Source organism: Eretmochelys imbricata, chromosome 2 (assembly GCF_965152235.1).
Source record: "Eretmochelys imbricata isolate rEreImb1 chromosome 2, rEreImb1.hap1, whole genome shotgun sequence".
NCBI lineage: Eukaryota > Metazoa > Chordata > Testudines > Cheloniidae > Eretmochelys > Eretmochelys imbricata.
Window position 1 is genome coordinate 82,108,365 of NC_135573.1, and position 120,761 is coordinate 82,229,125.

Genomic DNA, 120,761 nt, shown 5'->3' on the forward strand with positions numbered 1-120,761 from the left:
AACCCCCTCTGCACTATGCTCTCACCTGCGCAGGGTCACTGCACACCATTCCAATATGGACATGTAACTACGCCTTGCACCTGCACATCTGCAGCCAGTTTTCCCAGATAAGTCCTGCAATGCTTTTCCCCACCTTTCAGTGCCCACTCTACCTACTAATCACCTGCCCTCTTCAATCCCATGGCGTATTGAATTCAGCTGGTCCAAGACCACTGAGGTGATTTCAGGTCTGCCCATAATCCTCCCATCCCATTATACTAGCACACCTATCTATCATAAGTACTTATGTGGCCTCACAATCTTTAATGCATCTATTCTCCTAACATCCCTGTGAGGAAGGGAAATGTGATTATACCCATTTTACAGGAAGTAAGATGGGAAATATGGAATTTAAGTGACTTGTCCAAGGTCAGACAGCAAACCTATGGTTATCTGGGAATTGAACCCAGATCTCCTAAATCCTGGGCTAGCACACTAACCTCTGGACCTTCCTACACCACCTGATAGCAGCTGATGCAGATTTTGGGTGATCTCCACCAGTTCCCCACTTAAGTCAAATATGCAATCAATGACATGTTAAGAGGAATAAAACTAAAATATTGTGGAGGGGGCTTGGGTATTTTTGCATTAAAAGTTTTATTAAAATATACATTTTTATATTTACAGCATACTTATCTTTAAAATAGGATGTTTTAAAAGATGGCAGCTATAATTTAACAATATTTTTATTTTAGAGGTATAATTTTTAAATTTGGCTTGTGTGTTCTCCTGCCTTCTATATTTAAAAACAAAAAAGAGAAACAGAGAGAACATTAGTATAACATTTAAAGAGAGTCAGGAAGATAAATGCTTTTATATTTACCTTACTGCAGCTCATAATCTAGGCACTGCCAGAGCAGTGTCTCTCAGACACCTTGAAAAGAAAAAAACGAACAAAGAATATTAGTATAAATTACACATTCAGGGTCTAAGCCAAAACCCACTGTTAGTGAAAACACTCCCATCAACTTCTATGGGAGATGGACCTGGCTCTTGGTCACTATGCAGCAGCCTATCATCCCGCAAATAAAACTCAAACTATCAAATTGGTCTGAGCTACCATTTCTCTCCCCCTATCTCCAAGAGGACCTGTATAAACCCCAGAGGGACCACAGGCAACAGGTGGTCTGTGGTGGGGAGAACATGATATGGCAGATCTCTTTCCCTTTGCCCCTAGCCTGAAAAATGTCCATCTCAGGATCTTGGAGAAGAAATGGGAAGAGAAAAAATAGTTAAAATTCACTATCAGACATCCAAAGAGTTACGCAAAAATGTTACAAACAATTAGCTTCCCTCCATCCACATGGGCCAGTGCTCATTACAGTAGACCCTTAGTATAAAGAGAAGAAAGAGCAGCATCCTCTTCCCCATCTGTCATGCCACCTGGCTGGAGCAGTGTGAGAGCTTAGCTTCTCAGAACACATCAGTGATTGATTCTGTTACAGCTGGACTGAACCAAGAGAAATATGGAACAAGTACTTCAGTTTCCTGTGCAATGGATTGGGCAAATTCCATGTGGGAATACTTTTCATTAGTTCTGTAGAGTGGATACTTCCAACCAGTGCAAGGCCCTTTGTGCTTGGAACAGCACATTGTCTAAATAGGCAAATGGATCAGAGATGTTTTTATTTCAGTTGTCACATCACGGAGAGGTGAGAGAAAGGGAAGAGTGATGGTTTTATTGTGCCAAGGAGCCAGCACACAGTTTAGCATGCACATTAAGAAATGCGCTCAGCATAATTGCTATTTATTTTATACAGCTTTCATACAGACTATCACAAAACACTTTACAATCATTGACAGTGTGAGGATTATGAAAGCTTAGTGGGGAGAGTATTACAGGGAAAGCAGTTTCAAATGTACTTCCATACAAAGAGCCAGCACACTACACTGTGAAAGGGGTAGAGGCCAAATCCCACCACCCATAACCATGCAAACAATGCTTGCTCACACAAATAGTCCTACTGAACTAAATGGGATTACTCTAAGAACTACTCACATAAGTAACGTTTGCAAGACTGGGGCCAGCATTCACTTCTATACAATGCAACCCTTTCATAGTAAAATTCCTCAGGTTATCACCAGGAGAATGTCGTTATAAGAGGAGGTACAGTGGGAAGTGGGAACTGCAGCCAGCCTATGGAAAGTCAGTCATTCCTACCTGATCCTCTTCACATCCCTCTGGAAGCAGCTATAGCAAAACTCAGTGGGATCTAGGTTTAGCCCTCTCTCAGGGGGCAGCATTAACTTCTCTTCTACATACCACTGCCATTGAGATGGAGGGGGCGATGACAATCGTCATATTCTCAGGGGACTAAAAGTAGAATGAGTTCATAGTGGAGGGAAATCTCACTATATGCAATTCAGGAATTTCACATTTCACTATATGCAGTTTTAGAGTGAACTAATATGTAGAAAGAGGGTCCTACTCGCCCATACCAAGACATCTGGTCAGTCACACTCTGAGGCAGCTGGAAGCTGAAGATGCAACGAAATGACTTTGAGAGGAAAGGAGTGAAAAATTCTGCTACCCACAGTGAACAGGTTGACAGAAGGAGGCAGAAATTGAGGAGTCTGGAGAAGGAGTTTAGAAGAACTGAAATCGGAGGATGGAGAGAAGGCAAGGAATAGAAAAGAAAATGGTGTAGCTCCCAGAGTTCTGAAGATCAGGAGGCCCTCTCTCAACTCACTGCACACAAAGAAGTATCTAAAGTAGATGCCTGTGCCAAACTGAAAACCTCTCACAATTAAACAGACTCAAGCACCTTTTTGAGAAATGACTTTGGTGTAAATTTTGGGAAATTCTCCTGGTAGCCTTGTCGTCTGGTCTGCTTGACTTCTTTCCATGGGATAGAGTGGTGCAAATGATAAGAGCATTCACTTGAAACAGCTGTCTACAGGTACCTTGCACGCCCAGAAAGACCTAGAGAATTTGGACATTCCTTCCACTGACTAGGCTGATATGGTTCAAAGCATGTTTAACCATTAGTGGTGTTACTATAGAATTAGAGGGGTGGAGGGAAATATTAATCAGGTCTAAGCCTCTATGAAGTTTTGGGATACTCTTTGGAACATACAGGACACAAATGCAGGAGAAACCGAAATCAAGTGTTCCCTTCTCCTGTCCACTGGACAGTCTTGTTTGAATCTTATCTGCTCCAACTTCTTGCTTCTGAAAAAATATGTGCTAGACTAAATGAATATTTTAAGCTACAGCTAAAGGTAAACACTCCATTGGAACTTTGCCCTAATCAATAGTAACAATGTGCATGTCACATGGGAGTCAGAGGATAGACTATGGCTGCTTACTAGTCAGCAAATAAGTTAATTATACTTGCTCCTGCTTGGAGAATGGGACATGTGAAGGTCCAGTCCACCCATATTAATGCAATCATCATTACCCTTATACTTTGTTTGCTTTGTGATTATGACACAAAGATCTAAGGTTCTTGTCACAGTGGAGTGATGTTACTGACCCCTGGTGGAAAAAACACATTAGTACAGTCCAAATGTGTGCAATTTCCATCTAGAAAGTAAGTTCAGGTTTTAATTCAAGTTCACGGTTATCTCTTGCAGAATATTCGGCTTTTATTAAAAAAGGAAATCCTCCAAAACAGGCAATTTCAATTTCTTGTGATGTCCAAGGAGATGTTACATCCTCACAAGTGGATTTCCCAGTCTTGGACAGGTTAGCACAAATTAAATGTCACACTAATCTGTGCATGGCAGGAGCAGCAAATTAAGTTTAAATGAATTCACATCACTATAAGTAGTTGCATTAAGTATGCAGTGGTAGAACAGTGAAAATTTTTGTAGCAATTCTGAACTGTTACTTTCTCAGTTGGCATTGCTCTTGATTTTTAAAGTACCATAAAACATTTCAGAGGGGTAGCCATGTTAGTCTGTATCAGCAAAAAGAATGAGGAGTACTTGTGGCATCTTAAAGACTAAAATTTATTTGAGCATTAGCTTTCGTGGGCTAAAACCCACTTTATCGGATGCATGTAGTGGAAAATACAGTAGGAAGATACACACACACACACACACACACACACACACACACACACAGAGAGAACATGAAAAAATGGGTGTTGCCACACACTATAATGAGAGTGATCAATTAAGGTGAGCTATTATCAGCAGGAGAAAAAAACCTTTTGTAGTGATAATCAGGATGGCCCATTTCCAACAGTTGACAAGAAGGTGAGAGTAAGGGGGGGGGGGGAGAGGGGGAATAAACATGGGGAAATAGTTTTACTTTGTGTAATGACCCATCCACCCCCAGTCTTTATTCAAGCCTAATTTAATGGTGTCCAGTTTACAAATTAATTCCAATTCAGGGAGTCTCATTGGAGTCTGTTTTTGAAGTTTTTTGTTGTAATACTGTGACTTTTAGGTCTGTAATCAAGTGACCAGGGAGATTGAAGTGTTCTCCGACTGGTTTTTGAAAGTTATAATTCTTGACGTCTGATTTGTGTCCATTTATTCTTTTACATAGAGACTGTCCGGTTTGGCCAACGTACATGGCAGAGGGGCATTGCTGGCACATGATGGCAAATATCACATTGTTAGATGTGCAGGTGAACGAGCCTCTGATAATGTGGCTGATGTGATTAGGTCCTATGATGGTGTACCCTGAATAGATATGTGGACAGAGTTGGAAATGGGCTTTGTTGCAAGGATAGATTCCTGGTTAGTGTTTTTGTTGTGAGGTTGCTGGTGAGTACTTGCTTCAGGTTGGGGGGCTGTCTGCAAGCAAGGACTGGCCTGTCTCCCAAGATCTGTGAGAGTGATGGGTCGTCCTTCAGGATAAGTTGTAGATCCTTGATGATGCGTTGGAGAGGTTTTAGTTGGGGCCTGAAGGTGACAGCTAGTGGCGTTCTGGTCCTTTTTTTTGTTGGGCCTGTCCTGTAGTAGGTGACTTCTGGGTACTCTTCTGGCTCTGTCAATCGGTTTCTTCATTTCAGCAGGTGGATATTGTAGTAGTAAGAACACTTCAGTAAACGACAGTGGTTTCAGAACTAAAAAACCCCTGCTCTTCTAAAAATTAAGAACAAATTTAGGATTAAAGACAGATTTTTTTTCAAAGCCACTTGGAACCTTTGGACACATACTGCATCTAAATCCCCTGCACAGCTTTGAAAATCTCAGCCAAAATCTTTTAACATTAGCAAAACTACAAAGATGCTTTATTCTTAGAACAAACAAGAATCCCCAAGTCTAAGCTACCTCACTGGCTTGAACAGAGCGTGATGACAAGATCTGTTTTCCCCACCTCCCCCAATGTATTCTTCAGAACCTGTTGAATCTTTTTATAATGTAAGGAGCACTGTCCAAAAGGAAGTTCTTTCTGTTTTGCTCTTCTAATCCTAGAGACCTTTCATTCTTACTTTTAAGGAAGATCTTTCAGTTTATGCCCAGGTATGACTGTGAACTGAGTGACTGTGATCTTTTTCTTAAAAGGATTTTTAAAAACCCTTCGTTCCCAAAAGATTACAAAATATGTACCCCATCTTCAATTCTAATACAAAAATTTCAGTGACCTCACATGCTTTTATATCAGTTATATCAATAGTTTAGTACATCTGACTGTCACATACTCCATGACGCTCCTGAGTCACTGTTAAAGTTCTCCATTAGAGTGCAAATTTTAGGTACATACTGCTTTTTGTATCTGCTGGCAGAAAAAACCTTCTGGAATGTGTTATCAACAGTGTTGTACACAACATGGAGGGTGAATTGTCGTGACAAATCACAAAGGGACCTAGTCTCTTTGCGGATAGAGCACTTTCCAGATTGATCTCACAGGACACCAGAATAGCCTTTTGCAAGGTTTCATTGGTCATTTTCACCTCAGCAGCTGAGACTCTTGACCATGTTGGCTACAAGGACAACTGACCAGATTGTCACAGGTGGTCAGCTAATACGAAGGTGCAAAGGAATGCACAAATCTTTTCCCTGATTTCCAGTCTCTTAAGGTTTTGAGTTGACAGGTGTTTATTGTCGCAACTTTAACTGCCATTAAACTGGTTTTTGGTTGCCAACTACCTAGGGATTTGTTTCGTTTGTTTTCTAATATGGCTTAGGTGTACCTCAGCGAATAGCTTCCCAGAGGCAGGAAGAAGGGGAGCAATACTGTGCTGCTGACGCTGATCCTATTTCAACCTCATGAAGAGCACGATGCAAGGACATGCCACTGTAAACTCTGTATAACTTTTAAACAGGGATAAAATGTTATTGAAAGTGCACCAAGATCAACCCTCCACGTTTGCTAACCTGTCCGCTGGAAGCAACTGCCGTGAAGGATTTTGTTTCATTATTTACCTCCCAAAATACCCAGTAGCCTCTCAAACTTCCAGAAATTTGATATAGACAGAAGTGTCTGCATTACATAGGCAGGTCTGTAACATGGGCACAGGTCTGAGTTGATCACTTGGCAGAAGTATGAAAACGATCACCCTTAAAAGTGCTAAAACTGTGTAAGCTCATCTATGACAAACAAAGGGGAGAACATATGAAAATTCTACTGCCTCTGTGCAGTAGTGTGCAAAGAGCTACAGAAAATGTGCATTTACACACAGATTTAAAATATGAAGAACATGATCAAGCCTTTTATTTCTCATACATATGGCACACTCTAAAGAAACTCAGGAGAAGATATAACAAACCAGATGGTTACTTATATGAATATGTTATTCTAGTGCATTCCAAGTCAATTTCAGTCACTCCATGTTTTTCATGTTGCTGTAAATGCACTGTTCAGTGGTATATTTAAACAACTCTGGTTCTTTAAAACACAGTCTGGACAAGGAGCTTTCTTCCTATTATAGAGCCATAGTGCTTAGCCTGCTTTATGATGTGAAATTCTAAAGCCCAGAAAAGATACCAAACATTTGCTTAGATTACATTCTCAAAGTATTTTAAAATTTTAACTTTTTGTTGGGGTCTAATGCCAATAAGATTTCTGATTTTCAAGAACGCTGTAATCAAATGAGCAGAAATGAGCTGCCTCTCCCTTTCTCATAACCTCTAACAACCTCTAATAGGTGTTAGTTCAGTGCAACAAGTGTAAGTCAAAGCTTGTTTAAAAAAAGTCAGAATGAGACTCATTATATCATAAGTTTTATTAACAATACGGTACATTAGCATTTGTTTTGAAAAGCTTAGGTCTTGCTAAGCAGTTTTAATCAATGCAATTATGTAAAGCTATTTGCAGTACAGAAATCAACTACATTCACACACACACAACTTGAATTTAATCCAGTCAACAGTCATATCAAATCTACAATTTACCAAAAATACAAAGTTGATTTTTTAATAAAAGCAAAAATGTTGTTGTGGTTCAGTAAAACCCATTTCTACTACAGAATAAGTTGCATCCATAACTAAGCTTGGGACAAAGAAAATACTTTCTAGGAGCCCAGAGTAAGACTTACACTTTCGTAACTATGAAATGCCATGCAAACTTGTTTATAAAAAGATTTGCTAGGTCTGAATTATTAAGCTAATTTTTGCGAGAAGTTGGTTTATAAAATGATTCTCCTTTCATACTAAAAATGTTATTATGTAGAATTTTCTATCCACCCTCTCCCCCAAAAGCTATTTGTCTGATTTGGAATACCGTCCTCAGGCCCTATCACAATTGCTCTATTGGTGTAGTTATCATAAACAAGACTTAACAAAAGCATAACAAAAGTTAAATCTGCTAACTTTCCTTTACAGAAAGACAAATAAATGGCATAAATGCAACACGTATGCTACATATACATTTATGCTGCATAAACCCAGTTTGTAGATTCATATGTACTTCCATTCTGTAAAGGATCTATGGCTGCTGCCAATTCAATTGTTCTATCAAGGCCATTATACAACCATTAAACCTCTAATATTCTGCAAGATGCACTGAAGAACATTTATGAATGTGTTTAAGTTGTTAAAAAGCCCTCATACTTACTGCAGCTATAGCTATAAAAATGGCACACAATAGAACTTTATAGACAACAGTATTTTACTCTGTGAACAAAACACATTCTGCATTGTAAAAGGAAAATAGTATATGAATTCCAGCAACTTAGGGAAGGGAAACAGGAATGTACAGTACTATGGGGAATGATACATTCCTCCTGTACATTATTTATACAGTCAGCAATAATCCTTTATGTCACATCTAGTCAGGCACCAAAACTGATGTATCAAAACTAAATTGTAGTGTTTAAGAAAACTCCCACTCCTTTCTAAAGGTAAAGAACAATTACTGTAGAACTGAACACTTTGACAGAAAAAAGGCAGAGTTACTAAAAGTAACATTGTAGTGGTCTGTAAGAACTTCATAACACAAGTTATGGTCCAGGCTCTACACAATTCACCAGCAACTACTAACAAAGCAAAATGTAACTTTTGACATTTGCAATATTGTAGAGAAGCTCAGCGAGACCAATAACTCAAAGTAACTTTCTCAAACAATTTAGTGTTTACACTAGCCATAAATTGTAAGTAATACTGTTATAAATAAGTAGGGCATACCTTAGTAAAACTCCATCTCTAGGTAATATCTACACAGTATCAGTGAATATTCTTATCACAACATAAAGGCAATATCAAATCAGATTCTTTTTAAAAAGCTAGTTTCACAAATCTTTAGAACAAGATTAAAACATTTTAAAGACTATGTTAACAAGGCACACAATTTTTCTATATTCCAATTTGGCCAAAGTTGATGGTTAAACTAGTTTTTGAAGGAATTTTCACATTTACAAAGTAACTTGTGTTTATTACCTTTCCAATTTAAATTTTTTTTGGGGGGTACCTATTCTTTCTTAAATGGGATTTTGTCCTCATCTAGAACTACTTAACTAGTATTTTAACAAAACATGAAAGTATGTAGCAGTGACTCAGATCCTGCGAAGTGCCAAATGCCTTGAATGTAGAGCAGGAGATATTGAATATCTTTAAGCAATGGGCCTGAAAAGTCATGGTACATAATTGTGGGGAAAAAGCTGGAAAGTTAAGTGATTAAGTTCTGACATCTTTAAGCTATTTAGCTTATTGTACAGACACCTCAAATTTAAAATTAAGGTCTCTTCATAGTTCCTTTACAATACTATTGTGTATAGCAGCCATCTCTAATTTAATCTGATTACCATACAGAAAGGAAAGCTGTTCAAGCAAACTTTTGAACACCCAAATAATAAAAAACTTTTGCACTCAAATAATAAACTAAAATGTAGATATCTTCTTGACTGTGTAACAAGAATACATTGAAGTTCCTCCAACCAATTGCATTCCCAAACAACTCTTAATATTGGGGCATTGTTCTAAGAATAAGAAAAGTGATATCTGAAATTCTCAAACACGTACATTAAATCCAATTGTCTGTTCACTGATTCTTTTTTCTTTTATCGAGTACTTGTTCCCGGTTTCAGTAAAATCTGTACAGTGATTCACTCACAGACATACACTGACCCATCCTCATCTTTCCCTACTTGCCATGACCCCCACCTATCTTCTGAGCCTATGATTGTTTTAAAACAGGAAAAAAAAAATAAAAGGTATCATATAGAAGTATGTAAGCCTTTCAGACAATATCAGGCTGCAGACATACTGTTGCTAAGTAATGTGAATATACTGTATAAATATGGTCTGATACAGCTGGTTTCTTCAAAGCTACCTAAATCTTTAGCTTTAACATACATCACAATCTGAAGAGATAGTGTACAAGTCTAAACATCTATTTACATATGCTACAATGTTTTGGCAAACATTTCTTAAAATCAATTAAAAATCATATTGAAAGTACTATATCTGACTTCATAATGTCAATTGGGATAAACTCTCACCTGTAAACAGAATGCCAATACTAGCACCTTAAACAATAAGTGCTACAAAGTTAAACTGCTTAATTACTTATTTTAAAAAAGCAGTTGTCTAATTAAACTATTTGGCTTGACTTTGTGATAATATCCAGTTAAATTTTTGACATGGAATCATGCATGCAACACTGCTCAACCAAGCTGAATACAAAAAAAGAAATATATAATGAGAGGTCTGAATGTGTTGATGGGGACAAACCAGGGACCATGGTGTGGAAAGGACAGCTCTTGGAGCAGCACCTTTATTCACTTTATTTATATACATAGCCATAGATTTTATATATTTATGTCTTACAGCAGCTATAGTTTTATAGCTGAGGAACTGTTGAAAAATATAAAGCCCACTGTGAACTGAACTCCTCTATCACCTACACACCTGACATCCGACTGAACTCCTCTATCACCTGACATCTGTGCTCTCCACAGATGAAGTACGCTCAGCATTTTTCTACCGGTTTTCTCCCCTGGATGCCTTGATTTAGTCCTTTAGGAAAATACTTAATGCCCAGTTAAATTCGGTTCAAGTATTAGTTGCATCATCAGATGGTAACACAGGATCAAATTAATTCAGACAACCTGAAAAGATCAGATACAAAAGACATGATAGAGGGTGAAATCCTGGTCCCAATGAAATGAGAACACCCATTACTGTAGTAGAGACAAGATTTAATTCAGACTATTTAAACAGCTGAACATTGCATGAAAAAATAGGATCTTACCACTGGCTTGTTCCAATGCTGAATGCAAACAAAACCCCAGCACAATTTACTTAAATATTATAAAAATATCGACTGCTATGTAGTAAGTAGTGCACTGAGCTACCATAATGGGGTTTTGAGTGAGAACTGCATTTACCAAGAGATCGTGCAGAAGTGGTGATTAACTGTTAATCAAGTACTTTGTACTGAGCCTTTATGGAGAGGCCTTTCTGAATAATTTAAGTACGAAACAGTGCTCAAAATGATTCTGCCCTGGGTTAAAGAAAACCATGTCAGAGACCTGAAACAAGAGAATGAAATTCATAGCAAGGGGTTCAGTGTTGCTCTGTATTAGACAGAACCAGTTCTTTTGGAGAAGGGCCAACAGGGGGACAAGAAGCCAAAGGGTCCTGCTGTGCAACACCAACCACAGAAGCCAGGTGACCCTCATGTCAAGGGAGAAAAAAATCTGCAATGTATGCAGCATGGGCTACCACACCATTTCCCCAAAAACGTTGGAAAAATCATACCAGAATTATTCTGATTACACAAGAACACAGAATGTAAGAATTCTCTCAGACTGGAATTCAGAAACCTCAGCTAACCAGGCTGCAACTCCAAAAGTATATAAAATTCCTAGAGCTAAAACAATTAAACCAGTTGTGGGACTGCTAAACTGAGGACAAGATTTACTGACAACCAAAGATTTTATTTAGAAGCTACTGGGATCTGCCTATTTTAGAATAGGGACTCAAAGCACCAGGCAAAGCAGAAAGCTTTGTAGATGACCAAACACAGAGTGAGATATGATATATATATATATATGACTGTTGGAACATCAGAACAAAGAATACTGGATTGGATTGAGTTAAAAAGAGCAAGAAACATCTCTACCTGTTGGATCAGAAATTTTGGGGCATGGACTGTTTTGTCAGCTAATGCATTATGTATTGATTTTCTAAGAAACCACTGTGGAGTTTCCTTCTACCATACAGGCATTCTAACTGCATGATCAACACTTAAAAAGCATTGGTAAATTCTTCTGAGATTTTGGCTGAAGTGTGCAGAATTCCAAAGATCAACACAAGCTTATCACACACTTCAGAAGACCATGCATTGTGTAAGCACGTGATTTTCCAGGTGAAGAATGCTGACTATGAATCACTTCATTCTCACCTTGATCTTCCCCAGACCAATTCCCACTTTCATGTCCCTGCCATGTGTAACAGGAGTTAAATGAAGGAGACCGGTGTTAGCTGCAAGTAAGGCACCTAACTGAATCCACTGTGCATTTCACAATCCTTGAAAGAAATTGTCCATATCAAGGCTAAAAGACAACAAGCACTGATTTCATATTCTATTCAATCAGTAATTCAGGTAACTGCTGAATTGCTTTTATATGCCATCATTTGGCTGTAAGAGCTCCAAATTTAACTCCTTTCCTGAAATCCTGACTACAGTCCCACCACCAAAGCCTGAAGAACATTTGGATTGTGCTCTTACTCATGTTTTGGAGCTGCTGGTAGTAGTCAAAAAGCCAAGAGCATCTATAAGTGCAATACAAATCCTAGCTAACTCCGACAACCAGTTTCAAGTAACCTATCCATGTGTCAGGAAACCCACTGACTTATCACCACTCCCTTGCTTAATATTAGCTATTAAATGGTCACTGCTGGGATTTGAAATTAATACTCCATTGAGATGAATGGGCAATATATAGTTTACCTCCTTTGCTGTTACTATTGTTTCCCTATATTTATTCTGTAAGACTGGTTTAATAGAAGACCACACTGATTTACGTAAAAAATGCATAGTCCGCAACAGAAAAGATGATTTAAAGAACAGTTGATTTCTACAGAATCCAAAGGAAAAATATATCACCCAGTTTCCTTAGATCATGAGACCCATAATTTCCCTACTCTCTGGTTATACACTTGTTCCCCAAATATTTTAATCAACTACACTCTTTAGGTGTGAAATTGATAACTGATCTACACTTTATTTTTCAAATACCTTGTAAAGAAAAACAATCAGTACTCTCCACTCACAATTCTATATATTAGTTTTTTTGTTGACAGGATTAAGAAGTTCCTTATTTAATTTGATTCTGTCAGACTGAAGTACAGGTTTGGGGGCATAACATTCCTAAAGCAAACTTGTGTTTCTTTCCACTGACATTCTCCTCTAAACCCACACTGAGCATGTAGGGCACATTACAGTCAAAGTTATCCACGTGGTTATATTTTGATGTCATCTTATAGGAATGGTATGGTCCTGAATACTACTTGGATATATTGTGCTGATTTTGCATTACTGTACCTTTCAAGACAATAGTACTATGAGGCATAACTTTCTCTGTCATTTGACAATTAAGCAAACGCTAAAGAGGTGTCAAACTTGAGCTAAAAAAATAAATATGTGAAAGCAACTGGCAGTACAAAATCTACATTACTTGATGGCTGATATTAAAGTCCATACATACATATAAAAACTTTAAAGATACCAAAACAGAAAATCAGGATTGTCCCTTTACACTTGGTGCTTTAATGGGGTGGGGAGGGGAAAGACTTGCTTTATTAAGTTAGCCTTATCTTAGCTGTCTCTTGATAGTACAACTAAAAGTTGACTGTTCAAATACTGTTTTCTTTTCTGGTGTGTTTAGTCTTTAAGCAATTACAACGTAGCACATATGTATTGCAGTATTAGAAATGTTTTCATTAGAACCTTAAACTGCCTTTCAAACTTACAGAGATTTGATGACCAAAATGTACTGACAATTTGATAAGCTACAGATGACACTTGGTTTTATTGTTTAATACAAAAGGATTCTTCGTTCTATAGCCTTGCGGCATATAGGGCATTCACTCATTCGGTCTCCACAAAGCTGACATGTTCCATGGCCACAGAGAAAGATCATATTCTTCAGACGATCCAAACAAACCGGGCACATGGTCTGTAAAAGATTTTGACAAGTTAGGTAGGGGAGAGCAATGGTGAGAAAAAAGTATCAAGTATGCATTCTATTAATTGTAGAAAATTTAATATATGCAACTGTTGAGTGAACAGAGATCACTGCGATAGAGAAACCAAGCCACAGAATGACAACAGATTCAATAACCTGCCTTTTGACATTAAATACAAAATAGAAAATTCACTATTTAATTTAATCCTCAGTTTAAAATATGTTTCATGAAGGGATAACAAGTGAATTTTTTCAACTCCTTCTCCACAAAATGAGAAGCTCCACAGTAGCTTTCTACACAAATCTGATGGCATCATTTAAATTCACAGCAGAGTAAATAAGCAATTTTCAGCTGCATCCCCCTTTGGTTTCCTTTATACAATGTTAAGGAAACAGGGAAATCTACCAAGCACAGACATTTATGTATGTAATTCAATGAACAAATTATTTACCACCCATGCCTCAAATTTCTACCTACTCATTTACCTCTCTCTCTCTCTCTCTCACTCTCACACACACACACACACACACACACACACACGCGCGCGCGCACCCCAAACACCTCTTGGACCCAGAAATAGTATGAATATGGTTTTACTTTAAAAAAAAGTTAACAGTCCCAACATACATGCTAAACACCATAGATGTGAACTGACTTTCAATTTTCTTCTTGGAAGTAATTTGCTCACTGATTTGGAATCTTAAGTAACTCAATATTTTCAGGAGCTTTACCAACAACAGATAAGGTACCAGCTTTTTGAAGAAAAGGAACTGGTGTACTCCAATGTATGCTTTAATTCTGTACTTTCAATGTTACTTGTAAAGGAATAATCATTACTTGCATAGGACCATATCCTGCATGTGTTCTGTTTTTTAGAAATACAAATAACATCTGTGAAAATTTAATGTTTCAATGGAGGGCTGCTCATCTTATCTGAGCTTTTTACCCCTAACTCAGATCCACACAGCAACCCTTTAAAACCAGTTTTTACTATTGAACATAAAGTGAGACCAATACCCAAAAGGATCTCTTACAACTGTTCACCATGAAAGTTTGTCCCTTACAGAACCATCCTTGACTGTGCCTGCAGTGTCCTCCACCTATATCATATGCAAAAATTCAACTACAAGGCACATGTTTGTTCCTTCACCATAATCACATTAAAGTTTCATTTATAAATGGTTTATAAAGGGGTAATATATAAATAGATTTATAATAATCGATTGTTACAGATTGTTAGATCAACAGGTTGCTTATAACCACAACTTGTATCTATTGAGGAGTTTCTACTCATGTTCTTAAACTGACATCTATAGTGTACTTATAACCACCTGAGACACATACTAATGTCTGTAACATGCTTATAACTGAACAGATGTTGTAAACCCTTTATAAACCATGTATAATTGGACCCTTATTAACTGTGGCCCACATTTCAAATACAAATTTATTTCACCATCACCTTGCACTTGTGCACTGTTTTTTCTGATCTACTCTTTAAATCACTGCAGGTTTACCAAAGTAGTGTTACACCAGGGAAAGGTGTACATATCCAGAGTAGTGTCCACACAATGAAATGCAAAATTTAAGGCATGCCTTCTATGCAATCAACTAAATGCAGGGACAAACATTGTTTAGTAAACTCCTGGTTATCACGGCTCATGACTTCAACATGTTTACACAGAGTTTAAAATCAGAATTTGGCCAATTCTCTCTTATTTCAATCCGTGTGAAATCACCATATCTAAGGAGCTGCCAGAAGGTATCTTCTGGGTAGAGCTACACTGAAGTAAGAAACCTGTGGCATAGCCAGGACTGGCCTGGGTCAGTGAATTCAGACTCGCTGGGCTAAAAATTACAGTGTAGGGCTCAGGCTGGAACCCAGGCTCTGAAACCCTCTGGTAGGTCTCAGTGTCCAGGTCCCAGCCCAAACCCAAACACCTAACTGCAGTTTTTTAGCCCTGCAGCCCCAGCCTAATGAGCAATGAGACCTGAGCTCTGAGATTCATGCCAGAGGTTTTTTATTGCAGTGTTGACACACACTCTGCCAGATAAGACCTTGAACTTTTTGAATGAATTTGCAATTATAAAAAATTATACATTCTCAACAAGCATATTTCATATTCAAATGTTGTCAGGGCTGGTATGGCATCACCGTATCTATTCATGATTTTCAATAATTCAAAATGTATGTAATTTTCTTCCACTAAAGCACGGCAAGGGACTGATTGTAAATCAGTCCATCCACCCCCTTCCTCACCCAAGCCAAATCCTCACCTGGTACAACTAAGTATCATTCTTATAATTCATAGTATTGTAAAATCCGAAGTATGGGGAAATTCTTCATTAATTACTTATTAACATGAAATAGCTGTGGTGACGGTACATAATTTAATAGTCCTAAAGTATCCCTTTTAGAAGGGATACAGGGTGTAAACCCTAAATTTCATCTTGCAAGAACAGAATTCAAGTCCTTCTCACTGTATGTTCTTTACCCCTATAGTTTGCTTTGGGGTCTGACTATATATCTTACAATTAGAACAAAAAATCTGTTTCTCTCCAATATACTACAGAGTAATTTGAAAATATATATGCACATCATAGGACTCTATAAAAGTGTATCCAGCCTAAGCAATGGGGGTAAAAGTTTTGTTTTATTTTGTTTACTCATTTCATTGCCGCACACAATTTAGAAGAAATTCCCTGGTGGTATCTCAAATCAGAAAATAGGTCTTTCTTCAATTGTATGGCAGCACGAGCAGATCGTCCAGATTCTTCCTGCTTATCATAAAAACGGTGAATATTTATTTGTAGAGACCAGTTTCGTTTCAGTGTCATACATGGTTTAGTTTATTTACCTTTACATGGCAGCAGCTTTAAGTAACTTTGCACAGAACGATCAACCTATCTGCCTGCTCTCCAACTGTACTCTAGTTACATGACTATCGGTGACTTACACCCTGCTTTGTAACAAGAAGAACAGCAAACAAATGGCAGATATTTTGACTATACTTTTAATTTGGCCTCATGCTTTGGCACCAAAATTCGATGTCTATCACCTCAACCCTATATGAATAAATTAGCTGGATATCTTTTGGGGGAAACAAATGAAAATTCTGTGCCTGGAGAAAGTATTTGATTTCTTTTTATATATTATGTATTCTTGCTTCTGAAATACCACCATAAAGGCACCCAGTCAGTTCTAATCAGGTGTAATCCAGAGACAGAGTTAAGATAGTATGGAAAGGTCTTAGCAATAACATGAGATTGTCACTCAGGTATGATATTGCAAATAAGTCAATTTTAGCAGAATATTTTAGTTTTTGTCTGATATGGGTGTCATATTAGAACCTATAACAATCTTTTATTACTGATGACAGTATGTTTCCAGGCACAAGATACAGGTGCACAGTGACATTACAAAAACTTTAATTTTAAATAAAAAGAAATGACATACGTATGGTGAAGGAACATATATAAGGTATTTATTACAGACAGATGAGGGTGATTATGTATGAAATGTGGTGGCGGGAACTGCAATCACAGTCAAAGATGGTTCACATTCAGGGAATCCCTGAAGAATGATGTGGTCATCGTGTGTGGACTTTGCTGACATCAGGCCTCGCTTCTGCTTGGCACCAGAAATTGTTTTAAAAGGTTGCTGCACTAATGTATTAGATTATCATTGAAGACATGAGTTGAAACGTAGGTATACCTGCTGAAAAGAACAAATAAGAAGTTTTAAGAACACACGAATACTGAATGTCACATTAGGAGTGCAGCTTTAAAGCAGAAAATGAAAAAAAATGTTTAAAATGGAACTCTGGGTATAACTTTAGGCACATATTTAAGGTACAACTGAAGAATCTTTTTTTATGAAAAATAGCAATTAACTAGAATCCGCCACCCATTAGCCCCTCTCACAACAGTAAAGTCACCTAGAAGTGACAGAAAAGTCACCTAGAAGACAAATTAAAAGATTCCAAACAAGACAGGTTCAGCCAGTTCCCTAAGAAACAAATTACAATTTCAGACAAGCTAGATTTCAAGCAGAATCATTTCAACAAAGTAACTACTTGACATGGCAGTCAATTAGGATGCGGTCAAAAACATCCTGCTGAGGAGCAAAGAGAATAGTTAAGTGACCATATTTTAATATCAGCCTAAAAATAGAGTACTGGGCAGTAAATGTACTGCAAAAATCCAGGCAATAGAGAATATTAAAAATTAAGAAGATTTTATTTTTGTTAAACACTGTCAACTTTTTGATGACCAGAAAAGTAGAAAATCAACCCAACAAAATAAGACACTGTTCTACTCTCACTGATAAATGCATCTGAACTTCCTGTTGATGTAAAATCTTTTCTTAAGATGTGTGAAAAGAATTACAGAGGATGGTAGGGACTAATGTGTGTTTTGGAATACCGCTTCTGAATACAATATTTGAAGTAAAAAACTGAGATATAATCACTGAAGGGGAAATTTTTTAAAAAAATTGAACAGTTTTGCTCACACCAGTACACACATCTATTCATTGCTGGAATCAACTCACATTAATTTAAATAAAGCATTTAAATTTCTGCAGAAATATTTTTATAACCTTAAGCTCTGTAGAAGAGTTTTCATGGTGTTTTTTTTTTTTTTTACACTTCCAATTAAACAGATTTTTGAATTTAATCTTCACATTTGTAATTTGGAACACTTTACTGCTCAAGAACCAGAAAGTAAAAACAAACTAAATGTATTCTTACTGTCCAAAATGAATGAAATTAAAAAGAAAAATAATCAAAAGCAGATTTTTGAAAACATTTTCAGAGTTAATAGCCTCAAATGTTATTGGTGAGAAAGAAGTATAGTTTTTTAGTCTACCTGTCCTTATACAGACAGATTAGGTTGGAAACTGCTTTGAGTTGAACAAAGATTTTCAATAATGAGGGTCTCAGCCAGTTGCCAGGGTGAGGGTAACAATTATTGATAGGTTTGTCTCTGAGGTTAACTGTGGTGGGGTGGTGTCCCACCCCCATGCCAGATTGGGCTTCAACAGGCCAGAGCGGCTGCGCAAGGTGGCAGCCAATCAGGGAGGGCCTGTTAGAGAGCTAATCAGGGCCAGTATTACAGCCAGCCAATCAGGGGTAGGCTAGGCCCTATATAAAGGCTGCCCAGGAAGGGAGCAGGTGGTCTCTCCCAGGCCTTCAGAGGATGAAGGTCTCTCTCCTGCGCGAGGAGACTAGCACCAGGGACAGTGCAGTGCTGGGCAGGCAGGGGGAGCAGAAGGGAACTCCCGCCCGGTACCTGCCGGGCTGTGGACCCTGAGAAAAAGGGCCTAGTAAGTGCAAAGGGGCCGAAGGGGAAACGGCCCAGGAAGAGAGACGGCCAAAGGGAGAGAAGGAGGGCAGGCAGGAAGGCTGCCACCAAATGGTCCCTGGGTTGGGACCCAGAGTAGAGGGCGGGCCTGGGTCCCCCCCTTCCCCCTTGCACTTCCACCTGGCTGTTAGGAGTGGCCATCACGGACTGCACTGGACCCCTGCCAAAAGGGGTCAGACTTTGGGGTGTGGTTGGCCATTGTGGCTGGGGTGAAGAGAAGGACTGCTGATAACACCAAACCCCCAGAAGGGAGTGAGACCAGAGCAGTGGGCACTGCCAGAGGGCAGCGTCCTGAAGAGGACGCCGCAAGCTGGGAGCAACGCGGGTCGAGACTCCAATCTAGGGTGAGAGACAGACAGGACACCACCAGCAGAGGGTGCTCCGCATGAACTGAGCTAATTTCCAGAGTGAACAGCAGGAGGCGCTGTGGTGGTGAGTCCCAACCCCGTCACATTAACATCTGACAGTACGTCAGGTCTCAAATTTTCAAAGGCATTTACAGATGTGGCCCAGAACTAGGTGATTCAAAATCTTCTCTCTGAACTTTCAGGTAGGGCTGTCTGGATTAGCTCAGATACCAGCCATCTTTGAAGCATTATACACTACTCTAAATCCACAAGAGATAAAAAGACAATTTAAATGTGAATTAAGTTCTCATCAGTCTCTTCTATTCACCAAAACATTTCAACTGTGACAAATGTAGGACAGTACATCTTTAAAGGTAAATCTCCACTGCTGCTGAGCATGCTTCCCAGCAAAGGTATATAGACATACAAAAATTGCAGTGTAGCTGAAGGCGGGCAATGGTTCAGGACACAATGTTGCATGATCCCAACAGACAGGAAGAAAAACAATTTTTGGGAGGGACTTTAAAGGGAGAGAAGGGGGAAAAATTTAATAATTCACCACACAAAATATTTGTCCTCCATGTTAATAAATATTTAATCTATTCTGTACAAAATATTAACACCTGGAGTTAAGAGATTTTTGGCTTTTGCATATTACAGAAGACATAAAGAGAATAGTTGTTGCTTGTCTGAATCATTTCACATTAAGTAATTTAAAAAACAAGATTGGGGTTGTAGGTCACTATTTTAGCACTATTTAACACTTGCAAAGACATCCATATTTAATTTTTCTTTTGAAAGGCTAAATCTATCCAAGATTTTTATAATTTTCCTCCTCTTCCAAGCACAGAATTTAAAAAGCCTTATATTTAAGATATTGTAAAATCTATATAATAAAAGATTTATAATTACTGCATCTCAAAATTATGTATGCAATGTTTTACACCTATCAATATTTCATATTGTAGCCATATATAAATATAATTCTCATTTGAGTGTGCTAATGCATTGGGACTGCACATCCCCCTTAACTGCCAACTTGTGTTCGAAAGTGGTTTGTTACTGAATAGGCAGGCTCACAACTCCTGCATCAGCTCAGTGCGTACAGTTTTGTGAAGAAAAATGCCCATATTTAATGAAGTTCTTTGAAAAAAATATCTTCACTGTACATCGTTATGAGGTCAAAAGATAGAGTTAATATTCCTTGCCTCCCTTCATTCCTATATTTATTGTTTGGGTCACGTATGCCCGTTCAGTTACACTAAAATAGGTGGGTCAAGAAATGAAATGTCATTAAGAACACTGTATGCATAAAGTCAGATAAGTCACAAAAAACCTTTAGCCACACTAGAGCTCATCTTTACTTCATAGAACAAAAATGGCTTTGATTCATTAATCAAAAAATAAGAACTGAAGAGTTTAAACAGATTTCCCTTATTTTGTTTTGGTGTCAATATAAAGGAACATGTGGCACTTTTACCTGTTCCTTTATGTCTTGTAACTGCTGCTGCAGCTTCTGTACATCTGCATTGACATTGGTGTTGTCCTTGTCTTTCTGTAAAACTGGAATGTTTCCACTTGCTAAAATGCAGAGGAGAGTAATATTAAAAGCCTAGAACACGTTATGCAGCACTTACAACATAAAGAATAATTACTTTTGTCTGCTAATCACAAAAATACTATTTCCATTTATCTGAATTATTGAAGCATTATTTCTAACAAATATATTTTGATAATCAAATTATATTTATTATGACTCACTAGAATTCCATTCCTGAACTAAAAGAATTTACTGGGAAGCTTTAATTACAGTTTTTGACAAATATTTCCCTCACTGTGGCAGTTAAAATGCTAGCAACTACCTGGAGCCCCGTCTATACCAATGCCTTCATGGTTGCTACCCACAAGTGATGCTCCACTGGTGAAAATTCTTGGGCAAAAAATCCCAGTGTCTATTACTACATTGTTTGGTAATTCCAGACTGGGACTGAATCAATACTGCTAAAAATATCATGCAAATATTTGTCCAAATTGTTGAAAAAACTTGGTTTGGCTATGTTTCCACTTATTTCATATTCACTTTGTGAATGTTCAGGAATCAAGTTTACTGACAGAAACAGCAAGTTTAAAGTGGAAAGTTTCAAAAGGCAAATTTTGAATTTTTAAACTTGAATGTTCACATTGGAAATGTGATTCTGAGTTATGCTCATTCCGTCAGGGATCAAATATATCATGTAGCTATTCCAATTTAAATTAACCAACAGCTCAAATTTCAAGTATAAAATGAACCACACACAGACACACACTACAAAAAATTATTCATGTAACTTGAAATAACTCAGAACAATTTAATAAATTCAAGAAAATTATAAACTGTTTAAGAATTAGTCAAACAGAAAAAGGCAGAACTCACTGAATAATTCTGACACCACAAATTATTTGGCCAGTTTTATTCTAGACAAAATGTTCTATTTCCCACTTCTACTGGGACTCCTCTGATTAGTCAAAGAGGCCAAGAAGTCAAGCTAACATTTGTAATTCGTGTGGGGCCATGTGCGTAAGTTTATTTGTGTATTTCAATTATATTCACTGGCAATTCTTAGACTTTGCTCCATGTGTCACATAGCTATATGGCCATGAAGTTCTGGAAGTTAAAGAGAAGGGTTCAAATCATCACTGACATATATACACACTTACAATGTTTCAGCTTCTGGTATCATGCTTCTTGGATATTGAAACAGCCCTTTTCAGACATGGTCTATGCTACAACAGCATCTACCACTATCCCATATAGCGAGTGACAAACAGTAGGTGGAAGGCTGACACAAAACTACTTTCTTTAAAACTTTCCTTCAAACGGATATGTGAGGGATGTACGGTCAACCCCCTTTTTTTTTTCCAAATGAAAGGAGAATGGAAGTATTAGAGAAAAAAGAAAAACACTCACAAATGTCATCAGTGGTATCTTCTGTACCTTTCCCTCCGCAACACATAATGAAAGGCACTCTCCGCTCAACCACTGCCCGGCACTGCACACACTTCTTCATCAGGCTTGCACAGTCTGGGAAAAGCAGAGAATTTACTCTCAGTAGCCTGCTAGTCTCTTTATTCTTGTTTCTGCGATTCTATCCATGAGTTTAATCAGTTCGTTTCATTCTATCCACAAATATACTACAAAAAAATGACATAATGTGTAGTTACAACACCAATGGCTGTGTTTGCAAAAAAATAATGTAAAAATAAGCACAAAGCCTATTCAAAAGTTAGTTAGGACCCAAAGAATCTATAAACAACACACTGCATGTGACCTACAAAAATTCATATTGTTTGTCTTTTTTTATTTTAGTGCATTTTGAAAGAATAGATTTTTTTTCTGCAAGCAAACTTACTCTTTCAAGAGCAAGAAATCCACAATTTGGAATAAATACCACCTCATCTTTAATTACCTCTATTTTACAATGGTACTGCAGAATTTAAATGTAAGATCATGTGCATTTCTGAGATTTTTGATAATCATGGTGAAAATTAAGGACAGACTGGCAGTTTTTACTTCAGCTGCTTTCGTGACCTTATTAACAGTACTGGAATATTTTTTCTATTTTCCACTTAACCTTTTTAAAAAGCTATACCAAAGAAAGTGAATGGGAAAACACCTACTTTCTCCCTCTATCTAAAAATATCCCTTGATTCACTTACATCCAATGGGCAAATGGGTATCAGTAATTACTACAAAAAAGATCAAACCCTTTGAAGGGTAAATCTGTATCTTTTGCTTACATTACAGGAGAAAGGCTGGAATTCTATAAGAAGAGAATGATGTCACATGATTGCAGCAACACTGTACTGGGACCCAATGTAAGAGTTGTAAACAGTTCTCAGTGAGTGCTGGGGCACACATTAACCCTCTCACTCAGCAGACTTACTTTCCTTCCTCAAATGCGACAGGAAATAATCTGAAAAAACTTTTCCATGTTTAGAACCTTCACTTCCTAATACAAAGCAGATATTGGCAATATGCACTTCAATGATCACACCTTTCACCATGGTAATCTATCTTCTTGCTATCCACCTCCTGGGGAATTAACCGAAAAGCTCTCTTCCCCCACCCATGCTCTCTCCACTGCACACAATGCAAAGAGTCTGGAGCTGGATGCCTGTGAAGGTAGTGAATATGTCAGACCTGAGTCACATCAATGCAGTAGAGATAATGCCAGATTTCCTTAACAAGATCAATTAAGCCACTGTTTATGGGGAGGACTACCTTCCCTCTCTTATGTAACTCCATAATGTCAACAAATAAATATTCTATAGACAACTGACCATCAGCAAAGCCACAGCAAGATGTCCCAAAAATTCTTGAAAGTTCTGGTGACAAAATGATCACTACATCCTCATCTTATTAAACAAAGGGGGGAAAGTTTCTGGAGGCTCCTCAAGTGTTTTCTTTCTCCTCATCAGTTTCTGTACCATACACATCACATCACATCAGAGTGATCTGTGTGGCAGCAGATTCTCTTTGCAAACATGCTCCATTCTAAATCTTTGGGGGAAAGACAGCTCTTGCTGGAATCTTTGTATGTGGTGTTAGTCATAAATGTCTTTTAAAAAATTGTTTGGTTTCTATACCAATTAAAGTTTAATTATATTTACACCACTAGATGCCCTCACAAAACTGTCAAAGGAATCACATGTGTTCTAAAGATCTCAAAAAAAAAAAAAAAAAAAGAATGCTAATTTATTTACAGAAATGTACAACAGTACTCTGACTACCACAACTAAGTCAGAATAAAATAATGCAGGTAGGTGAAATAAATCTCCTCTCTCAATTTTCCAGTTAAACAGCTACAGTTCTGTTATTTGTCCTCCAAATAATTAAACTTTATTACAGGCAGGTGGTTTTACTGCATTCCAAATAACATCAAAGCTCTGATTACCAGACCAAAGTCAATTTACTTGAATAGCCTGCAATTAAGTCAACGTTTTAAAAGAATTTTTAGTGACTATTTTTTAACAGACATCTTTTGTTGCATGATCATTATTTTGAAAGGTATTACCTGCCAAGGCTACTTACTCTCACAAGCACACATGTGACCACAAGGCTGGAAGAGTACTGCTGCTTTCTTGTCTGAACATACCACGCATTCTTCAATCTGCAGAAAAGAACAGTAAGGAATAACACAGGAAAGATTCCTTTCCTTTTTGTATCTATTCAATTTATATCTATTTGCTTACTTCCACCCCTTAGCAGGGCAAAGGGAATTTAACAAGCTCTGCTTAGTGCCATGTTAGCTACAACAAAACTATTTAGGAAGAAAAAACAGAGTTGATTTGCCACCTAAAAGTGGGATTTAAATGGGAGATTACCATATCTGTATCCAGAAGTCCTAGCTGGCAATATTTATGCTCTTTGCAGTACTGGTTATCTAGGAATTATAAATCATACCAGCTAGGAGAATAAGGCCACCAGGCTGGTACACACATATTTTTCTTGGCTGTACGGTGCTCAATTAGTTTAGAAGGACTTTCTGCTGTAATCCAACAAAGTAGTATAGGACAGGATTTCTCAACTTTTCTCAAAGGTGAACCACATCTTAGAGAAATGGTCACACGGACCACCCATCTACTGATTCATGAATGCCCGGACCACCACGCCTCCCATTCATACAACATCCTTGTGACAACTAGAGCAACTACTTATGCAGAAAAGTAAAGTAATTGGTGTACTTTTTGCTTTCGTAACACACGTTAGCAACTGGAAACCTCCTTTGATCAACTCCCAGTGTGACAAGTGGTGGGGCCGTCTGGCTGATGGGGGAAGGGCACCCACAGAGACAACAGGAGGTGGAGGCAAGCTTTTCTGAACCACTCTCCACCATTTTAAAGCCCCTCCTCTCCTCCCTCCCCCCCCCTCCCCCCTTCAGGCTTACTAGTGGCATATGTTATCAGTTTGACACTCTGTATGCATGAGGTAGCTTGCTATATGTCATATTAAGGGAGGGGGGGTGATAGTTACAGCTATCGGGGGCACACCTGGGCTTTGAGGCAACTGCATGGTTTGCACTGTGCAGGTACCTTTGGATTTTGAAGTGACTGCATAAGCACGTAATATAACTGTTTTGTCTTCAATTCACAGGATTACACGTCCAGTGGCTGATCCTGGTACCATGGGCTACATTTCTCTCAACAGAGAGAAAATTAGGGGGTGGCGGGGGGATTTGGTTGATGCTCCCAGCACCACAGAAATCATGCACCTTTAATGTAAATATAGTGTAAGCCACACTTTGCTGGAAAAGGAGGTTCGATTTACATGGAGGCCAAGGCATTTGTATGAGGCCTGATAGATCAGGCAGTGGTCTCCATGGAGTTGGGGCCATGGTACAAGACATTCTTGGTAGGCCTGGATGTGTCAGGATGCTCTGAATTTGAGCACTGAAAAGGTGGAAGACTGCTGACTAGTTTGGGTGGCTGTGGCTCCCCCCTTAAGATTACTACCTTTTGGAATTCTTATAATAAAGTTGCTGCCACTTCCCTAAGACAGATAATTCTTGTCTCTGTCCTCATTAACCCTTTGTCATTTGCAATGTGCAACAAGAAGCGATATCAGATAAATGCTGTACTCTGCTCTAACCACTGACAAACTAGACATGTGAGAGAAACCATGGCAGCTGAGACACTGTAGTTTGTTAGTACAGTCAGTCTCTTTTCACAAAAAAATCACAACTGCAGGAAGAATACAAAGGAAATATTAAAAATTGTGTTAAGTACCTTTGTTCTGGACTGGACTTGCTCTTTACAGATGAGGCATTTCTTGACCCGTGGTGAGCAGAGGGAACAAGTAGCAATATGTCCACATGGGCCAAATAACGTATCTCTCTTCATGTCTGAACACACCATACATTCTTCTAAAGTTTCTGAGTCATTGCTGATCATAGACGGACTTCGAGAGCCAACCTGTCCACTAAAAAAAAACCCTCATAGTCAGGCTTAAGTCAGCATTACAACTTTGTGCATATTCTGAAAACACTTTTGTAAATCATACTGTACTTCAAGCCCCGAGTCATTTTCTTATGCGTATTACTCATTCTAGTTTGTGCAGATTGTATCACCCCTTCTGTTAACTTGTATGTAAAGCTGCTGAGGCATTTGGGTGTCAGTGTCATCAGTATGGAGATTACAGTTCTAATTTTACATGAGGTACAAGCAACGTAATTTTCTGGCTGACAGGAGCATAGCTACGTGCTTGGATAAACCAATCTGCAGAAAAAGTTGATAACAGTGGGTTGGAGACGCATCTAGAGAGTGTATGAGGAGAGAACACTTCTACTCCCATCTTTATGTCAATATTTATCTAGGCCTGGGGGCCCGATCGACAGCACCCGGGGTGGCGTGGCCAAAGCCAAAGCCTGATCCCCACTGCCCGGGGCAGGCAGGCCAAAGCCCAAGCCCAAGGACTTCAGCCCCAGCAGGGAGCCTGCAACCTAAGCCCTGATGCCCTAAGGCTTTGGTCCCGGGTGGTGGGTCTCTGGCCCCAGCAAATCTAAGCCAGCCCTGGCAACTCCCTTAAAATGGGGTTGCGACCAGTGTTCCCTCTAATTTTTTACATCCATGTGCGGAATGAATTTTGTTATGTGAACCCATATGGAGGTATGTGACACACATCACCTTCATATTGGTGCACATAACAAAATTCATGTGGTAGGGGTGGGGCCAAGGGATTCGTAGTGTGGGAAGGGGCTCAAGGCTGGGGCAGAGGGTTGGAGTCGGGTGAGGGCTCTGGCTGGGAGTGCAGACTCTGGGGTGGGGCTGAGGATGAGGGGTTCTGGAGGTGGTTCAGGGCTGGGCAGAGGGTTGAGTGCAGGGGATGAGGACTCCGGCTAGGGGTGAAGGCTCTGGAGTGGGACCGGGGATGAGGTGTGTGGGGTGCAGGCTGCCCATTGGCTATGGTGGGGAGAGAGAACTCCCCCCAGCCCTCTCTCAGTGCAGTAGCTCAGGTCAAGGGACAGGTGTCTCTCCCTGGCTGCGGCAGTTCCGGTGTGGGTGGGCTGGGCTGAGGGAGGGGCTCCTCTTCTCGGCAGCTCCAGCAGACCTGGGCTGGGCTGAGGGAGGAGCACCTCTCCCCCAGCCGCAGCAAATCCAAAGCAGCTTGGTGCTGGGGCCAGGCTGAGGGAGAGGACCCTCTCCCCCAGCTGGGGCAACTCGGCGCTGGGGTCAGCAGGGAGGGGTGACTCTCCCCAAGCAGCGGCACCTAGGTGCTGGGGCCGAAGGGGCGGGGCGCCTCTCCCGCGGCAGTTGGGGCTGGTGGAGAGGGGCGCCTGAACCCCTGCGCTGGGCTTAATAGGCAGCTGCGTGGCTGAACAGCTTAGAGGGAACATAGGTTGCAACCCACTTTGGGGTCCTGTCCCACAGTTTGAGAACAGCTGAACTAGGACTTTTTTTTTTTCTATGCTGCTGCACACCCAGCAGAGGGAGCACATGTTAAACAAAACTTTACTTCCAGCGGGCTAACTACACCAATAAAGGTGCTTGTGCACAAACAAAATAGCCAAATGACTCATGTTCCACGCAGACAGGAAGGCTGAGAAGAAAATACCTGCCAAACCCGGGCAGACAATTTATAAGAAATTTCCTTTTCATTTTATTTAGAAATTTAAAAATCAGAATACGGAGATAAAAAATGTACAACTCAACAGAGATGGCTATATGGATCTGAGAATTAATGAAAGGAGCCTTTGACCTCTAAATCACTAATGTGAATCTAACCTGGACAAGCAGGAACTGGAAACTTACTATTTAATGGGTGGCTGATGGCATACATAAAATATTGAAGTCAGTCTACTTCCTAGAAGATAGCCTACTTCCATGCCCCACTATTTTTAAGTATCAGTACTTGATACAGAGAAAGAACACTGAAAGGGCATGGATATAGAATTACTCTATAAGATGAGGAGGGACATGCTGCGCATGCCTCAAGCAGAACAGGGAAGCTTGCTCTGTACTGATGCTCATTTTGTACTTAATTCGTTGACCTCAGTTTCAACTAATTATTTTGTAAATAACATTCAAGACATATGCAGCAGAATATAACTACTTACCTTTATCTTGATTTTCAGTAGTCTATTATGACTAATAATTGAAAAAGAGACTTACTGTTTTTTTTTAATTCTACTTCAATTGATCTATCCCAAGGAAATGAAGACCTGTAAACAGGATGCTCAGAAATTCCATATTGTATTTATATACAAACCTGACTTTTTCTTTGTGACATTTAGCCAATGCTTTGCAGAGGCTAGGATCAGGGCAGAGGTCAAGAGGAGACTGACCCTTCTTATTACGAATACTGAGGTCAGCTCCGTTTGCTGCCAGAAAGCAGGCAATAGATGCTGCACTCTTCTTCTCTGCTCCCTGGGTACCAAGTCCCATTATTAACTGAAAGAAAGTAAACAGACAACTGACTTGAGATTCTCTATTTAAATACTTGAGAATATAGTCTTACTACTCAAGGAAGCAGACCATTTAACATGTGCACATATATAAGAATATATTTTCTAAATAGTAGTTTGATTATATCTGAGCATGCATTTTTAGCTTATCTGCAGTTCTAATATGAAAATCATTGTACAATTACCCAATTTTCAACCAGATAAGTTCCCTGCATAGACTAATTCATTAAAGGCAACAACATCTAAGTATTCAAAACACAATGTAATCTCTGTGCACCTGTATTCTGGGGTTACAGAACCAGTGCTCTCCAAATCTAACCCTAACTCTGTCACAAAGCTTAATGGTAGCACATAATTCCCGTCAGTTTTCTTTATACCAGTTTTTGTAATTATCCTGCTTTGACCAAACAGTTAAGGGAAAGAATGTAAGGCCTTTTATCTAATGTGAGTGTGGATCCATTATGCCACCTTAAGCAAACTTCAGCCTTTCGATAATAAAGATCTTCTATAGATTTAAAACCTGCAGAGTAGGAACTAGAACAACACACAACTTAACATTGAAAATATGTCTATCCTGGAAGACTATGGACAGGTGAAGAACTAGAAGGATAACATCACAAGTACCAAGGAAGAAAAACAGAAGAAATGAACGAGGAAGTGATTTCCCTTTCTACTGTGACACTTATTTTGAATTGAATAAAACATCAGTAAATTGGGAACTAAGTAAAACATGAAGGTCGCTATTATAACAAATACAATAACAGAACAATATTATATTATAAAACAGCCAGCTATGGAACACTTAATTTTAGTAAAATAAACTTTTCACATTAACAACTTCCACTATGAGCAATGGGAAAAGAAATAGGTGAATGTGCTCCATGAACATCAAGAGGGTTTTTGTTTGTTTTTTTGAGAACCTGCTAGCCACCGCATCATGTGGGGAAAACAAACCAAGACCCTTTACCTCAAAGTAGACTTACAGCATCCAGTGTAACTGTAGTCTTGCTTCAGCAATAGCTTAGTCAGTTGTAATATTTCATATCTTGATCACCATTTTACAGACACTGAAGTCACACTGAAGTCTCAAAGGACTGACAGCTTTAAAACTTTAATTTAACCTCAGTGCTACAGTGGAGCAAGAAATCATCTTTTCATTCTAAATATTTCAAAGATCTTTTAAATCTTAGATTCACTGTGTAGTATGGGCTACAGAAGTCTCTGATGGCCCACATTCAAAAAAAAAAAAAAAAAAGCAGCTATTGGATGATTTTAACAATGAAGTTACTAAAACTCAGATTTATCAGATAAAAATCAAGAAATGCAGATCTACTTTATGCAACTTAATGTTGTCTGTTAGCATTTAGTGGTCATTGTCCTAATGTGAGGGAGGATGTAATAATGTTGCAAACACTACTACTTAAAAGGCCAAATTCTGGGATTACAATTAATCTTCTTTCAAAGGTTTTAATCCAACTTCGGTATTCATATTACTATCCTACTTAAAGATATAATACAAATTCTTCATGAGATGGCCTTAAAACTCCAGTAAATACAATACAATAAAATTTGCATATATTTTACATGCGTGCACATAACTCCAAAGGACTTGAATGGGAGCAATATACACTCATGAGGGTAGACTGTGAACCTAAAAAGGCTTGTTATTGAAACAATAATTTACAGTTAAATTTGGTTTTTAATAGTAGAGGAAATAAGAAAACACCAGCCTTCTGCTGTACCTAAACTATTTGATATTGTAACGTACATTAATTATTGTATATTAGCCTTATTTAGGCAATAACAGATGGGCACTGAGATGGCCTCCTTAGATTTGATACATTTCTGCAGGATTAACAATATCAAACAATATTTTGAGAATGATTCAAGATAGTTTCCAGGCATGCATTAGCTAGACTTTTCAAATGGGTACTGCTCTCATTATATGAAGTGGACAATTCAAGCAAGATTACAAAATCCTTGCATGTAAGCACCAGTCTCCTCCACATCCTGCATGCTTCCCAAATATTTCCTTTAGTTATGCAAAAGTTCTTCTTGTGACAAAGGATACATGTAAATATAAGTGGGAAAAGCCCAGATCCATGACTGACCTCAGTGGGAGCTGCTGCTGGTTGCTCACCACTTATTTAGGTGTTTAAATATGTATTTATGAGCTTAACTTTCAACCAAGATTTAAAAAAAAACAAAAAAACAAAAAAAAACGTAAGTTCTGTTCTGACAATATATTACTTCCAAGTGAAGTACACAACTCAAAGAAATTGGAAGACTACGGAATACAATAGTTTGGCAACCCAACCTCTCTTAAGAATGACTTAACCAGGAAATCTTAAGATGAGGAGGAGAAGACTGGTAGGAAGGAAGGAAGGAAGGAAGGAAGGAAGGAAGGAAAGGGGGGAAAAAAAGCTTCAATTTCATGCAGATGCTGCCAGTGAAAAGGGGTGGTCACTGAAAAACCAATTCAATGCAGCGTTGAATCTGAGAAAGAACATTCATGTGTGTCACGCTTACTGTATGCTTACTTCAGATGTAACTTCTCAAACACAAAGCATTTTTAGTAACTTGTCACAAAGTTCATTTCAGACCACGGAACTGAAACTGACCCTTTATTGTTCTTTTATCCCACTTATTTAAGAGGAGTTCTGTGTAATACTGCTCCAACTTTTCCTTACATATGCCAATCACTTAGGAGGAACAGTAAATATTCATTAAAAAATAATATTTCAAATCCTTCTATAGAACACTCAGGCAAGTATACTTCAACTGAGTTAAGAATGTGTATTTTTTCCTAATAGCCCTATTCATAACTTTTTGATCTTGACAGGTATGCCTGCTTGATACATCCAATTTTGCTTCCTTTTATTACTTGTACAGTGGTTACTATTAAAAAGTTATTAAGTATCACACAGATGATTTTCAGAGTTAACAGTTACATCCCTATCTTATTTATATAGGTTGGTACATTAGTAAATGTTGACTTTTTAATGATGTCCAGTGAATTTACAGTTTTGAATAGCTGCCTTTTTTCCTATAAAACTTTTGTTTAAATGAAACTGTCTCTGGAATATTATGTACAATTACAATAAAAAATGACTACATAAAATAGGCACTTTGTTACTCAGCAAATCTGACCCTTTGGTATATTCTGAATCAAATATTTTAGCGACAGAAAATAGTTTTTACTTCTGTTTACATCTGTTAGCCCTGCAGAGTCAACACAGACATGAATGTGATGTATGAATTCTACTCCTGGTTTCTGTAGCAACAAAAATTTTACTTCCAATTGCAAGGTAAAATTCAATCTTATACCAACAAAACCCTACTGTTTTAGCAGGGTTTACAGGAGTAACTGAGGGGGGAAATTCTGCTTTAATCAATCAAGAGAGGGAGGTCGCAATTGGTGTACGTTTGGTCCCACAGATTCTTTATTAACAGAGGTGAAGTTGCATGATCAAGAAAGAATTCCACCCGACTTTCAGATCCCAGGTGAGTTAGCAGAACTGGCCATGGTGAAAAAAGCCAACTATTTTTAACTTTAAATTGAGCAAGTTTGAGCTAGAGTCACTGAGAAAAACATTGTTCTACTATACTGTCTAGAATGCTTTTCAAAGCAAAACTGAATTGTAATGTTATGATTTAAAACAAGAGTCAAGAATTTTGACTGAGGCACCCTATAATTACACTATGGCATGTTTACACATCACTCAGTGATGTATTAAGCAGTATCTCTACAGATATGTGGATGTGTAGAAATATTTTATGCATCAAGTGCAATAAAAGCAAAAATTTCTGAAATGTAATGTACACACAATGACAAATATACACACACAATAGCAAACCAATGGTAACAAAATCATCATTTTAAAATGTGATTTGTTTTTAAAATCACCAAAGCACTTAACATTCAAAAAGGATTAGTCTATAAAATTTTTCTAAAATGAGGCAATATAGCAGTCAAGAGCATTTGACTTTTTAAAAGATGTGTCTAAGAAATAACTTAAAAAAAATTCATCTCTAGACAGAAGCATTGTGCGTCGTTTTTTTAATCAGGAAGAAGTGTAAGTCTCTCAATTAGAAGTTTAATTTAAATAACCTCCTTTGCCTTAATTATAACATCACTAGTAGGCGTAGTTATTATTCTTTGTACTAAGGTATGCCAGTTCAGTCTAAGAGGTGTGAAAAAACACCCCCCTGAGCGTTGCAAGTTTCAGCGCTGTAAAGTGCCAGTGTAGACAGCGCTCCCAGCGCTGGTACCTATTCCCCTTGTGGAGACAGCATTTTTAGAGCGTTGTGAGAGCTCTCCCAGCACTATGCTGCGACTACAAGCGGCAGCCTTTAACGTTGCCAGTGAAGACGTGCCTTTAGAAAGATCTCTCCTATTTCTCCATTTACTGTATATGGATTTACATCCTTGTAATAATATTTAAACTGCAATTTTATCACAATAAGATAGTTGCCTTATTTATCTCTTTCCCCTTCTCCCCAACATCAATGACCATCCTTAGTTTTTTGGGCATTAACAATTTAACTTTGATCCTTGTTTTTCATAGTTGGTGAGACACCAGCCGCATCAGAATGGACTTCTGAAATGAATTTGTCAGGACACAGATATAACTTACTAGGTAACATGATTAAGCTACAGCTAAATGCAAATAACCTGCATAATTTCTCTAAGTTTTAGAGCTAAAACACAAAACATAAAACATAATACATGAAAGCTACAAACAAAGCCATGCAAGATGTTAAATCAAAGCATATTTTATTCTTAATCTCTGTACTATATTACTGCTCATTTGTTTCTATTAAAAATAATTTCTTCCAAATTCCTGGAACTCATACAAGTTCACTACCAAAGACAAGTCTATGATAATATTTTTGGGCACACACACCTTTTTCTTTAAAACAGATGAGTTAATGAAATAATAATAATAAGCATAAAAAAGTGCATATGTAACAATTTGATTTTAATATGGCCCCGCAATTTGGTGAAGAATGTCTCTAAATAAATCTGTGCTGACAACAAGCAGTTCAACAGTACAGAATCTTCAGACTAGACTACAGAAAGAGGTGTACGGGAAAGAAAGTAATAAACAAATTTTATTTACTGTGTTCTTTGATGGCTCCCAAGCAGTATCTACCTTGCCCACATCTTGCATGTCTTGGAGCTGGCGAAGCTGTGACAAAGTATGATGCCTCAGGGCTTCATGTAGGGGAGTATCCCCATCTTTATCCTGAATATCCAGTTTAGCACCTGCACGGACTAAGAGCTGAAAGAGAAAGAATCTTATTTAGATAACACAAGGAAAACTACCAATATTGTTTTAAGGAAAAAAATGCAATGGAAAATCAGTTCTTTTAATTACCCTAAAAGGCCTGAAAATGATAAAGAAATTCTGATTATTTACCTTACAGTAATTGATCGAGACATGTTGTCCCTATGTGTATTCCACTTCAGGTGCAAACGCACTCAATACACCTGAGTACGGAAGACTTTACATTAGTAGTGTCTGATGGTCTGTGCTTGTGCCCTCTACCTCTGAACTGAGGGCACAAGGGGCAGCAAGGACCAACCGCCTCTCCAGTTCCTTCTCTACCACAAATCACTTTAGGAAAGAATCTGAAGTGGAGAGAAAGGAGAGTGGGTAATGGAATACACGTAGGGATTACACATCTCAAACTCCAGTTACCATAAGATAAGTAACCAGAATTTCTCTTCTATGTGATGGGCCCCAGGGTATACTCCACGTGAGGTGACTCTCGAACAGTATTCATTGAAGAGGACACAGGACCCCTGCTGTATCACAGACTGCAGGACTACTGTGCCAAAGGATGTGTCTGCTGACGAAGCTTGTATCAGGGCACAATGCGTAGTAAAGGTACAAGAGAGGCCCATATTGCCACACTACAGATACCCAGAAGGGGAACATCCAAAAGAGAATCTAGCCTGGGCTCTCACTGTCAGCTTATAGCAAAAGCAAGCTGCAATCTGAAATCCACTTAGAATGTCTTTGTGAGGAGATTGCTTCCCACTTAATCTGTTTAATAAAGGAGATAAAAAGCTTCAGAGATTTCCTGAAGGGTTTGTCCTCTATATGAGGAGCATCCAAAGAATGAGACTTCCTGTCTTCTCCAGTTGCATGAAGTTTTGGGCAGAAACCAGGTAGGCTATGATCTGATTTAATGGAATTTAGAGAGTCTTTCTAATGAATACAGGGTGCAGCCTGAAAAAGCTTTCTCCTTACAGAAAACTGTGTAGGGTGGGTCTGCCATAAGGGCCCCCAAGATCACCTACTCTTCTAGTGGACCGCAGTCACAAAGGCCATCTTTATAGACAGATGAAGAAGGGGCAGGAGGCTAAAGATTCCAATGGAAGATTCATGAGCGCTGACAATATGAGATCAAGATCCTAAGTCAGCATAAGTTTCAATACCCAAGGAGAGGTTCTGGCAAGGCCTTCTACCAGAGGACGGAAAACATTAATCACTGCCAAGTGCATTAGCAGCAAGCTGTGAGACAGACCCAGTCATTTTAAAGAGGAGATAGTATAGAATGATAGGAATCTGTGAGACCTTTGGAAATATCAGATGATGCGGGGACCAGATAAAATTTTATTCCATTTTGCAGCATACCACTTTCTTGTAGAGACTTTCTGCTATTATTGATGATGGATTGTACCACCTCTGAACATGACCTCTCTAAGCTTACTGTTCATCCAAATACTGGGCTTTTAGATTGAGGGATGCTAGGATTGGGATGGGAGATATTTTTTTTTGTCCTAAGTCAGCAGGTCCAACACAAATGGATTCATATGCACAGATAAGAAGCCATCTGAAAGGATGCTGCTGAAACAAAGTTGCCTCAGAAAACAGGGTGCCACTTGGCCTACCGATGCTTTACCCTGCTTGATTTTCCTCAGAAATCAAGGTAAGACAGAAATGGGTGAGGAAATCATACATGAGCAGGTCTGAACACTGCACTAGGAAAAATGTCCCCCCAGGAGTTGTGCCCCAGAACTGCTCACAACCAGTAGGCCGGGTATTTCTTCTTCTCTCGGGACACAAAGAGGTCCCATTATGGGAATCCCCGCTGACAGAATATGCTCTGTACAACTGAGTCATGAAGTTTACACTTGTGGTCTCTGTGGAAGTGCCAACTGAGGCTGTCCACTGAAGTGTATATTATTACTGATAGGTGCACTGCCAAAAATGGTGATCTGGAGTCAGCTACACCTATTCCAGAGCTTGATCACTTCTATGCAAAGAGGAGTGGATCTTGCTTCTTCCTGTATGTTATATAATATACTGTAGTCACACCATCCAACATGACCTGAATGTATAGGGCATGGATGAAGAGCAGGAACCTTTTGCAGGCTTTGTGTAGTGCTTGCAATTTGAGGAGATTGATGTGAAGCTTAGATTCTTACTGGGACCAAGCGTCTTGAGCCACAGTTTGTCCAGATGCATTTTCAATTCAGTAGGGAGGCATCCATAATTAGCTTCTTTGTGGTTGGAATGGGGTACAAAGGAAACCACTATCCATACAGTTTCTCTGTCTTCCTACCAGGTGAAGGATGTCAGAACACTGGGAAATTGAGCAGAGACAGCCTGGGCAACAGAGTCTCAGAGAGTAAACTGTCCATAAGCATGCCTGAAAACACCAAAGATGAAGCCCTGAAAAGGGGATTATTCTCCCATTTTTGAAAGGGAAAGGCAATGCCCTAGTGTGCCAATTGCCACAGCATCACTTTGCTTTCCATTCCAAGCAAACTGTTCATGCTGGTTCTTCTTGAGCATGTTAAGTCTGGTATAAGGAATCTACACCACCTACAGCAAGCTGCGTTTATGCCCGGCCAATCATCCACAGAACAGATTTTTACCATTAGACAAACTGTTGAAAAAGCCTAAGAATTTTGGCCCACGAAAGAGAAGGCATGCATATAGCCTTTATTGATTGAAAAGCTGCCTGACTGTTGATCATTGCTCCCTTGGGCTCTGCCTGCAAGCTGCTGGTGTGCCTGGCTAGCTCCTCAACCTTCTCATAGAGATGTACCATGAAAGTGAGAGCTGTGTTCACTGAGATGTCCAACTGCTTTGAATACAACAAACAACAACATCCATCAAGGGTGCATGGCTGTACCGATCTGTTCAACACAGTTATTGACCAAATGAGGGAAACCGTCACTAATTGCATATCAGAGTTGATATTGCATGACTTCTGCATAACAGACCTGGAATACACAGATGACTCAGCTATATTTACATCCCCACAAACTAATCTCATCAATGCCCTGAATATATTTATAGAAGACGCAAGTAGGCTTGGTCTACTTGGAAGAAGACTGAACTGACAAAAGTGGCTGATGGACTTCTACCCCTACCCATAATAATCAATGGACAAGAAGTTGATTTCATTGAGTATCTTAGCTCTGTTGTCACCAAGGGAGGTTGCCTTGCTGACATGAAATATCAAATCAGCAAGCCTGTGGGTGTTATGCAGACTCTTTGGAAGCCTCCATGGCGTCAATGCCACATATCAACTCAGACTAAGATAGCATCTATCAAGCAGCAGTGACTTCTGTCCTTTTATAAAGCTCTGAAATCCAGGCCACCACAGACACAAAAATGTGCCAGCTAGATGCTTTCAACATGAAACAGCAATGATGTATTGAAGGCACATGGTGATTTCATCATGTTACACAAAAGGATGTCAGGTGTTGGACCAACCACCCTCCAAGTGTTTTCCCAAATGACTCAAAGCTGGCTCAGGTGGCTTGGCCAGAGTCTATATCCATGCCAGCTTGATATGTCTGATCCAACAAAAGCTGGCGGGACAAGACCTCACAGGCTACCTCAGGCACACTCGAGTGATGTCATGGCTTCCAACCTCATCCACATTATAGTCTTAATACGGAGCAGGCTACAACATTGGCAGGAGACCAGGCTCTCTGGACACGGGTGATCCAAAGGATTCTATGCTCCATGAGTGGGAAAATTAATGAACGGTGTCATATAGGTACAGGAGGCCACATGGCGTAAGAGGGGAAGGCAGCATCAGCATCACTGTCATCTGAGAGCTGAGTCGAAGCTGGATGATGAGGTCCCTCACAGCTTGGAATCTGACCTGGTCTAACTATGCTGTGGCTGTAATCAAATCCAAAGTTGCTTCAATAAAGTCTATCGTTTGTGTGGCAATTAAAAGGGACTTTTCTTGTTTTACCTGGAGCCCTGAGGATTGAAGGAGGCTGAGAAGTGATAGGGTTGTTCATCATATATCTCAGTATGATCAACTTGTAACCAGCCAATCATCAAGGTAGGGAAATACTGGCAATGCAGGTAAGCTGTCACCACGGATAGCACCTTCTTGAAAACTCTAGGGCCTGTCAAAAAATGGAAGGGAAGAACTCTGCACTGGTAATGGTCTAGGCCCACTGTAAATCTCCTGTGTGCTGGGTGAATGTCTATCTGAAAATAGGAGTCCTTCAATCAAGAGCTGCAAGCCAGTCACCTTTGCTCTGAGAGGGGATTAGAGAGATGATCATTCTGAATCTTGAAAAGCAAATGAACATACGCACTTCAGTCTCTAGAATGGGGTCTCCAGTCTCCAATCCTTTTGGGGATGAGGAAATACCGTGAATAAAAAAACCTTCCCACTATGCTGAGGAAGCTCTAGAGTTCCTAGCTGAAACAGGGAGTCTACCTCCTGTCTGAGCATCCTCTCTTGAGACGAGTTCATAAAGAGGGATGAGAGGAAGGGGGTTTTTATGGTAGGAATAGAGAGAAATTCTACTGCATAGCTGATGACAATGATTTCTAGGACTCGTCACCAGGGAGAAACAGGCCAGACAGTCACTGAATGGAGAGTGGATGCTGGGTGATATGGGAACTTTGTTTGTAGCTCTTGAGGGTCCCATCAACAGGGTTTCTTGGCAGAAGACTGGGGAGAGAACAATGGAAGGATCTTCTCTCAGCTGCACTGCCCACTCTGGCACTTTCTGGGAGGCTTGTAAGGCTTTGGTGGTAAAAAGGCAGAGGACCAGGGTACTGTTTAAATGGTGGTGATTTGGAGCATTTTCTCTGAGGTGCTGTCACATGTATACCCAAGGAGCAAAGGGTTGCATGAGAATCCTTAAGGATATGCAGTGACTTATTCGTTTTGTCACTGAGCAGACCGTCACTCCTGAAGGGGAAATGCTCTGCCACAGCTTGAATTTTCTTGGAAAACCCCAAGGACTGGACCCATGAAGTCTGAAGTAGTGTCCACTGCAACTACTGAACCTGCAAGAGTGAGAGGGTGCCCAAGACACTGAGGAACCTTTTTCAGGGCTAATCTTGCATCACAATACGACCAGTGTAGCCAATGTCTTCGTTTCAAGCTCACCAGAGAAGTGCGAGTTCTCAGAATTCCACACGGGGAGCCAATGGTACCGGATGCCTAGTAACGCCTCAAATGGCCAACAATACTGCAGAATGACAGCCCAGTGATGTGGGTACATCCCTAGTGATTACCAGTTCTGAGTGTATTGGTGAATCCAGGTCAGCATACACAGCCAGGTCATCGAGGATATGATATCCAACCCCTGATGATGGGGAGTGGCAGGGAAGGTGGAGCCACTGTGCAATCACTAACTAGGAAGACCCAAGCAGGCCATGCAGCACTTGAAGGTGAGATCTAGGGCATGCTAAGTATTCCAAATGGTGGAGCTATTGAGGGAAATCCCCCAGACCCCTACTAATAATATCTAACTCACTAAAAACTATCTAAAAGTGTTTATTTACAGAAAAATAAGTCAGAGCAGGATTGCGTGTAAAGCTGCAGACACTGAAGAGGTTCCTTCTCGTACCATGGGCAATACCAAGGAACTGGACAGGTGATTGGTCTGTGCCACCCACTGTGATCTCAATTCAGAGGACAGGGAAACAGGGGGCACAGGCATGGGCCGATGGATAATGCTGATGAAAAATCTCCCAGTCTCAGGCTATATCTATGCTACAAACTACAGATGTGATTCACAGATCGCATACACATGCTAGCTTGATGAGAGCTAATGCGAGAATGTGTATGTGAACTGGGAATCACACCTCTAGTTTGTAGTGTAGATGTAGCCTCACACACATGAAGTGCACAAGTGCCTCGAGTGGAATATGCGTAAGGACAACCACTTGAAGGAGGACTTTATTTTACTGTAATTTAAATAGAATATTCACATTTCATTCTGTATTTTCCAGGCTTTGTACTCCAATTCCAATTAGGATTTTAGTTATATTCAATTGCTCTATGTTTTATTTCAGCATGAACTTGATTTCAAGCTGTATTTTGATGGGGAGCTAGGATAAAAACCATGCCAGAAGACCCACACCATGCTTTTTAAGACTTGAGAGATATCCTACATGTAAACAGTGCAACACTACAGAAGCAATATATCAGAAATAAAGGAAGGCTAACAAGGTGAATCTCCAAATGGTTTCCATAAAATTGTTCAGAATTATTACATTTTTACATGATATGTATCTTTACACCATAAGAAAGTTACGATAGCGTCAAAATCAACAGAGCAATTAAATGTGTGCATACGTCTATCATTATTCAGCAAAGCACTTAAGCACCTGCTTAAAGTTAAGGATACGCTTAAACCCCATTGAAGGCAGTGAGATTTAAGTATCTTCTTTAAGTTAAACAGGTGCTTAAGTGTTTTGCTGAACAGAAATGGACTGCTGAATCAGCCCCTCTATGATTAAGGAGTACAATTATATCCTGCACTGAGGCTTGAAAAGTGGAAAGTGCAAGTGGAAAGTTTCCTTAGTGAGCGTGTAGCCTAAAGCCATCACTCTACACAGAACGCAAGGTTTCGTTTAAATTTTTTTCTTCGTAACAGTTTTCTAGTGAAGTCATAAGCATACATGTGATACATATCAGTCTAACACACATTTCCAAAGTAAATCCAAATAAAGTCAAACTCTAAGAAAAGAAATGATAAAAATAACGAAGATATCCCATATCATTAGCAACTTATACTGGCATTGTACATTATAAAACAACCAACTGATGAAGAACTGAAAAATCCACCATTATATCTCCTGACAATACTTACAAATTCTTTACTCTTAAAGAAATTAAGTTGCTAGCCAATATGCTTGTGAAGATAACTGTCAAATATGAGTTGATGCAGCACTACTTTCCCTAGTCCACAGATAGATCACAACAGCAGCGTGAAAAACAAGATGGTCAGTTTCATCGCTGCTATTAAAAAAAAACTGTTAGCAGTTAAAATGTCAAAATATCAACTTCAGACTTCTAAGAACTGGCAAAAACCATGAGTAGCAGCAGAGGCAAAAAGACCCCAGAAAGCAGAGATATGAGGAGGAGCAAGAGGAACAACCCTCCCCTCCAGCAGCCACGATACTCTCTGAGAGGAGTCTGGTAGCAGACAATCCCCCACCATAAAACACAAGAGCCAGAAGGGTCTAGACCAGGGGTGGCCAACCTGCGGCTCCAGAGCCACGTGCGGCTCTTCCGAAGTCAATACGCGGCTCCTTGTCTAGGCACCGACTCCGGGGCTGGAGCTACAGGCGCCAACTTTCCAACGTGCCGGGGGGTGCTCGCTGCTCAACCCCTGGCTCTGCCACAGGCCCTGTCCCCACTCCACCCCTTCTTCCCGCACCCTCCCCTGAGCCTGCCGTGCCCTCACTCCTCCCCCTCTGAGCCTCTGCAAGCCACAAAACAGCTGACTGGGAGGTGGGGAGAGGGAAAGGGAGGCAATGATCAGCGGGGCTGCCAGTGGGCAGCAGGTGCTGGGAACAGAGGAGGGGGGCTGTTGACCTATTACTGATGGGGGGCTGTTGACTTATTACTCTGGCTCTTTGGCAATGTACATTGGTAAATTCTGGCTCCTTCTGAGGCTCAGGTTGGTCACCCCGGTCTAGAGGAAAAGAGACACCAAACAAATAAAGCTCCTTTCTCCTTTCCAGACCCCGGAGCAATTTGGAACTTAAATTTCCTCAGGACCTAATAGCCAGAAAACGATGTACAAGACTGCCCTTCCTATCCGCAAAGCAAGGTCCAGGGACAGCAGCCAGGTAAAAAACCCTAGCACCTTCCCCTTTACTCAGCAAATGGTGTTAGACAGGCTTCTCAATGGGGTACCTCTGGACCTCACAAGTGGGTCCCATTCCTCCTTTCCTTGTATTCCTTCCCAGTAGCCAGTGACTGGTATGTTTTTCTCAAGCTATTGTTCCCAAATGAGGGGGACAACCTGCAAGTTCCACTTGTAGAAGTTTCTCTTTAGTAACTGTTGGGTTCTGCTCTCCTTCCTTGCAGAACGAGTAGAAGTAAGCCCTCTATGACACCAAACATCCTGAAAACTGCATGGATCTCGGGGCAACAATGGAAACCCAAATCTCTGCACAACAGCCTGACCTACCCTTTCCCATGACAACAGGGCTCTTAAAAGAACCATACTACCCTTAACTTCTACTTCATAGATGCATAAGGCTACAACTTTGGAAGGAACCCAATAGGAATTAATAATTTTGATTCATGGGAGCCAATATATTCTTTGCATGGCTGCGTAAGTTATTTTAGGATTTTTAGTTAATCCAGCTTTGAGGTGTGGATGCTCTGCTAGGGTTCCATTTCAACATTCTTGGACATAAGCACTCCAATCTGATACACCACATACTACTAGGTCTTCAACATGCCTATTCTCCTGCTCATCTTTTAGATTAGCATTGTGCCCACAAAGTATCATGCCAGCTCTAAAAGGGCACACAGGCTCACCAAATATAAATTTAGAATAGCCTGAAGAATGCAAGTGACATTGATTCTATGAAAAATATTCTTCTGGGGGCAAGAAGTTCCAGATATAGGGCCATATCATATGCTTCACTGCAATGGGATCACATCTGTCAACACTTATGGGTAAGAAAAACCATTTTCTAATAATGATAAATACAAGTACAAGCAAGACAGACAATATTTACCACTCATCACAAGATATTTTTAAGAAAAAAAAAGAAAGAAAAGAAAGCTAGTTACGTAGGTTAGGTTATACGAATAATGGAGAAGCTCACATGCATCAAGTGTTCTCTGCATTGCCTGTGTCCATCTTATTGATGTACTATGGATTTTTATGGTCCAAAAAATGGTGTCCAGATATCTCATTTATACAGGTTATCTACTCAATCTTCAGTTTGGTCCAGTAGATGATCTGCCTAACTAAAATTTCCACTGCAGTTTCAACAAAAAAGTATTCTTCCTACCTGTCCTAAATTAGTATTGCATTTCTCCCTGGAAGTGACAGCATTTCAGTAAAGTGTGAAAAGTACTATATAAAATTGAAGTAATTACCCTATATGCTAAATATCATTGTTCTAACTGGATTTTAATAATGATGGAAGCTCTGCATCATTCACCCTTGGGAGCGATGAAGTTTTCCTAAACGGGTGCCATCAACTCTCAACTTTCATTTCAACAAGCAGTTTTGGGCACACATGATTTAAAAGGTAATCTTCCAAATATGACCTGAGTCTGAACAGGTGCAGTATTATTTTATTAAATCAAAACAGCTGGGAATAGCTCCAGCGCCTCTGTTGCTGCTCATGGCTTTACCCAGGTGCAGAGTGAAAACTGCACCTATTCAGAACACTAAACAGCTGTGAAATGGACAAGAATCAGGTCACAGCCTTCGGGAAAAGTGGCAATACAGGTATTTTTCATCCTGGTCAATAGGCTTAGCTCTCTAGCCTAGTAGGTGTTGGGTAAATTTTCATAATCCTGGTTATTGCGACCCTATTTTGGGAATCATGAATATTACTGTTTACTGCCAAGGCCTGATTTTCAAATTAGGCCTCTGTTTGTGGTTATAACTGTGTTTGCACTGCATTATCAGAAAAAAGTATTTACAAATGGCAAGCACAAAATGGTAGATATTCACAACGCACACAAAATTGTGCCCCAAGAGGATGTTCAATATGAAAAAAATAAAACTTTAACTTGTTTCTTTGGCTATTAGGAGACAAACTTTTATCATGAGTGTTAACCTGAATAATTTCACTATCCATCTATTGGCTCTGTGAAGTCTGAACAAGCTGTGACAATAAGTATTCCAGTCTTTTTTGTTTTAGTTTTATCTAGCAAAGAAATGCTACTTGTGAAAAATCACAGATTGGAAATCTGACATCTGTAGTAGTTTCTCCTTCACAACCTTCATCTCTCATTCTCCCTTTCCTCCCCGATCCTTGTCACATTGTGGGTTTGTATCCTCCGCAAACTGCAGACTACAGGTCCCCGCAGAGGACATAACCACAGAACTTAAGGTCTCAAAGTGACATTCCACCTAGCAGAGATTACTGTTTAAGAGGTCAGAGACACAAACTTAGCACCTTATATATAAGCTAACGTTAAACATACTTAGTTACTTTTAATTTTAAATGGCTTTACAAAAATCATTTGTAATGTATATACTAGTAGTGCCAAGAGACCACAGTATTGACTGGACTCCCACTGTGGAAGGTATTATATAAAACACACAATGAGGGAGCTAGCATCTAAGACAACCAGAGACATATGAAGAGATGGGGACGAGGAAGGATGTGACAAATGAGATGGTAGTGGCCTGATGGATTTGAAGGAGGTGTTGTGTGTTTAAGGAACAGAATGGAAGAAAGCACTGAGACTGTTGTGGGAGAAGAATGAAGAGACCTCTTTGAACAGTAAGATTATCCAATTAACTCAAAGGGTAGCAAACAGCATGATAGAGAAAACGTGTGTGTTCATTAATATAAAATTATTTAATTAATAAGTTGGCAGTAATAATCTGTGAACTAGCTCAGGAACAGTGTTTCGGAGGAGGGTGGGGGGTTGCCAGCATGCATACATGGAACATGAAAGTAAAAATGGTTATGGAAGAAGTAAACAAATGGCATCTCTAGCAGAGCAGAAGTGGAGGGAACATAACCACCAACAAGGTGAATAAGTACACAGAGGAAAAATTACATAAGGCCCTGAAGGCCATCATAATAAGCTTGAACTTGATGCAGTGAATAAGGGGAGTCACTGGGATTTTGAAAGAGAAGATGGTAAAAAAACCTGTAAGAAGGTATTTTTAGCAACTGCATTTTGAGTGAACTGGAGAAAGATGATGCAAATGTCAGAGGGGCCAAAGAAATGGCAGTTACCATAATCAAGGTGGGAGATAAAGACACGGATGAAAGAGTTTCAGCTGTGTGGACAGAAAGAAGAGTCTGGATCTGTTATGCTAGTTATGTAAAGAAATTAATGCTTTTCTGGATCCAAGCATGCACTTCTAAACCTTAAGTGGTAGACAAATACATGATTGATACTAAATGTATCTTTCAACCTTGCTGCCTCACAAAACATGTTTCTTGATTGGTTGATACTAGAAATTATTTCTTGTATAGAAAGCCCAATGAAAGTAAGACACAATTAAAGTATCTGTCACCATAAGAGCATAAGTGGATGGGGTATTTCCTTTGTCACTAAGTATGCCAAGAAGGTTTAAATAAAGTTGATCTAAATTCAGGATACATCTTAATTATTCTTAAAGGCTAAAACAAGTGGTTATACTAGTATAAATAAGGCTCTTGAATTCCACCTTCTGTTAATGACTAAAGTCACATTGAACAGAATAAAGCTAACCCACATAGCTTATTACAGATATCTTACCCTAACTATTTGTGTGTGCTGTCGTTCAACGGCAAGGTGCAATGCAGTCTGCTGGTTTACATTCTGGATATCCAGGTTAGCACTGCCCTGAAAAAGACGTTAAGAATGTCAGATTTCAACAGTAAATCTAGAAGTAAGGTAGCTAATTAGAGGAAATAACAGAGAAGTAGGAAATAGAGTAATAGAAAATAGAAAAGTAATAGAAAATAGAGAAGTAAGGTAGCTAATTAGAGCAAATTCTGAATGTGATACCTCCTTGATTTGGGAGATTAGAAAAAATTACCAGGGTCAATTTTTCTAGCGCACTAAGCTTCCATCTAGGCATTGATATGAAGTAGCTAGCTTTCAGAGGTGTTTAGCACCCAACAGCAACTCCAGATCCCTAAATGGGAGATGCCCTTTTTTGAAAATACAGTCTCAATTTTAAGCACAGAGAACTTTTGAAAATTTGTCCCTACATGTTTAATTTATGGGATTAAGTTAAGGAATGTAAAACCATTCTCTAAACTGAAAACCAAGAACCTCACAATTATAAGTAGAATAAAGGGGAGAAGGTTGAAGGCTTCGATTAATAGCTTTTAAACTTTAACTGAAAAAACTATAATTAGTGAATCCTTAAATTATAAATAAATGATTCATCCTCAGTCACCTCATTTAATAGGCTCAACACTCTTAACCCTACAATTGTACATTCAGGATGCTGTTGAACTGCCTGCTGGATTGTCCAACTGGACTGTGAAAGAGGGAAGAGAAAACATTGATGATCATTGTTAAATTAATTATGATTTTTTAAATTACTCACTGCACAATTTCCAAGTTGCTGACTCTAAAGGGTTAAATTTGTTTAGGAAAGTACTGGAGCAATTTCATCTCTCTGCACCTCTTACAACTAAGCCAATATAATAATGATCCCAGGGGCAAACTTGGCACATAGCGAAGGGAATGCAGCCCAATGCTATCTCAGCTGCTTTGGCAAGGCATCTGCTTCAATAAGGTTAATCAAAGACATGTGACATATTTCAACCCTCCTGAGAGGAAAGCCTTACCTGATGCACCAAGAGTTCAGCCACTTCCACGTGATTATTGAGTGCTGCCAAATGTAAGGCAGTATAGCCGTCATCCTTCTTCTCATCCACAATCCATGGCCGTGGTAGCTTGGACAGCAATACACGCATTGCACTGAAATAATTATAGAAGGGTGTTACAGGAACATGGGCAGAGATATCTGTTGAATAATAACTGGACTACAACACAGAATCACAAATATATTATTCGTATATCAGAACTATAAACAAGTCACTAAGTTCAACTAGCTAATTTTAGAAGTGTATAAAAAAAAGTATACTGAAGAGCTTTAAACATAAAAATCCCGAATTAAGCTGCTTGACTTAAAAGGCAAACACCAATAGCAAGAAAATGTATTCTGTAAAACATCTGAAGAGTTATGGAGCCAGCTTAAATTTTTCTTCTGAAAGATCTAAGAGCAACTGCAATTACATGAAGCTAAAATACTTATTTTCTTTTATAGACATACATAAACCTTCCCCTTTCCAAAAATTTAATGTAATTCTATTTGAAAATATCAGTATCTTCTTTCATTTAATTACAAATAAGCGAGTTTTGTTGCATTATGCCACTTTAAAATCTCAGATTTTAAGACTTGACTAGGCTCATTATGACTCAGAAGGGAACGATGACAGCCTCTCACTGAGAAAGATCCTAAGTGCTGAGGTAAAATGGGGAATAATTCAGACAAATAAAAACAAATGAAATTATAGGTTGAGTATTAATGCAATATACGTATTGTCATAATAATCAGGACCAGCGGTCGAACTACCTCAATATCCTATCTTACAGTAGCCAGTACTAAATGTGTGAGCGGTTGTGAAGAAGCTCGTGATAGTTTAATGAGGTTTTGATAACATTTTCAAGTTTGTGAGAATATAGCAGTTGCCTTTTTAAAATAGTTTCTATTTGACACTATTTGTGACTAGACTCCAGGCAATTCTTCAAAGTAACCCCAACCTGTATCATACATGAATACCATTACTGGATTGACTAGCTTTTGAAACATACTAGATATGTACTTTTGAAACTATACACAGATATCACAACACACTGAACTCATAAGGCTCATACCTGAAGCTGACATTTTTTACTGTGATTATTCTAACCCTAATAATAGTATTTTAAACTAACATAACTATGTTAATTATAGTAATGTTATTCCATAACAAGTGTTTTTAGAGCCAGTGTATCTAGAAGTGATGACACTGAAACTGAAGCTGCATTGCTGGGGGGAGGGAACAATTCACCAGTATAGAATATCATTTGTTCTCTCTATCAAATTTCTGTCCCATGTCAACCTCTTATAGAATCACAGAATTGTAAGACTGGAAGGGACCTTGAGGTCATCTAGTCCAGTCCCCTGCACTCACGCCAGGACTAAGCATTATCTATCTAGGCCATCCCTGACAGGTCTAACCTGCCCTTAAAAATCTCCAATGATAGAGATTCCACAACCTCCCGAGGCAATTTATTTCAGTGCTTAACCACCCTGACAATTAGGAAGTTTTTTCTAATGTCCAGCTTAAACTGCCCTTTCTGCAATTTAAGCCCATTGCTTCTTTTCCTATCCTCAGAGGTTAAGGAGAACAATTTTTCTCCCTCCTCCTTGCAACAACCTTTTATGTACTTGAAAACTGTTATCGTGTCCCTGTTATTATGGTTAGAACATTCATGCTGCTCACATACCACCCAGTCTGCTCCACTCCACCAGATTGACATTGCATATCTTTCCCCTCTTAACACACAGGATTCAGTGGTAGCACAACGTGATGCAGCCAAATGTCAACACTTTTTGCTGACTCGTTCTTTAAAATAAAGGTAGTGAGTAAAACTGATCTTGATTTTAATTTTTTATTTTTAAAGTTAACTGTGTTGGGCTCCACCTAAAGGAAACCCCACCCCTCTTTTTAGGGATAAACATCAATCTCTACTGATATTTGTCATCACCAGATAGACAATGTCATCACCAGATAGACTGGATTAGCAGAAGACCCAAGATCTGAGTTCGGGAGCTGGATGGGGTGCACACTTCTCCCTCCCTCTAGCATGGGCTAGCCAAAGGGGTGTGCGTGTGAGAGAATCACTCCTGCCCCCAAAATAGGGTGGGGAGACTGTTCAAGAAGGCCAAGTAGAATTAGGGAAGCTCTGCTGCCTGGGAATTCAGAGCCAGCAGCAATGAAGCCACATAGCTTAATGAGTTCCCTCACTCTTCTCCCTGTATGGCTACATGTAGTAGCCTGCAGCATTAGCCTCAATTCTGCTTCCACTTCTCTCCTTACCCAGGCCCAGGGGACTCATCATCCTCCACCTGAAGCAAGAAATTGGGGAGGAAGGACCACTTGGATTCCTTGTAGTGACAAATCAGACACCTACAGAACAAATTAACTCAAATCGGTAGAATGGAGTATGTCAGTAGAACAGGCAAAACTTGCCACACTGGACTCACTTTGAGCTCCAAAGCAGCACTCTCCCCATTGTCCACTTTACTGATTTAGTTCTAGGGTGGAGTAGGAATAAATTGCCCCATATCCTCTCGCTGTCTTGTCTTTGGGAATGGTATCTGGAGAACTGCCCCTATAGACACCAAAGATCATCTAACAGCTGTGGCTTCTAGAAGCAGCAGTAACTGCTAGAATCTTGTGTTCAGGCAGTCTCTGCTGACGTTGCCCCATTCCCTCCCACCTGTTGAGACTGTATGCATCTCATGCCATGCAAAGTAGACATTGGTTGCCACACTCTGAAATTCAAATAGCTTTCTTAACCCTGCAAAATGGAGATCTAGGCTCTTCTAGATGTTTCATATAATGGACCCTTCCACAATGAACCTCCTGGCCTTTTGTATTTAAACAAACAGCACTCCTGTAAGGAATTCTAGCTGAGAGGCACAGTGGAAAGCAATGCTCAGACGCTTAACCACATCACATACTCACGGATTTACTTCAGACAGAAAACAACAACAAACGTAAGTTTCTTGATGAAACTGGAAAAATGTCGGTACCAATGATACCAAACAATCTTTTTTGTCTTGGTCGGGGCTCACTGTGGCTCTCTTCTTAGAAGCCTTGCGAGGTGGCTCATGGTTGTCTTCCTAGGCCAGGGCATGTCTTCACTGGCAACGTTAAAGCACTGCCATGGCTTGTGTAGTCGCAGAATAGCGTTGGAAAAGAGCCAACACACCTACAGTGGAGCACCCACAGGGACACTACTCGAAGAAGAATGTATGTTTCCTGTAGCATTTAACTATGTGTTTAAAGTCCATTTAAGTGGAGATGTCCACAGACATGAGAAATTTTAGTTGTCAAAATTACACTTAAGGCTTTAATAGATTACATTTTTCAGTCTCTGTCAATTTATGAGATACCAATTGTTGTGGGAACACGGGATTTGAGGGATGTGCCATTTTATTAGAATACAAAATTAAAATAGGAGCATAGTGTGATACTCAACCATCTATTGTGGGAACTGTATTTCTTTTGGCTAGGTTAATCCTGGATTTCATGTCAAAGATACACGCAATCCAGTGTTGTTGTAGCCGTGTTAGTCCCAGGATATTAGAGAAACTAGAAGAAGTAAGAGACAAGGTGGGTGGGACCTGAAGAATAGCCCTATGTAAGCTCAAAAGCTTGTCTCTCTCACCAATAGAAGTTGGTCCAATACAAGATATTACCTCACCCACCTTGTATTTCGAAGATATGCACAGTCAGCTAAAAAAATAAGCAAAAAGCAAAAATAAATTGATGAGTTACCTCTCCTGCTAAACACATACTAAGAGAAACCCAAGTAATTGCTATGTAAGCCTAGTCTAGATACTGGTACTACTTACTAGCTCATGCTGAGCATTCTTTAGTTTGGATGGACAATGGGCCCCACAAATACAATTCTAAAAAATTCTTATTTTTCCTCAATGTTCAGCTACACTCTAGTTCTAATTTTAACTGTTATACTATTTAACTACCAAAATAAAGACACTGACAGAAAATGGGGGTTTTCACAAAATCGAGTTTTTCCACAAAAGTTAAAAATAAATGTCTCCACGGATTTTCCGTTTTTTGATGAAAAGTTAAGGGTTTTTTTGCTAGGAAGAAAACATTTTCTGGATCAGTTCTACTAAGAGCCTTATCTGATTTCCTGAGCCTTGGCAAACAGATATCCCGGAAGTAGATTTTTAATATGGGAATATTAGTGTTCAACATTCAAGTCACAAGCTCATTTTCACAAACAGGAAGCAATGAAGGACTTCCTATCTCCCTGTGGCTCAATCATTTTTAGGGAGCAGAAAAACGAAGGACTGCTGCAAACAGATCCAGATAAGCAATCACAGTTGGAGCACCAAATACAAATAGCTTGATCAGGCAAGATCATTTTTTATTTAAGCTCCATACCTCACAAACCACCCAAGCACCACCTTTTCAGCTGCCAACTATGAACTCAGGCTGTTTGGATCCCTTCCCCTCCTCTGGTCAGTCAGCTCAACACATCAACTCTTTATACAAGTGGCCAGTAAGGAATGTTGCAAAGATTTTTTCTTTTTCCTCCATGACATTGAAATCCATCCATTTCCGAGTCCTCAGAACACTTATTTTTTCAATTAGAGTTAACTACCACATTCATTTCAAGGGCAATGAAAAGACAGTTTTCTTAGACTACTTGTAGAAAGTGAGTTGTACATGAAGAATTCAACTTCAAGCACGGAATTATATTTATAAGCACAATTCTGTATGAGAAAGCCTGGCTGAGGTGCAGGCAGGAGCAAATACTGGGACAGAGTAGTGGACAAACATATATATCAATCTTTCCTTCACATTATATTTGACAGTTTCACAATTATTTAGTTTAAGAAAAAACTAAGTCAGTTTAAGTTTTTAACTAATCTTTAAGTGAATTAGGGAAAAATCCAATTATGCAATATTGTGGGTGGGGACTGAAGAACTCCAAAATCAGGAAATTCCAAGTTACAGTTCTCACAACCGTAACTTGGCGAGATAGTGCACTCAGCCCACAAATGAAATCAACTGTCACTTCACAAAGACCCTGGCTACTGAGTAATGAGCAGCTCTGACTGGCTCAGAAGGGATTCTATTCCAGCCCTTTTTGTCCGTAGGAATGGCAAATGTAAGGTGTGTGATTTGAGAGATTGAAGGGTGGTTGGATAAAAGCAGAAAAAAATTGAGGGGTACATTCTTAATCTTCAACAGGGGCACTGAGGAACCCTCAATACACCACTTTCGGAAAAGTAGGAACAAAGTTTTGGAACAAAGTTATTATGCCTACAAGAAGTGAACAAACAATACATACATGTTTTACATTTATTTTATTCATATAAAAAAAGATTTTTATATACACCATGCTGTGCATTAGCTGTTAAGTAACAATCTTACTGTTGTTACTCCTGTCACTCCTCCTTCAGCCCATCCCCACTGTTTTGTTGCCCCAAACCTCCAAAGTATCATATCTGAAGTTAGACTAAGCTCCTTGGTGACTATGTCTTACTATCTTGTGAACTGCCTAACACACCTGTGTGCTGTAAAATACATACTGAATAGGTTTCTATTGTGTAATGAAAATTATAGCATCCAACATTTATGGTTAATAGCAGGCGAGATACTTCTACTTTGCTGCTCTTAGTGAACAACTTGCAGGTGCAGCTGTACCTCTAGGTGGATTCCATCCCTGCAGGGACAGGTTGGAGGATAGCATCTCAGGATTTCTTTCAGCCAGCACTAAGCAGTTGGGTGAGAGGATGGAGTTAAGAAGGATGTATGACAAAACCCCTTGAATCTTGCAAATATTTCAGCCAGAATGGCAAATTCTATCGTATTTCCAGTGGTTCTATTACCTTTCCTAATCACAATTTAATGTAGCTCCCCTTGTTCCATAAGTCCCCTTGTCCCATAAATCATACTACTTTAGCTTGTTGGACTTTATAGCGCTCCTACCAAAATTCTAACCAGTAGCTGGTCACCATTCAGAACACTATTAACTTGGACAGCCATGTGTTATACTAGAAGGCAACGTAATTTTGATGAATAAATGTTACTTTCCTTTTATGCAACAGTTGTTTCAGCATTCAATTTTCAAAGTAGTAATGAAAACAGCCAACTTTTATTACTGCATTTACCAGGAACATAATCCTTACGTATATAAAACCTTGTTTTCATATCTCACGCTTGCAAAACACACAAAGTATTCCCCTAAATACTGTTTTATAGAGCAATAAATCTAGTAATAACCATAAACAAAGTTAGCTTGTGAAGTATTTTATACAGCCTTCAGTATTTTCAACCTGTGTACGTTATACTGCTCATGTAAAATTTTTGAAGATTCTAGATAAGATTTTTCAATGCCTTAAAATACTAAATTCATACCATCCTCAACTAAAATTGCATTTAAAGATTATTACAGCACTAACGTACATTAAGAACATAAGACCTGCCATACTAGATCAGATCATGGCCCATCTTGGGTAGTATCCTGTCTTTGACAGCAGCCAGTACCAGAGCGTCCAGTGGCGTGTAGAGAACAGGGCAATTATGGAGTGATCCACACTATCTTCCACTCCAAACTTCTGTTAATGAGAGGTTTAGGGTCACCCCAACCGTGGGGTTGCATTCCTGACCATCTTGACTATTAATCACTGATGGACCTATCCTCCATGAATGTATGGAGTGTGGCTGTAGCTATGTCGGTCCCAGGATATGAGAGAGACAAAATGGGTGAGGTAATATCTTTTATTAGACCAACTTCTGTTGGTAAGAGAGACACGCTTTCAAGCTACAAAGAGTTCCATGTGATTAGTTGTGCCTTGTGTGAAAAAAGTACTTCCTCTTGTTTGTATTAAACTTGCTGTCTGTTAATTTCATTGGGTGACCCATGGTTTTTTATTTTCTCTTTCACACTTCTCTATTCACTTTTTCCACACCATTTGTGATTTTATAGACCTGAATCATATTACTCCCTCCCCAGTTGTTTCTTTTTTAAACTGAACAGCCCTATTGTTTTTAGTCTGTCCTCATATGGAAGCCGTTCTATATTCTTAATTATCTTTATCACTCTCCTCTTAACCTTTTCCAGGTCCACTATATCTTTTTTGAGAAGGGGCGACCTAATAATTCCTAACATACTGTTAGCCTTTTTTACCCCTTCTGCACACTGTGTGGAAATTTTCAGAGAACTATCCACGGTGACTCCAAGATCTCTTACTTGAGTGGTAATAGCTAATTTAAAACCCATAACTGTATATGTGGTATTATTTTTTCCAATGTGCATTACTTTGCACCTATCAAGGTTGCATTTTACCTGCCATTTTCTTGCCCAGTCATATAACACAGTTATGCTTTAGTGTATAAAAACATCCTCACTTTTTTTCATGGTCTGTGTGTATAAAAACATCCTCACTGTATTTTCCACTTTATGCATCCGATGAAGTGAGCTGTAGCTCACGAAAGCTTATGCTTAAATAAATTGGTTAGTCTCTAAGGTGCCACAAGTACTCCTTTTCTTTTTGCGAATACAGACTAACACAGCTGTTACTCTGAAACCTGGCTTTAGTGTTTGTCAGCAGGGACCCTATTTATAATTAAGGTTGAGTTGAAGTTTCCATTGTAAGCCTCCTTTTTCAGTTGGCTCAACTTTCTAAAATTCTTTCTAGTCTGAAATTTTCCAGACTTGATTACAATATGGTTATTTTAAATGAAATCTTTAGCAAAATTAGATCAGCCACTTTTGAGTAACAAAAACATGAAGAAAACCTACCATGATTTCCTCACATGTTCCAAACACAGACAGCTCAATTGGACAACTCAAAATTGGCCAAAGCTAGAAACCTCAAACATGGCCTGTTTTACAGTCCACACTGAGAAAGAGCGAGTTACTTAATATTTTTCAATTTTCTGGTGTATAAAATATTCATTTGTACAAATTTTTCTTAGAAGTCTTTTTGATCTCCTTCCTCTGAAGGATCAGTGATGGCCACAGATGGAGATGAAACATTGGATGGTTATGGCCAGCGCTCTGAGAGGGCACCAAGCTTCCTCTCTCAGATGCTTGGCTGGCTGGTTCTTGCTGACATTCACAGGGTTTAACTGATCACCATATGCAGGTCAGGAAGAAATCTGGCAGTGCCATTAGAACAGTTTCACCATCCTCTGCAGTGTGTGGGTACGTGTCACTTGCCAAGATTATCTGGATATATCCGACTTAATCATTTCTCTGCCATTATGGGGGCCTTGGTGATCCTTCCTTTTATTTGCCTGTGGCACATAACAGTCTAGTTTCCTGTGGGCTGTAAAACACTGGTCTAATTTTAGTTGTTGGGTTGAGTATGCAGGTGCTGGGCAATGCTAGTGGCCTTCAATATACAAGAGGGTAGACTAGATGATTTGGTGGTCCCTTCTGGACTTAAACTCTATGATTTAGACCATGTCTACAACTTACAAGCTTACAGGGGCACAGCTGTATCAATACAGCTGTGTTGTTGTAAGAGCGCTCATGTACTGTGTAGCCAAGTTATACCGATAGGAGAGAGCTTTTCCATCGACATAACAAAACCAGTTCAACAAGCAGCGGTAGCTATGTCAGCAGGAGAGCATCTCCTGTCCACACAGCACACGAGCACTTATGCCGACAAAACTTATGTTGCTCAGGAGGGTGTTTTTTCCACACCCGAGCAGCAGAAGTTTTGACAAGGTAAGTGATAGTGTAGACATGGGTTTAGTCATTTTTCCATTTTAACCTCGTGCTATCTACTATAACTCATTAATATTTTCTGAATTTTGGATTAAAATTCAAATATCCAATTCCAAAAAAGGAATGAATGTTTGCAGAAATTTCATTTCTTTTTTAACCAACTATACAGAGCGGGCCAAAGCTTTCAGAATTTCCAAGTTTCGGTGAGAAAGATCGTGATTTGGAGGGAGTGAGAAAACTACAGTTAACTTTTCGTAAGGGCAAGAACCTCATGAAAATGAAACCTACTCCCCACCTGTTTAGCATGGCTCTAACAATTTCAACATATTGCATCTTCTGCAATATCAATCAACAGATAAATATTGCTTAAACACAGTTTTTAGCTACAGACTTTTTGGTAGTGTTTATCAACTGTATATGAGCATGTCACAAACAGTAATGAATTCATTATTCACACCCTCTGAGGTAAGGAAGTATCTCCACTTTCTAGATGGAGAACTAAGGCAGAGATATTAAGTGTTTTACCCAGTGTCATACAGGAAGTCTGTGACAGGGTATGCATACCCCACACTGAGCCGGAAGGGATTAAACCCACACTATGGGTGGAGGAAGTCCCACCCCTCAGCCTGTACTGGGCATGCTCCAAATGCTATGCTAGTATACAAGGGGGCAGCCCGGCTCAGTCTGGTCTGACCGTCAGAAAGGAAGGACCTTTGGCTGAAGCTCCAGCTGAGGAGCCATCACAGCCCTTGCCTGCGGGAGCCGGAGATCTGAAGATCCGGACCGGAGATCTGTGGCCATTGGAGTCCCAGGGAGTTACCTGCGCCGAGGTGCCAGGAGACTCCGTTGCCCCATGGACTGCAGCTTCAGGAAGAGCAGTAGGATGTGACCCAGGAAGGTTGAGCGAGGAAGGGTATCTCGTACCCGTGCAAGGTCAGAATGTTTCGGTGGGATTCCCTGCTGACCCAGTGGTGGACCATTCCGCCACTGTTAAGGCCCTGGGTCGGTGCCCAGTGGAGTCGGGTGGTCCCAGACTACCACTCTCCTGGTGATGGTCCCCCAGGTATTGGCCACTAGGCCACACTGCCCCATATCTGAGGGCTGCCATATTGACTCTGGCCACTAGGCCATGCTGCTCTATACCCGAGGGCTGCTGCTTAGACCCTAATCATAGAATCACAGAATATCAGGGTTGGAAGGGGCCTCAGGAGGTCATCTAGTCCAACCCCCTGCTCAAAGCAGGACCATCCCCAACTAAATCATCCCAGCCAGGGCTTTGTCAAGACTGACCTTAAAAACTTCTAAGGAAGGAGATTCCACCACCTCCCTAGGTAATGCATTCCACTGTTTCACCACCCTCCTAGTGAAAAAGTTTTTCCTAATATCCAGCCTAAACCTCCCCAACTGCAACTTGAGACCATCACTCCTTGTTCTGTCATCTGCTACCACGGAGAACAGTCTAGAGCCATCCTCTTTGGAACCCCCTTTCAGCTAGTTGAAAGCAGCTATCAAATCCCCCCTCATTCTTCTCTTCCACAGACTAAACAATCCCAGTTCCCTCAGCCTCTCCTCATAAGTCATGTGTTCCAGACCTCTAATAATTTTTGTTGCCCTCCGCTGGACTCTTTCCAATTTTTCCACATCCTTCTTGTAGTGTGGGGCTCAAAACTGGACACAGTACTCCAGATGAGGCCTCACCAATGTCGAATAGAGGGGAACGATCACGTCCCTCGATCTGCTGGCAATGCCTACTCATACAGCCCAAAATGCCATTGGCCTTCTTGGCAACAAGGGCACACTGTTGACTCATATCCAGCATCTCGTCCACTGTAACCCCTAGGTCCTTTTCTGCAGAACTGCTGCCGAGCCATTTGGTCCCTAGTCTGTAGCGGTGCATGGGATTCTTCCGTCCTAAGTGCAGGACTCTGCACTTGTCCTTGTTGAACATCATCAGATTTCTTTTGGCCCAATCCTCTAATTTGTCTAGGGCCCTCTGTATCCTATCCCTACCCTCCATATCTAACTCTCCTCCCAGTTTTGTGTCATCTGCAAACTTGCTGAGGGTGCAATCCACACCATCCTCCAGATCATTTATGAAGATATTGAACAAAAACGGCCCCAGGACCGACCCTTGGGGCACTCCACTTGATACCGGCTGCCAACTAGACTTGGAGCCATTGATCACTACCCGTTGAGCCCGACAATCTAGCCAGCTTTCTATCCACCTTATAGTCCATTCATCCAGCCCAAACTTCTTTAACTTGCTGGCAAAAATACTGTGGGAGACAGTGTCAAAAGCTTTTCTGAAGTCAAGCAACACTACGTCCACTGCTTTCCCCTCATCCACAGAGCCAGTTATCTCGTCATAGAAGGCAATTAGATTAGTCAGGCAAGACTTGCCCTTGGTGAATCCATGCTGACTGTTCCTGATCACTTTCCTCTCCTCTAAGTGCTTCAGAATTGATTCCTTGAGGACCTACCTGCTCCATGATTTTTCCAAGGACTGAGGTGAGGCTGACTGGCCTGTAGTTCCCAGGATCCTCCTTCCCTTTTTTAAAGATGGGCACTACATTAGCCTTTTTCCAGTCGTCCAGGACTTCGCCCGATCGCCTTGAATCTCATTGTGGCAAGACCCAAGGTAGTCTGGTAGGCTGTAACCACAGTATCAGAACACATCCTGCCCACCCCAACAAGGGACAGGGCATGCATACACCGCCACAAAATCTGACTGACATTGGAAGAGAGCCCAGATCTCCTGATTCAAAGTCACATACTTTACCAAAGGCATCCTTCCTCTCTGGTTAAGGTTCTAAAAGAAGATGGAGAGTAGGGGAATATTCTCTTTCACGAATGACAAAACCTCCCAATAATTTATTTACATTTTGAGGTCTATCATAAGGAAAAGGACTAAAGACTTGTATGAATGAAAGATTAGATCTCCAATCATTTTACACTCTGTATTAAACTTGCCAGAATGATGAGTCACAGCAATGTTCCTATTTAAAATGTTAATAACTTTTCAGCTTTAATCAATCAAGTAATCTTTGGTATCATGCACTGGATCTCGGAGAACTGAAAACTAAAATCTAGGTTCTCTTTTTTTTTTATTTATGTGAAAGTTCTTAAAAAAAACTTTTAGGATACACTTGTTTAGGGTGTTATCTTTCAAGAACCCCTTGTACAATTTTGTTCAAATTTGGTAGAAATATATATTCGCCCTAGGCCTAATCTACTAATTTGGAGGCCTCTGTGACATGTGGATTTTGAAAGAGGTGAGGGGAAAGACACTGGGTTTATAATGAAAAGCTCAGATGAAGCCTCAGCTACGGAATAGGATGTTGCTGCACAATGTGATTAATTCAAGTTACACTCCAAGGAGCAAAGAAAGGGGAGGGCCTCAGGAAATATTGGTCTCTTCCAGTCAATATTTTGCATCTCAACCCTTCTATCTTGAAAATACTGTAACTCAATTTATTAAAAGCAACACTTATGTATATCAGGATGAGGTAATGATGGAGTGGTTTCTTATATTTATGGAGCTAGGTTTAATCCTAAACATTGAATTGTTTGGTTATATTTGGCATTTACTCTTTTCTTCCTGCTGGCAAAAGTATTCATGCTGCACCTGAGTGCATATAACGGTTTCCCAAAGAACCATAAAGCATATTCTTCCAAAGCGATTTTTGTCTAGAAAGACACAGGAAGTCTTAACTGAGTTATTTTGGTTTTACTTACTACTGTCTGTGGTACTTAAATGAAGATGGTCAGCAGTTATTCCTAGCTATTTCTCTTCTGGAGCAAATAACTGTTCCATATTAAAATTCAAAAATTAGTTTTCAGATTCTGAAAGTATAGCAACTGTATTTGTTAAAAGAGAGTTTATATGAATGGAAATGAAATCTGCAGAATGAATATTTTTTAAATTTCTTCACCGAGAAACATTTTAAGTTTTTCCAAAATACAGGCACTCTGCTTGTTAGTAGTTTTTTAAAAAGCAAATTTATGCAGATTAGTATTATAAACACATTACATAATGATCATTTGTTTATTAATAAAGCACAAATATTTTCCATTTGCCAAACCATTTCTTATTTTGCTCGGAACAGGCAAAGAGCACAAAACTTATCTGTCAAATAAAATGTAAGGTTTCTAGAAAAAAACTTAAAACTAGTTATATAATTAAACTACAAGGCCACTTAGGCCTGAGGCTAAAAAGCCTATTGTTATTCACAGCACTTTTGACTGATCAAGGAATCAGGTTACACAATCTTTTTGTGGCAGCAGAGGGATATTTATGATTTCATATCTGCCTAAAGACCCTATCTTGCTACTACCAGAGCTTTTTCTTTTTGCTCCGCAGTGTTTCTAAGTATAGTGACAGCCACATCAGGCTTTACTAGTAGCAGTGCATGCTCAGTGAAAATCTGGGAAATATAAGTGGAAACATGAGAGACGGCTTTATTTGGCAGTGCTAAAAAAATATCAGGACAAATGGCTAAACAGTGTTGGGACAGCAGGATGAATAATCAATGAGCAGAGAGCAAGATAGAGGCTCCCTCAGAGTCTGGATCGACAATCGACAGCTGAGAGATTATTTTTTGCAATGGTTGACTAAATATGGTCAGGGAAGAGAGAGGCACAAGAGAGCCTGTTTGCCTGGGAGTGCATGTTTCAAATGCTTAGCTGCCTATAAAGCTGTAACAGTTTTGCTCATGCCCGCTGAGTGGGAAATACAGTTAGTTTCTTCTACCGTGTGCATGTGGGAGCCCTGACCTCACAAACAGACTTGACCTCTGGAGATGGAAAGTAGCTTCAACACAGATCTGCCTATAGTTAAGCCTGGAAACTTAACCTCAAGCAAGAACACATGCAGTGCAATATCTAAGGAGCTGGAAGAAATCTCTCTTTTTTTTTGGTCACTCCAACTTTTTCTCTGATTATTTTTATCTGCCAATGGGCTGAGTTCACCATCCCAGGGCTTCCTAGCATCTTTCCTTGGACACTTAATTCTTAGCCCAGCAGCCACAAGGTATTCATTTCTACGCAACATCATCCATATTTTATCAACCCAAGAAAGGTAGCAGCACCAAGTAAGCTTCACTGTTCACACTATTTTGCTTTGAAGTTTTATCTATTTAAGGTGGTAAGGTACTGTATTCACTGACACTTCCCCCCTACTCCCCCTCGCATATAATGAAGAGCTGAATCAGACGGAACACTCAGGATGAGATGGCTGCTGCTGATGTATCTCTCTAGGTCATTACCTCTCTTCCAGCTGCATGATACTAAGCTTACAGGTAATGGAACAACAGGAGGCCTGTGTTATTCTGCACATTTAAAGGATACCTATGACTTTCTGCATGTTTAACTATTATTTACTAGATTGTTTTTATTGTTATACTCGTACCTCTATGCTGGGCACAGCTTAATTTCAGTGTGTTAAAGTATCAAACATTTGTAGTGTAAAGAGCAGGCTTAGCGAAAACTCTAGTCCAAATTTCACAGCAGATACAGGACAGATCTTTTATCAGATATGCTCTGGTAGTGTACTGCCATGCAATGATTTCAAAAAATCAAAATGACTTAATTTTAGTGAAAAGCATCACCTTACCTTACAAATCACAACTAACTCAAACATTTTAAAACTGTATTTAAAAAAGTCAATAGTACAGTAATTCACTGCTTAGCTCCAAAATATATTTGTTAGATTTTTACTGATCTACCTTAGATGTACAAGAAAACAACCCATTTTAAACCTAGAATGTGCGTGCTGTAATTCTAATGCTGCATTGCTGTTTCTCCTTGTAGTGCTGTGCTAGCTACTGCCACACTCTGATTTGCTCTCTATCAGCTGCACTAGCTTTTTGTCATGGGCTGCAGAAATTTTTACTTCCACTGCTCTCCCCTTTTCTCAGGACTATTAAATTTACTAATTTTTAAGCTTATTTCAAATTAGCATTTCTAACACTGGAAAGACAAAGGTTACTCTTACTATAACGGACACCAACTTTTTTTTTTTTTTTTTTTTAAAAACACCTACTAACTATAAATTAGGTACTCAATCTACTTCTGGCAGCTCTTTAAAGGTCACACCCTGCCAGCACACTGCATGTTTACTGGTCATTAAAAGCTGATCATGTACCTCTGAACCACAGAATGTGATGAAAGGGGATAAAATTCAATTTAAAGAGGTGAACATTTATCATTTATGTAAACTGGCATTAATATTGTAAGCCTGAAAAAGATTCTGCGACTGAAGCAGGTGAGCGACTACACAAACTCAAAAAAACTATTCTAGAAGTGCTGAATAAGCACTAGCTATCACATATGACCTATGGCCCGCTAAAAGCCCAAATCCTGCCACAATAGTTTTTTTAAAAATTCAATGTCATCATCTTTTCAATTAGCAGGATCATCAGCATTGTGGGAGGGGTTTTTTTTTGTTTTTTTGGTTTTTTTTTTTATGTTTTAAGTCTGGATCTGCAGTAGAAAGAGATACTAGACCTGGGGGGAAGGATTTTTTGAGTGGGGGGAAAGGGGTGAAGGTTATTTCCTTCCATCATATTAGATGAGTTTATACTTCCCTTCAGGATACTAAATGCAATCTGTATACCAGCATGGAAATCTGGCAGAAGACTCAAAGAAAACTGAAGTTCTTATGGTGGACTACAATTATCCATTCCAGGAAAGTACTTTGCAAAGCCACCCATCAATGACAGCTCTACCTTCAAAACTGGCCAGCCAGAATGAACACCAAGAGACAACAAAAATCTGGATAAGTGCTTCAAATGTCCATGTCATCACGGAACATGGAACTGTAATACACTTTAAGTCACTTTGCAGGTAAATTGCATTGTAAAGTTCAGTCTTAGTAAAAAAGTTAGCTTATAACAAGTTTATAACAAGATTGTTCTTTTAAAGAAATGACAACAGGCATTCTGCATCTTCTAACAAGGAAAGGAACGAAAAAGCAAAATACTTTCAGATTCATTTGACAGATAGCTGAGCAACTATATGTATTCCTGCCCAGAGTACATACTTCTTTATGTACCCATATGAACATACAATGCTATGGAATGTAAAGAAGTATGTATTTTTGGCAGGCACTGAACAACCAGTAAGAGGAAACTAAACTGCAGCTGGAAGAAACAGGTCTCCTATTGTTTGAATGACTTTCATGTGGCAAATTAACTTGGTATGGGTCAGATGACACTTGCTACTGCCAAAGTAAAATCACTTATTGCTTATGAATCATGAAACATTATCCCAAGACACTTATTTAGAGGGTGGGTAGAGAAAGTTCTGTTATTGGTTGTAGATAAGTTATGAACAAAAACTTCAGGGTTTTTGTTTATAAATTCAAAATATAAGTTAGGAAATGTAAACAGTCACACCAGAACATTCTGGATAAAATATATAATCTATCTGCAAAACTGATTGTCAATCTTATTCAGGATAATCTTTTGTACCCTAACTTTATTCAACTAAAACAGACTTTTTTAAAGATTATCTGAAGAAATGAGGCATGTGATTTTAAAAAAAAAATCTTAAGTCTGCAGACCATGCTCTGATTCCAAAATTAAGTTTCCCTAATAATTCATAGACACTGAGTCTATGGAGTCTACCGAGTAATTAACACCGTTGTAAGAAACTGCTTGGCAGTTCGACTTTGATTTAGCAAACACAAGAGAAAAATGTTTTCAAAATAATTTTAAATTACCATATACAAATTCTAATACTTTAGACACACAAGCCTGGTGTTTCTCCAAATCAACCCTTATTAAGCTCACTGAGAGCTTGGATGGAATAAACTGCAGTGTCAGGTTCATGCATGTAAAGTGACAATGCAGAGATTTCTAGGCCACAGCTGCCAGTCAGCGGATTAAGGCTAATGACAGATTACAAAACAAAAACACAGGAATGACAGAACACAGGATTCCTATATTTTTCTGAAAATTATAGTCTAATTTTAACAAAATTGGTTAAGCAATTCTGAATTACATATTAAATTATCCAATTTATACTGCTGCTCCTTCAACTCTTCACCTAAAATTTCAGTTTTAAATTATGAAACCCTTAATTTGGTAAGATGTAATTGTAAAAACTATATGAAAAATAAGAGAGGTGAAGCTGTCAACAGAAGCATGCAATTTATTTATTTCTAAAATTAATGTTAACTAAAACACACGAACATATTCAGGCTCTGACTAAAATCACTCAACACAAAGAAATTTTTAAGTAACGAATGACTTGTGCTGCACCTAATCATGTATAGATATTACACAAGAATCCGAACAGTAATCCTTGCATATCATATATGCTTGTCGTAACAGGCACAATTGGCCCAGATTAAAGAATAAAGATTCTGAGTCCACTCGGTTTTTTATTTTAATATTTTAAAATTCTGGGATAATTTTTTGTGTCAGGAAAGGAAAATCTCAAATGTAAGAGATCCAATGGATAATTATGCCTTCAAAAATATTAATTTATTGGATACGTGTGCCATTTTTCAAATGAAATGTTTTTTAATCACTACAAAATACCAAAAATTATTAGGTATCACCAGATATTTTTTACAAACAAGTATTGAGCTGGAACTGTAGAACTACACTTATATAAAAAGGAATCAAAGTAATGTAACTGTAGTCATAAGGTAATTTTTAATAAATTGGTCTGAACGTTATTTTCCACATGATCAAATACCTTGGAATGCAGCCTGTATAGAACTCCAACCTCCAAATTACAAGCTGTTTTATAATGGAAAAAAGCTGAACTATCAGCAACTCTACTGGGTTTCGTAATGCTGTTTAGCTTCTAGGCTCGTAACTGACAGATTTACAGACTGAGAGCCAAATTCACTATTGGAGTAAGTGGACACAACTTCATTTACTTCTCTGAAGCTTTCCTTCTTATGCCAGCAATTGATATGTAGGTTTCAGTCTACATATCTGACTATCTTTACTAAAGATCAAACTTATTGTGACAGGCTCTTTATAGTGAGCCACTGATGCTGAATCCTCTCTTGCTAGGCCATAATAAGACAGCAATTCTACTATGAAACAAAATGACAGTTCTCAGAGAGATATAAAAGTTAAAATTATATATTGACATGGCTTCTTGCTAGCTCATGTTAACATATCTCTAAGAATATACTCAGTCACTCTAAAATGTCACATCCACCACTTAGGTCAGCTGTTCAATTTTAACTGAGCACATGCTGAACTCTGGGCATCTGCTGACACTGTTGTAACTCAAATATTTCAACTGTGTGACTGACAGGGATAACAGATGCTGACATTATCAAATGCTACACTGCTGTTTTCCATGGCCATTTTTTTGCCCCGATATGGCCAGTACATGAAACTGTATTGCCATCCAAAAGCACACTTGAGCAGCTGGATCTGTAACACAGCTCCTGTATAACCGGTAAAAATAGAAGCCACTTTTATAGCTGTCTTTAATGCTTAAGTTCAAATGACGCACCTGCTAGGTTTCTATTAGGATAGATGGTGTAAAAAATATATTTACATAAATTTCATCACTAGATTTCACAACAAACAGATGAAGACTACACTTGACAGGAGCATTATTAGTGCATGGTTTGAACTAATGTCTCCCTGGCAAAGCTTAAAAACCCCCACAGGTCTTCAAATGCAATATTTGTCTGTTTAGTGTATCTATTGCAGTTTACCAGCACAAATTACCTTTAAGAAAATGCATGAAATAGAAGCACGTTTAACTCTACTTATAAAAGATATGTAGTGTGTTAAGGAACCTTTCACCTAAAAGGGCTTTAGATAAAGAAAATTCCAGATTGATAACATCAGGTGTTTGTACAGAAAGAGAAAGGAAGTGTAAACAGAAAAAAATTCCAGTCTACTATAGTGTATATATGGGAATTCCTAAAGTGAACGCTAAGCAGAAATGTACCAAAATGAATTAAAAGCACTTGACATTTATAAGAGAGAGGCTACAATACTCCTCTTTCCACAACCTAATCTGTTACTTGTGCTAATCAACTATTGTACTAAAGCAGCAGCAAGATATAACGCGGGGGCGGGGGGGGGCGTGGCGAGACAGGAAGAGTGTTGCTTTCTCCAGTGCAATTTAATTTAATGAGTAAAAGGAATAAATATAAGTGGCGCTATACATAAATCCAAACATGACTCCAAAATTAATCAAAAGAAAAAACTTTTAACACTGCAACTGTACTTTAACACGAGGCTAACCCATAGTTACAAATTGTGCCTACAAAGGTGCTAGAAGACAGAACAGATTGGTAAATTGTATAAGGCATTCTGGGGTAAATGTTTCCTTCCTGCCCTCCCTCCAAAAATGACTTAAGTTAAATCTTCAATTACTTTAAAAATCAAAAGCGAAGTGTCAATAAGTATAACATTTATGGCTGAAAAATGTGTGTACTTTTAAAATTGTACATGTACAGTTAAAAAACCCAGCTGTATTGTTATAAAAAGTTACAGCCTTCCTGCACTCCAATGCTTTGCTAAAGCTGGTAAAATGGAACCAAATCACCTCTTCAATGGATTTGGTCCCCTTCAACCAGCTGTAGCTATGCATTGATCACGACAGGATATCAACTATTTTCAATAATGGACTTAACACTTGTATAATGGCAACTTTGAACATGCTTCAACTATTCTGGACAGATTAAATGCACACTGTCAACAGAAAGAAACAAATGTGAACGTATGGTATTCAGTTATACTTCAGGATGTCCCAAAGGCTGTATTTCTAGATAAACATTTAATTGTGGAATTACTTGTGTTTCGCTTTCTGTTCTTATTTAGTAAAAAAAATGGTACCAATGGTAATTTCTATAAGAAAAGAATTAGGCATTCAAATAAATTGATTGTTCAGTCATGTATTGCTTCCTGGTTTTTCTAAAGGTTTCTCCCTCCTGCTTTAAAAACACATACAAAGGGAGGGGGGAGAGGGGGAAATGTACTCTATCATCATATTTATTCTGCTTCACAGATAATCTTTTTCTAACAATATTGTACTAGAGAGGAAATTCCTCAGGGTAGCAACTGTATTTGCATTTTGTACATGTTGAGAATATTATTTACAATTAACAGCTAATAAATTTGTCACTGACCTTGATGCTACACTCTAATTTGCTACCTAATCGCAGGTCTAACCCTGAGAGATTATATTCCCTCCCCACTCACATTTAGAAAAGTCTTCTGTGAAAGCATTTTTGGAACTTATTTCTATACTTTAATACCTTCTTTAAGCGAATGTCTTTTATGTTCAGCTTCCCAAATTGGATCACATGCACTTACTGAATTAAGTGCAAATACCAAGTCAAGATAATTTTCATCCTTTTAGAAAAATTACTAAAATATTAGCACTTCCCCTACACCCAACCTATTGCCCTGGCAACTTAGTCATCCAAATATGTCTGAGAATAACACCCCCTCCCCCGCGAAGTACTCCTGTAATTCTTACGCTAAACATACTTTTGACAAATCCCATTTCTCTATTCCACCACCACCAACCAGTTCAGTACCTCACCCATATATAACATGAATTCACCCAATACAAATACCAAAACAGGTAATAGCAAAAGGATTTCCAACACCATTTTAAAGATACGTATAATCTCCCAAATTGTAATTACTAGTTTATGAACAAATTAGTCTCTGCAGCAAAACATATGCCATACAATACTAAAGAAAAGTATTTGAAAAGTGCATCTAACTGTGAGACATTCAGCTTCTGTTCCCACTTAAAGCTAAACTATACTAAAATTATAACTTTGAATTATTCTTTTGATGAACTGGTAATATGGATGCCCAACAAAGGATGGTAATCTGTACAGCCATTACTTAAGAAGTTCTTTTGTGCAAAAAGACTATTCAATTTAAGATGTTAATTCCACTATTCTTTAAGTTTTATTCCCAAGACAGAATGCAGAATCAAGACGGTTGCGGCTATGGGGACAAGTGCACTCACTCACTCTTCACAGCTACATTCTTTAGCTCAAAATATTTGAAGCAACAGAAGATTTCTGGACAAGTTAAATATAACCATGATTATGGTAATTTGGAAAATATATGATTGACCCATAATAGATACTCAAGTCCTATTTTTGTTTCTATTTGGTTCTTGTAAAAGCTGGTTAATGTAAGAAATGGACATATCTCAAAATTAGAGAAATGTCTTTACAACTTTGATCAATGGGGTTCATTATCTTTAGGGTTAAAAGGCTGAAGCTAATGAGTTTGTAACAATGTGGTCTATTTAGGTGGACTCAAAAATTGTAACAAGGTTCTCTGTTAAATAAAAATGAAATTTCTACACACTTCCTCCATCTATCTTGAACATAATTGATTCTTCTTACTCAGCAATTCCTTTAAGCAAGAAGTATATCTATGGCACATACGAAATAAGGTCTACTGTATTGTATACATTTTACATTCTACTATAAAAGCCAAGAAAATTGTTATTCTACACTGATTGTTCTTTCATACATGTACACACATAGGGGTAAAATATCCTACTTGTTACAATAATTAAAACTCAAGCATTAGGATGCTGATTATTGACCGTAATCAACATATGATCATTAAGACACACTTACTGTATCCGCACAAGCACACTTTCATAGAAGGACAAATGCGGAGAAAAAAATTCTGAATTATCTAAAACTATAAACCAGTTAACTATATACTGCCTTGTTTTAATTTAATATTTTCTACTTAATATCCAAAAATCAATTAAACATTTAGTGATTTTTCAGATTGTTAATTAAAACAAAACATTAGAAAGAAGGCATTGGGAAATAAGCAGTGATCAAATTAAAAACTGAAATGGCAATATATTAAAACTTTGCAATTCAACATAATTCAATGTGCTAGATATAACAGCCTAATAATATCAACAAAGTTGAACCACGTTTACCTCAATGATTTATCTCCAGTGACCAAATTTGCACGAGGTTTTGTGAGAGCTAGGCTAAAGGTAAATCATCTGGCAGTGTATTGCTCTGTTAACTTAATGGTATCTAGAGTCGTAGCATAAAACAGCTTGTTAGTTGATTGGTTTATTTTGGGGGGAGAGGGGTTATCTTTGCTTGAGTTTCGGCCACGATGCTCACTGGCACTCTTGGTGTGCTAGAATGTATGAGCCACAATGTGCATTAGTTCCAGGCCCCAACTTGCAGGTGAATGCCAAAAGAGAGGTGCTAAGGCCATTGCTGGAGACCAACTTTTAAAAAAGGCCGTTAAACCTTTATTCAAACAAACAACATTGCTTTACTGATACATCAACTATCACAAATCTCCGGGGAGGGGAGAGAAGAGACTGAGTCATGACAGAACTCTTCCAGAAACTTCTAAGAGTCCTTAGCTGTCTGACCCCATCTCCATACCATCCTGGAGTCTCCCCATATGAGAGAAAAACACAATAGTTGTGGTTGGGAACAATCTTGGAGTCAAATGTCTATGACAAGTCTTTTAGAACAACTACCTTCAATACTACTGACAAGGTGTTGACACACTTGAAGATTCTAGTAGAGTTTACACAGTTACTCTTAACGAGGTCTGCCTGCTGTTTATTAGTAGGACTAGCAACCTCTCAAAGTGGAATGTAGGGGGGTAGTAGACACCCAGCTGCTTCTGGATGCCCACTTGGCAAGTGTCTAGGGATCTCTTGCCATCATCCATCTAATCTTAATAGTAAGCGTTGCTGTATAATCCAAGCACTTCTGAAGTAAATTAAATCTATCTAAATTTGGCAAGAGGTTTGGGTCCTTTTGTGATGTGGTCTTCACACTTACTCATGAGACCTTGTCACCTTGAGACTGGATTACTGCAGTATTCTCCACACAAGTCTATAGCTTCAAGATATGTGAAAATTACAGATAATCTAGTAAAACACCAAGATCTCACACGACACCACGGGAACTCATGAGGTGCAAAGACGGCACTAGCTTTAAATTTACTTCCAGTTAATGTGCTGGTTTTGACTTATAAAGCCTTAAATAGTTTATGTTCCTTCTATTTAACAAACTGCCACTCTATATATGATACAACACAACAGTTAAGAACGAAGTATCCGAGCTAACAGGTCCCTAGTTTTAACTGGAAGGAGACTAGCAGGAGGGGCAATGAAACGGACAACCAATAGTGGAAGTTTGCGACTGCTGCAGACAAAACTGCACCTGGGACTACACAAACCACTCTGGCAAGAGATGAGGGGCCATGAAAATTTCATAACAAAATGCAAACCTCATGAGATTTTCTCTTAATTTCTTCTCGTATCAGTGTGGAAAATATTCACCCACTCATACATTTTTGTATGAAATAATCAAACTATTTCTTCGATATGTTAAGAAAGAAGGAAAAAAGAAAATGAGATTAAAACGAAAACCACTTAGGAGGTATTCAGTTATATAAATATATATATGAGAGCCATACAAGCACCTCAATTACCTACATAAATCTACCCTTTCCTTTTCAGTCACAATAGTATCTAGGTACCACCGCAGGGTTCAATCAATCACTTATATCTGGAATATGTTCCCACCTCTCAATCACTGTTCTTAAGCTTGTTACTGCAGGAATGCTTCTACAAAATGTGGGTTTGCACCACACTCTGAGAACTGTCATAGTAGAGCTCATTTGGATCTACTGTGGGGTGATGACACACTGGGTTCCATCATGGAAGAGAAGGATTCCAACTCCTAAAATTTCCCCCCTGGGATCAGACAGCTTCAGTGGCCCAATAAGCAGTTAGTCTCAATGAGTAAGAGTGGTCTTGACCCCAAATACAGGGAATCTAATCTTGAGGTGAATAACATATGGACCACAGTCACTAGACAGGGTCCTCAGAGCAAGACCCATTGAATCCTGGCAAGCTGGAGACAGAAGTTGGTATTTTTGGCTACTGCTGCTACCTAGATAACAAGGAGCACTGATTAATCTAGTAAAATAACACGGCTTCAGACTCTGTCTGAAAGGCAAGTGCCTTCAAATGAGTGCAGCTATTGTGTTGTCTAGTGTCTTGATTAGCTCCTTGAAGCGTTTCCTATCTTAGATACTATGGTGATGAGTGCTGTAGAAAAAAATTGAGTGTAATTTTTCCTATTCTTCATAACATCATTTCCACTGGATTAAAGTGTAGTTGCATTCAACACAACTAAAAATGTTACTATGTGCTTCTGTGTTTATTATGTGTGTCTGATTCCATATGGACACTACAAATTACAAGTAAATATTTTCCTAACCGCCAGTCATGAAAATGTAAGAGTTAAAAGTCAGTCGTGGTTCTCTTCCCATGTATTAGCCACAAAAATTAGTAAAGATTCTACAGGTCAAGCAATACCCACAATTACACGTGCAACTCCATTAGCTTTTCTGTTACTAAACAATCCATTACCTTTCAGCTCAAACAAGCAATGAAATAAAAATATTAACACTTCATTTATTCATAAAATGCTGCTTTAGTTGCATGCAAATGACATCACATTTTCCATTATATTTGCACTTAATGCTAATGAAAGTGCTGGACTGAAACTCTGGACAATGTAATTTATCCATAAATAAATCTTCACAAGCAGTGACAGTGAAAGCTTTCCAAACAGCCTAAATCATGCAAAAAAGCCAACTACTAAAATTATATACAAATGAAGATTTTAGAAAAAATGTGTAGTTACTGAACACAACAAAATATGGTTACAAGTCAACAATTAAAGAATGAACTGTTACGCATAGGTCAAAAAAATTATAAACCTATATTACATTATTACTTGAAAAATAGTAACTTAAGATCAAAGACTCAAGACAGGAATGTGATAATCACACAAGGGGACAGAGTTAAGGTTACACATGGAACCACAACCATGGCATTCTCATATCTGAAAGCCTAATATTCCCTCAAAGTACTTTTTATGAAATTTCCTAGGCGAAATATTTTAATTAATTTAATTAATTTTTAATTAAATTAATTTAATTAATTAGGCCAGGACAGCCTTTGATTCACTCTGAGCATACCTTGAACTATTAGAAGCTCATATGAGAACACAATTAACCATGCAAATCACTGTGCTCCTATGGAGCCCTTGCTCACTGCACAATTTCAGAAATACCCACATTCCCAAGTATATTTATCTACCATACATGCAGGCACAACCCAACCAATAAAAATATCTCTATTTCAGTTACTGTGCATGTGCAAAATGCAGTTTTCAAAGCCCCCTAACTCCCAAATTTTCACTGAAATACTCAATGGCTCTTCTTCATAAAGGTTCATTCCATTCAAAATTTCAACTTTCTACCCTCAGGTTAATGGTTGTATACAAAAAAAAGTTTTTTAAAATGATTGGGAGAGCATCTGCTTCCCCTCACCACATAGCCAACCATCTCACTCTTCCTTTTCATCCTCAATAGCTGAACCATTTTAACAAAGTCTCTCTCCAAAATTTCATTTTTGGATAAAAATCTGGCTTGCAACATTTCAGTGTAATAAATCTACTATAAAAGTTACAGCAATACCAGAATGTTTTTCTTATTTTTCCTCCTTTAATCAAACATTATGAACTAAACACTAAAGATAACAAGACTATACCTGGGATTCCCTCTTAGTGCAGCATGATGGAGAGCATTAAATCCATTATTGTTTGTAATAGTAACATCTGCCCCAGCTTCTAACAGTACAGCCAGGATGTCATCACGCTTTTTACTTATCGCATCATGAAGCGGAGTATCTCCTTCAGAATCCTAAAAATAGAAATTATTTTCTTCAGCTTCCACATTTACCTATTTAAAAAGGAAATTTATGGGAAAAGAAGGTCTCACATGTCACTATAGGAACTAATGAGATGCAAATACAAGATAACTTTTAATACCATTTTCCAGCACTTACAATTATAACTTCAGTCCAGGCTGCACACTTATACTGCTTTTTGGTCAAAATAGTTTTTGGTGAAGTTTAATCACAGAACAAGGACAGTCTGAAGTAGAAGTTAATATATATGTATTTATTTATTAATTGTATTACCATAGCATCAGGGACCAGGACACCACACTACTAGACACTACACAAACATAAAACAACAAAATACAGAACAGACTGTCACTACCTCAATGAGCCCACAATCTAAACGTAAGACAGGAAGGGAAGTAGAAGGAAACAATGAGACAATATTAATCAGCATGATAGGTAACTGTCTCAGCATATCAGTGGCCCACTTCACAAGCTTTAAGTAGGTAACATGGCAGAATACAGTTTTAGGGAGGAATTTGGAGGAGGTAGCTTTGCAGCTGTTTATAGGGAGCTCCTGACCCAATAGCAAGGGGCACCACATGAGAAAGCATGGAGGTGTTTTTTTGAAAAATTAACAAGGGGGTGATTGAGGCTGGAATTATTGGCCTAGCAGAGGCGGGAGCTGACATCTCAATAGTGAATGAGAGATGATAGGTAGGAAGAGGGTAGGACATCAAGGGCCTTGAAAATGAAGACATGTTGTTTATGTTTGATACAATAGAGAGGAGGGAGCCAGTGGAGGGATGCAAAGACAGGCAACATCTCAAAGCAACACATTAGGAGAAAGACATTTGCAGCGGCATTCTGAGTAGATATGATTGGGGCAAGAATGCAACATCAACACCAGGGAAAAGAACGCTGCAATGATTGAGACATGAGTTTATCACAGTCAGCTCAAAAGTTTTTAGTGTGTGGATGGGTAGGAAAGGCTGTATCTGAGAGATGTTATGCAGAAAAAAAAATCAAGATTTACACATAGGCTGAATGTGAGGACGTAGAGAAAGGTCTGAATCAAAGAGGACTCCCAGGTTACAGGCCTGAGCAATAGGATGTTTGTGTTGACCACACTGAGTGAAGGAAAGAAGTAGGGAGAAAGGAAATTAAGAGCTCTGTTATAGTCATGTTGAGCTTTAGCTGTCTGCTGAATATCCATGAGGAGATGTCAGAGAGACGCACAGATCTCAGTCTAGACAGACTCAGATCTGGAGTAGAGGTAGATCTGTGTAATCTGCACACAACGAAGAGCTATGCACATTTTTCAAGTATGTAGGCAATTTGTAGTTCAGTATCACCTACAAAGGTCATTAACTGCCATTTTTTCTGCATGCATTTGCTATAAAAAGTGTCATGCATCACAAAAAAGTTAGACATTAAAGCAATTCTTTAAGTTCAAGATTTATAAAAATTCAAATGTCTACTAGCATAAATTTCAAATATATACAGAAGTTTAGTCATGTTTGAGACATAATTGCCATACAAAAATTCAAGCTAAAACCTCCTCTAATAAAAATAATATGAACAAAGCAGATCAATGAAAAACGTGCACCCCTCAGGACAGTTAAACTTGTACAAGGTTGTCTTCTTAATGAAGCAAAAGGACAGATTTCATAGGGCAACATTAAATTTTGTAAATAATTTATGGCTAGTACCAACCAGACAATACATGGTTTAAAGGTGCCAGAAATTTTTCAGCACACACCTGACCAAAGAATTTATATTCACTTTTTAGCTTGCCAGGGTTTTAGTTTTGAAAAGTCCAAATTAAAGAAAAAATATACCATTACTCCAAAAGCGAAACAACTTGTGCATAAATTTGTTCAAAAACCCAACAATTCAAATTAAAAATAAGTGTTCTATAATGTCTGAAGTAGGAAAATGTGTTTAGTTGAGTTCACTGTGCTGCTGCACAGACACATTCTCAGGATTCATGCTTCTGGGTGAAATCTTGCCCCTACTGAAGTCATCAGGAGTTTTGCATTTGACTTCAGATGGGCCAGGATTTCATCACTAGTGCTTATCAATTAGCAGCACACGTCAGCATAGTGTAAAAAGGATCCCTTAGAACTTTTACTGTGGGGATAGCAGACACCAAAATTGAAATATCTGCCAAATTTGGCAGACATCCTGCACTGGCCCACCAAAATGAAATGATATAGTTTACTCATTCCAACTAATCAGATTTCTTGAGCTTATTGTAGGTAGACTAAATTGTTTTCCTTTGTGCAGTGGGTTGGCCTGAGAGTTAAAGAACATGCCAGTTAGCTACAGCCAAGTCCTAACCCCAAATGCCTCCTGCATTCTCATCCATCTCAGTGAAATCAATTGCTTAACTGAATCTGCATTAGATGTCTCTTCAGATGTGCAGAATCTGAAAATGTATTACTGTCACAGGGATTTTCTGATTTTCATTGGCTCTGGCTGGTGTAATTTCATAGATTCATTGAGTTTGTGGCCAGAAGGGATCAGTAAATATAGTCCAGCCTCCTTTATATCACAGGCCATTTGAATTTCACTGAATTGTCCCTATGACTGAGCCAAATAGAACAGGCTGGTTGTTATATCCAACGCTTATAGAAACTGGGGTCTGGATTAAAGTTAGCTACCTGAGACTCTACTTCAGTAAGATGGAAGTAATACTTGTAAATAATACCTCAGCCCTTGTAAGATGGAAGTAGGCAGCCAGGAGGAAATAAACTGAGAAAATAGCAATTGCTACATTATCTGCTTTAAGAAAGTTCTCACCTCTTCTTTCCCAGGTGCACAAATAGGAAAAACGGGTGGAGTTTGAAGCACAAGAATATCCAGATGGCAACAGTAAGTGTGTGTTGTATCATTCATATTTGCCTAAGGCTTTACAACCTTTTCTTTCAGATGTTGACCTCAGCACATTTATCCATCTTTTTTCATCTTTAGCTTTACATGTACAATGCACTGTGCATGCAGCTATGCTGAAGCTTCAGCTCAGACAGAATGTAGCTGCCTGCTTATTTAAAAGTGTGGTTTTATTTCTTCATTTTTGAGGCAGTATTTCTCCCTTTTGCAGCACCGTTTCCAATTAGTTTACAGAGGCAGTTTTTCCTCCTTGTGTAATATCATAGCAGCAGAGGCTCTCAATAACACACATCATGTTTGAATGGAAGTCTGGTGGCAGACATACTGTCTGATGGATTCAACTCTGGACGTTGTTTTCTACCTTTTTCTGACAGTCTAAATCTGATGGCCTTCAGGTCATGCTGCAAAGCCTCTCTTACCAGATTACATATGTGGGGAAAGATAAGGGGTGCTGACTGGATGAAGAGAGTTAATCTGCATGTTAAACAAACATATTTGTACATTGACCCAATCTATATAGGCTTAACATATTAAACACATGCCTAGAGCAAGAGAGGTGCATTTTAAATCTCAATATGAAATACAGAAAAAAATTCAATGCATCAGCCTTAAAAGGAAGATTTATACATCTACATGCAGCTTGCATATACCATACTTGCATAAATCTTACAGTCTGAAGACAAAAAATGAAAGTCAAAATTTGTTTTACCTGGAGACTAGGATGACAGCCAAAGTCCAGCAAGGTCTTTACAACTTGTAAATGACCTTTGTTAACAGCAATATGAAGTGGAGTCTGTCTGCGTTTGTTGCGAGCATTCAAATCTGCACTGCCTCTGTGCAAAACCTCTATCACAGCACCTTCATCTCCAAAAGCTGCATGGTGAACAGCCCTGTCTCCATCTTTGTCCTAAAGTGTAAACATTGATTTAAAACAAATTCCTTTTGTACTACAAAATTATAAAAGGCTTACTTTAAAATGACCAATTAAGGGATCTTTATTGCATTTCCACCATTAGAGAAAAACCAGTCCATATTTTAAATTAAATTACCTCCGCTTCCACATCCACATTCTGTTTCAGAAGTAATTTCAAAATGTCAACATGTCCATTCTGACTGGCTGCTTGCATAGCTGTGTGTCCAGCACACTGCCCATTCACCTGAAAGTATATTAAGAATGAGAAGTTAACTTACCGTGTACATCAATACATACACATGAACATCAGATATTTACTACCAGTAATATCAGCAAATATCCGTGTTATAAAAACTGTTTATTGTGAAACTTTCATTTCACTTGCACTCTGCCTAAATCATCTCCATCAGGGCTAACATACCAAACATCAGAGCAGCTTTCAAATAATGGAAAAAGAAAAGTCAAGACCATATTTGGGGACAGTACAATCTATTAGGCCTTTTCCATCTCCACACTTCTTATTCATTAGCAAGAATGAAGAAATAACATTATTCTGATTTTTACTTATGCCAAAGTTTAATATTAAATTGCTAGCTTGAAGATTTTAGTCAGGCTGCTGCAAAAGTGGACTCTTGAAGAGAATCAGGTTTCTTGGAAGGGAATCAGTTGTATTCTGCAGAATTTATTTTTCCCCTAATTTATGGTAGGGGACTTACAGCCATGCATGTAGACTCCTTTTTATTGCTTGTACAAATCTGAACTAATTTAAAATTCAAATTAACATTTAAGGCCAGTGATGTCCAACCTCTGGACCTCAAAAGCAAATGCATTAAAAAGAAAATATGTATTTGATTGGGAACTGAAACACATTCTAAATCAAGCTGAGCCCTATGATTCTTAAGTGTTTTGACTATAGGAAGGAGGAAGAAGCTTCTTCACTGTCCTGCAAGAACATCAGGAAGAACAAGCTAGCAACTTGATTGGCTCAGCAGTCTAGGGAAGTGCCTGATGAGGATGGTTCTCCCTACCCCACAAAGCCACCCAGGAGATGAGAAATTAAGGACAGCCACCATTTACGACTACTCAATTCTCTACTTCAACCCTACTTAGAGTAGCTTGAAGGCTGCTCTAATTCATGCCAGGTGGCATATGGCACAAAAAAATATGTTCACTGTGGATGGCTGCAACACAGTGGTTTCTAGCCCCTTCCCTACCTCCAGAGGCTATGGAGCAGAGGGACAGGAACCAGCTATGCCAGCTCTCTGTACACGGGGGATTCATCCATGCAAGGGGAATCCCTAGCAGAGGATTTGGGATTTCTTGCATTTCCTGTGCGTTAGAAATCACACACAAAAGACACTCACATCCACATCCGGTCTCTTTAGCAAATCTTCCACTTTAGCTACATCTCCATTAGCAGCAGCTTTAACAAGTTCTTCATTGAGGTCCCCAGATTCTTGTGTTTCGAACAGTTTCTTCAAAAGTTGAGACAATCTCTCTACAGATATCAAACAAAGCATGTAAGATCACAACTCCAAACAGAGAACAACAAATTTGGCTGTTTTTCCTATCTGAAGAGACTTACACAAGTAGCTGTTCAATTTATGACTTAGTATAGCACTTCAGCACTACAAAGCTCTAACTCACTGACATCAGTTTCTCATCAGTTCAGAAACTTCAAATTTACTCAAAGATGATCAGTTTCACTCTACAGTTAGGATTCCTGTCTGAGTGGCTTTGACAACACAAATAGATGGGACTAGGACTTAGAGGAAAAATGTTAATGATTTACAGGCCGGTGTATTGGATTTCTGCTTTTTTAGAGGAAGTTAACTAAAAATACAGACTTTCCTCCAGGGCTTTACGCACAAAGTGACATGCCAGCTGTACAGTTCATCTTACAGCTACTGCAGCCCTACTGGACAGATCCAACAAAGAAAATAACACAACACTACTAGCTGTCACCTTCAGCCCCCAACTAAAACCTCTCCAGCACACCATCAAAGATCTACGACCTATCCTGAAAAATGATCCCTCACTCTCACAGATCTTGGGAGACAGACCAGTCCTCGCTTACAGACAGCCCCCCAACCTGAGGCAAATACTCACCAGCAACCACACACCACGCAACAAAAACACTAACCCAGGAACCTATCCTTGCAACAAAGCCCATTGCCAACTCTGTCCACATATTTATTCAAGTGACACTATCATAGGACCTAATCACATTAGCCATGCCGTCAGGGGCTCGTTCACCTGCACATCTACCACTGTGATATATGCCATCATGTGCCAGCAATGCCTGTCTGCCATGTACACTGGCCAAACCGGACAGTCTCTACGCAAAAGAATAAACAGACACAAATCTGACATCAGGAATCATAACATTCAAAAACCAGTAGGAGAAGACTTCAACCTCTCTGGCCACTCAGTAAAAGACTTAAGGGTGGCAATTTTACAACAGAAAAGCTTCAAAAACAGACTCCAACGAGAAACTGCTGAGCTTGAATTAATATGCAAACTAGATACCAGTAACTTGGGTCTGAATAGAGAGTGGGACTGGCTGGGTCATTACACATATTGAATCTATTTCCCATGTTAACTATCCTCACACCTTCTTGTCAACTGTCTAAATGGGCCATCTTGATTATCACTACAAAAGTTTTTTTGTCCTGATAATAGCTCATCTTAATTTATTAGCCTCTTACAGTTTGTATGGCAACTTCCACCTTCTCTGTGTGTGTGTGTGTGTGTGTGTGTGTGTGTGTGTGTGTGTGTGTGTATATATATATATATCTCCGCTTACTATATGTTCCATTCTATGCATCCAATGAAGTGGGCTGTAACCCCCAAAAGCTTATGCTCTAATAAATCTGTTAAGTCTCTAACGTGCCACAAGTACTCCTGTTCTTTTTGCAGCCCTACTGTATCTCTCGCAGGAAATTTTTATGTATTAGGGGAACTGAACTTAGCATTCATCTATAGGAGACAATGGGAGAAAGTATGAGAACTACCCAGAATGTTTTTGAGGCATCAAAGCCAAATATGGCTAGGAGAGGAGACTGAAGGCATGCCCAAAGCAGAAAGCACAGGTTTAATAATAAAGAAGTTTCTCAGAAGTCCATCTCGAAATAAAGAACAGTACGGAGAAGATAGATTGGGTACTTCTATTCTTCCTGCCTCATAATGAAGGTTAAAATTTTGTCACTGTTATTTTTAGTAAAAGTAATGGACAGGTCATGGACAATAAACAAAAATTCACAGAAGCCCGTGACCTGGCTGTGACTTTTACTTTAAAAAAAAAAGGGGGGCACCCCTAACTGTGAGGGAAGGGGGACTAACAGCTCCAGAACACCCACTGCCCCAGGGCACCAGGCTGAAGATAAAGCAGAAAATGTCATGGAGGTCTCTGAAAGTCACGGAATCCATTTTACATCTTTACCTCACTCCCACCTATCATCTCTTGATTGTAAGCTTTCGGAGCAGACACTATTATATATTTTTGCAGTGCTTAGCACAATAGGACTCCAATCCTGACTCAGGGCCTTTAGGCACTATTTCTTTGTATTCTGATAAACAGTGCTTTAGATTTTTAGCTAATAGAGGTGAAGATTACTTTTTTGAGAAGTGGATTATCCCACATCTGCCTACTACAGGGTTTCTTGTACTTTCCTCTAAAGCAAGATACTGGACTAGATGGACAACAGGTACAATCCAGCATGGAAATTCTTTTGCAATAGGAGTATTCCCCAGCCCTCAGTAGGAACTACTTTCCTGGAGATTATTATTCTTGCTTCATATAGGCACCATACCAATATTTATCATCAATTTTTTTAAGTTTACACAATTTTATTTATCAAAACCACACATTCCTAAATAGTACACAAACTTACCACCAGATGCATTGCTTATAGCTGATCCTGCTGATGCTACCTTTGAGACAGCTGCTGGATTGTATGTCCAAGAGGTTCCACAAACTTCTACCTTTAAGTCACTGTCTGAATAAATCTGCTGGACACGGCCAACTTTACCTAAAGTCTATATTAAGGAAAAGGAAGAGACCAAGTAAAGATATTTAGATGTTAACATATTACAGCATATGGGCAGTTTTATAAAGTAAAAGGGTTTCTGAAACCCCACTTTAACATCAGTAACATCTTCACCTTAATTCTAACAGGCTGAGTTATAGGCTAGACAGATTGTTAAACTGAGTCTACGCTGCCAAGTGGGGCTTTCCACAGAATTATACTAGCTCAATTTACCTAATTCAACTGAAAAAAGTACATTTTTTTCCTAGTCTAGACAAGGCCTAAATGTCACCCCAACTCCAATAATTTGAAGGTTTAACCATTTCCAAGTGTAATTAAAAATACCATAGCAACATATAGGGCCAGCCCACATTTTGGTACCTGAGGCTAGGAGCTCAAATGACGCCCCCATGCCCCCCTCACTTGGGCCAAAACTCTGAAAGGTCTCAATTCTGCCTTCTTCCTGTTCTACTCCCTCTCATGGTACTGCTTTGCTACCTACCCCAATAAAGGAGAACTAACAACTTAAAATGCCTTGTTCAAAAATTTTAAGTAACACTTAACTTTCAAAAGCCTGAACAGCAAATGTAACTTTTCTTGTCTGCATAGTAAACACTGGCATTTTTATCTGTTTGAATAATCAAAGTGGTCCTTCCCGTGCCTTCTTGGTCGCAAAGATTTGAACTGCTTCCTGAAGGTCCACAGTCTGGGCCAGCTCATGCTCTGTTGAGATGGCTGCAAGGCCGACCAGCCTCTTCTGTGTCATTGTGGAGCGTAGATATGTTTTTATTAACTTCAGCTTGAAGAAGCTGCGTTCTCCACTGGCAACGGTTACAGGAAGTGTTAGAAGTATACGAAAAGCAACAAAAGCATTTGGAAAGAGGGTGGTCATCTTATTTGTGAACATATATTCCAGAACAGCCTTTAGAGATGATCCTGCTGAAATCTATCTTGAAAAGGCTTTCAGTTCATCACCTAAATCACTCACATCAATATCGCGCATGTCATCCATCATGTGTCAACACTGTCTAGTGCCCTGCATTGCTGGTGTAGGTCTTCTTCAGGTACAGTGCGGAGTTTGGGAATATCACAACATCCCAAATATACTGCTGTGTTCCTTGAGCCGCATGAAACGTTCCTGAACTGGTGGTATTGCACGATCTAGCACCTGGTTAAAGAATTTAACTTTGAATTGTTGTTTCGGGTCTCTTATGGGATTATCTCACGCCTCATAATCGTCTTCTTCAGTGACTCTTGTATTCTTGAATGGGTGGGAAAATAGCTTCAGTGTGAAGTTCCTCTACCAACTTCTGTGCACTCTTCAGAACATTTTGAAATCCCTCATCTGACCGGTAAGACTGTAGGTATGACTTTGCTTTGTCCAGTTGTTCCATTGCTCCAGATATATCAAGGTCAACACCTTGGAGTCTCTTGCTTACAACATTTATTTCAAATAGTACGTCATGCCACAACACTAAGCCACACAGAAATTTGAAGTTATGTATGTTTCTGGTGATTCCATTTCTCTCTGCCACTGTTCTCCCACAACAGTTCCTGTCATAGCATTAGCCTCCATAATGGCAACTATGGCATCATCTATCTTCCCAATTTGGTGTTTGATAGGCTTTATCGCCTCCACTCAACTTTCCCATTGTGTGGCACTCAGTGGTTTCAGTGTCAGAGAGGATGTTCCCAGATGTTGCTTCAAAATTTGCCATCAATGAGTTGAGGCAGAGAAAAATACACAGATGATTTGAATTACATTAAAAAATTCAGCAGCCTCGCTAGAGGCTGATGCTGCATCACTGACCACCAACTTCAATGAATGAGAACTGCCTGGGACAAAAAAAAAACTTGCAGGTTTAACTCTCAGATCCGTTTCTGCACTCCTCTGTTCTTTCCTCTCATGTTGGCACCATTATCGTAGCCCTGAGCTCTCATGTCAGCTATCGCAATTCCTGTATCTTCCAACTTTTTAAGAAGCACATTTGATGATACTATGAGAGCTGGTATGACAATGTCAATAAATTCTAGAAAATGCTCTCTGACAGTCACCATTGCAGGGACATTTTCACTAGGTTTTGTTGCTGTTACAAAAGGCACCATTCAAGTCATTTGTTCCGTATGGCTGATGTCAGGCGTGCAGTCCAGAATAACAGAGTAATATCTTGCTGACTTCAGATCTGCCACAATCTTCAGTTCGACTTTTGTTGCCAGTAACTGTATGATGTCATTTTGAATTGTTTTTCAAAGGTAGTGGTGTGTCTACATTTCTTGGGTGGTGACTCTTCTTAGATGCTCCTGGAGTACAGCATCAAACCTCAGCCATCAGCTCCACAATTTTAAGGATGTTTGGCACATACAGCTGATCTGAAGTCCCACGCAGTGCTAGGTTTGGGGTAGCAAGCATGTTCACAATGGCAATGAGCCTCTTCAGAACATTTTGCTAGTAAAGAGACTCTGATGCAATCTTCTCTTGATGCTGATCATCTATGGTGGCCTTTAACCTTAGTCTCATTTCAAGCTCTTTCCACCTGTGGAATGCTCTCTGGTGATTGCTACCTTCTCACGGCATGCCAGATTTCTAGCCAGATTTTTCCAGTCCTTTGTTCCTGTAGAACCCAATGTGGCTGGAACATTAGACTGGAAGAGTTTGCAACAAAAACAATATGCAGCATTCTGGGTTTTTGAGTACATAAGCCATGGCCTCTCCACATTGTCACCATTGGGGATTTCACACCAGTAATGTGTTGCATGGAAACTTCTATTTTCATTGTCTTTGGGGAACACAAAGTCCCTCAGGCTACTGCTCAAGTGGGTCCACAGTCCTGGATCATCCAGACTTAAGGAACTAAACTCAGCAACAGCTGTTTCTTGCGCCTCCACCACACTCTTCTCTGATCTACACTTTTCTTCAGGAATGTGCATGGTTACATCCATTTAAGATGGAGATATGGATGCTGCAGTAGCTGCCAGGTGACCTGCACTCTGACTAACTGGAAGATCAGGCATCTCCTCACATCCTCACTGGCGCCAGAAGACTCACCGTGAACATTTGTGTTTATGTATCTCAGGAGAGCTCCTTCCTGCTTAGATAGAAAAGTTTCCTTTACTTTCTTTCTTTTTCTGAATGCTGCCCCAGAGGGGCGTTTTCTTCTTTCACTCATGACTGCTGTTCTGTGCCAGTATAGGGGCTCTCAACATTCAACTGAAGGGGACAAATAAGCAGGCTGGTAACAGGGCCTGAGCAAGGGAAGATATCAGCCTCTTAAGGGCCTAACTGGCTCCTACTACTTCAGTTGACTGCCTTTTCTCCTCAAGTGGGTTTAGGGAAAGAGCAAGAAACAGGAAGCTCCCTGAGAAGCTAGTGTTAATCAGTCCAGGCTCCTGGGGGTACTAGAGACGTACAGAGGAGGAGGAGCCTCTTATCTCTCCCTGCAGCTCCTGCTGCTTTCTGTTATTCCCTCTCACCTTTTCTCCTGCCTGCCTGTTATGTCACTTGTGCCCTCCTTCCTCCAGCACAGCACTCCACCTTCTCTCTGCATCTACAGCAGAGAGAATACATATGCACCAGCAGCAGACAAAATTTTCTACACTCTGGGCCCTAGCGGCACCCCACCCAAACCCAGCCTGGCACCTGAGGCGGCCGCCTCAGTTCACCTCATGGTAAGGCCAGCCCTGCCAACATACCATTGTATGTACACACATACTTACAGGGAGCATTGCTTCAGCCCATTCTCCATGACCTCTCTGAAGAAGCTTGATTCGTTCTAAATCATAACAAACTTGAACGAGGTCACCCACTTGAAACTGTGAGGTACCTCCTTCTGCACCTTGAGCAGCATCTCCACTTCGGACAACATTGGCTTTGGTGAGAACAGCTGGATTAAATGTCCACCTAGAAAATAATATATTTCAAATTAATGATCTTTTCTTTTTTAATATAAAAAGTGGGGGCTATATTTTAAAAGGTTACTTGTTGCCTTAAATTGTGCTTTTGTGCCCAGAAATTTTTGTGATTGGACACTATGGCTTAGCTGCTTTTAATCCCTTCCACTTAGTTTACCAGCTGGTGGTTGCAAGGATAATCTTCTGAGAGGTGCACCTGAAGCAGTCAGAACATTCCCATGGTTGGTTCTTGCAGCCTAAGGGAAAAAGCTGCCAGCCATGAAATGGCAGCTGTGTTGTGACTGTGTTTTGGTTTGTTTGTTTGGGGAGGGGGGTGCGTGGACTTATTACCTAGGGCAGGGATTAGTGGCCTGAGAGTCTGGCATTCCTCTCAAAATACAGGATAACTGATAAGGATGGATTGCTCTGGAAAGAATTGATAGGGAAAGGAGAGGGCTTGGAATCTAAATACAGGGTTTTCTTCTTTCCTCAGAGACGGGGTTGGACAGATAGGAATATGCTATTTCAACCAGATGTACGGCCTGCAGCCCGACATTTGGTTAAACTATTTTGATTTGTACCATGCAATGTATTGGTTTGTGTGCACTTAGTTAATGTTATGCTAGTTTACATTCACTTAAAAAAACAGCACATGACTAAGACAAACATGTGCGTCCAGAGCTATTTTTCTGCAGCTGGTCCATGTGTGTCTAGTACCACAACCCCAGAAAACCAAAAGCAGATTTTGTAATCAAACTGTTGCTTAAAAGGTTACTATGGTAGGAAATGCATTTGTTCTCAATCAAGTGCCTAACACTTTTGAGCACTATACAATTCTCTTTCCATTCACTTTTGTTTCAGAAATATGGAGGTTTCTTATTTTGGAGAAATATAAAGATTATAAATATATACGTTTGTGTAAGAAACCTCTATATTTCAATGAACAAGTTACAGGTTGGCTTTTAATATCATCACACAAAGTATATTGTCTAAAAAATCATGAGACTGGAGGATTTACACCATTTCTCCCTTCAACTAAATGGTTTGCTGAAAGACGGCTGCCTAAAAGTTAAGAAAACTTATTAAAAACAAAACCCAAATAACTAGCTATTGTAACTTAATGTAACTGCACAAACATATTCAGGTTGAGAAAAGTAAGTGATCACTTTCAGCTACGCATGTTTTTCCTTATGCTTTTTACTACATTAACAAACTAGGAAGGCAATGCATGCTCACATAGCAGAAAAGCAATATCCTCTAGAGCTTAGGCATTCATGATCAAACTTACGCCTCACTCTCCTTTGTAAAAGCAGCATCTTCAGAAAGCAAGAACCTGTTCAAACCCAAGAGGCGATAAAATTTGCAGCTTGGATTAACAATTTGGAAGAGAAACAAGGATAGGAAGTACAACACTGAGTAGATGGGCTCTGCTGTGAAATCTCATAACAATAAATTCAAGCATCTCGGAGTATATTTATTCTGCAAGGCTATTTATCTTTACTGTTTTGTTCCAAACATAAAACTAAGTATACTTTTATAGTATAGATCTGTTGAAATTACTGGGAGTCTTAATTTGTTCTCCAGTGGTCACATTTGGCAATACATATTATATATGAAACAAGGGATTGTCTGCCTTCATGCTGGACATAACTATCACATTAGCCTCTACTGTATGGTAGTACACTAGTTCTCAAAAAATGCTCCCTAAGGACACAGCCAAAAGAAATAAACACTACTGAGAGCTATATGCAATCATGTTTTCATGGTTAGTGCATGGAGCTGTGAAATATTCATATTGTGAAATTTTTGGAAGTAACCATTTTAATTACTTAGAGAATTAATAACTTTAATAAATACAATTATCTGACAGACAACATACATTAAAATAAAACTCAAAGGGACATTTTAGAAAAAAAGACCTCATATCAAACATCACGAATATTTAACTGAAGGCAGGTTAAAGGTGAGAAAATTGCAAATAATCTCTTTCCCATCGAAACCTCTCACACATGCTATAAAGATTATCATCATTGGGATGTGGCAGATGGGAACCCCTTATTACACAAGCCAGGAAGAAGACAAACTCTTATTTGGATGGTGGGATGTCGTGAGAACCAAAGAAGGGTAAAAAAAATAATTTTCAAGCCCTGCAACTTGTGAAGTTAAAGGAAGTCTGTCATAGGAAAGGTTTGAGAATATGTAACAAACCTGTTGCCGCTTGGATACTGTACTACTATGTCATGATCTTCATCAATGCCACAAACTGTGCCAGTGGTGGTTAAGGTCTCAAACATGCCATCGGTCCATCCCCCATGACCATGCTGCAAAGACTGTACAATTTCTAAATCAAGGTCAATGTTTACCAGATCACCAATCTGCAGCCCACCAGGATTCCTGTTACCATTTTGCTCACCTGAAATTGAATGAAAAACAAGAACATGAAATATACAAGTCAACTTCGGTAAGTGCAATAAAGGTAACTTCAAGAAGATATCTAACACCTGCCAAGTGCCCAGTTTTAAAGATCTGCTGCTTGGCACATTCCCTTCCCTCTTAAGTCAAGGTTTACATATGTTGTCTACTATATATACTAAGGAACTTCTGCACCAAACCTCACTAGACCTTATCTTTTAACTCACCTACACCTCAAAAACAAAACTACTCAAAAACAAAACTGCAGCTACTTTTGTAATGAAGTACAACCATATACCACCACGCAGCTTAGATACTAGAGTGGTGAGTTCAATGTATAGAACCTATATAGAATAGCTCACAACCTATGTAACAAAATAAGCCAGTACGACTAATTATAGATATTTAGTTAGAAACTTGAATGCTGATGACTTCATGTTTACAAATCTGCAATACTGCATTAAAATGATGTTTAAACCATTCTACAAAACTGTGCAATTATCTTTCGCTATTAAGAGAAACATGTAAAAGCTGAGCAAATGTAAGCCAGAAACATTAACTAGACAGCCAACTTTAACAACTTACCAGCTACATATTTGGTATACTGTTTGACAAACATATCTACAGACAGTTGAAACATATCAGTTAAGATACCGGTTATCATTGCAGCATTTAACCATGGTAATGCACAGAAATGCCACCATTCAAATCTCAATTATTTGGTGCATCCCACTAAGGAACGCTGATTAACTTTGGTTCAGTTCTCAAACTTAAATACTGACTTGGGACACTGAAATGTTTCTGTTTACTTAAAACTATCTATTTCTTTCCTTCTCCAACTCACCTAGCACAGGACAATGGTCCCTGTAGAAAGAGCCTCCTTTGGCATCCTGAACACATTTCAGGTCAGACTAAAGAAAGATATTTAGACAATTTTAGTTTTAACAGAGTGAACTTGCAGGTTGACATAAATCTGTGAAATCAGAACAGAAATACACTGAAATATTAGAGGTTGAAAAGCTCATGCATACAAAAATAAATGCATTACGCCAATTCTGAATGCAAAGAAAATTTCAAATATTTTCCAAAATTGTAACCCATCTATTTCTACTACCTATTCCTTTAAGGTAGGGCTGGGCATTGATAGGATTTGATAAATGTTACCAGTATTATCAAATGCTTTAAATTTAAGGCTCAAATTAACGCTTTTAGGATCTAATAAACTACACTGACCAAGAAACCTCATATTCATAATTGCTATTAGAATTGCACAGAGACGCTTTAAACTGTTTCACATTACCTTTCTTTAAAAAAAAAAAAAAAAAAGGCAATCAATACACGCAGAGGAAGAACACAAAATGAACACTACAGAATTCAGGAATGTCTGAATACCATACTGGACATGATAGCCTTGCCTGTGCAGCATCAGCTTGGGTAAGGATGTGTCAGTGTTGCCATTATAAAGCCTATACATTTTTTGTTTAAGATGTTTATGACATTCATTTTAACTTATGGGCCCTGGAGAATATCAGAAAAAGCAGAATAAAAGGGTATTTTGGTTGCTTTCAGAATTCTGTGTTTAACTAAAATCAGATTTTTTTTCTTTAAAAAGTTCTACTGGCTATTTCTCCAAAAGGGCCTCTTCCATAACATGAAAAAAATTAAATGTGAAGAACAGCTACTGTATAAACCCAATTAAAAGTTCTCATAATTTCCCCTTCATTTAGCTTCTGCATATCCCCTAATCCAAATTGCTGCCATCTGGTGTTACTCTTTATGGAACACAATTCCCATCAGGCAAAGGTCATTCTATGTTTATGGGGATGGGAAGAGAAAACTGATTGGGCAATGCAATTCAGACTATAGTAATGGGAGAAAGACAACAAAAGAACAGGTGGTGGAAGATATATAAGCTAAACGTGCTTTCATAAAGGCTGTATCTCATTCTCCCGCTTCCCCAGGCCTCTTGCAGTGAGACTATTCTCTAGCAAGAGAGATGAACTGAAATCCATTCATGCCTCTCCTGATCCTTAAGTTAGTGACAAATATAATGCTTACATCCCTTTAAACACACAATACCACCTCCTAGCCACTACTATCTCTAGGCGCTAGAAACAGTATGATTTGAATCCTTCTCTCGAATAAATTCCTAAAGCTATATGCCACTATTTAATAATGATACTATATATACATCCATGAGAACAGATGCCAGTATAAGCATATATTCATTTTTAAAACTGCACCAAATTTTGTACTCCTACAGCTCCTCTGATACAATGGTCAGTACAGAATATCTGTACTACAGAGTCCACAAAAAGATTTGATTTCAAGATTTCATGCACTTTACTAGGATTTTATATGGTAAATATATACATATAATAGTCTGTTTTATACACTTGCGTTCACTGCACACTACAGTGCGTAACTTGGTCAGTATTTTAGAGAATCTGGTATTGTACTTGCAGAAGCAAGCCAGCTTTCCAATATGTATGGCTTATTCTTGGATAGATAACCTTTAATATATATGTATTCTAAGTAAGCAAAATTTCAGATTGTATCAGACTACAGCAATTCTCTCAATGTTCTGTCAACATAACAAGGAATATTCAAGTCCAAACCAATAGAACGATCATCTTCCCACTTCTTTATATTATGCTTAACCAATGCTGTTCAAAATTCCACTCCTCCTTTCGCTCAAGGATTTTTCCTGATTACCAGGATAATAAAAATATTGATACTTCGTGCACCAAAGGACAGGTAGTAGATTTTTTTTTCTTGAAGTAGTAACTAACAATTTTCTACCACTGATTTAAAGGGCAGCCTATTAAAACTAATTCTATTTTTAACTTAATCCTAAAAGACACAGAACTTGAATGAAGCAGTAACAATGGTCAACCCACCAGTACCTCACTATAGTTGTTCATGCCATGGAATCATGCCAAAACTTAGTACTGACACTAAACTTTAGAAAGATGGCTATTTAAAAACAAGGAATGAGGCTGATCACCCCATGTCAAAAATGACAACAGAAACAAGCGTTCAGAGATAACTGTCAAAAATAATTAGAATCAATAAGTGTCTGCTGTATCAGGAAAGACTGAAAATATTGGGACTGTTTAGAGAAAAGATGGAGGTACACCAAGTAATGAATGATATGGAGAAGGTGTATCAGACACTCCAAGCTACCCTCTTCTCTCTCTACAAGAACAAGGAGCTTTTCAATGAAACTGAAAGACAGCGAATTTAAAACAGGTAAAAGGAAATATATTTACCAGAATGCACAATTAATATATAAAATTCATTGCCACTTGATGTTGAAGCCAAGAGTTTAGCAGGTTTCAAAAAAAGGATTTATATGGCAAAAGAAGCCAAGAACATTAAATAGGATTAAAAACCCATATGCTTCAGGCAGTATGCTAACCGCAACGGTTAAGATGAAAACACCCCTATGAAAAGTTTCCATAATTGTCCACTGCATGGTTTCTTGCAACTCCCTCTTAAACGATCAGGTTTGATCAGTGCCAGGGACAAGTTACTGGAGTGGACAGGCCACTGGTCTGATCCATGAAGCGGTTTCCTCTACTATAGTGTACTACCCTAATTCTGTGCATGAAATTCTCCAGCAATGTCCTAGATGTAATGACAGATTTCTCTTATTCAAAAAATTAACTGTGTCAAAAAGCTTTGTTTTTAATCCTCTTAGAGAATTCTGATGTACTACTTTAAGGTAACCCACAATGTGTCTGGATGAACAGGCCTCAAGTGGCAGTCAGGAAGAGAAAAAGTACAAAATAATGCCCAAAGGAAAACAAGGGCAATGGATCCTTTCAGTTTCCTTCACCCTCTCAGAACTGTAACTATTCAAATCTTGCTGGCAAATACCCCACACAGAGATAACTTACAGAGAACTCTGACATTAATGGATGTTAAACCTAAGTTATTTCTTCCAAAAACTCTCCACAGTTGAGGGGAAGGCCCTTCGTAATGAAAAGAAAGACAAGGGGGAGGCTAGAACGAACACTGAAGAAATGCAAACAATCTTTAAAGTTGTTTACCAAAGGAAATTTGTTAGCTGAGTGAATAAGTGAATTCCCAAGGCATAAGATCTATTTTAGAAATGTGTAGGTTTAAAGCACCCCATAGCGGTAACATGTTTGTAACATGTTACAGGCTCTAACTTGCTTTTGGATCCAAACAAAATGTTTAAAATCTTTTAGCAACCATGGTCAGTTAACCACATTTCACCTCTGCCAGTGAGCTAAGATGGCAGATGGCTGTGTTCCTTTAACCAGCACCATATTGTTTGAGTGCAGGGCTTCTTCCCCCCAGTTGCATGCAGCAGAGTCCACCACACTGTGCTGCACCCAGTGCTGTTGATGCTTTTCTGAACACATCCTTTTAGCAGTCGATCACTTCCCTAGGCACCATCGGATAACTGCCCTAATTATCCCAAAATTAACATATAAATATGCAAAAAGAACAGGAGGACTAGCGGCACCTTAGAGACTAACCAATTTATTTGAGCATAAACTTTCGTGAGCTACAGAATTCAGAATGCATCCGATGAAGTGAGCTGTAGCTCATGAAAGCTGATGCTCAAATAAATTGGTTAGTCTCTAAGGTGCCACAAGTACTCCTTTTCTTTTTGCGAATACAGACTAACACGGCTGCTATTCTGAAACCTATCATATAAATATGGTGTAGCTGGTAGGTGTGGATACACAAAGATGGCTGTGATGGCAGCACTAAACCATATTTCTTGGTATCTTAAGTGATCATGTCCACTTTCTGGTCACAAAATTATAATTAAAACTTGTAACGTGGACAGTGCCCGTTTGCTGCAGACAATGTTGAAGCCTCAGTTCTGTTTCCATCCACAATTATGTCTGATAAACACAAACACTTTGAAACAAATAGTAAGTTACTGAAGAAACTGATTTACAGCAAGTTTTAAATGTAGTGTCAAAAATAAACTGTCAATATGGAAAATTAAAGCACATTTGATATAAAAATGCCAATGCACAGGTTTTTTTTAATCGAAGCTTCTTTGTAAAAATGGGTTACTATTCTTTATTAAATGGCTGATCAAACATCTCTGGTTTGTATAAGATAGTATCTATCAAAGAGGCTTCCACGTACTAAACCATTCTATTTATGGTTGGGTTATCAAGAGCTCTAATATCCATTTAGCCGATATTCTACGAATATTGATAATTCCCCCAATTATAAATATTCCCCTTTGAGATTATGAACCTGTTCAGTCAAGTAAGAGGTATAATCAGATTAAAATCAGATGGAGAAGTAACAAAGTGCTATATTTTGATTTTCTCCTAAATTAAACTAGACTTTATCCTGTAAGTGCTGATATGGTGCAAAATTTACTATTTTTACAAAAGCTGCTTTGTCATCCTGTTAAATGTAATTCTTGTTGCAGGAATAGGATAGAAGGACATTCTAATGTAAGTTAGTATATCTCCTCTCTGCAATATATAACCAAGAAAAAAAAATTAACAGAAATGATGCAATGATAATGCTCATTAATATGTCTCAGCAGTTGACAATCAAGTAAACTTTGTTGGCTCACACTAGGGTAAGAGCACATAAAAAGGAAACAAAGATATCAACAGAAGTCTCATGACCAAACCTGACCCACTTTTTGTGGTCTTGTTATACTCTAAAAGTTGTAAAATCAAAATGAGAAACTTCATGCTAAAGTCTGAAACACAGTAACTCCAAAGTAGGAAAAAAATACTCAAACTATCTGAAAATGTTTTGAGTGTTCTTCACAGTGAAAATTAAATGACAACTGAAAGACTTGCAGTGTTCTAGTCTTGACACTTGGCATTGCGGAGATTTTCAAAAAACAAGTTCTGAGGCATTAAAGAAAAAGTCAGGGCCTTTTAAGGAAGTTTATAAATAAATATTTCTATTTTTTACCAATTCTAATTGAAGTAAAACATTAATGCTAGGAGGCAAATTGCATTTGCAAATGTAAATATCTGTTATATTCAGGCAGAAGCTAGCTCTAAAGTTTAAATGATTTGCACCGATGTTTAATAAAGTCTCAGATCAGACTTCCTTCCTAATGCATATTCATGATCCATCCAGCTGTATTCACAATAAACTGATTAACAGCATGCAAACAGACAGAAGGATATCACAAAAGGAGAATAAAAGCACAGCATAAGCTATTCTTACTACCCTCTCCCCCCCTCCAAGTATTTTACCCTTTGTGTTGCTTTACTCCTTACCATGCCCTCAAAGCCAACTCTATAAAGATTTTTAGCGCCATTGTCCCATAAAACATATGCTGCACTGTGTGGGCTTGAAGCACTCCAGTCCTGGATTTCAGTTACCTATTGAATTTAAAAATAGATAAATGTGTTACAAGAGTTTAGCAACATATTTTGAACTTTAAACTTCCTCTACCACTTCTACCTATAGTTAAAAGCATGATATAGCAGGGTTTACTTAAGCTTTTTTTTTTTAAAACCAGAACTCCAGGTCCCCCAACTCCATTTTATCATTTTCTACCAAAACCAACGTTCATACACCTTAATTAATGCTATCCCTAGGAAATAAACATCCAGATTGCCAGTTCCATAAGATACATATTTTTCAGGTAAACTGGTTTAAAAATGGTAGAGAAGTACAAAATGAAATTTACTGGTTTACAACGCTTTTACAAGTCCTTACTAGAAAAAACAACTCACTGAAAATATCAAAAATGGCAACAACTTATTCTCAGCACTTGTTTTTGTTTTAAGCTACTTTGGTTACATCAGGCTGGTGGCCTGCAGGTAGCAGTCTGTATTATATGACCCAATTTTAATCCCAGTCTTTAAATACTAGGACAGAAGGGGAGTGAAAGATGAAAAGATTGGGTCTTTGTATTTTTTCTTTGCACTTCTGAAATACTGATGCCATGTAACAAATGCAACCCTGAAGAGGCATCCATAACACACAAGCATCTTTTTGAATGTATTGTCTTCATTGTCTTTCTCCTAACACTTATCCAAACGCCTCTCTCACTATTTGCTGTCTCCCTCTTTTCTTAGACCCCATCCTGAAAATATTTGTTCCTGTGCTTTTCTTTAAGCATGAAAATAGTCCCACTAGTTAAAGTTAAGTGAACAAGTGTTTGCAGGAGAAGGACCTAAAGTGTGTGAGCTCTTCAGAGCAGTAATGCCACCTTTGCTTTGTAACATGCCATAGTCATATATGGTGTTATGTAATTAAGCCACTCATCTCCAGATGCGTTACCATGGCTACAACACCCATAATTACTACCACTGGAAAAAGGAGAAATATTTCTATTTTTCAGGTTTCATGGGGAAAATGACTATTCAATATTTAATTAAGTTCCCATTTATTGCTTGTAACTTCCTCTGTGTAGATCTTTCATATATCAATGATTTATTTTAAATCGTTTTAAAAAATAGGAAAATGTAATAGGAAAAACCACAAAAATTGTCAGGGAGATCTAGTCTGAAGGTGCAGTATCTGAAACTCCTTTTAACTTATGTTTTAAAAATTGGATTTCAAGTTTGTTGTTTCCCTTTAGTAATCACCAGATCCCCAAATAGCTAATTCCAGATTGTATATAGATTTTTCATAATACAAGAATACACAGTAACTATGCTTGCACAGCAAAATATTTTATTTAAATTATGTTTAGACAGCAAAATAAATTTGATTCAATGCATCATTTCACTAAAATAATAAAAGTTACTCATTTTCTATAATCTCTCTTATGTATGTTAAAGAAATTGTATTATGCCTTACTTCCCGTTTAAAATCCACATTTATATCAAGTTCTTCTGGGCATATAATTAATTCTCCTGCATATTTTCTACGGTTTCTGTTTCCTAGAGCCATGATTTGTCAATTAACAGAACTGCATCTGATTTTATATTAAGTTCTAACATGCTGAAGAGGTCTTTATTCCAAGACATCAGGCTAGCACATAAAACTATTTCATGAACAAGTCAGTAATGTAGTACCTCCAACTAAAGAACTTCCAGAATTGTCTAAACTCCAAAAAAGCCAAAATCTAATAAAACTGGAAGATCCCCCAAAACAACAGATTACAAAGTAGAAACCTGTTAAGTAAGCACTTAAATTTTAAAATAACCTGCTGAGCCAGTGATATACAGAACAACTTGGTTTGTCTGATAGCAGTGAAGAGAAAGCAAAATTCCGTGTTGTAAAGGCTCATTGAGTGGGTATGTCTGAGAATGTTAGTTTTTACATGAACTCCTGAATGATCCTAAAGCTCACCCAGAATCTTTATTTTTATGAACATTCCAAAAACAGGGAATTCAGGTAATCTGCAAGTCTCATATTTTCAATTTTGATCATTTAAGCTCAAGACTACATTCTATAAGAGTGGTTCTCAAACTTTTGTACTGGTGACCCCTTCACACAGCAAGCCTCTAAGTGTGACACCCTCCCCCCCCCCCATAAATTAAAACACTTTTAAAAAATATTTAACACCATTATAAATGCTGGAGGTGAAGTGGGATTTGGAATGGAGGCTGCAGCTCACAACCCCCCATGTAATAACTTCAGAACCCCCTCAGGGATCATGACCCCCAGTTTGAGAACGCCTGTTCTATAATAACTTACAGCAGTATAAGTGGTACCCCTTTAAAACAAACGCTTTAATGGTAAACAACATTAAGTTTCAGAAGTTTACAGCAATGTAATCTAAACAGCTGTTACCCATAAGTAATATGTGATGTATTTTCTTAAGCCATTTTCATTTTTACCTTCCCCCTACGTCCATTGCCACCATCTTGATCTTCCCATTGCCAATCAACTCCTCGTACCACCCTGGCACCTGCAAAGATTCCTCTTGCTGTAATTTTCTTTGATTTACGACGAGACTCTAACAGCACCCTAAAGTTAAAAATCAAATGACACGTTAATAAAAGCAACTCACAAGAGGTCCTGAAATGGAGCATTTAACCAATACTTAACATTACTGAACATTAAAAGATCCTTCAAAATGAAAAGAACTAGGAAATGTAGGGTTGAGTGAGTAAGTTCATCTTTATGAGAAAGCTCAGCACATTGTATTGAAAATTCAGCATTCTGAAAAATCACATGGTGAAAAGCTCTTCTTTCCATGTCTAAATTTTACTTTTTTGCCATTAATATTTTAAGTAATATTAAGATTATTGGTTTGTATCTCCAGGGTTCCTGGTAGCATCATATTGCCAAAACACTAAAATGTATTAACACCTACATATGGGTATTATCAGAATTGTTAAAGTCAGTAAAGCAGAATGCAAACTCATTTATAAACAATGTATTTTTTCCCCTGTCAGGGCCAGCTCTAAGCAAATTTCAACATCTACGTAAAACTATATTTTCCCCTAATTCTGTATCCTCTTTATTCTGATAGTTATTGTGACACCCTGGCACCCCCCATATTCATCATTGTCATATAATTATGGTATGTTTTGTACAAAGTATGCGTTGTGAGGTATCATTCTAAAAGTCTTGATCTGTTGAATGTTAATATCCTGTTGGATTGTATGTGCTATCGTATGTGAAGTTATGAAGTTTTGCTACGTGTCTGTTAAAGATGTTGTGAAGTTGGAAGCACCCACAACAAGCCTTTCAGGTACCACAATGAAGAAGCTAGACAATGCTAATAGCACATCAAAGACAATGGCCATGGAAAAGGCTTGCCCTCACCAGGGGATGCTTCAGACAGCCTCTGGATAATGGCTGCCATGACTCATCAAGCATGCACGGGCATGTGACCAGACCACATGAACTCCATTTTGATACATGTATTTTTCCAAAAACTGGGCTGGGAACTTGGCTTGGAACAAAAAGGGTTCCCACTATATGGAAGAAACTATAAAAGGAGGAAGTGACATCACCAAGAGGCCTCACTCCCTCTACAACTAAACACCTGGACACACCTACTTTGATCTGTCTGCGGTCACTTACAATCACTCAAAAGCTATATTTCTGTAGTTAATAAATCTATTTTATATATATTTTTTTTACCTAAAACAGCGTGGTGTGAGTGAAGTGTTTGGGGAAAAATCTCAGCTCAGTTAACAAAGGCTTTGTGCTTATTCCTCTCCACATTGATGGAAGGGACGGACTGGGTAATAACTCTCATATACTGGTCACGTTCTTGACCAGGGCAGGACAATATAGCTCTGGCATCCTAGGCTGGGGATATTTTGGCTGAAGCCTCTCTATTGTTAGTTCATGCATTCATATACACAGCTGGGTGTGGCCCCTGCCTGTGGATGATGGTGTGAGTGCAAGCTTGGAAGGCTTTGCACCTTGTCACAACATCAGAGTGTGAGGAGGGAACCCAAACTGGTAAAACAGAGGGCTCAGTTGTACTCCAGTTCCAGATGGCACCCCAGGTGGCAGGACCCATCACAGTTATATTTTGGTATCAGGCTATTATTCCCCCTTGCTTTCATATTGGAGGTCATTTGACAATTTTTTTTTCTTCCTACTGCACATTTTGGAATCTTTCACTCAATATTTCAACTTGTCTTCCATCACTCTTATTTGTCTGTAGTGCACTTCTCAAAATCTCATCTCCAGCCCACCCTCAATTTTCTGCAGAATGTAAGTTATATGTCCCCAGTGGATCTGCCTGAACAGGGTACTTCCTTGACTGCAAGTGGAGGTAGGTGTTGGATCATATTAAAGAAGTTCTGTATTAAAATCACAAATGAGTTCGGTTCCCCATAGTTTAAATTCCAGGGTATCACTAATTAAGAGGTCTCTTGGTTTTTGGTACTGTTTCTCTCCCTCTATGTGTGAAAATTGCAAGCTGCTAATTGTGTTAGTACATTCTAAGAGAGAGTCTGTTCTCAAAGCAATTCACACAGAGAGAGACTCAAAGCAATACTCTATAACAACAGAAACAGCACCCAGAGACTCCCCACCCTTTTGTTGTATTAACAATTGTGATTAAAATAGAGATAGAGGATGTATGTGGATGGATGCTTGGAGTGGATAATAACTGAGTGATCAGGGAGGTGCCAGCCTAAGAATCCAGTGTCCATCGGCTGAAGAAGGCGTCAAGTGGAAATAACCACCCAACAGCCTCAAGAATGAGAGAACCAAAGAACAAGATAATATCTAGCAACACGGAGCCGTCAGGAATGTCTCATCTGCTGATTGATTCAGCAACAGCATGATGAAGCAATTCCCATAGACTGGCATAGGAAGAAATTCCTATAAAAATGGACTCTAGAAAGTGAGAACTTTGGGGTCTGATTCTACAAACCAACTTCCAGGAGCATCAGATTAGCATCTGACAAGGCCCTGCTCCCTCCTCATGTCCAGGCCACCTGGCCAGTGGCTTGGCCTGAGCAACTCTAAGGCTGGTAACTATGATAACAACCTTGCAGAACGTGTGTGTGTATAAATATGAGATTGAATGGAATGTTATAACAATAACTAACTGCTTACTATGATTCTTTCTGTATTCACAGTGAATGTGGTATTTTGCCTTTTCCCCTTTAATAAGATCCTGCTGGTTTTTAATTTATTGGTATAACATAGGGACAGACCTGAACAGGTAAAATTAAAATTTTCTCTGAAGAGTCACTATTCTGAATGCCCATACTCCCCCACTCTGTTCCCTAAAAGTCACGATGGCATGAAGCCCGAGATTTTTTGGCAGACAAAGCATATCTTTAATCTAAGCAGAACTGTAGATTTCTCCTCTTCACCCCCACTGCCCCGCAACCATTTTAGGAAGAGAATAAAATTCTTCTGCTGAATTTATCACAGTCAGCAGATGAGGAGCCACAGAAGGAATAAGCTGCTATTGCAAACTATGCAAACAGCAGATCAAGTGATTAGTGATTTCTTCTACTTTTTCTGTCCAGCGAATGAATGAGAGTGACGGACTCCATAAAGAGATGTTTTGTTTGGAACAGGATTTTAGCCTTCTGTCAAAAAATTTTTAAAATGTCTACAAAACCGAGAGATTTATCAATAGTAGATTTGACATCAGCATGCAGTTCATTATACTATTCTGGACTCATGAATTAAATTGGCTGAGCTCTCAGCTTACCTTCACCCACTAATGGAATATCTCTAAACACTTACCTCTTTCGAACCTTCCCTCAAATTCCACGGCAAAAAAAAGTTACATATTTTCAGTTTATTTTTCACAGCTAAAGTGGCTCCAACAGCAACAGGTTTCTTGAAGCTAACACATCCTTTCTGTGTATATGAGCGGCATCATCAAGGCAGAAGTCAAACTGGGCTACAGGAAGAAGCTAAGGGGATGAGCTCTAAGAGCGCATAAGTATATGGTGAGCCTATGGATTGCTATCACTGCTTACCTCGGAAAAGCAGACGAAAAGGGCATGTGCTGGAACAGACTAACTCATAGAAACATTTTGGCTACATCAAATACCTCTTTTTAAAAGGGACTGGAAAGTTCAACTATCAAGCAATATAAAAATAACAAGGAGTACTTGTGGCACCTTAGAGACTAACAAATTTATCTGGGCATAAGATTTCGTGGGCTAATAAATAAATAATAAATTTGTTAGTCTCTAATCTGCCACAGATACTCCTCATTGTTTTTGCTGATACAGACTAACACAGCTACCACTCTGAAGTAATATAAAGAAGACCATTCTGCCTATCAATGCAATGGGATTTTAAACAGAAGCAGATTTGAAAAAAAAATATTTGTATAGAAATCAATTTCTCTTCCAGGTCACTTTCTGTGTTCCATTAAATATTATTAAAGACCTGTGTTTGAAAAAGACATCTTCCCCTCCCTGACCCAACTTATCCTTTATGCCTCATATTCCAGCAAAGTCATAATTCTGTTTCTAATTCAGCTATCCTGTTGACATTATGTATTTTGGTGCCTATATACTACAGTGGTACAAACATCAGAAATGCACAGATAGGTGAATTGTTAATAAAGCAATTACTTTTGGCATTTAAGTGGTCATGGTTAGGCTTCAAAGATAAGTGAACAGAAAAGTACACTGCGAACTCTACTGGACAGTTTGGAAGCTCAAATTTCATGTCTCTCCAAATGTATACCTGCTATGTAAAAGCTCAGGTATGAAAACACTATACTTAATGTGTATTTGTTTCAGAAAAATATATGAAAAACAGTCTCAGTCTTTCACAGAAAGAATGACGACTTTTCATGGACATTACTTGTATATGAAACTTTTTCTTTCACGAAGAAATACACTGTTCTGCCTTCTTTCCTTATCACAACCAGAAGTACAGCTAGTGAATTAGGACTCTGACACAGTAATAATACAGAATGCTGTAAGAAAAAAAAGAAATACTGAGTTTGAGACACCATAATACTCAGCACCTACATAATGATTTTAATCGTAATTCTCAAAGCATTTAACAAAGGGAAAGTACCATAGTCCCATTTTACAGAAAGAAAGCATGACAGAGAGGTTAAGTGACTTGTCTAAGGCTGCAAAATAAATCAGTGGCAGAATCAGGAACAGAATCTGTGTCTTGAGAAAATATGTTATATCGCTTAACTTACAGTAACCAAATGAGCAGTTAGACAAAGTATGTATCTACAATAAATTATTTCCTGTATTTAAACTCAGGAAAAAAAAAAAAAAACACATTTTACCTTTCACTTCCTGGTGTGGTTATTCTATAAAAACGATGCCTCAAGTGATGTTTGTCCCCATGATAACAGACTGTGCATAGGTCATAATTTGTGCATTCAGCACATTTCCATCTGATGCCAATGATTGGTTGCTGTCGACAAGTATCACACATAGTCCCATCATGCTTGATACCTATGAAAACAAGAATGTAACACCAGTATGATTTTTAAAAATACTATTTAGATCTTTATTGCCATTAAAAATTAAATTAAATGTGTTATTAAAGAATACTTGAGCAAGCAGGTTCACTAGGGGCAACCATATTAGCCCATGCCAATCAAGGAATTATGGATGGGGAAGAGGTTTGGGGACTATCCTTCATCTTTCTGGTTGCTAGTCCATGGCTGAAAGGTCCTTCCCTTCTCAACAATTAAATATATATTACTGACCACATTTATTTTTTTCCCAGCTACATACTCAATACAGATATTCTAAGAGGAAAGATAATGAAGTTTCCCTTAACTTCTAGAGATTAAATTGTCAGAAATCCCCATCAAAAACACTAATCTCTTGGGGAGTTTTAACTGTCAGGCTAATTCTCTACTAATGGCTCAATAAGGAACTGTAACAACTACTGTGCAGTGACACAGTTTATGTTAAGGATCTAACAGTTGATGTTTTAGTCTGATTTATATTTAACAGCCGCAGGACAACAAAGGACCTTAAATTCTGTCCATCTATATTTTTAACCACAGTTTGAAAAATGTACTTGCCTGTGATCAGTAGGAAGCTCTCATGGACAACTGCTATTATTCAATAGAATCTATGCTTTGATTTTTAAAAAATTAAGTTGCTAGCTCTTTTGGTTATTAAGGTAACTTGCAAACCTGAACCACGTGCAAACCGCTGGAGCGTTGTTTCCTAAGTCTGCCAAAAGAGAGCTCCAAAGCCTCTCCATATGCTCATAGCTTTTCCAAGCTATAGCAGAGTAAGAACCAAGCAGGCCTAAAAGTTTTCACTGCTGCTGTTCAGAACCCTGTGAACAGCAGTGAAATGCAGAAGAATCTAGTCAGCTTCACTCTACTGCTGTTAGGAAAGTTATGAGCACCAGAAGCGATAAGCAGTGGTGCTATTCAGTGGTCAGGACAACGCAAAAATGGATGCTAGACAAGGGTTATAGTAGCAGAGAATCCGCCCCAGCTACCCAGCCTTGAGACAACTAGGCATCTCTGACATTAGAGAGGAAACAGACAAAAAAATAAAAGGTTCCTTCTCTTGTCCAGAAGGAACAGTGGTTTGGGAGTGAGGGCTTCAAATTTATCAGCTACCTACTAGCTAGATGCTGATTTGAAAGATGGAATCCTCGTGCAAAGTGGCCACAGTGGTAGGAACCAGTACTCCTTTTCCAACAGCTTGAGGGAAAGGGACCGCGAAAGGGAGGAAGAGAACTGCCTTCCCACCTGGCCACTGCTCCGAAACAAATATCCTCTCACCCCATCTTTTGTCATTCTTTGCCTATAAAGATATATGGCAAACATCTAAGCTTGCGTGTGAAGATTCCCCCAGACCAGGAACAGTGGAAAACAGTCATAAGGCTGCCTTCTGAGGACCCCCTTGTACGCCCAGGTATAGTAGGCATGTCATTTTTAACCACACTAAATGGTAAAAATGACTCAAAGGCACCAAACTCCTTATTTCCTACTTTGAGGTCTTAATGGAGTGACGTGGTCAATTGGACAAGTGAATAAAAGTGAATCCTTTTTGCGCGTAGAGTCTGCAAAATCTCTAACCACTTCCTATTCTGCCTCTTATGTCATCCCAGGGCCGACCTCAAAGGGACTTAAAGGAAAATAACTTATTTTTTTCTCTCCTCATTGTTTAAATTCCTTGACTGATCTAAAATCATCCTCTTCCTTTTTACATCCCTGACTCAGTAACCCCCTCCACATTCAAGATTGCATTTTGTTTAGGGCAATACAGAAAGTTAAAATAATGATCACCAAGAGGCTACCAATTTATACTCCTTAAGAAAATGGGAAAGGGAAAGTGGGGGGGTGCAAAGGGATTTGTCATTTTTAATTGAAGTTGGGCTACAATTGACTACTCTAAAAAAGTAATATGCACCCCACCTTCACATCATGCAAGATACTGGCAGCCCTATCAAGGAGAAAGGATATAGACAGGGAGGTAAAGAGACACAGGACTTTTTTTAAAAAAAAATAAAAAAATCAAGGTGATTCTGCAGCAAATGGGGGAATTAGCTTTAAAAAAAACCACTGTTTTAGTAAATAAACAAGTATGGAATTACATTATCAGCAGCATTCATCTGGTCAAAATTAATACAGAAGAAATATAACCAAAACACATGGTGTTATGATGAATCTCAAATATCTTGGCAATCCACAATTTCTCTCTTTGGTTGAATCAAGCTGTCTGTTGCTACACCAACATAAAACATTTTATTGTTCACTTAAATGAAAATAAAGTTTCAACAACTGAAATTATAAAATATTTAAGGCAGGACTTAACCATTAAGACAGGTGCAAATAAATGTGGAACGTGACTCTTCAAGTTAGATTTTTTAATGAAGAGTCTGACATTTTAATCCAATAAAATTATTTATACTAACCATGTGCATATTCACAATAGAGAAGCAGAAACTCACTTTACAACTCTGACAGATCACAGATTAGTCAGTGATATTTTTTGATAAATCTTGCATTATATTAGCACTAAAAAAGTTCTGAAAATGGTTTTGAGATTTTTGTAGTTGAGATTTATGTATGTTTCCTGTTCCTTTTTTGTTTAACACAAACATATTTGTGGAAGAAAACCGTGATAAATAGCAAACCTGTAAAAACTGAACAAGTATACAATATCATAGTGAAATATCACCATGATCGGAAATACAGCTAACACAAAAATGCTTCCTATGAGACAAAGTCAAGGCGCAGATTTGTTCTTTGCCATTTGAACACTGAATGGTTACAATCAGACATTATACCAGCACACAAGACCCACTGGGTCTCCATGATGGCATAAAGTCTATCCATACAGATGTCATGACTGAGGCCTCCATCTCTATTTATCCATAAAAACAAAGAAGAAAAGGAGTACTTGTGGCACCATAGAGACTAACAAATTTATTAGAGGATAAGCTTTCATGAGCTGTAGCCTTTTCTTTTTGCGGATACAGACTAACACGGCTGCTACTCTAAAACGAAGAAGTACACACATACAGCAAGAGCACGTTTCCCAAAACTGCCTCACTAATGTAGCTTGTCCCTGAAATGGAGATGTCTAGCCGATACCTCTAGACACGGACTAAGAACTTCATTTCAGAAGTCACTGAACAATCTTCAGACAACACTGAGTTTTAGTAAGCAATGTTACTCTGGTCTGGAGTAAGATTGCTGATTAAGCAATAAAAGCTTCATTTTCCCACATGATCCAGCAGGACAATTTTCATTTTAACCAAGACAGAAATTGCAGAAATGCTAGGGAATTGCAAGATTTGATACTTATGAAGCATTAATATAGCCTTGCAGTAGTGATTAAAATATATAACTACTGTCAAACATTTAAAATAAGTAATTTTTAAATACATAGAGCATCTGTCAATTACTATGTGCCTACAAAATGCTGTATTCTGACAAGTGCACAGGCCTGTGAGTAGTGAAATCAAATTGTTAAATTCAGCGTTTTATATATAACTCAAACATTTTTGGAAAATAAACTCAATTATGTTTGAAGTCTAAATCTGTTTACAGGCCTCAAGTTTCTTTATGATTGACAGTAGGAACAGATTTTGGCTTCAAGAACTTCAATCAACAGAACTGATTATACAAAGTCCATAGATTTTGTGGCAATCTGGTAGAAAAACTAGAAAGTTCCAACAGTGGAAACAAATCCACAGTAAAAAGAAAAGGAGTACTTGTGGCACCTTAGAGACTAACCAATTTATTTGAGCATGAGCTTTCGTGAGCTACAGCTCACTTCATCAGATGCATACCGTGGAAACTGCAGCAGACTTTATATATACACAGAGAATATGAAACAATACCTCCTCCTGAGAATTCCTTTTATTAGGTATTCAGAATGAGGAATGAATATAAAATTGAGCTAGCATGCTTGTAGTTATTTGAAAACCAACTGAATTTTTATTTTATAAATAGTATTTTAACAGTATATCTCAAAGAATTACAAGACAAGCAATTTCATTTCAAGGTCCCTATGCATTAATCAAGATGAATATCAATATTTTAAGATAATGAAAAATCATGGAATTATACTTTTATTCATCTGTCTAGACGCTGTAATGCACTTATTTCAGTGGTATATTATCCTGGTAGTAATGTTGGAGTGTAAAATCGGTTAATTTTATTATATATTATAATAAAACATCAGAGTTATTTGTATATCTCCAGAAACATATAAAACATATTTTGGGCTTGCTTTACTGCAGAATTAACTTGAACCCTATCTATACACAAAAACCCTTAACTCAAGTATGGCAGTGCTCTTAACCTTAGTTGGCTGGCCCGTCGAGGGGTACAGGTTAAAGCTCAAGTTAGCACAATTCATCAGGTGCTAACACAACTACTTTGTGTAGTTCAACTTATTTCAAAGTATGGTGCTCTCACTGGAAGTAGGCTAACCTGCGAGGAGTTAACTCAAATTATCTACACTTGATTGAATTCTGCAGTGAAGACATAACCTCAGACACACTGTCAACTCAAATTTTCTTAAAATTTAAAAAATATCCAGTTTCTGATACAGCCCCATTCAAACAATATGTCCCACTTGGGCTTTTCCCCCCCTTCTTTTCCATCCCTTCCCTCTACCCCCCCACCCCACACTTTTTTCTTTTTTTTTCTCTCTCTTAAAAAGGAAGGTTTTTCTGTTCCTTTGCTGATGTTTATAGTGGTCTTTTCAGTAAGGAACTTTAGATAAGCTATTACCAGCAGGAGAGTGGGTTTGTGGAGGGGGGAAGGGGTGAGAAAACCTGGATTTGTGCTGGAAATGGCCCAACTTGATTATCATACACATTGTAAGGAGAGTGATCACTTTAGATAAGCTATTACCAGCAGGAGAGTGGGGTGGGAGGAGGTATTTTTTCATGCTTTGTGTGTATATAAAAAGATCTTCTACACTTTCCACAGTATGCATCCGATGAAGTGAGCTGTAGCTCACGAAAGCTTATGCTCAAATAAATTGGTTAGTCTCTAAGGTGCCACAAGTACTCCTTTTCTTTTTGTGAATACAGACTAACATGGCTGTTACTCTGAAACCTCCCTTTGTGGATTCCTTCTCACTTGCCACTCTAACAGTACTAAGGTGCTGATTCCCAAATTCTAACACCCCCATCCCCAGTTTCTTGCTATTGTTTGTATTACAATAGTACTTAAACATCACAACTGAGATCAAGGCCCCCTTGTGCTAGACAACAGACAATTACACAGTGAGAAAGAGTTTCATCTACATAAGACAAGAAGCCAGCATAGAGGTGACATGACTTACCCAAGCAAGGTCACACAGCAGGACAGTGACAAAACACATTAGAACCTAAAGGTCCAGAGTCCTAATGCTGTGTTCTCTCTATTAGACTATACTACCTCCCCGCTGCATCCCCTTCTTTCCAAATTTCTATCGCTTCCACAAAAGGAACTGTGACATGAAGAAGAGATTTACCACTCAACCCCAACTCCAGCTACCCCCTGGCTCCATACAGGTGTTCTATGAAGAGGAGACATCCATTAGCCTAAAACTCAGAAACAACAACTCCCCTAACTCCTCTTTTATTGCAAACACCCTCATGTGGAGCCTGACATGAAGCAAAAATATGAGCTTATCCCAAACAAGTGCAGAAGAATGCTGTCATCAGGCTAATACATGAGACAGAAATAAATACCATCTACAAGTTAAGTCAAAAATACAAAAACTGAAAAATAGCAAAAAAAAATGGTGAAAACCTCCATAGTCACTTGCAACTACAGTAGCTAAGAACTTTCAGATACATTTCAAGTTGACAATACTCCTTTGAAGTCTATACACTGGATCAAGAACAGCAGGCATTTAAGGTACCAACCCTGCAGACACATGCAAATACTTAATTTTAAGCAGGAGCAGGCAAACAGGTTTCAGTAGGATCATTCATGTGAATGAAGTTAACCACAAGCATAAACATTTGCAAAATCAGGATCCAAGACTGAAACACACACACTCTCTTTCCTTATTGTTTCTGTAACAATTCAAAAAAATTTTCAGCTTACGTTTCTAAACCATATCCCTACTGAATACTCAGTCCAATCCTACCACAGCAAAAGGATATCTAGAGAAGAACAGTGCCACATTTAGAATCATGGGTATCCATCTCAAGTGTTCAATATGACTAAAGTTTTTTCTCTATTGCACATTTGTATTAACAATTTTAATAAGTTCTGTGTTTCTGTATCTTATGAAGTCTGCTAAAGAAATTAACAAACATCATAAGCTTTCTACATCATTTTTCTTTGTATCTATAATTTGGACCAGTGGCCTTCTCCTCCTCCCATTCATTTTCTCTTCTCAAGGCAAAATGCAAATATGAGACATGAAATGAAAACACTAGGAATTCCAATAAATCTGACCAATTATCCTTCCTCTGAACCAATCCTGTCAGGTAAGCTTATGTCCAAATTTTAATTTAAAAAAGAAGGGAAAAAAAGAAAAGAAGAGCCCACTAGAATTTTTCTTTTTTGAAAGTTTAAATGAAAACACGGGGTTTGGCTTTTGTTAGCCTGAACATTCCCTGTAGTATTTACACCACCAAATTTGCCGCATAGTGTCAGTGCAGGAGAACATGAGAGTTAAACCAACAGCTCTAGACCCATTGTCCAAGTTGAGTAAATTCAAAGCATAAACAGATAAGCAAATTTTAAAAACTTAATTATTTTAACTGAGTGTTAACATTCTCTGGCTGTTTCCAAAGTAGAAATAAAGTGTAATGTAAGTAAGATATGTTTTAAATTAGCTGATGAGTTTAGCTCTAACAAAGGGCTGCTGCCAGACATCTTGCTGCCCTCAATACAAAGTGACTGAACCAGTTTGAGAGAGATTTTTAGAATAAAAAGTAAAGATGAAAGAAATCTTGGGTCCCACCGCCTCCCTCCAACCCCACCCATTCCTGCAGAACTGTTCCCTATTGTACATTTACTAACGCTTTATCTAATCACGATTTAAAAGTCCACAACAGAGACGTCCAGGCTACTTCCCCTACAGCCTACAACGCCCCGCGGCTGAAGTTCATCCCATCAGTTCCAGCGGGAGGATTTCGGACCCTGGAGAGGAAAAGAGAAAGAAACCACTGGTCCAGTCCACAGCACCCCCGCTCTGACCGAGCACCCCAGCCCCTCCTGCCCCTTGCCCAAACGGGGCGAGAAAGAAGGGAGCGCCCTGCCCCGCTCCGCGGCCGGGCGCCCTTACCGGTGGGGGCGCTGTCCAGGATGCGCAGGTCGTAGGCCCCCGAGCAGCGGTAATTGGCCGCGGTGCCGTTGTCCCAAACCACCACCACCTCCTCGGGGCTCTCGAAGCTGCGCACGGTGCCCACGTGGCCCTCGCCGCCGTCCTGCTTCCCCCACTTCCAGTCCGGGCCCCGCACCACCCGGGCCCCGACCCCCTCCACCATCACGCGGTTGTTCCGGGCGCTGCTCATGCCGGGGCCGCTCCTCGCGCACGGTGGAAGGAGGCGGGGGCCCGGCGGGAGGCCCGGCCACGGGGAGCGTCTCCGCGGCGGCTGCACTGGGGGAGGGGAGCGGGGCCTCTCCGCTTGGCCGGGGCAGCCGGCCGGTCGCTCTGCAGGGCGGCGGGGGCAGGATGCGGGTCGGCGCAGGCTCCGGCTCTCCCCCGGGTCCCCGCGCTGGGCGCTCCTGGCTCGAGCCGCTCGCCACTCGTCTACACGTCCCGGGGGCAGGAGCGAGCCTGATGCTGCCTCATCCACTACATCCGGGCACCTCGGCGACCGGGAGCCGGGGGGCGGGGAGATAGCGAGACCACCATCGCCGCCTCATCCTCTGGCCAGGAGCACACAAGGCGCATGCGCGGCCGCCTGACCTGGCCTGCCCCTCGCGGCGCATGCGCGTCTGAGGCCCCTGTGCCTGAAGGGAGAACGGTGCCACGCAGGAGCGGGACGCTCATCAGCGCCACCTAGGGAGAGGAGTCGAGCGTTGCACACGGCATTGGCGGGGGGGCGCGTGGACCGCCCTGGCTTCAGTCTATTGGCAGGATGGGCACCACCCCAACCTCTTTGATGCAGTATCATGCACATCCACTGCTCTCTGTGGAGCTTTACATTTGCTGCGGGTAGTAAAAGTCCTCGTTCCCAAAGCGGGGCCTCTAGCCAGTACACATACGTAATAAAATAGTGGTGCCTTGCACCCCCCTGCAGCTGGATATTTTTAAGTTTCCCCTCATTTTCTTAGAAGAGGATTCACATGGTTTTGGGACCATGGCAGCCGGCTTCGCCCTGCCAGCATCTGCCTCTACAGCTATACTGATTTCAGCCAGGACAGCATGGAGCTGCTACCAGGCAGTTATGGGCATTGGAGGGAGGAGCAGGGGAAGAGGGTAGGGCACAGTCAAGAGGAAAGCATATACTGTCCCTGCGAGTAAATGTCACTGTAGTGCGAGGATAGGGAAACCATGGGGGATGGGGGGGGGGGAGGAGAATGGTGAGCTGTGGGAAGGAACATTGTTTTCAAGGGATGATTTTTCAAATCAGCCAACTGTCTGGGGCAATTTGATTCTCACCTTCTAAAAATAAAATAACCTAAAATTCCTCAACATGCCCACCAACCTATCCACTGACTGCGGGGAGGGTTGTCTAATGGCAGCAGGACCCTGCTTATTAGGAGGACTGTTCCTGGCAAAAATGGTCACATGTTGTCAACTATGCTTTGGGAGAGAGAGAAAGCAGAGTGAAACAGGGAAAAAGAAATAAGGGGAGAGATCAGAGGCAAATGGAGGAGAGGGAAAGAAGGTGAAAGAGAACAGAGAGGGAGCTTGGAAAAAAATACGGTGAAAGAACTGCAAAGACAGCGAGAGAAGGAGAAATAATAGCTTTGAGAGAGAGGCAGAGAAAAGGAGAAGACACCTGTGCAAGATGTAATGTAAGGAGTGCTGGGGATAGAGAGACTCAAGTGTAGATACTGTACATCGGAAATGGGGGCTTGAGAACAACAGATTTAATTGGATGAGGTTGACAAACTCCATTAAGGAAATATAGAAGGCTATGAGGACCTACTCTCCTTTACTATCACAGCATGCAAATATAGGAATTGCCTTTTGTGTAGTTATTTGTATCAGAATATTGGGATCAGGAATACAAAACATATTGCTTCCCCCTTGCGAGGGTTTCTTCCAGATCTTTAATGGCTTTGAACTCACATTTGCCCTCATACTATGAAACTCATGTTCAAAGCAAGATTAAAATAGAGAAAAGATGAAGATTATATGAGATCATCACTGTGAGAAGATTATTTTTTTCACAGCTGCTTGATTACAGGCTCAGGAAATGTCCTTTTTTTTCTTTTTACTCACATTTTATGACAAGTCTAATAGGCAACGAAGAGCATGACAATCCACTAAATAAAAAGTTCACTAGCTTTTTTGGCATAGGACCCTGTGCAGGGGATACCAAACAGAAGGAATATGTCACCACAGCCTTAATGTTGAACACCTATCAGAATTTCCATGCATATTTAGGGCCAAATCTCTAAAGGCAATGGAACCCTGCCGTTCCATTATGCAGTTAAAGTAGACTGAGGTGTGGTCTGACAGGATTCTATGTATTCCATGCTCACTTTGGAGTTCTAGCTCTGCAGCAGTGCAGAAGGTGGAGTTGTGTGTGTGCTGGAGGAGTGGCAGGACAGAGAAGGCAATGGAGTTAGTGCCTTTGTAAACCCCAAGGTAGGTGGGGATGCAGCAGACACTACAGCCCAGAAGCTATCAGAGTAGCTATGCTAATGGTTCAGACACTGCGGGGAAAAGGAGTATGTACCCTCACCCAACTCTGGCCCACCATGAAGTTCCCCTGCACAAAACCCCGACTTTGCGCAAAGATCTAGAATATGGCTCTTAATAAATCTACACACACACATATTTCACTCTAAAGATTATTCTTGGGTTTCCTTTAATTCCACACATGCCATGTTGATGTTTATCCATCTTAAATAATGTTTTCCCCTTCAATTCTAATAAGAAATCAAATTGTGATTGACAGAAGATATAACTAAAAGAAGACTGACTGATGTTATCTCATTGTTCTTGTCTGTCCTTACAAGGATTTGCTATGCTGAGTATTAAGCATCCTAGGCAGGATTAAGTGATTAGGCAGAAGAGAAAAATAACTGCTAAAAGGTAGCTGTGCTTGCCTCATAACTAGGTTATTATTTCCCTTTCTGTACTTCCTTTACACACCAGCGGTAGAAGAGCTTATGAAAGCATTTCCTGACTTTTCTTGCAAACAGCTTTCTCACAGTATAGCACAGTAGTGACACAAAACTTCTAAACAACTATAGCACTGATCCCATTAGTCACTGTTTCCTCCACCATACTAAGACCCCAAAGTATTTGCTCATAAGGAATATCTTCTTTAATATGAAAATGTATCCTCTGTGCATCCATTCCCTATCACAGAGTTTGATTTCCACTTCTTCAGTGGAAGTCTTAAAAGATTAACATGTATCATGCCAGGAAGGTGTGTCATTCTTAAACTGCTTGGATGTCTTTATGCTGAGAGTGAATTTTGCTTGTACCAAGCTTATTACGTTAGTATGTGGCGTTTTGCAGCCATTCAGCCAGAATGGTACATAAATTCATAAGAGTTGTGAATGGCAAATTACCAGAACATTTTCTCTTTCCAACTGTGGGTCTTTGATGTACTGAGGATCCATTGATGGCCCTAGGATCATAATTTTCTCATTTGATTCATTCTACTTTTTAGATATTGATTATCAGCAAGCGTAGAGCTGGTGTTCCTTGCTGAGGATGATCTAAAACACATACTTTTTATTACCCTTTGGCTAAAATTGTTGAGGAGGTCTTCCTTGTGCCTGAGTGAGAGGAGTTCAGTGCTTTTAAATAATAGTCTCCCTTCCAAATCTTGGTCCTGAAAAGATGAGTACTCATGTTAACAAAAGAACTGATGTGGTGGGATGTTTTGTTTTTAATACAATTCTTGGGTTAACAAGATTAAGCTGCAAAAAGTATGCACAAATTCTGGTTTCAAGGAATGAGCTATCCATAGCACATAATTAGATATGACAGGTGTAGAGGCTGTGTGGGGAAAGACCCCTGGGAGGTAACAAGTATGATGATGTCTCAACGATCCTTAGGACAAGAGAACACACCTAGATAGAGACCAGTCATAGGGAAGTGGCTTACAGGGTACCCCCTTGTGGCCTCAGGGTGACCACACCAGCAGCCCCGACATCTATTTCCCTCTTCCAGAGTCCCCAGTAACTCCACACAAGCTTTCTAAACATAAATAACCCATTGATAGGTTAATTACAAGAGTCCCACAACCATAGTCCACAATTTCCCAGCAAAATCCAAACACTACTTTCAAGGTCCAACAGTCTATAAAAAGCAAATACAGCTCTGCCATTTCTCACCATGTCCCAGCTCTCTGGTACAGTTCCAGTATCTCACCCCACCTAGACTCTCAGATACAGTGCTGCATCTCTCACCACATCTCACCCCAGCCCTTCTAGCTGGGGTGCATCTCTGCCCTGCTTCATTCTCAGGGTTGGTTCTAGCTCTTGCCAGGAGACATTAGCAGGCTCACCCCTGATCTCATCATTATCCCCTAGCCTTCAGCCCCTTGGGATCTCCAGCTTCATCTCGCTGGCTGAGAGAGCTAGCAGACATCTCCCTCTTCTGCTATCAGCCTTCTGCCCTCTCTGGCCATGGCTCTCTGGCCTGGGGAAATTTGTAGGTGACCCCTTGACTGCCTTCTCCTTTCATCAGCCTGATTTGGCTCCACTCCGGAGCTCTCACTACTCCCTTCTTCAGCTCTCAGCCCAGCTCTGTTTCTGAACTCTGACCCTCTCTCTAGACTCTAAGTTCTGGCCTTTCCTTTGCCTTTAGGCACGTTCTCATTTGTAAGTCCCAAGTGCAGCCCTGCCCTCCCCATTTCACCAATCGACCATGCACTTGGACTGGGATAGGAGAGCTGGGCTCAGTTTCATTTAAGGGGCCAGATACCCTGTTAAAAGAGAACTGAAACTATGCCAAATGTGCTTATCCTGTGAAAAGCAGGAGTCAATACTTTTAACTGGAATCACAATAAGGACCTTTTCAACCTTCTCCCTTATGGCTTCATTGCCTCTCTTCCCACACTAAACAAAATGCAGATTCTCAAATATCTATGAAAATGTCACTTTAGTCACTTTCTGTTTTTTATTGCATTGAATTCAGATTTTTCATCTTTATACTCAAGGTCCTATGTACACCTCCGCCCACTCACCTCTTTGCTCTTGTTCTCTTTTATTTACTTTTTCATGTCCGGCTGTGCCCCTATCTTTCCCTCTTTCTTTCCAAGTCAGGTCCTTGAATAGCCCCCATCTCTCTGTGAGCCAATTAACCTTCAAATTCCTCTCAAAATTCACTTCTTTTGGTTAACGTTCTATTACTAATCTCTACTCTAATGATCTCTCCTCTGGCTGGTATCAAAGAAAGAAAAATATGAAACAGAACTACTAAGTGATCAGTTAAAAAAAAAGTTCTCCCAAAAACTATTCCCTTCCCCTCCCTCTGTTGAGTCTTCTTAAAGCTACACCAAACACGTTCCTCACATGTTCTTGTCAACTTCTGGAAATGGCCCATCTTGATTATCACTACAAAAAGATTTTTTTCTCTCCTGCTGGTAATAGTTCACCTTAACTGATCACTGTCATTATAGTGTGTATGGTAACACCCATTGTTTCATGTTCTCTGTGAATATAAAATCTTCCTGCTGTATTTTCCACTGCATGCATCCAATGAAATGGGCTGTAGCCCACGAAAGCTTATGCTCAAATAACTTTCTTAGTCTCTAAGGTGCCACAAGTACTCCTGTTCTTTTTGCAGATACAGACTAACACGGCTGCTACTCTGAAACCTGTCATTGGACAGTTCAGATTCCATCCAGTAGATGGCACAGACTAGTCACTGTTATGTGGGGAGAAAAAACACTTCTGGAAAAACTACAGGGGACAAGCTCTCCAGGGTTCCTCCTGTGGAGGCAGGTTCAGTGGCAGCCCCCAAATCTCACTGATTCCCCAGGATCTGCAAGAAGCACAGGACCTCCCTCTTTGGATCCCAAATCTCCTCTCCTCCCCCAGGGCTCCTTAGCAACACAACCATTGTAGAGTGGCTGCAGTGCAAACGTGAATTCCCCCACTTAGTGAAAGATTTGGCTGAGTTTGCTGAAAGATTTATAAATGTACATGCAATCGGACAAAGACTAACATCTGGGGAAGCTCCCAAATATAATTTATACCATCCAGTGTATGAAATACTCTCCTGGTATGCTGATTTTGGGATAGGATTACATGACTAATTGAAAGGCTAAAACTTCTGATTCTTTTGTCAAATCAAGACTTCGTTTTGAGGCCTATCTTATCCAGTGAACCTTCCGTAGAAAAGCAGTGCCCTTTAAAAGGCACCGTTTAATCCAGACATTGCTATTAGTTTTTATTATTCTGTTTTCTGGGGTTATGTATGTGTGGATTGTAGGTGAGACTCTAGCCTTGTATGTTACACTTTACAAAGAAAGGGTGTTTAGTCTCCCAATTAAGTTCTGGACACACTTCGGTTTTAAAGAACTCCTATAAAAACAGTTATTACCTTTTTAGAAGCACTGAGCGTGATCCTTCAAACACATTTACTTGAGTAGTCATTGGTTACATGACTAGTATCATTGCAGTCAGTTACGACTATCTGTTTAAAGCAGAAATGCCCCAACTTGTTCCACTGAAGGCTGCAGACACAACTATTCAAGAGCTGAGGACATAAAATGGAATAGATGGTAGCTGTCCTGTCTTAAATACACAGATGCAGCCTATAGAAATGTTATGAGCTGGATGAAACCTCAGTTGAGTCACTGAGATTGAAGGATGTAAAGGCACCCTGGACTTTGTCCAATTGCATGTACATTTATAAATCTTTCAGCAAACTCAGCCAAATGCAAGATCTTTCACTAAGTGGGGGAATTCACGGTTGCACTGCAGCCACTTTACCAGCACAGGACCTCCCTCTTCGGATCCCAGATCTCCTCTCCTCCCCCGGGGCTCCTTAGCAACCATTGCCAACTGGGACCTGCAGTCTTCTCAGGCCCCATCTCTATTTTAAGAATTATGGGGAGCCTAGAGCTGGTTAGGAGAAATAAATTCCCATGACAACAATTGATACAGAACAAAATTGTTTTAGCCAAAGACTCTCTACCAATTCTTTTGTTTGAGGGCAAGGGTTGAAATGTCAAAAACAAACAAACAAAAAACAAACACTGAAAGTTTTTGATGGTTCAGGTGGAAAATTTTGCCCAGCTAAAATTTAGTTTTTTTGATCAACTAAAATTTTTTTAATCAGAAATGGACATTAAAAATTGCAACCAGCTGTAGGGCAGTCATGGCTTTCTCTGTAGGCCACATTTAATCTATCTGTGGTTTAAAATACAGCAGAGCCTTATTATTCCTCAGGCTTTACTGCCTTCCTGTGGCCATATATAGTCATTCATTAAAGCCATGATATGTATATATTTGACTAAAAGAAAAGGAGTACTAGTGGCACCTTAGAGACTAACCAATTTATTTGAGCATAAGCTTTCGTGAGCTACAGCTCACTTCATCGGATGCATTCAGTGGAAAATACAGTGAGGAGATTTATATACACACAGAACATGAAAAAATGGGTGTTATCATACACACTGTAAGGAGAAAAGGAGTACTTGTGGCACCTTAGAGACTAACCAATTTATTTGAGCATGAGCTTTCGTGAGCTACAGCTCACTTCATCAGATACCATCAGATACCATCAGATACCATCAGCTCACGAAAGCTCATGCTCAAATAAATTGGTTAGTCTCTAAGGTGCCACAAGTACTCCTTTTCTTTTTGCGAATACAGACTAACACGGCTGTTACTCTGAAAACTGTAAGGAGAGTGATCACTTAAGATGAGCTATAACTAGCAGGAGAGCTGGGCGGGGGGGGGGGAGGAACCTTTTGTAGTGATAATCAAGGTGGGCCATTTCCAGCAGTTAACAGGAACATCTGAGGAGCAGTGGGGGGGAGGGGGAATAAACATGGGGAAATAGTTTTACTTTGTGTAATGACACAACCACTCCCAGTCTCTATTCAAGCCTAAGTTAATTGTATCCAGTTTGCAAATTAATTCCAATTCAGCAATCTCTTGTTGGAGTCTGGTTTTGAAGTCTTTTTGTTGTAATATTGCGACCGTTAGGTCTGTAATTGAGTGACCAGAGAAATTGAAGTGTTCTCCGACTGATTTATGAATGTTATAATTCTTGACATCTGATTTGTGTCCATTTATTCTTTTACGTAGAGACTGTCCAGTTTGACCAATGTACATGGCAGAGGGGCATTGCTGGCACATGATGGCATATATCACATTGGTAGATGTGCAGGTGAACGAGCCTCTGATAGTGTGGCTGATGTGATTAGGCCCTATGATGGTGTCCCCTGAATAGATATGTGGACACAGTTGGCAATGGACTTTGTTGCAAGGATAGGTTCCTGGGTTAGTGGTTCTTTGGTGTGGTGTGTGGTTGCTGGTGAGTATTTGCTTCAGGTTGGGGGGCTGTCTGTAGGCAAGGACTGGCCTGTCTCCCAAGATTTGTGAGAGTGATGGGTCGTCCTTCAGGATAGGTTGTAGATCCTTGATGATGCGTTGGAGAGGTTTTAGTTGGGGGCTGAAAGTGATGGCTAGTGGCATTCTGTTATTTTCTTTGTTGGACCTGTCCTGTAGCAGGTGACTTCTGGGTACTCTTCTGGCTCTGTCAATTTGTTTCTTCACTTCAGCAGGTGGGTATTGTAGTTGTAAGAATGCTTGATAGAGATCTTGTAGGTGTTTGTCTCTGTCTGAGGGGTTGGAGCAAATGCGGTTGTATCGTAGAGCTTGGCTGTAGACGATGGATCATGTGGTGTGGTCTGGGTGAAAGCTGGAGGCATATCGGTAGGAATAGCGGTCAGTAGGTTTCCGGTATACGGTGGTGTTTATGTGACCATCGTTTATTAGCACCGTAGTATCCAGGAAGTGGATCTCTTGTGTGGACTGGTCCAGGCTGAGGTTGACAGTGGGATGGAAATTGTTGAAATCATGGTGGAATTCCTCAAGGGCTTCTTTTCCCTGGGTCCAGATGATGAAGATGTCATCAATATGCGCAAGTAGAGTAGGGGCATTAGAGGATGAGAGCTGAGGAAGCGTTGTTCTAAGTCAGCCATAAAAATGTTGGCATACTGTGGGGCCATGCGGGTACCCATAGCAGTGCCGCTGACTTGAAGGTATACATTGTCCCCAAATGTGAAATAGTTATGGGTGAGGACAAAGTCACAAAGTTCAGCCACCAGGTTTGCCGTGACATTATCAGGGATACTGTTCCTGACTGCTTGTAATCCATCTTTGTGTGGAATGTTGGTGTAGAGGGCTTCTACATCCATAGTGGCCAGGATGGTGTTTTCAGGAAGATCACCGATGGATTGTAGTTTCCTCAGGAAGTCAGTGGTGTCTCGAAGATAGCTGGGAGTGCTGGTAGCTTAGGGCCTGAGGAGGGAGTCTACATAGACAGCCAATCCTGCTGTCAGGGTGCCAATGCCTGAGATGATGGGGCATCCAGGATTTCCAGGTTTATGGATCTTGGGTAGCAGATAGAATACCCCCGGTCAGAGTTCCAGGGGTGTGTCTGTGCAGATTTGTTCTTGTGCTTTTTCAGGGAGTTTCTTGAGCAAATGCTGTAGTTTCTTTTGGTAACCCTCAGTGGGATCAGAGGGTAATGGCTTGTTGAAAGTGATGTTGGAGAGCTGACTTTTGCACTTTGTTTCAGTTTCACCCTCTTCATTACACTGTCTGCCTCAGCTTCCCCATGAAATGTGGGCTAAAAATGCTTTTCTATCTTTGTGAAGTACTTTAAAATCTATTAGTTAAAAGCACTACATAAGTGCTAAATGATATGGCAAATTTCATTTATCGAACTATAAAGGAACACTATCTCAGTCAGTGGCAAGGATAAACTATTATTACACCTTTTCAAACCTCAGCATAAGAATACCAATACTCTGCCTGGCTAATCCTGTTCTTTCCCACACAAACTAAAGTCACAATCACTTACAGTACAGTCAGTTGATAATGGCCATAAAGGAGCTGCTATTTTTCTGGCCATAACAGGTGGCCACAAAATGCAATTTAATTAATATGGACAAATTCTGAGTCCTTATCTACATGATCATTTTTCTTAAATCTCTCATTTTTGCACTTCCAGAAGTGGGAGTGGGAGTGTAGACAGGCTCTCAGCATTTTAACCACCAAGTCATCTAATCTTATCTCAATGAAAAAGTGGCTAGGATCCCAGTTTAGCAGGGTGTTTAAGCATGTGCTTAGTACCACTGATGTTTTTAAAGTTACACAGGTAATTCAGGCCTAAAACACCAGCCTGTCTACACAAGTGTTCCCACCTTTGCCATTCCAGTGGAACTGCAATAGTGGGAGATTGTACAAAAAATGCTAGTGAAGACAAGGTCACAGGGACCATTAAGGCAGGTAACCGTGGCTCATGAGACTCTTAGAATGGTTTTCTTTCTTATTTGCTTTGAAACTCTACCTCTAGAGAGCTATTGATCTACCTCTAGAGAGCTATGCCTCCTGCAAACCCATCTCTCTCTCTCTCTCTCTCTCGCACACACACACACACACACACAAACAGAAACAAGATGGCAGCTGCAGCTGTGCTCTTTAAATAGGCAACAGAAAATGATGCAAAGTGGGCCAGATTGAGGGGAAGAATAATGAATTCTTAGATCCTATTCCGGAGTAGACTTGGGAGTTTGGGCTCCCACCTCAGGCAGGCACATCTTTAGAATCCAAAAATTGGGATCCTCTCACAGGTCAAGTGGATTTTATAACCATTTACTAGGCTGATCTATATTATATGCTGAGGAGAAAAATCTTAATGAAGTGTGAAGGCTGAAATTTTAAGTCACAAGACAGACAAAAAGTCAGAGTTAAGAGTCCTCTAATAATCTAGTGCAACGCAATAGGGTCAGCTGCCTGAGTGTGACCAGATTGCAGGTGTGAAAAATCAGGATGGGGGGAGAGGGGAGAATATGAGTCCATATTAAAAAAAGCCCCAAATATCGTGACTGTCCCTATAAAATCAGCACATCTGGTCACCCTAGCTGCCCCCCAGCACCTCCTCATAGCCAGGGGTGGCTCTGCCATACCCTGCATCAGCTATCCCCTTTTTCATGGCTCCTTAAATAAACTCTGCCAGTCCAGAGTCTGTAGAACATTCCCTTTGGGCCTAATTTATTTATAACCAATTCCACACATTCAACCCTGGGGCTTCTCCCAGGAGAGAAGCCTTCTCTCCTGTGCACCTCTGCCAGGCCATCCCGCCTTTTGGTAGTTTTCCCTTGCTTTTGGTAGGTGACTCCCAGCCCTCCATGGCTAGAGTCTTTTTGCCCTGACATCTCAACCTCAGTCCTGGGGCTTTTCCCAGGAGAGAATCTAACTCAAGTTCCAGCTTCACTCTGGTTCTTCCCTTCTTTTGGCAGGCCTAGACCTCCCAGACCTACCTGGTGAGAATTTTTTGGTCCCTGAAGTCTGAGACTCTCATGAAACGTTCTATGCAATGCAGCCTGGAGGAGCCTTCTAACTCTCGATAGCTTCACTTTGCTACAACTTCTTCTTCCTGGTTCCCGTTCCCCTCTGGCTCTTTACAGAGACCAGCTGCCCTCTCCAGAGTCTATTAATGAGGTTCAAGTGGCCTGAACCAGTTTCCTCTTGGGTCCCAGTCCACCCAGTGACGTACATATACACAATAGCACATACACCAGCTTTCTCTACTTGTAAATTACTTTATTCTCTGTGCTGCCGTACAAGTTCTTCGTGCAGCCTAGTAGTCCAATGTATTTTAGTAGAGTTCAAAGTTATGTATCAATTAAATGCTTTCAAATATTATGCAGTAGGGTTTTGTTACATTTTCATACAACACGTGCATCTATGCTTATACAGGAAAAAGTGCACTTCCTTAAATTAGAGAGAAGCATGGTCCAATCAGGGGACTGGCATCCAGGAACTCAGTTCTTCTCTGTATCTGTTTCCCCATCTCTAAAAGTGATAGTAATTTGTACCTACATAACTCACAGGGGTAAAGTCAGAATCTATTAGTTCGTGTTCCTGAAGTGCTTTGAAGAGCTAAGATCAGTGGCCGGCTACTGCAAGGTATTCAAGCATGTACTTAAAAGTGCCTGAGGACTGCCATTGCCATGTGCTCAAAGTTAAGCATGTCCATATGGGCTTTCCTGGATCAGGCCCCATATAAGTACTAAATAATATCTGACAAACAATGGCTTAGTTGCTATGAAATCATCTGTTAAAGTAATGATGAACTTTGAGGAAGCCAAGCATACACAATAATCTTAATTTTTTTAATGTTTTAACATAAACAATTGAAGTCTCAACCTTGACATTACATTAATGTAAGTTTTAATAGATTAGTATCTTAGATTTCATACATACCAGGTGTGGTTATTTGGATATGCATTTATGAACAAATGCTCCTACAAATTCCCTAAAACACACACCTTAATGCATGTTGCTGAATTTTTATGCGTTATACACTGTGCATACTCTTAACATATATCTGTGTGTATACACACACACACACCTCATTCAAGATTACATAAAAAGTTTTATAAGTAGTTTTCATAGCTCTCATGCAAAAGGAAATCTAGACCATTTTTTCGGTGGAAAAAATCTCCTTGTGTGAAATCCTGACTCCACTGATGTCAATGGCCAAGCTACCATTGACTTTAATGAAGCCAGAATTTCACTGTTTGCTTTGAGATTTTTTTAAATAACTAAAAGTTTTATAAAACAGTATCATATGTTCTGTTTCTGCGCTTAATTTAAGCATGCAACTTTTCAGACAAAAAATTGAGATATTTATAAGGGACTAAAAATAGGGGAGTTTAAATGGAAGTGTTACATCAACTGTAGCTATAGACAAGGGTCTATGTACTCCACAGCAAACTTAACCCACATTCTATGGGAAAGTCCCTAGATTCTGTGGCAGTCTGGTAAAAATTGTCAAAGTTCTGTGGCAGTTTCAGATAATTTTTTTAAATGGTTGTTTTAATTGGATTAGAGATGAATATGAGAAATATAGCCAATGCAGTAGTTCATTTTTATACTAATTTAGTTTAGTTTATGCTGTCTCACATTGTCAGTAGGCCACAAATTGTCATCTTTAGGTTTCAGAATTATCAAATTCATGGGGGAGTTCCTCCATGTCTGAATTATTGTTTCATGCTGTCTTTAAATTCAGGAAGGCACCACTGAATTGGTTTGTACTCAGGTCACCTTTTGGAGGTAATCTTCAGAACTATAAGGGCTAGAAATGACATTTTGATCATATTCCTGTGGCAAGAAGTGGATTTTGCAGCAAGTTCCACAGTACTGAGGAATATTCTAGCATTTCTGCAGCTTAGCATTTGCTCAGGAAGTAGCAAACACAAACCTTCTCAGAAAGATCAACATTTACTAATAGAGTGGGGGCACTTCAAACAAACATGGCTGATATCAGCCTGGTATATGCCACAGAATTTTACCGTTTTAACATGATTGTGAACAGTTACGTTAGATGACACGATGCAGAGACCAGACACGATGCAAAAACCAGTACAAATAGTGTTCGGCATCATGTCACCTAAAATGATTAAACAGTGGCCTAAGCTAGGTTTAATGACAATTAGCTCACATGACGCTGAATGTAATTTATCCTCTATCCTCCCAGGGTCCCAGAGGTCAGGCTCCAGCACAAGCCCAAACATCGACACAGCAATTTTTCAGCCCCAGAGCCTG

General features: G+C 39.4%; 1 protein-coding gene across 5 annotated transcripts; it reads right to left on the reverse strand.

Annotated features, from left to right (window-relative positions):
- Positions 1-12,580: 12,580 nt before the first annotated feature.
- On the reverse strand, positions 12,581-107,689 carry MIB1 (MIB E3 ubiquitin protein ligase 1). Of its 5 annotated transcripts, XM_077810381.1 has the most exons (22): positions 107,110-107,187; positions 106,845-106,964; positions 99,666-99,837; positions 94,804-94,933; positions 92,284-92,388; positions 86,877-86,943; positions 85,829-86,033; positions 83,447-83,630; positions 79,598-79,742; positions 77,069-77,202; positions 75,841-75,948; positions 75,501-75,698; positions 71,762-71,913; positions 46,465-46,597; positions 45,419-45,505; positions 33,844-34,005; positions 28,525-28,706; positions 26,046-26,238; positions 24,352-24,430; positions 22,228-22,341; positions 20,761-20,861; positions 12,581-13,559 (listed from the first exon to the last, which is right to left on the reverse strand). In XM_077810381.1, the coding sequence occupies exons 3-22, from the start codon at positions 99,815-99,817 to the stop codon at positions 13,419-13,421; spliced, it is 2,772 nt and encodes a 923-aa protein (XP_077666507.1). In that variant the 5' UTR covers positions 99,818-99,837; positions 106,845-106,964; positions 107,110-107,187; the 3' UTR covers positions 12,581-13,418. The 5 variants fall into 5 exon arrangements, with proteins under 5 accessions (XP_077666507.1, XP_077666503.1, XP_077666502.1 ...); XM_077810377.1 differs by lacking the exon at positions 106,845-106,964 and having other exon boundaries at positions 33,877-34,005; positions 107,110-107,689; XM_077810376.1 differs by lacking the exon at positions 106,845-106,964 and having other exon boundaries at positions 107,110-107,689.
- Between the last annotated feature and the right edge of the window lie 13,072 nt (positions 107,690-120,761).

Bases quoted from the DNA above. Each gene is read 5' to 3' on its own strand.
- MIB1 (XM_077810376.1), bottom strand. From the start codon at position 107,338: ATGAGCAGCGCCCGGAACAACCGCGTGATGGTGGAGGGGGTCGGGGCC. The intron at 92,389-94,803 runs GTAAAAATGAAA...TAAATTCAATAG, and splicing joins GCAATGGACGTAGGGGGAAG to GTAACTGAAATCCAGGACTG. The intron at 45,506-46,464 runs GTAAGGCTTTCC...CGTCTTTTTCAG, and splicing joins CTGAACTCTTGGTGCATCAG to GGCAGTGCTAACCTGGATAT.